The sequence below is a fragment of the Microtus oregoni genome, unplaced genomic scaffold, assembly GCF_018167655.1.
Source record: "Microtus oregoni isolate MIOR12 unplaced genomic scaffold, Mior012 000101F_ref0000407, whole genome shotgun sequence".
In the NCBI taxonomy this organism is placed as follows: Eukaryota; Metazoa; Chordata; class Mammalia; order Rodentia; family Cricetidae; genus Microtus; species Microtus oregoni.
The window spans coordinates 1532238-1676416 of NW_024544715.1; the positions used below are offsets into that span (position 1 = coordinate 1532238).

General features: G+C 41.9%; 1 protein-coding gene across 1 annotated transcript; it reads left to right on the plus strand.

Annotated features, from left to right (window-relative positions):
• Window positions 1-47958: 47958 nt before the first annotated feature.
• Window positions 47959-101955, plus strand: LOC121443163 (carbohydrate sulfotransferase 9-like). The gene is made up of 3 exons (XM_041644842.1): window positions 47959-48064; window positions 89468-89622; window positions 98904-101955. Exons 1-3 carry the CDS (start codon window positions 47959-47961, stop codon window positions 99984-99986), a joined length of 1344 nt encoding a protein of 447 aa, XP_041500776.1. The 3' UTR covers window positions 99987-101955.
• The last annotated feature ends 42224 nt before the right edge of the window (window positions 101956-144179 follow it).

Below are 144179 nucleotides of genomic sequence, written 5' to 3' on the forward strand. Positions count from 1 at the left end.
TATATATATATATATATATATATTCATCTACCTGTAAATGTATAAAGATAGATAAAGGCCTTTGTCAGCTTTATGAATATTAAAATTGCACCTCACTGAAGCACAGAAGAGCTCTCGTAGTATTTATTATGCTGATTAATGTTGCTACACAGCCTGGGCTAAAGTTCCCACATGGCAATGAACAAATGAACATGGATGCAGTCTTGAAGGGCTGTCATCTAGCTGGGGGGAAGGATGGTTAAACAACAGAGTACTGTCCAAGATAGTGTTTGATGTTTCAGGGTGTTGTAGAGATAGCACTGAGCACATGTTTGGGAGAAGGCTGCCTAAACAGGTCACATATAGTCACAGGCTTAGACTGAGAGGAACCCAGCCATATATCAGAGGAAGAACAGTATAAAAGAGGGGCAGTGACGGGTCCTTAGGTAGTTAAGAGTTGGCAGGTTCCAGGCCAATGAAAAGCCCAAATTTCTTACCAAAGATATGTTAGGTGCGAATGGTTATAGACTGGGTGTTTATCTACAGTGCTTCCCAAAAGAAAGCACATTTGTGGTGAGGCACAACTTGGGATGGTCATGGCCAGTTGTTGGTTTCCATGAAAAGGGATCTTCAGGACAAAAGGTGCGTAGAAGTGAGGGGCAGAGAGTAGGGTGCTGAGCAAAATCTGTATGAGGGACACAAAGTACAGGACAAGAAGTCTGCAAGCAGCCATGAGCAAGAAGATTGTACTAATGCCAAGTCATAAATTGATGCCTATGACTTAGAAAACCCATGGGAGGGACATCCAATCTTATATGCACCTTCCAGTTTATACATTATTCCAAATAAGTCAAGTAACACAGTCTAGAGAAAAGCAAGGCTTCCTACAAAAGAGTCAGCATCTGTAGGAATCAGAGTGCTGGTGGAAAGGAAGGCAGGACTCTGGTGGTGACCTGTGCCACATGACCAGATTGACTGACACATTTTCCACGCTGTCCTTTATATTCAAGCACAGCTTCACCCTCATCATCCTCTCTGTGGCTTGAATCCTGCAAGTCATTTATACTTCCACCCATATCAAAGAGGAGACAAGATGTGCTAGCCTGACTCTCCCTCAAGTCCTAAAGGGACACAGCAATGTGTCTTGCAGCCACCAATAAGGTTCTGGGAAGACAAGTGCTTAAGCGAAATGCATTGCTCGAAAGCAGCGTTCCCACCTGATCCCTTGTATTAGGTTAGCTAGGCGGTGCCCAGTTTTCCTTGTCTAGGATAGATGTCACCATTGCATGGCCCCAAGGTCAGGCAGAGGCCTGCAGACATCTCCCCAGCACCATCTCTGGCAGCCAGAGACCTGGGGCTGTAAAATATATGATCTCACTGAGGAGGCTGGAGCACACAGAAATCCAGATGCCCAGGATAGCAGTTGTGGAGCGCAGAATAACAAGGTAGGAGACCGTGGTTACAGGCTTACCTTAGCAAGGCAGGAGACCATGGTTACAGGCATACCTTAGCAGGGTGGGAAACCGTGGTTACAGGCATATCTTAGCAGGGCAGAGTGGCGGCTCAGCTTGTAAAGTGCTTGGCAAGATGGAAAACATGACGTCGGTCCCACATGATGTTGGTTCCCCAGAACCCATGTTTGTTTGTTTGTTTGTTTGTTTGGTTGGTTGGTTGGTTGAAGCCTTGGATTGTGGTCTGGGCTTGTATTCCCAAAGCTGGGGAAGCAGAGCTATGAAGCTCCATGGGACTCATTAGTCAGCCTGTCTACTTTGAAAACTCCAGCCCACTGAACAACTCTGCTTCAAGAAAACAAGGAGAGTGCCTAAGGATAGAGCCAGTGTTGTTGTCTGGCCAACACACACACACACACACACACACACACACATGCACAGACACACACACAGAGACAAATGCATCAGCAAGAAAGTCAATAAATCTTAGTAATTTTTTTTAGCTCTGTACGAATGAGAATAAAAAAGTCCTAGTTTAGAAAGAGGCTCAGACAGAAACAAATATTCAGAATTAATTCATTTTATAGGAGTGAATTTAAAAACTAGATGTTCAAGTGAATAAGTTAGGGATGGAGAGAGTCCTTGGTGAGCCCAGCATTAGACACTAATAAATAAATGTTCCAAAAGGAAACAATGAGAAAGAGGAAGAAGCTACAAATGTGGCAAAAGAAGAGAAAAGTAACCCAAAGGGAAGAGACATCCAAAATCCGGGTGCTGAGACAACCGAGAAAGAAAGTTAAGAGGTGTGAACTGGGGTGTTCCCATTGGTGTTCATAAAGTGCATGGGAAAAGCATTTTTAATTCAACTGTTGGTGGCTTTAAAATGTTTTTAGGAAATAAACTACACCTCTCTCTCTCTTTCTCTGTGTGTGTGTGTGTGTGTGTGTGTGTTTGTGTGTTTCTCTCTATGTCTCTCTCTGTGTGTGCATATGTGTGTGTGTCTTTCTTTCTGTGTGTCTCTCTGTCTCTCACACACAGTAAATCTACTGATAAGGCTGGTGTTTCATGATAGAGTAGTTTGAGGGACTCTTACAACACTGGAAAAGACATGTTTTCAATCATGTATTGATATGTTTTTATACCGCCTGAGGCTAAATTTGCTACTTGATATCTCTGTGGAATTGTAACATAGAATAGAACTAATTTCCCCATTTGACTTTTAAATTAATTGTGTGTGTGTGTGTGTGTGTGTGTGTGTGTGTGTGTGTGTGTAAAACTAAAATTGAAATATTTGGATGATGGACATGCCAAGATGAAGTTGTACACTCCATTGACTTTAATGAAGCTCACATGCTCTCGCAGGCTTGGGAAGGACGCCTGAGTGCAGAGCTCTGGAACCTAGAGAGTGGCTATTCTCTGCATTCACATATTTTATTTTATTTATGATAACATAGTTGTAGCTCTTGAGATTCATTTAAACACAAGTGAACTTAAAAATGTTTCCTTCAACTTTTCCAAGAGAGTAACATTCCTAAGGGAGTATCTGGACTATTTTTACAGGAAACAAAAAGTTGACAACGAAGTTAATAAATCCAAATTAGACAACACACTTCCTCTTTGGCTTCTGAGAAATGTGCTTTGCCTGGAGTTTAAGGTACAAAGAATAAACAGCACATCACTTAAAATAATCTAGATTTGAAGGTCTAGTTCTAGGTGGTTCCAAATTCAAAATGAATCTAGTAAAACATGCATATATCAAATGTCAAGCAGCTAGGAAAGCTTTCATATGGATAGTAATTGTGATTTGTGGGCTGGTTTTCTTTGCTTTATGTTTAAAAACCACCTATGAGTGAGTACATGTGATAATTGCCTTTCTGTGTCTGGGTTACCTCACTCAAAATAATATTTTCTAGCTCCATCCATTTGCCTTCAAAATTCAAGCTGTCATTTTTTCTGCTGTGTAATACTCCATGTGTAAATGTACCACATTTTCCTTATGCATTCTTTGATTGAGGGTATTTAGGTTGTCATAGTCAGAACCTGGAAACAACCTAAATGCCGCAATCATTCTTTATTTCCACTCCGCCATACACGTTTGACCACTTGAGTGTAGGTTACCCGCAAAGCTTTCTTAACTGTTGTCATTGAAGCCCAACCCCTGGTGATCTATGTTCTTGCTGTACTATTTATTAAAGACAAAAATCATCTGGAATTTAATTGTTCCCTGGCCTTTCAACTGTCCCGCATAAGGAAAAGAAACTATACTGCAAATTCTTTTGTGTTATTTCCTGCCCTTTCACCCCACTTACCAACCAACTGTAGATTCATGGCTTCCATTTGCGTAAGCACACAAAGAGGAAATATGGGTAGTACTCACATCCGATTCCTCCCCTGTCACTAACAACCTTCATCTATGGTGCTACAGTGCCTGAACCTGGATTCCTTTCCTATGCTGGATATTACAAGCCCTGGATTTTGGAGTTGCATCAGGATGAGTCCAAGTTCCAGGTGAATGACTTTGGGCAAATCCATTATCTTCCCTTAACCTTAGTTTCTCTATAAAATGCTTGTATAATTGGAGCTGCTTCATCAAAAGGAGTTAATATGTGTGCAGTGTTAAAATTAAATATGTGCAGTGATTATGAGTATTATTTTTTCATTACTTTATTTGCTTTATTACTGCATTGTTCAGCCCAGATCTTCCTTCCACTAACTACTCAGAGGCCTAAAAGTGGATGCATTTGTACTCCCCTTCTCCCCTTGCTTGTCTTCGTCTAGGCCAAAAAAGCTCAGCCTTGGCTAAACATTTTAAAACTCTCAAGTGCCTTACAAAGTAGAAGCTCCTGGGCCTAACCCCAGGAGCCCTGATTCTCAGCAGACCCTTGCTCCTCAGCCACTGCCCACCCATTATTAAACTACACAATATGTCAGTTGCCCCTATGTTTATCTTTGGGTTCTATTAAGATAGTCTTGCGGGTCTAGCTGTGAATTGCACATACAATTTGAGGCTGGAGGGCTTCTAATCACAGATTCCTCCCATTGCCCTTGTCCCATTTCTAGCCTGGTGATCTATCCAGCTGTTGCAGGTGACCCGGGCCATATATTTCTTGGTTATGATAACAATTACTTCAAGTCAGTTAGCCTTTGAACATGATTAACAACTTATCGTATAACACAACATAGAAAGAGAAAGATCTGTGTCTTTACATGTCATTAGGTAGCCTCAAAGAGCACAGTTAACATAAGAAAACAAATTTTATCGAGACCAGCCTGGTCTACAAGAGCTAGTTCCAGGAGAGGCTTCAAAACCACAGAGAAACCCTGTCTCGAAAAACCAAAAAAAAAAAAAAAAAAAAAAAAAAGAAAACAAATTTTAGAGCTGAAAGTAATTAACACTAGATCCAGGTTGTCAATTATCTCATTTTTTAAAAATCTTTCTTAAGTTTACTTCATATAAAAAACGAGGGGTGGGGGGAGAAGAAAAGAAACTGTGGAAAAAGATGAAAGAAAGAACAACATGAAGGAAGGAAAGAGAAAAGGCATAAGGAGGGTTAATTCGTGAATCTCCACATATGTTATGAATGAAAACAGTCTCTGCATAGGATGGAATTATTTTAATTAAAAAGCCACAGTCCTTAAAAGACGATACTATCTGTGATATAGAAGCTGCCACAGGAAACTAAGGTAAAAGGGCAAAGTAATTGAAGCCAGTGGAAGTTTTATCTTGTTTCTTCAGCGGGTTTAATTTAGAAGCTATGTTTTTGGGTCTTACCTCCAAGGCTTATGGTCTGTGTGCTGAGCTGGCCCAAAGTACATTACCATGGATTTGCTGCTACCCAAGGCAAAGAAAACCCAGACTGAATGAGAACAGGATTTTTCCACAATTCAATAATATATCAGAACTTTCTAGAATTTTCTTTCAGAAGACGTGCTTCTTAAAGAATTTGACAGTACCTTTTCAACAATGCCACAGAATAATAAGAGCTTGTTTGATTGAATTTTCCACTCCATTACTCTACAAAATGTGGGACCAAGTAAAGAGATGCGCTCACAGAGTACATGCATGTCGAAAGTTTATTTCCTGGCTTTCTGGAGGGACTGCACCAATCTTTCCAGTATATTCTAACTATAAACCAAAGAGAAGGAAATCCACGAAGATCTGAACTTAGGCAGATGATTTGGTGTTCTGCTAATCCGAAGATCTGTGTTTTGTTCACAAGACACCAGTTCACAGAACGGGCTTGCTGACTCCAGACTTACATTTTGTCATCCATCCTGGAGTAAGGTCCAGGCTTATGGGAAATGAAATGGTCTCCAAGTTTCTTTGCAGCATTAAAATCATGACATACATGACTAAGTTTAAGTTACACCTATGCAAGGAGTGCAGTAAATTCCACCAGGTTCTCCTTTCTTTTCCAAGTCCTTGTGTTCCACTCCGAGCAGAAACTCACCTGCAGCACAGAGCCTCTGCATTCAGAAGACAAAAGATGAAAAAGTGGCATGGGAGAGAGAGGAGACACTCGCATGTCATTCTTTTTGTACCTGGCTTGTAGTTTCAATGTTTTAAGGAATGAACAAACATACACAAAACAAGGACCTATCACAATCCTGTGTCTCAAAACTGAAGCCCCACGAATGTCTGTTTTCATCTTTGTAGCACAGTTAGATAGTGGGGTGTTGTGTGACACCTCTCTGAACCTAACACTGTAGTGCATGCTAAACGGGTAAGAAAACAGCAGCAAGAGGCACAGAAAAGAAACAGAGACAAGAGAGCAAATTGAGGACAGGGAATGAGCACTTGCTGCTTGCCCCTATGAGGGACTCATCGGACCTGTTTGCTTGTTTGTTCATTTGCTTCCCTGCCTGCTTTTCATTTTTACAATTAATGTTTTCCTTTTACAAAAATGTATACTCAAATGCATCATTTCAAAACCAAACGATATACATTGTGGAGAGTAGCAAATTAGACCAATAGCTACACTTGAATTCATTGGATTTAACAAAGCATGCTCAAGAGGGATTAGGTGCAAAAGGGAGGACAATACCTTCAGGATGCATATCTAATCTTTTCCAGTTTCTAATTAGTTAATTGCTGTTACAAGCACTTTAAAGGACCTCTTGGCCATTCTGAAATTACTTGAGTAGCTATGACAATTCTTTGAAATAACTACCTACCTACCCCCTCTAATTTGAATGCCCCAAACTCTCATCTTCTTGTGTTCTGGGTACCATGTCTTCCTGTGTTCCTGTGGACCTGCTGAAATTAATTGATCACTCTTTATCTTTGGTCTTCAACCTCTCAACCCCTTCTCTAGAGGTTGATTTCAATAGGTACTCATAATGCTAAGAGAGAGGGAATAGAAGAATGGGTAGATAGACAAATGGATGATAGATAATAGAGATAGATAATAAAAATAAAAATGGATTATAGACAGACAGATGGACAGACAGTGATAAATGATAGAGAAGAAAGGATGGATAAATGATTAAGAGGTGGGCATGAATGTGAGTATGTGGATAGATAAATGATGATGATGATGGTGGATGGATAGATAGAAGATAGATAGATAGATAGATAGATAGATAGATAGATAGATAGACATATAAAAGGGAGAGATGAGAGAGAGAGAGAAAGAGAGAGAGAGAGAGAGAGAGAGAGAGAATAGATTCAAATGTCCCTATATCTTGCATTCCCTCCAGACACATCTCTCTTCTCCATGAAGATTATGTCTGTATCCTTTCTTCTCATCTGCCTCATTCCCTGTCCATTCCAGGCTCTGTCCTAACCATGCACCACACCATTCAGATATCTGTCTTTTTTAGTTGAAAGGAGACTTAATGACCCAAATGACTTTTCTTCATCTCATTTTCCTGTCCTTCTTGGAAAATAAGCTAGTCCCCTCCATCTCCACTCTTTATCCTTCTCCATACTTTTGAGATTCTATCTTCATGTATGTGAATCTTACACAACGGAACCCTGGTTTAACCCATGCTTCATGCTGCTTTTTATCTATGCTCTTCTAGGATATGCCCATCCATTCCTATTGACTATCTTTAGAAACTCATGTTATCAACTCTCTATATTGCTATGATAGTCATTCCCCAGAGGCCTGCCCCTCCTTCGACATCTCTACTCTATGTCAAACTTCATTCATGGCTTCTAGTTGCGCTGCTGTGAACACTGAACTTGACTTATCTACTTCACATATTTAATTCTCAAGGTCCATCCATTTTGCCTTCAAATGCCTGTTCCTTTCTGTCTTTCCACTCCCACCGTGACCTCTCCCAGAACGCCCCACTCCCGTCTCATTATTCATAATCTATCTAGATCAAATGTCACCACCATAGATCTGAGTGTACTGCTCCACAGCGTGGAATATTCCAGAGGCCTGCAGTAGACTTTAGAAGGAAACAACAATGCCATCTAATGGCCACAGGGGCTCCATCTCCCTACTGATCCATCAGCTGGTGCCTCCCAAGAGACCTACTCAGCTTTCTGTTGCTCTGGGCTTCTCTCATCAGCTTGATTGGGGCAGGGGCTCTTATCCTTCCCTCCCGACATCCAGACTTTGCTTCAGAGTTCAGATTAAAGACAGCCTCCTCAGAGAACTCAGTTAGCTTCCCATCCACTCAGAGTTAGACCTGAGCACTCTCTGTTACCAGAGTTAATATGATAACCTAGGTTCTGTTCATCTGAATTCATGCTGTAATTATAGTGTCCTGGGGAAATTTCCCACATCCCCTAAACAGACCTTGCTCGTTCCTGATCCCCCAACAGCTCGTACATTTCCGTTCATAGTAAGTCAAAAGCAAAAAGTGTGAATTGACCAGTCAGGTGACCAACACTTCTTTCTTTCTATCTTCTGGCTTCTTCTTTGTAGCCACTCCAGACTCACCTTACATAAGCTTCCCATCTTATACAGAAAAAAGAAACTCTGACTCAGAAGTGGAAACAGCTTTGATTCTGTGTGGTCTTAGCTCTCAGTCTCTCAGAATTTTTGCTATACAGTTGCAAACTGCAAACATGGATCAAGAGACTTATAAAATGATTAGTATTTTCTATTATCCCCCTATAATTCTTTAAGAACATAGCAGGTCTCATATGCCACATGTTCTCAGGCTGACTCCCTAGGGTGGGCAATGTCATATGCTGCTGGTCCAAAGTTATCCTTCCTTTTGAGAGATAATGATAAAGCACCACAATTTGGCAGTCAATGCTGTCACTGGAAACTTTGATCTCACTTGTGTGACTTTATTCAGTTCTACTTCAAACACATTTTGATTCAAGTACAGACGTCAATGAAAATACAGTGTCAAAGATCCAAATTCAAAATGTTTCTTTTGGAAAATATAAAAATTAACATTGCCATCTGGGACATACACACCAACCAGAAAAGTTTTGGTCTGTTCAAAGAACAAAGATAGCTTAGAGGTTTTATGAACAAGGAGAAACAGCACAGGGGCATTTTCAGGGGAAGCTGATCAGTACGTTGTCACTTGGCAGGAATTGTCAGGCCTTGAATGGCAAAAAGGTGCAGCTATTGCTAAATCTAGTCTCTGAATAGCAGCAGGTTGTTTCATCGCCATTACTAGGTAAGCTTGGTCAGAGCAGTGACTTTATTAGATTTACCTAGTGGGCAGTTTGTGTGCTGGTTCTTACCCTGAGAGTATAATCCCATGTGGTCACTCTGCTCACCTTTTAGTTGGGTATGAAAGGAATTTGCATGATCGATTTTCCTACTAGAAAGTGAAAAACACATCTAGACTCTTCTTTCCATAATTAAACTTTTCTGTTTCTGCTTGGAAAGAAGTATAGATTTGTTCTGATTTAGATTTTTCCAATCATAATGACAGATTTCCTCCAATATCCAGACCCTCCTCTGTTACCCACTGTGCAGGTAACAGTATGCACATAACAAGGGAGCAGGGTTGTGCACACACAGTCTTCAGAGAAGAAAGCAAACACAACTGGCCTGTGCACAGACAGAATCTAAACGGTTGCCTCTGGAACACTGTGCATTGCTGCTCTGCTCAAACGGGCTAAGTGAACAGATACAGACAAGCAGCTGGTGACACACAGCCAAAGACTCATTCATGTCATTTATTTATCGAGCCATTTTCATGAAATACCAACTATATAACATCTATTTTGTTAGTAGAAAATATCCATAAATAATTATCTTTTCATAAAGATGGTGATAATCTCACCATCTTTTGGGAGAATCAGTGTGTATTGCAGGAATACACACACACATGCAGAAAATACACCGTGCCCTCTGTCCTACTTCTGGGCCATACCTACATTGTCATAGCAAGCTTACCAACTCTGGCAGTCACCTGTTCCCTGTTTACCAGTACCAAAGCTGTCTAAGTAACCTGATTCTGTTGACTCTGGCTTGATCTACCCAATGCAATTAGACTGCTCTATGCTACGTGTGTGTGCATGTGCATGCATGCATGTGGAGGCCAGAAGGCAATCTCAAACATCACTTCTCAGCCTCCATTCATATTGTTTTGAAACAGGGCTTCTCAATGGTCTGGAATTTACCACATAGGCTCGGTTGGCTGACCAGTAAATCCTAGGAATCCACCTTTTTCTAGCCACTGAGCGCTGGGATTACAAGTACTTGCCTCTATGTCCACCTCTTGCACATGGCTTCATCTCCTCGTGCATGCAAGGCAGACACTCCAGCAAATGCTCCATCTCCTTACCCCTCTCTGCAGTTTACATGGCTGATTAAATAGAGGCAACTTCTAAAAGTTGTGGTGGTGATCCCAGGAAGACTGAGACACAAGCGCAAGAGTCGTCTGAGCACAGAGGAGTACGAAAGGACACTGTAGTGTAGAGAGAACTACAGATACATGGATGAAAGAACCAAGTTGCAACTGGAGATGAAAAATGGTTTTTCAAAATAAGCCTGTAAGTGTGACTCACTATGATGTCATGAAGATACTGAATGTAGGGGCATTGGATATTTTGACTATGGTTAAAATCAAATGAATGAAAAGTAAATGACTAAGCAGGACAAACTTGCAAGAAGCATTAATGTGTCAGGAAAACTAACTAAGGTCAGGTCAAGACCCTTTGGTGGTGATGCCTGGGGGCAAAGGAACCTAGTTATGTCAGGATCATTGGAGTTAGTGGTTTCCTGTGATTATTATATACTGTCCCTCAAAGTCAGACACAAATTTAGGATCTCTTAAAATAGATCCATCTATGAGGATTGTCTCCTGAGCAAATAAATAAGAAAACTTAATAAAGCCAACACAGTCCTGCTCTTCATCCTCAGAGCACTGGCTAAGTTCTTTCTACTGTCCCACATAAGTTCTAATTGGGAACCTACCCGGTCAACCTCATGCTAAGCAGGCTCCCTTTAGACTAGGAAAGCAGGAGATGGGAATGTGAAGAGGACAGGCTAGCAAGTGGAAGTAAGGAAAGAGATAATGTATTGGAAACCAAATTTCGGATGAAAAATTATTAGGTGTCTCATTTACCACGTTCTGCTAACTTAATAGTCTCTGAGGTGTTTCCACCCCAGATACCCCCAAGGTATCTTCAGCACACACACTTCCATTTGTATCAGCAGCTCCAGGACAGAGACTTTCTTTTAGTGAAGGCATCATATAAAATCCACCCATTCTGAGGGGTTAGCTATTTCCCGAGGAAGGATACCCTTCCCGATACTGAGACCAACTGAAGACCAATGCTCTAGTCCTTGTTGGTGAAAATGAGAGTGTTGCTGCTAAACAAGATCACTCAGCAGTTGAAGGTGCATACTGTTCTTCCAAAGAACTTAAGTTTGGGTCCCAATACCCATGCCAAGTGACCTATAACCATCTTCAACCCCAGCTTCAGAGGATCTAATGTCCCCCACACACACACTGGCCTCCACTGACCACACACACACATACACACACAGCATACATGCAAACTGACACACACATATAAACATAAACTTTTAAAACGACGAAGTGTTGAAGGAGCTTTAAACTTACAGAAAGGCATACAATGGAAATTTAGAATGTCTCCCATTTTCCTTTTCTTCACAAAAAAACACTAGCTAAACATGCCACCAAAACAGAACCAAATGTATCGAATGCTCTAGTTAAGCTCTTGGGAACTTTGGCTCTAACATGAATCTGAAAATAGCATCAATTGGAGGTAAACACTATCCATGGGCTCCACAAGCCTCTTAAGAGTCATCCTCAAGACTCACTTCAGATGAGAGACTGCCTCCACCAAAGGAAAAGACCTATTCCTCTCAGATCTTTGAGATAGTGTCAGGCCGTGTAACCCAGGTCAGCTAGAGCTCACTGTGTCACAACGGATCATTCAAACTCATAATCCTGCTGCCTCAGTTTCCCAGGTACTGGGGTTATAGCTATTCACCACCACCCCAGGCTTCTATGAAACAATTTTAAATGTAGAAAAAAAAGCACATAAAGTTGACAAACACAACTTACTGGGAGTATGCATCTCAATTACTATTATTTGCTAAGCCACAGATACACACTAAGAGGACATAACACACTAAGAATGTTGCATGCAGTATCTCATTTTGTCACAGCGCCAGCCTTTGATTACTATTATTATCTCCATTATGTATCCTTCCTCTTAGATAGAGCTGAGGTCGCAAAGTCTTATATAATCCTGCTCATGTCACACATTACTAAATCAGTAATGAAGCCTAAATATTTATCATTCTAATGACTTTACTCTTATTTAGGGAGCAAAATTTGTGGGGGAATGATCAGAGGGTTAGGAGAAATGTTTACAGGACAGAATGCCATTCTTGATATCTGTGCTTTTTATTGTTTCAGAAGCTGCATAAAAAAAATGTCAGAAATATTCCTCTTAATACAACCTAACATCAGAATCAGGGATCGTGATTAATTACATTCCCAAGTAGTTCATTGTGTAATACTGTCGCTGGGGGAACCTAGCTCTCTTAACAAGGGACTAGAGAGCTTTCCAATTGCAATTGAATTTCAGAAGAAAAACATCTATTTGTTGTTATGATGTTCTACATCCATAACAATTGGAAAAGTCTCCTCTCCGCCTAATTGAAATAAATTGATTATAAATTAGATCCTTTGTCTCTGAGTCTGTCACATCTGCGCTAGGAAAAAGAATAGTAGATAGAACAAAGTCACTGGGAAGAGATTTTGAAATTGGACATTGTCACTAGGGGGCACTTAGGAACATAAAATCAGCATTGCCAAAGTATTCTTGGTGAAATAAAACCTTCCGTGGCATAAGTGTCTGCAAAGGTCAGGAAATTTAGGGCATCTTTTTCGCTATTTTTAGAGAAATTGTTTAGAGAAAAGACCAGGGAAAGTCAGCACATTTAGAGACCGGAAAAGCTAACTTCTCTGCCTTGCACCACAGACAGCAACGCTAATAGGTGTTATTGTTCCTTTGCTTTCATTAATTGTGGGGTTCAGTTTGGGTTTTTATTCCAATTTCTGAGTTTTTATTGTGGGCAGGCTATTTTTTGGCTAGTGAAGTGCTTCTTTTGTCTTTTAGACACTCATATCCCTGTTTCAGTAAGAAATCAATAAAATGTGTTTGTCAGAGCTGTTTCTCTAAATGTGATGGGAAGATGTGTAACCTGAGGCGAGAGGAGATAGGGTCTTACCCCATTGAGCAAATGGGAAGAAAACCCAGAGCAATGTAGACAGTGTCTGAAAGGAGACAGGAAGTGGAAAAACAGACTGCCTAATGTGTGTCCAAAGCTGGAAGCAAACCATGCAAGGAGAAGGCATCACAGGCACTGAAAGGGAAAGGCTTACAAAACAGGCTTGTTTGCGCCCGTGTGCAATCCGCAAGCGCTCTGGTTGATGTCTTTCCCAAACCTACCATTTCTTTGGAATGTTGTCATGTGAAGACTCTGATATATTTGCAGGCTATGGGACATCAGAAATGCCTCCTAGCAAAGATGGGAGACCTTCAATTGCCCTATCCCTTAACATGAGGGGATCTCCTGCATGGCGCACCCTACTGCAGAAATTACCCTGCAGTTATAATTAAGAAAATAATTGCAATTACAATTTACCAGGCCCATGCCCATCATGTCATCCTGTAAATTGAAACAGAGAAAGCTTCACTGCGCCTCAGCCAGCAACCTAGTTAGGAGCTCTGGGCTAACCTCCCAGGAGCACAGCTTTTGGTCCTCTGCAATAATAAAATGGTGGTCGGGGGATGAGACTCTTGAATTGGATTCCTTCTTCCTCGGACTCACCATGTGGTCACCGGGATGTCTACACATCGTCTGTTATTCTGGTAGGAAAATGATTAGGATAATTAGCATGCACATTACTCTAGAGCTTTGATTTCAATAAAGCTACTCGTCCACTCTGCCCTTCACCTTTCAAAATAATGTGTGTTAGTCACACAAGTAACCAATCTTACTTTAAATGTCAATACAAAATTAATATTCCTAAAAGAATTTAAATTTGTTTTTAGTTACTGAAAGGCATATTAAAACATAGCAGGTCCATTTCAGTGTCTTGATTTATTCTATAGTTTTGCCATTGATTTCTCCCACTTAAAAATGCACCAATGATCTAAGCAACTTCTGTAAGGGCGCACAAAGCTACTACTCCAATAAGGCGTCATTTCCTAACACTTCTATGGCCTATGGCCAAAGCATATTTACTTTCCTGTTTAATCACTGTAAACAAACAGTTTCCAAGCCATGATGGGGAGAAAGCAACACTGTCTCCGCAAAAAACATTATTCACTGAACTGTGATCTTTCCCAAGCTTGCAACATGCTGTGTGGTACTCTCATGATGGTGTCTGGCATCTGAAAGCTCTGGTCATCAGCAGGATCACAAGGATAAAAACTGTTACTCCACAGTGCACCGTGTTCCTAAGCTGGACCAGTTCAGCTCCTAGGTACACTAAGCACTTTCCAGTGACAGTATCTTCACTGACCTAGTAAGTAGAAGAGTAACATTAAGGTGTTTCTAGATCACACTCACTTTCAAGCCTTTAGCAATACCAAAATAGTTCATAATTAAAAAGAATGTGGTTGTGTGAAAATGGCCAAATAATAGCAATGAGGTAGGTTATGACTTAGGAATTACAATAGAAAGCTAAATTTCTCAAGATACAAAAAACAATAACATGAAACTCTGTTCCTCCAACTTCCAATGCTGTGTTTAAATAAACCTCTGAAATTTTCTGTTTATTCTACTTAAATTTAAAATTAAATGTTGAGTTTGATCTCATGAAACATTTAATTGCTTTTCAAATTACACGTTATCAGACCCGGCAAAGTCAGTTTCAATGATTGGAATAAAAATCTCATATCTTGTTTGGAACTCAAATTATCAGAACATACAGCATCAGTGGTGGTGTTTACTCTAGAAATAAATTATTGTGTTGTGGGCTAAATCCTGCCAGAATTGATTCTGAAAGTTCAGTGTTGAATATTTGGGATACTAAAGTTTAATATGAATTGAACAGGCAAATAGTATTTTTATTAAAATAAAAAGGTAATAAAAATGATTTCAGTAAATTGTTCCACTGGTATTTGTTGTGGTGCAGAGCCATGAATCGATGCCCTGTCTGCAGCGAAAGCCAATAGTGTTCTGTTTCAATGCAGTAGAAGTGTTTTCAAAGCTTGGTGCGCAGTCTCATTACTATGATCAGTTATTACTTTTCTTCCCAAGAGAAAGGTTGTCTATCTTAATTAAGCATTGAAAAACTGAGTTTTATTATCTAATCCCATTGTAATAGTTGCTCTGATGTTTTTCAAATGCAGTGAGCACCAGAATAATTTATGGGTGACAAGGGCTGAAAAATGGCTGGAAATTTCACACCTACTGATGTGATTGATGGACAATATCCCTCTCAGAACCACTGGGTAGGGAGGGCTCCCACAACTCAGCAGGGGGCTCTGATCTTGATAAGGAATTATCTGCCATTTGTTATGAATGAAAAGGAACATTAATATATAATAGTCTCAGCCAGGCGATGGTGGCACATGCCTTTAATCCCAGCACTCGGGAGGCAGAGGCAGGCGGATCTCTGTGAGTTCGAGACCAGCCTGGTCTACAGAGCTAGTTCCAGGACAGGCTCTAAAGCCACAGAAAAACCCTGTCTCGAAAAACCAAAAAAAAAAAAAAAAAAAAAAAAAAAAAAAAAAAAAAAAAAAAGATCTAATAGTCTCTCAGCCCTGTTAGTGACTTTTCTCATTGCTGTAACAAGAAGCTACTTAAGTAAATGTTGATTTTCGCATATAGATTTTTCCACAATAAATAGACCGAAATTAATAAAATTAAGTATGATATAGGTTCTTCTAGATACCCAAAGCTGAAATAGTTATCCTTGGGTTATATATGTGTATATACAGGCTCATACTCACATACTACAAATATCCAGACTCTGCAAAAGGATAGGACTGTCAGACAGAAGCTGAAGCACTACTTAACCTGACATTGCGGCATCTAGCTCTCAGACATTATGAAACTACCCAGTATCTTGCACCTTTGGGGCAGCAATCCTCTCTCCAGCCTTGCTGCCTCTCTTACTTACAAAGTCGGTTTGCCCTGTGTAGAATTATTGCTACCCTAGCTGTTAAGCAGGGTGATGATTGGCATAGAGCTGACTTTTGCCCATCTCTCGCTATCAGGGTCTGAAACCCTCCATAAGCAGGTGATACTGACTTGGGCACTTGTTTGTAGAGTACAAGCTACACAACCTCAGTGAGGCTCTTCCTCAGATTGCCACCCAGGCTGACCTGCAGAATGGGTTGCTGCATACCAGAGGGTGCACTACAGAGCAAAGCATGATGGGACTCAAACTGGATCAGGCTCAGTCCTAAAGATGCATGAACAATGAATAGAGTTCCATTTTATCTCCAAATGAACATTTCATACTAAGTTCTTATGGCTAACACTATTAAAAACCAGATCAAGTCTTGGAGAGACGGCTTGGTAGTTAGGAGCTATTGTTGCTCTTCCCAGCACTCATATGTCATGAATGACAACTGCCTGTAGTTCAAGTTCCAAGGACTCCAACAGCCTCTTCTGGCCTCATTGGATCCTTGCATGCACATGGCACATATGTGCATGCACACACACCATAAATAAAAATAATCTTTAAAGAAACAGATCTTTGATAGTTCTTGGCTTTTTCTGTTCTTTCTTAAAAAGAAATTAAATTTCTAATAAAAATAAAGAAAAACACATCCAAATTCAATACTGACAGAACAAAAATTGAAGAACTACATTTCCATACATCATCAGCCGTTATAAAATGACAGAATGGAGCAACCTTTCCCCTCAGATTCCCAGTGTTAAAAATGGTTGCATGAAGTTATCCTTGAGTCTTAATCCCAATTTAAGGTTTTTAAGAAAAATTCTATGAAATTGATTTATAAGACACAGGCTTATTTTTTTCATTTATCCGCAGACATGGAAAAATAGAATGTGAATCTAAAGTGTATCCCTGCTAGTATCAGTTGAACAAATGACTCCAGACTCATAACTGAAAGCAACAGGCAGATTATTACATAGTTGCAGAATCCAGGAACTGGGTCTACAGGTTGAAAGGAAATGAAAATTTATCTAATTAAAAGTTTTCCGAAATTAATACTTACATGAATTTGACTCAGTGAATTTTTTAGTAAATACACAGGAAGGCCCCTTTGGATTCAAGCATTCATGGATTTACTCAAACTCTCAGTTGTATTTAGGAGGCTGAGTGTAAGAAAGCTATGTGGTTGAAGCAGGCCCTGAAGAAGACATTGGGATGTGCTCTCAGGCCCTCCTCCTCCCCTCTCTCTGCTTCCTGACTGTCATTCAGGTGTAGAGCTCCTGTACCTTGCCCTCTGCCATGTCGTGATGCCAACACAGTCCCAGAGCAATGGCATCAACCAGCTATGAAATCTCTGGAACCAGAAGCCAAAAACACCTCCCCACCTTTTAGTTGTCTCTTATAACCAACTTTCTGGGCTCAGAACAATAGTAAATAAGTAAATATTTACAATAGTAAATAAGATATTGCTGGTGATTTACAAAATTCAGTGGTTACAAGGGGATTACAAATTCCTTAGAAATAGAAGTTGTGCCTTCCCCCTCAAACGTACTGCCTACAGCTTCCACCACTTTCCCCAAGCTAGACTCCTGCAAACCTTCACAACCTTATCTCCTAGCTCAGAATTTGAGGCCAAGGCTCTGAGGCAGTGCTCTGTTTTCCTGATCCTTCCTGATGGATTCTGGGAAAGCGAGAGTCTTAGAAATAGGCTCTGTTTCAACAACTATGAGCTCTTCAAATACAAGGAATGGAGTGAGACACAAATGTGAAAATATCTGCCACAGTTCTCACCTCTTCCTGGGTTGTTCCGCCATCCCTAGTCCCACTTTCCCTCAACACTACAACCTCTGCTCTGTGCTTTGCAGTGATATTCTACAGAAAATTAAAACTGGTTTCTTGTGTTTCATGTTGATTTTTTTCTGAAACCCCTTCTTCAAGGGCCACGGTTTTCCACAGAACCAGAAGCAGCAGGACATAAGTACATGTAAGTGTGCCAATACATATATAAATATTTGCATATACAGGAAGTTTATTGGGGGAATTAGCTTACATAATCACAGAGCCTGAAAAAAAATTCCATCATTGCCCATCAGCAAGTTGAAACTAGATAAATAGGTGGCATGGTCTAGCTCACAAAGCCAGACGATTCAAACTCAGGAATGCTCATGAAGTGACCTGCACCTTGAGACCAAAGGCCAGAGAGTCCCGTGAGGTAACTAGGACAAATGCTGGGGCTCGAAAGCCAAGTGCTAGAATCTGAAATCCAAAGGCAGCGGGCAATAAAGCAGACACCATGACAGAAGGAATGGGCAGAGTAGCTGTTGCTTTTTTTCCACTCCTCAGTTCCTCGACCCTAATGCCAGCAGCCATCTCTAGAAACTCATGAAAACACCCACAAAGCCAGTACATGCAGTAGGATCAAAACCCCATTGCCATTGTTCTTGAGTTCTCAGTAGTCCTCATTGTCCACTATGCTCAGCGAGTCCAGTTTTATCCCAGGCTTTTTCAGACCCAGGCCAGCTGGCCTTGGTGAGTTCCCGATAGAACATCCCCATTGTCTCAGTGTGTGGGTGCACCCCTCGTGGTCCTGAGTTCCTTGCTCGTGCTCTTTCTCCTTCTGCTCCTGATTTGAACCTTGAGATTTCAGTCCGGTGCTCCAATGTGGGGTCTCTGTCTCTGTCTCCTTTCATCGCCTGATGAAGGTTAATATTCAGGAGGATGCCTATATGTTTTTCTTTGGGTTCACCTTCTTGTTTAGCTTCTCTAGGATCACAAATTATAGGCTCAATGTCCTTTATTTATGGCTAGAAACCAGGGAGCCTGGGCAGTTTGGATGCTCACCTTACTAGACCTGGATGAAGGTGGGTGGTCCTTGAACTTCCCACAGGGCAGGGAACCCTGATTGCTCTTCGGGCTGACAAGGGAGAGGGACTTGATAGGGGGAGGGAAATGGGAGGTGTTGGTGAGGAGGAGGCAGAAATCTTAAATAAATAAATAACCCAAAACAAAATAAAGAGGTCATCACGAAGGAAACTCTCAATCCAAAATTCGCTAGCCCTCCTTCCAAAGAGATTTTAATTTCCATCACTTCAAAGACTGTTCCCTGTGCCAGTGGCCACTTCCTACAGTCTAGTCTCAGTTTTCATCATGTCCATCAGACACATACAGATGGTCATTCCCTACTCCACAGAAAACAGTCTTCAGAACTCCATGGGAGCAGGAGCCGATCCAGACCAGGGACATTTGCGGAAGCAGGACTGGGCCGGCAACCTGGGCCAGAGCAGACCTGAGACAGCAAACTCCACAGGAGCAGGAATAGGGGAACAACTGCTGAGGAAGTGGACCAGAGCCAGAGATTGCTGCCAATCCCGTTGTGAATCTAAGACCTTTGAAGGAGTAGAACTGATCCAGGACCTCTTTGGGTCTGGGCATGAGTCTTGAACCTTTGAGGGAGAAGATCAGAGTCAGAGACCTTTGTAAGACCAACCCCAAGCCAGAGACCTCTGCAGGATCAGATCCAGACCAGGAACATTACCAGAAACAGGATGGAGCCAGCAACCCAGACCAGAGTAGGACTGAGACAGCAAACTCCATGGGAGCTGAGTAAACCTCCAGGAACACAGATTGTTCTGCTCTGAGTTCTTTCTGCTTTCTCTGTGTGGATGAGAATGTGATAAGCCATTTTCCTCTTCCTGACATCGTGTTTTTCTTTACTGAGGCCATGCCTACTTGTCATGATGGACTTATTCCACCATAAGCCCAAATAAACCCTTTCAAAGAAAGGTATTTGAAATATATTTCTGTAAAGAAATATGTGCAATGATAGGTATGCCTGAGTTGATCATATAATGTAGGCATGTATGAAAAGCATTACTATATTAGAGTAGCCAACTTCTATGTTTCAAACTGTCAGAAACAAATTCAATTAATAGAAAGTAAATATAAAAAGTACACCTTAAATCATATTTATAAGTAGAAATAGTTGTTATCAAGTTAAATGGAGAGAAACTTGCAGTGATCCCACTAAAATCAGGAACAAGACAAGGCTGTCCACTCTCTCCATATATATTCAATATAGTTCTTGAAGTCTTAGCTAGACACTGAGATAAACAATTAAGAAATGGGACCTTCTGAAACTAAAAAGCTTCTGTAAAACAAAGGACATGGTCAGAAAGACAAAACAACAGCCTACAGAGTGGGAAAAGATCTTCACCAACTCCACATCAGACAGAGGTCTGATCTCCAAAATACACAATGAACTCAAGAAATTGGTCATCAAAAGAACAAATAATCTAATTTTAAAAATGGAGTAAAGACCTAAGTAGAGAAATCTCAACAGAGGAATCCAAAATAGCCAAAAGACACTTAAGGAAATGTTCAACATCCTTAGTTATAAGAAAAATACAAATCAAAACAACTCTGAGATTCCATCTTATACCTGTAATAATGGCCAAGATCAAAAGCACTAATGACAACTTATGCTGAAAAGGTTGTGGGGGAAAGGGAACACTTCTGCATTGCTGATGGGAATGCAAGCTGGTACATCCCCTTTGGATGTCAGTGTGGCTATTTCTCAGAAAATTAAGAAACAACCTTCTTCAAGACCCAGAATACCACTTTTGGGTATAAATCCAAAGGATGCTTAATCATACCACAAAGAAATATGCTCAACTATGTTCATAGTAGCATTGTTTGTCATCGTGAGAATCTGGAAACAACCTAAATGCCCCTCAACCAAAGAATGGATAAGGATAATGTGGTACACAATGGAGTACTACACAGCAGAAAAAAATAACAACATCTTGAAATTTGCAGACAAATTGATGGAACTAGAAAACATCATTTTGAGTGAGGTGACCCAGACACAGAAAGACAATTATCACATGTACTCACTCATAAGTGGTTTTTAAACATAATGCAAAGAAAAGCAGCCCAAAAATCACAATCCCAGAGAACCTAGACAACAGTGAGGACTCTAAAAGAGACATACATGATCTACATGGGAAGTAGAAAAAGACAAGATCTCCTGAGTAAATTGTAAGCATGCTGACCTTGGAAGAGGGTTGAAGGGGTGGGGAGAGGAGCAGAGAAAAAATGTATGTATATATATATATATATATATATATATATATATATAGAGAGAGAGAGAGAGAGAGAGAGAGAGAGAGAGAGGGGGGGGGAAGAAGAAGAAGAAGAAGAAGAAGAAGAAGAAGAAGAAGAAGAAGAAGAAGAAGAAGAAGAAACAGTCTTCACTTGATGTCCACACCTCCAAACATTCAGGGAAAACCCTCTCAGAGTTCTTGCTTCTTCCTCCTGTCTAGTTTGCTGTGGTTGATTAGCTCAGTGCTTTTTGTCCTCTCTTCGCTTTATTTTATGCTAACCACACCAAATTCATACCAAGTTCTCAGGTTCTCAGCTTTGTGGATCCAACTACTCATTTGATACTTGCCATTAAAATTGCAAGACATGAACCATGTCCAACCTAGACATAGTTTTATATTTTTCTCTGGTGGCCCCTGTCTCTGTCTACTGACATACTATGAACAACTCTTACCATCAATGTTTAGTAAAGCTGTGCACTTACTTTCAGTAGCTGTAAAACTGGAAGAGGAATTGCTACCTTGTAGGTTTGACCTAATTTGGTCCCAACTAGTTGTTGAAGACTTTTCGATGTACTTATACAAATGGCCTTAGTGTGTGGAAGTTTTTCTAGTTTGACATCCTTGTCAACAGTTGGCGCTTTGCTCTTCAACAGTCTGTTCATCCTTGTTGCTATCACTCATCTATAAAGACTGGAGACCTTTACTGGGTTCCCAGGGTAAAGACATAGTAAGAAATAAGTTGACTCAATTCACTTTTCTCCTTAGAAATGTCTCACAAAAGGTGCTCACCAAAACCCTAGGGAATGCTGAAAGGCTCTATAACCTCTTTTCCAACTGCCCCAAGCCCTAAAAGCCAGTATGGGGCTGGCATCTAACTGCATGCCTCCATGCATCACAAAACCCCAGAAGTCAGTGGTGGGCAGAGGTATCTAACAGAGAGGTGGGGGATGTATGTAGTAGCAGACGTGGGTTCTGGTCATTGCTCTAACTTTGTATGCATGGTTCAGGAGAACTACTACTCTGGGGCAACCAGGTAACAGTGTGGATAGTAAGTAGGGATAAGGATACTGTCCCAGAGGACCTAAAAAACACAAAGACAACAAAAAGTTTAGTTCCCATAAATTTAAACATAATTGTACATTAAGATATTCTTAAACTATGTTAGTTACAGTATATGGTTATATTTTATGGTTTATGCTTTTTCTCTTTTTTGTTATTATTATAGCTCAGTGAAGGAACTAGAAAGTAGGAGACTATAGACTTTCAGTGTTCTTTGGAAACTGAACTCTTCTGAGCAGATGCCAGGTCAGGTTGTGAAGAGTCTTGTGAATCTTGTTTATTCTATGTAGGAGGACACACTTAATCCTAAAAGGCAGTTCTAAGCTACCGAGTGATGTTACGCAGGTAACATAACATATAGATTTGCCTTCTCGAGGTCATTCTAGCTGGGATGGGAAAGACTGGTTGGGGAAAGGAAGAAGATGCAGGATCAGCCTACAGAAGACTGATTAAACACTGAAACTAGACTGCTCAGGAATTGAGAGTCCTTGCTGCTGTCGCAGGGGACCGAAGATCAGTTCCCATCACCAAACGGCATGTTACAATGATTTAGAATTCCTATTCAAAGAGGTTCCAGCCTCCTCAGGCATCTCAATGTACGAGTGCACACACACACTCACACACACACACACACACACACACACACACACACACACATATGGTGCACACACTTGCAGGCAGAGGGAGGGTGTAAAATTAAAATAATTCTTTAAAAAAAAGAGAGAGAGAGTTGACAAGAACTTGCTTGACCTCAGCCTACGGCAACATGGAGGACAAGACTCTGAAGATACTCAGGTGACTGAACCCATTGAATTTGCTGACAAAGATAGGGAGCTCATCAGAAGTGATTAGAGTGAGCTTTTGCTATAATAGTAATAATTAAACTGTCAAGCCCCTGCCTCCACCATCTCCGAGAGGTTATGTAATGGAAATCTTTGTTAACTACAAAGCACTGTGCACACACACACAACAGATAATTACCCACAGAAATCCTTCCTCCAACGCCTGCTTGCCAGAGGCAAGTCCTGAGAGTTTGAAAATGAGTTCTCGTTGATTGTGATCAACAGCAGGATAGCACATGTACTACTGGACAATGAGCTTCTGTTCGCTCTCAAGTGCTCATTACAGTGGAAATTAGCAACACTTGAGTGATTGATGCTGCTCCCTTCTAAACACACCATGTAGCAAACACTTGCTGCAGCTAAGCAAGCCTGGAATTCACACACGGGAGGATGCCCGGCATGACTGGCTACTTTTCTTGAATGGGATGAGTATGGCTGTGTCACCACGAAGAGTAAACATCGTGTCTGCATGGGTCATGAGTAAGGTATTTTGTAACTTTGTCTTTCTATGTGAAATATTTTGCCGGCTATGTGTATTACTGTTTTAGACCCTAAAAAAAAAGAACATTTAATTGCTTCTTACTAGCATTTTATGGACCCTTTTAGACAAAAGCCTTCACTGAGCATATCCAATTCAATCTGTAAACAATTCTAATTCCCCGGGCCATGCCTCAATTTGGCAAAGCAGAAGAACTGTATTTCAGCTCTGTTAGTAGCATAGTGAAAATGAGAAGTACGAAGCCCCCTGTGGCCTTAATGCATCTCCTCCATATCTGGGCCTCTTCTCCCACCGTTAAGGGCTGTTTCTGTATAGATGACTATGATCTACACTGTGAGAGAAGAGCGCGCATCTATTCTTAAAGATTATTTAATTTTTTTCATATCCTCCCTGCACTGGGATTTCAGACATACATATCCAAGATTCTGTTCAGGCCAATGGGCTGCTATGAAATAACCCATAACCTCTTTCATACGGCTTTGATCATTTTCTGCCCTTGGTAAAATAGTCATTATTAACTCCTATAAATTATAAAATCCTTTTTACCCGAGAAAAGTGTGGACTTTCTTTTTTAACAGATTTAGCACTGATATGACTGCTTGCCTTAGGCAGCACTACTAGTAATTGAATCTGCATGCTGAAGAGGTAAACCACCCTAATTTTAGGGAAGGAAGCCTTGTGTGCAAAATGGAGTAAGGCAGGTAACAAAGAACAGGAAATTCAGTGTTGGGGAGCCTCCTGACACAGCGTGTGAGCCCTTATACACCAGACACTTTGGCACATAGCGAACACTAAATTCTGAAAACTGAAAAAACCTTAAATTTGATAAAATCCTATTACTATTTCAAGGGCAAAATGTGTAACTAATTCTGTGATCTGTTCCTCTATTCCCCAGCCTTTACTTGGTACGTAATAATTGTCTTTATTATCCTTATATGCGTCAGCTTTATCATTATCTTATGAAACTATTTCTGTTTTAAGAGCTCTATGTGTGAACCTGTGTGTATATGGATGTACATGCGTCTCCATGCTGCTGTGTGTGTCTGTCAACTGCGCAGAGGCCAGAAGACGGCTTCCGTGTCCTCGTCTCTCTTCCTCCATTTGCTCCTTTTTAGGCAGACTTTTGCCCAAAACCTGGACTCACTTTTTTTGAACTAGGCTTGATGTTAAAAAACTAGATGGCTCAGTGTTTAAGAGCGCCGTCTGCTCTTCAGAGGTCCTGAGTTCAAGTCCCAGCAACCACATGGTGGCTCCAAACCATCTGTAATGAGATCTGGCACCCTCCTCTGGCGTTTGGAGGCAGAAAGTTGTATACATAATAAATAAATATATCTTAAAAAAAATAAATATATCTTAAAAAAAAAACTACCCCCAACCTTAGAACTTGTTACAAGCACACACAGGATACCAAACTTGTCGTGAGTGCTGAGATTCACACTTGGATCCTGATGGTTGTGCAGCCTATGCTCTAACGAATGAGCAATCTCTCCAGCCCCTTTAGTGGACTTCTAGTCTTAGCTTAAGGATGAAAATAAACACATAACTTTGGTAAATAAATACATGCAAATATAGACCACTGTAAGTCTATGATAGAGAGCTACACAGAAATATATAGGCTTGACAGGTAGTAGTCAAGGAAACAAAAGTCAAGGAAAACCATCTGTGGCACCTTTACAGAGTTCAGTGAATCCATACATATAGTTTAGAAGTGATGAAAATTGATAAAATCTTTTTAAAACAATCCAACAACATCTGTCAAAAGTCATTTTTTTTATTTTTTAAATTTATTTATTTATTAAGGATTTCTGCCTCGTCCCCACAACCGCTTCCCATTTCCCTCCCCCTCCCCCGATCAAGTCCCCCTCCCTCATCTGCTCGAAGAGCAATCAGGGTTACCCTGACCTGTGGGAAGCCCAAGGACTGCCCACCTCTATCCAGGTCTCGTAAGGTGAGCATTCAAACTGCCTAGGCTCCCACAAAGCCAGTACGTGCAGTAGGATCAAAAACCCACTGCAATTGTTCTTGAATTCTCAGTATTCCTCATTGTCCGCTATGTTCAGCTAGTCCGGATTTATCCCATGCTTTTTCAGACCTAGGCCAGCTGGCCTTGGTGAAATCCCAATAGAACATCCCCATTGTCTTAGTGTGTGGGTGCACCCCTCGTGGTCCTGAGTTCCTTGCTCGTGCTCCGTCTCCTTCTGCTCCTGATTTGGACCTTGAGATTTCTGTCCAGTGCTCCCGTGTGGGTCTCTGTCTCTGTCTCCTTTCATCGCCTGATGAAGGTTAATATTCCTGAGGATGCCTATGTGTTTGTCTTTGGATTCACCTTCTTATTTAGCTTCTCTAGGAACATGAATTATAAGCTCAATGTCCTTTATTTATGGCTAGAAACCAAATATGAGTGAGTACATCCCATGTTCCTCTTTTTGGGTCTGGCTTACCTCACTCAGGATAGTGTTTTCTATTTCCATCCATTTGTATGCAAAATTCAAGAAGTCCTTGTTTTTTACTGCTGAGTAATACTCTAATATGTATATATTCCATACTTTCTTCATCCATTCTTCCGTTGAAGGGCATCAAAAGTCATTTAAAAGTCACTAAAAACCAGAAATTCTTACCTCTAAATCTTTAAAATACTGCGAGAAAAAAAAATAGGGTCATAAAAGATTGCTTAATGGGTAAGAATCTGAAGACCTGAGTTCAAATTCTGAACACCCACATAGAAGCCAAGCATGGTCATGCATGTCTGTTACCTCATGCTATGGGAAGTGGGAACAGAAAGATCCCTGGCATTTGCTGGTCTGTAGCCTAGCGCCAGGTTCTGTGAGAGATACTGCCTTCATAGAGTAAAGTAGAAAATAGGGCAGAATACTCAATGTTCTCCTCTAGCCCTGTGGGCATGTGCATGCAAGCAAATACACACACACGCACACACACACACACACACACAAATGGACGCATACGCAGATACACACACATACCATATGCATACACTGCACATACACATTTACATACACATAAAGATACACACTTTTATTTAACAATGATAATTGTATAGTTACTTGTGGAAACAATATAGAACCAGCAACAGAAGAATTTTTAGGTGAGTTTCAAAGGCATTTAGAGAAGATAAAATGCAATTGTCGCAAAAACATTTATTAAATAATGTATTCCAAAACCAATGTAGGCCCTGTGTACACAGAGTCTAATAGACATGACTTCTACCTCAAGGAACTCATGGCAAAGTGGAAACCATAGAAAATTCACCTAACTTCTCCAGGAAGAGAAACAGAATGCAGTGGTGAAAGGCATGTCGTTGGGCTGCACATAAGGCTCAGATCACAAGTGGGACAAGTGAAACTGAGTGGAATGGATGACTTGGGTTTTAAATAAGAGAAGCTAAAGAAAATAGAAGTAACATGTTTTTCAATTAATAATGGCAAGTAAAGTCAACCTATCATACGAAATGTATACTTCAACCAGAATTATATGGAACCAGACAAGAGAAAAAAATCAGGGTGGGGGGATAGAAAGAATAAGGTGTTAGTGATTGCCATATGGTTGTTATTCTTCTCATGTTTCATATTTGGCCTTTCCTGGATATTCTATTACAAACTCCTATTGCTTTTCTAATGAAAGAAAGATCGGAGGAGTTCTCAGAAGGAAGATAGAGGCACAGAATGTTTATATTTTAGAGACAATAGAGTCTCAGAAGAAAACCAGGATTTCACACTTCCAAGAGTCGTTAACATGGGGTAACATTCCAAATGTCATTCACCAACATAGTAGGTCCCACCCCTTAAAAATAGCAACAAAAACCACCAAGTGCCCAGCATGTCACTTAAGTGCCTGGGAAGTGCAGCTTTACTCAGAATATGGTGGTCTTCGGCCTCCACCGGCTCTGCTCAGCCCAGAGCCCGGTGTAGATTCTCCTGTTAACTCAGAGCATTAGAAGCTTGATTTGCATAATGCTGTGGAATTTATGAGGCATTTTCCTAAAGTTTTTACTTTTATTTTATTTTCTCGGCATCCCTGTGAGGTAGGTAGGACCGATATTATTTTTCTCATTTTACAGTTGAGAAACCTAAGACTTAGATGAAGTTTCTTGCCTCTGGTTATGAAGCTGCTAAGTCTTAGAAGGGATGCTGGAACCCAGCCGCCATTCCCACATAGAGTTTGCTCTGCTGTGTCGCAAACATCAAATGATACTTGCCTCTCTCTTGCAGACAAAACCAGGTCAGCATCTGTGGGAGCAAAGGAACTGTCTTATTTGTAATCTGTAGTGGAATACAACAGCAGCAACGTTCTACCACACACAACAGATGCCCAAGATTGTTGGTTGGGCCACTTCATGAAAAGATTACTAATGATAAGTCTTACAACTTAATAAACATATGGTTCCTAAATAAATTGTTTTAAAACATCCAAATGAACATGTTCCTTAAAAAATACTACTCAAAAGATAAAATAATAATATGTGTATATATATATTATTAGTACCAAAAATAAAAAATCAGAAAAAGAAAAAAGTTAGAAAAACTTAAAGTCTTTTAAACAGAGATTACCATTTAAATATACTAATTTAAATTGTACTGTATATTAGCATCTTTCCTGATGCTTTGATAAACACCATGACCAAAGGTAACTCAAGGAAAGAAGAGTACTTTTTGGCTTTTGGTTCCAGAAGGAGAGTTTGGCCTGGCATGGTGGAAGCATGGTTGGTGGCCAGAAGCAGGAATAGCAGGAAGCAGTAGGATGCCGGAGGAGATAAACTCTCAAGGCCAGTTCCTGGTAACATGTTAACATGTTCTCTCTCTCTCTTTCTCTTTCTCTCTCTCTCTCTCTCTCTCTCTCTTCCTCTCCCTCTCCTTCTCTCTCTCTCCCTCCCTCGCTCCCTCCTTTCCTCTCCCTCCCTCTTTTTCCCCTCTCTATCTCATACACACAAATGTTTAGGAGGTTGTACCTCCTAAACCTTCCCATATAGCATCATCAACTGGTAGACATTTCACCCAAACTACCTAAGACTGGAAAATATTATGTTAAGCAAAAATAAGCTAGACTCAGAAAGACAAAAAAAAGACACATTTTCTGTTATATGCAGAACCTAGATTTATATGTGTGTGTATATATATATACATACATATACACATATATATACATACATACACATAAACATGACAACCTAGAGCAAAGCATCATGATACGTCATATCAAAATGCTGCAATGAAACCCAACCTTTTGCATGCTGGCTTAAAACATGACTAAAGTAAACAAACACAAAATTTATCATTAATTTGTCTTATTCCAAAACAATTTTCTACATTAAACATGATTAGACATTAGGAGGGATGAGGGAAGTTTTTCAGACTCATCAAGTATGAGTTATTTCTTGGGCATGCTCCCCTGCCTGCTTCTGAAAAGGAGGCTCATTTCAGATCCCCGAGGAACACAAGAATATTCTTGTTCTGATGAGTGAATGGGGTGGGGGGTTGTTGTTTGGTTTATTAAGGTAACATGAGACCATACCCTGTGACTTCAGCTACATATGCCCTTTGAAAATTCTCTAATGACATGTTGGGTGCCCTGCTGCACACAGATGCCCCCAGTTGGCATGCTAACCAGACTGTTGGTCATGGGAATGTTTACTGCTTGGCGTCAGTGTGACATTATCCCTAATCTAATGAAAGGAAATGGTTCTTGTTAAGCATCGTTCTGCAGCTTTCTTTACAGCTGTATGCATGGTCTTGCTATATTGCTTGGCAATATAGAGAGAAACATTTGTACTAATGCACGGGGAAAGAAATGTTTCTGTCTATGTGCCACTAAACAGAGAGTTCTGAAAGCTCAGCTGGTGATGGTACCACAACCCTCATTATTTTTGGACTAACTTCTTAGGATGTATCTTTAAATCCATAGTACTCTTTTTATTTCCAAATGACCTTTGGAAATGATTTCCAATAACTTCAGCCAATTTTAAGCTCAAGGCTTGGTAGGGAAAGGTCACTCTGCATTTAGACCAAATGTGGATGGATTTCTGCTCCCCATAGCAAGCTTTGGCTTCAGGACTTACTATTGGGTTCGACCCAATCTTCTTTCCAACTCAGGCATATTGACAGCCTCCATCTGGGCTTGTTTAAACTTCCTTTGTACTTGTCATGGACTTTTGTGTTAGTAAATAATTTCTTCCTGCACTACAGAAGCAAATTGCTCAGAAAATAATACAATAGACAGGGTATGCTTTCAACTTCATGTAAGATAGTTCTATGACTTCACCCTGAGGATGTGGAAAGTCTGGCTTTTGAGGTATATGGATCTGGACAGTAGCAACCCCTTGTTGCCTCCTCATTCTTCCCTCCAGCTCCCTTACCGTGGGGCAAGAGAGAAGAAAATCATGGCTGGAGTCTGCGTGTAAACATACTTGCTATAGTTACACCACACAGACGGAAAGAATGCTTTCATTTTGGTTTGTTTCCCCCTAAGAACCATCAGTTAGGTGGCAGGTGCTACTGGGAGGGCCACCTTGTGAGCAATGCCATTTCCTTGCCACTCAGTGTCCTGTCCTCACAGTGCTTTGGTCCCCACCATATAGCATTACAGGTGAGCCACAGTGGAGCTCTGTAGCCTCTGATAGTCCATCTATGTCAGAGGAAGACTTCAAAAATCTTCCAGAGACTCATTTTTATGTCTGAAGAGGCTCTAGCAGCGCTGTCAGAATCAAGGAAGGAGGCCTCTCTCCCTTCTTGACTCTGCTCTCCAAGTTGGCCAGATAGAAGCAGGGGTCCATCCTACCATTTGGTAAGCTATGACCTGGAAGGGAAGCTTAGCTGATCACCAGGAGATCTAGATTCACGTCACTTTTTCTCTTTTACAAGTTCGAGAGCTTGAAACTAACTCACTTATTTCCTAGATCTGATCTTCTGTCTGAAAAGAATGAATGAATGGAATTGTTTTTGTAAATTCAAGAAAATGAAGAACAGCCCGAGCAGCTCATCTTCTGAATAACTCACTGTCCTTGGATCTGACTCTTCAAGGAGTCAGATGACCACAGCTCCTCAGATGCTTATTTCAAAGGAGGGATTTGCGTGAGCTCCATCTGGCCTGAGGATTTACCAGAAGGAAATAATTTCTTGTATTCAGTATAGCAGCCTAAACATTCCAAATGGCTTTCTCTTACTACACCATAGATACCTCATTCACACCTCCTGATTAGCATAGATTTGGGGTATAATTTTGGAGACCCCCCCATTATAAATTGCTGCTAACTGGCTAGCCCTCACACCACCACCATGCAGAGCGTTGCTCCAGGGCACTGGGTCCTCCCTGGAGGGAAAGGTGGCATTTACCAGGCAATGATAGTAGCATGTGGAAATGCAAAAGGCCAGCCCTTCCATTGCCAAGTGAACCTACTTTGGATGTAACTGATACTCTAGAAATCAGGCTAAGCCTGCACTCTCTACTCCCCAGTTTGCCTCCTGGGCCCACCCTGGACTGGCTTTCCCAGTCAGTTGTTTCTTATAGCCCTTGCATCTGAGAGCTAGCTGAGGAAACTTCATTGAGTGATCAGCAGTATGAACAACGAAGAAAGGTTGAAAGGCCATGGTAATCATGCTGTCAAAGATTCATGTTTGCATCCTTTCTACTGAGCTCTTAGCAAAGCCTCCCCCTCCTTGTCTCTTGGATGAAAATGATAATGTCCACTCCACCTACTATATGGTTGAATGGCACAAATACTTAGAACCAAACACCATACAAATATAAAGCAAATGATTTTTATGCTAAAGCATTTGTTTTTATTTTTGATTTTATGTATGTGGATGTTTTACCTGCATGTCTATCTGTAAACTGCATGCATTCCTGGTGCCTGAGGAGGTCATAAGAAGGCACTGGATGACCTGGACCTGGAGTATCATATGGTTGTGAGCGATCATGTGTGCTAGGAATTGAACCTGGGTCCTTTGCAGAAACAGTAGTACTCTCAACCATTGAGGCATCTCTCCAGCACGCTTCAGATTTTAACCTGGGCCTCAGACAACCAATACCTTTTTAAAGGAAGCAGCAATCACACTGAAAAATTCCAAAGCATCCCTTTCTTCTGGTTTCCACCCAGCACTGCCTTCTTCACAGTCTTCCAGCATCTCTCTCCTGAGTGCTTCCTGTTTCAAACAGTCTACCTGGGCCCCAAGAGTAATTAGAAACTGCTTCATTTGCTTCTTTCATTTCAATTAGTATCCCACCCAGATGAAGAACCTCCCTGCCTGCTAACACCTTCAAGTACCCAATTCCTGAATAAAGCTTATTAATTTTATCAACAGCTTATTCTTTCAAGTCAAGCCATATTGGGTCTCAAAACTGAAGAAAGGAGATAGCCAGATCTAGAGCTGGCAACTTTCACAGCTCCAACCTTGTGCTTCAAGTGACATGTGACATCAGTTCATGAACTGATGGCACACGACAGATGTAAAGGGAGGCACGGCCCAGATGGCAGCTTGATTAGAAACATCTCAATATGTCCAAAAGATCATGGCATGCATGCAAGGTTTTTCTTTTCCATGAATCCTTTGTAAAATTCATGATAAGACTCTACATTTAATAAGGGACTCACTAGGAAGCTCAGCATGAAAATTTGAAAACATGGGGTCAGGACCATTTGGGACAATAAGTGTTTGTCAAAGAAGCACAAAAGATAAGAAGAATAACACATCGTGCCGGGTGGAGGAAACAGATACAAAAATTGTTCATTACACTAGAATTTGTAACACCCAGCATGCTAACAGCCACCTTATGCTGTCTGAGGCTCAAAAATATTTTCTCTTCAAACATGCCACTAGTTCATATTTTTATAAAGTACTTCAAAATTTCTTCAACTCTCCTTGAATGATCGATCCTGACTTTTGTATGAATGATTTCTTCTTATCCTTGACTCTGTCCAGTAAGATACCTGAAAGCTGGGGTAGTACTGATGTCTATTAACAGGTGGGTAGCACATACAGAGTAGAAAGACCAAGCAAAAACATGATCACTTCCAAGTAAATGAAGAACTACTAAGAATGGTATTTTAAAACATACATATTTTATGAGCTGCTCATTTCCAGACTTTTCCACTTATTATTGTCAGACCATGATTGATCAGGGGTAGGGGTAGCTGAAACAATGGAAAAATAAAGCATGACGGATGAAAACTACTATGGTCTGTTCCTATAAAACTTCTTCTGTTCCTAATTCCCTCAGGTACTGTTCTAGAGATACTGAGAAGTGCACAGTAGGTCCCAGCTATCTGGTTACAAAGCTTACATTCTAGTAAGACAAAAAAGACCCTACTGAGGAGATACTGGGAGTTGATAGTTCCTGGAAGTGAGAGAGTCGGTGATGTGGTCACTCAAAGGATTCCCATGCTGCATTGTGTGGCCCCACATCTATGCATACACAGGCACTAACTGGACTTATTGAATTATTAAGAAAACAAAAAACTAAAGTGATGGTGGTATGTGCCTTTAATCCCAGCACTCAGGAGGCAGAGGCAGGCAGGTTTCTGTGAATTTGGGAATATCCTTGTCTACAAAATGAGTTCCAGGACAGCAAGGGCTACACAGAGAAACCCTGTCTCAAAGAAAGGAAGGAGGGAGGGAGGAAGGAAGGGAGGGAGGGAGGCAGGGAGGGAGGTAGGGAGGGAAGGAAGGAAGAATGTTATAAACAAAATTTAATGGCAGAAGTGGGAGTGTATTTGATCATATTTCATTCTATACATGTATGAAAGTTTCAATAATAAAGAAGAAATCTTAAAATAAAAAAATAGACCATTGGGGCTTGGAAGGTAACTCAGTCCATAAAGTATGCTTTGCACTGACCTAAATTCAGATTTCTCAGAATCCATGTAAAACGTCAGACATGGTGCTACCTGTTTGCAGTCCCAGTGAAGGGAAGGGACAGAAATAGGAGGATCTTTGGGGCTTGCTGGTCTGTCAGTCTATCCTATTGAACAAGTTATAGATGGTGCCTGGGAAACAACCATCTTCAGCACGCACACGCACACGCACACACACACACACACACACACACACACACACACACACACCATTAACCAGAGATTAAGAAACTGTATTGTATACTGTAATAACCACCACTGAGGAAATAGAATGATGCATCCATGAGAGACCTCTTTAAGCTGGCTGCTGGAGTAAGGCCTCTCCAGCAGGAGACTCTGAGACGTGTGGAAGGGAAGGGCTGGGGCTGGGAAGAACTCGGGCAATCAAATGACTGCAAGGGAGGCCAGGGTCGCCGGTGAACAAGGTGCATGGCTCCAAAGGTGAAACTGGAGGAAGGCAGATGATCGTGGGAAGAAACACAATTACATTTCAGAACCATGCTGTGCTTGAAACTAAAACCACACTGTGAAACTCACATCCCGAGAGGAACCTGAAATCAGATCCCACGGCAAGATGTCATGCAGTCACCTGGGGTGAGATGCTGCCAGGTCTAATTGAACAGTGGAGTCACTCTCCTGCGCCTCCCTGCCTCCTTCGTGCCCTGCATGAGTTTGCTCTCAGTACAGATGCTTTTAACAGTAGTGTGAAAGCTGGTTGTTTTCCTATTGGGTCTGAAAAAAATGTAAAAGAAATTCTGAATCCCTCTGAAGTACCATGTGGTCTAGCCTCGGCAGCCCATACTCTGCTATCTCCATCTGCCACGCACAGCCGTACTAACCTCCATGCTGTTCTTAAACACCCAAAGATGCTCCCATGTTAGGATTTTTGCACAGTTGCTACGTCTGGCAGAAGCCCTTTCTCAGGAAAACCACCTTACAGCTGCCGTTGCCTCCTTCAGGGGCTCTTTTAGTGGCACGATCTCAGGGACATCTCAGTGTCCTCCACTCGCTCACCATCATTGCTAGCTGATGCCCCTCCTTTTCAATACTGCACACTCTATAATTAATACAACTGTCTCTTCTGCCATGTATTTTCTGTGTTCCCTTTGCAGACTAGAATAAGCTACAGGAGGCAGAGATCTTTGTCGGGGGTGGGGAGCAGAGGGTTGAGAATTATTCATCAACAGACCTTTCTTTCTAACCAGTGTGTATTTCCCGAACTTCACTCTGGGTGAGATTCTGCCATTGCTTTGGCCATAGAAGATGAAAAAGAATGGATAGCACGTGGTCCCATACTTATCACATTCCCCACCTCTCCTTCTGATATATCACCCCCACATGGTCCCACACCCCATCACATTTCCCTCTCCTTCTGATATATCACCCCCACATGGTCCCATATCCCATAACTTCCCCCCCTCCTTCCGATATATCACCCCAACCTTTCAAGGGAGAGGTTGCTGGAAGGGCTCAGGTCCTGTATGATTAACTTGAGCAATATCGCCCTAGCAACCTTCAAAGGGTAACTGATATGACTTTGAAAAATACTTCCATTTCAAGTCACTGCAAGGTTGTGAGTATTTGCTATCACCACATAACTGAGAATATTCTGCTTCATTTGTTTGATTCTTCATAGGTACTTACATATATGAAGCATATGTTTGGTAAAGGTTTGTCAAGTGAACCTTTCTGCCTTTATTTTTTTAATTTTTATTTGGAAAGCTTAGTGTGTGTGTGTGTGTGTGTGTGTGTGTGTGTGTGTGTGTGTAATTGAAACTGCATGTTCATTTCACAGGCATCCTGACCTAAGTAATCACACAGGAACTATATTAATTACAACACTGTTTGGCCAATGACTCAGGCATATTTCTCACTAGCTCTTACATCTTGAATTAACCCATTTCTATTCATCTGTGTTTTGCCACAAGATTGTGGCTTACTGGTAAAGGTTCTTGGCATCTTTCTCCTTCAGCAGCTACTTGGCATCTCCCTGACTCTGCCCTCTCTCTCTCTCTCTCTCTCTCTCTCTCTCTCTCCCTCCATATATATATATATATATATATATATACATAATCTTCAGATTTCCCACCTGGCTTTGTTCTGCCCTTCCATAGGCCAAAGCAGCTTCTTTATTAACCAATGGTAATAAAACATACTCATAGCATACAGAGGGGACTCATATATATATATATATATATATATATATATATATATATATATATATGATGTATGTGTATTACAGTCATTGCCAGCATCTAAATAGAGGTTTTATTCAATTGTTATTCCATTGTCTTATGGTGGACTTGGTCATCAACAATAAACATTTTCCATGGGAACTAAATCATTCCTTGTCCTAAGAGGAAGTCACTGCACCCACTTTAGAGTACATTGCAATCTACTTTCAAAAAAAGACGGAGACAAACACACATATTCCCCTGTGTTGGGAAAGGAAACTCTCATGCACTCCTGTGTTGGGAAGGGAAACTCCCATGCACCCCTGGGTTGGGTAGGGAGACTGCCATGCACCCCTGTGTTGGGTAGGTTGGATAGGGAGACTGCCATGCTCACTGTGTTGAGTAGGTTGGGTAGGGAGACTGCCATGATCCCTGTGTTGGGTAGGTTGGATAGCGAGACTGCTATGCACCCCTATGTTGGGTAGGTTGGGTAGGGAGACTGCCATGCTCCCTGTGTTGGGTAGGTTGAGTATAGAGACTGCCATGCACCCCTGTGTTGGGTGGGGAGACTGCCATGCACCCCTGTGTTGGATAGGGAGACTGCCATGCACCCCTGTGCTGGCTAGGCAAGTCTTCCTGGAGCTGCTGTAGCAACGCGAAGGTGAAAGAGTGCTACAGACAAGGCTGGTCCTAGAAAGGGACAGAAGCCTGTGTGAGCTGGGCTTTGGCCATGAGGGCATAATGTGAGAGCTGAGACCAAGGTCCTGGTAGCAGGAACAGCACTCAGCCACAGGGGCGCACAAACAGGGATGGAGTCTGACAAAGTTTCAATTACATACACACACAAAGTCATGCACATGGAGCTGGTTTAAAGCCAAGCTTTTGCTCCTCCTCACCATGTGTGAACGTGCTGCTGGCTCTGCTGTCTCAGACAGCATCTAAATTCCTCAGTTTCCTCATTTGTAAGCAACAGTCCTTTTAGAGCTCACTGTGGAGATTGGATGCATCTGTAGCCCTGGTGTTTTGGGCAGAACCTGACAAACAGCAACTTTCCATTTGGAAAGAGGGTTGAGAGCAGACCTAGCTCAGACCCCCCGAATTTTAATTCTGAAATGACACCATCTATAGATTCATCATATAAGCAAAATTATTTCCCACAAGCAACTAAAGGGTTTTGGTCAGAAAGCTGTGTTTGAGAATATTAACATTATTATATTAAAAGAAGGCATGGGGCAGTTGTGAGGGATTTTTTTTCTCTCAGTCAATAAAGTGCCTACTGTTTGAGGAATTGAGTCAGAGTCCAGAACTCTTGTAAAAAGGCAGGCTGGTGGTGCACACCTGTAATCTCAGCCCAGGAGAAGTGGAGCCAGGAGAATCCCTGGGGCGTGTCAGCTATTTAGCCTAGACTGTAACAAGCTACTGATCCCAGGGAGAGACCATGTCTCAAAAACCAAAAGGGATAACTCCTGAAGAATGGCCACCTGAAGACCTCTGGTCCCCACATACACCTGCATACACAGGAACGTGTACAGACATGCAGATGTACACAAGAATTGTGATTTTCAAGCACACATCATGGAGCCATGGTGCAAAGCTTTGGACGACATTCCAGGAGAGTAGGGAAGGACAGAAGCAATCGCCCTGAAAGCTTTACATTACACAGCTGAGAAGCAAGATGGCAAGGCCAGGTAAAACACAGAGACCAGAGGGAGCAGATTTTAATGGAAAAATGGCAAATTCTATTTTAGACACTGACCACTTAAGGTCACGCTACTTAGAAGGAAACTGGATATGATAAACTGGCGCCTAATGAATTTAAGGCTGCTCTGAGACTGTTTCCCAAACAGCTTGTAGCTTATCTGTTGCCCCTCCATATTCTGCAGCTCTTATTCATAATTTATTCCCTACATGCTCTCATGGAGTGTTGTTATATAACCTATTTATTTGCCATTGTCCTTTCCTGCTTGCCCTGCTTGCTCTGCAAGAATTGGGATCTTTTCTCTCAGTTATTGCTGAATGTCCAGAGTGCAGGAAAGACTCCCCTGCACGCTTTTGAAAACTATTCTGAGAATGAATACTTTAAAGAAAAACTGAGAGACATAGCTTTCAAAAATGTACTCACTACCAAAGGTCATTTCAGATTTTTATTAGTTATGAGTTAGAGAAATAAAAAGGAGAGCTAAGGAAAGGAGATTAGATGCCAAATCATGTTGAAATATGATCAAAGTGTATTATGTATTAAAGATATGTGGGAAACTCACAATAAAACCTATTATGTATAATTGATTTGCACTGGTAAAAATACAAAATTATTAAAAACTTAAAACACAAAGCTATGCAAATTCCAATAATTATAGAGGATGAATAGATCATAGCTGAACAAAGCATGAACAAACTCTGTGCATATGAAGAAGACAGAAGTGGAAGGATCCTAGATTAGTATCAGAGACAAAAGCAGCAAGGATGGAAGAGTCTTATTCTAAAGCATAAGACAAGAAATAGAACAAATTTGCATTCCCACCAGCAATGGATGAGTGTTTCCCTCACTCCACATTCTCTCCAGCAAAGGCTAAGGCTATCATTGGTGTTTTTTATTTTAGCCATTCTGACAGGTGTAAGATGGTATCTCAAAGTTGTTTTGATTTGCATTTCCCTGATCGCTAAGGAGGTTGAGCATGACCATAAGTGTCTTGTGGCCATTTGAACTTCTTCAGTTGAGAATTCTCTGTTCAGATCAGTACCCCATTTTTAATTGGGTTAATTAGCATTTTACAGTCTAGTTTCTTGAGTTCTTTATATATTTTGGAGATCAGACCTTTGTCTGTTGCAGGGTTGGTGAAGATCTTCTCCCAATCAGTAGGTTGCCTTTTTGTCTTAAAGACAGTGTCCTTTGCGTGGACTTCCCACAGGGCAGGGAACCCTTACTGCTCTTTGGACTGGAGAGAGAAAGGGAGGGAGAATGGGGGGAGGAGGAGGGAAAAGGGAGGAGGGGAGGTGAAAATTTTTATTAATAAGAAATAGAACAAAATAGTAGATTATTGGGTTTGAAGAAATGGCTCTGTGGGTAAGAGGGCTGGCTGAGCAAGCATGAGTTCCAATCCCCAGAACCATGGGAAACAACAGGTTATTGTCATGCACTTGCCTCCAACACTGTGGGGATGCAAACAGGCCTGTTGAACTAGCCAGATCCCAGGCTAGCTGCCACTTCAGGGAGAAACTTTGACTCCAGTGAATCAAGTACAGACTGTAAAAGTGGGACATCTAATCAGAAAGTCTCTAGTCTTCATGAGCATGGATGACCACATAGGCACACATGTGTTACTAAATCACACTTATAGCATACACACACACAGTGAGAGAGACAGAGACGGGGGGGGGGGGAGTTCAAGGTCCTTCTCAGCTATGTACTTTGAAGTCAGGCTATTCTAGAGAGATCCTGCCCCTAAATAAATAAACCATAAAAATATTAGAAGAAAATAGTTCATCTTATGTATCATGGAATTAAAATTGATATAATCTGACATAAAAGTATCTAACCTCACTATTCTCCAAACAAACCATTAAATAAAAGGAAAGACATGTAGAAAATGGGCAGTTTACAGAAAGGAAATAGAAGTAATTAGCATTCATAAAGGAATATACTTGAATCATAATTTTTAAGGCCAATAGCATCAAAATGGTGGCCACAGTTTCAAACCTTTATAATGCTGAAGACTGGAAGATATGGCTAGTACAGCAAACATTCATACATTCCTTGTAAAAGTGTTAATTGCATAGCCTTTTTATGTGGTCATTTGTAATAACAGCTAAAAATTTAAATTTAACATACCATTTGTCCAAATAATTCTGAGTCTCTGAGTCTGAGAATTTAGCCTACAAAGTATACTGTGTAAATCAAAAGTACACAGGCATGGTTATTGACAAATTTCTTATAATAAAAAATCTTTACGCATATACAATGGTTACATGCCTTGCAGCATAGAATTTAAGCTGAACTGGATAGGCTGCAGTTAGCAATGATGAGGTCAATCTCAATGAATATGGACAAAGAGATGTTTAGCCACGTGCTGGCAAATGGAAGAAAAAGTTGCTAAATGTCACACCTGGTGCACAAAGATAAATGGAGAAGTCCTTATACAGTGTATATGCCATAGGTTTTCAGGATGCTATACAGGGGCTGTTAGCTGTGGCTGATCCGGAGGAGTTAGGCTGGTCTTAAGAATTTTAATGTTCACTTTATGCTCCCTCGATGTTGAAATATTTCATTCACAGGGAGTCTGAGGACATACAGAATTTCATTAAAAGAAAGAATAGAGTCCTTAATATTTCAGTTCCACAGCTCTGTCGAGCCAACCCCCACAAAGCACAGCTGCAATGTTTGCTCAATCACCCCTAAAACTGTAAAGAGACATCCTCAGGCTCACCCAAGACATCCACAATTGGAACAGTAAGGAGTGGTGTCTGCTGGCAGAATGTCTGTTCCACCTCTGCAAGAACCTTTGCGAAGCTTATTAGAGAGGAATAATAAATGTTTTATTTTCGTATCGCCAGTGAACATCAAAGATCAGCCCAAGAACAACCTAAAATGCCAAAACAATTTGCGTGTCTCTAGATGGTCAACTTCTCTTCATGAGTTCAGTTGATAGCAAATCAGAATGCTTTTTACCCTTGATAAGGGGTTTGGGAAACTGACAAGACAGCTGAGAAGCTTGTGCCAGAACCGGGGGGGGGGGGGGATGTGTTCAATTTGTTAGAGGGCCAATTACAAGCAGCCTCGTGGCCAGCACAAGTACGCGTGCACACAAAGTAAAGCACCCAGTACTAGGGTTTCATGGAGGATTGTTGATTGAGAAGTACCATATTCATTATTAATATGTCTGCCTTATTTCAAAAGAATTTAAGACAAGGAATATAAAAATTTAAAAATCCCGAAACAGCTAGATTTCTGTTTTTGCAACTTAAAATGAATACATATTTCTGTTTTAGAGTTTTAAACAACAGTGTGATGTTTTTAAAGACCTCTACTGACCTGTACAGGGTCTTGCTGTTGAAGGGAGTTGCTTGTTGGTTCCCAGCAGCCTGGATAGCTTAGATCTGAAATAATCACACAGAAACTGTATTAATTAAAACATTGCTTGGCCCATTAGCTCTAGCGTCCTATTGTCTAACTCTTACATTAATTTAATCCATTTCTATTAATCTGTATATCGCCACGTGGCAGAAGCTTACTGGCAAAGACTCAGATGTCTGACTCTGGTGGCTCCATGGCATCTCTCTAATTCTGCCTTCTTCCTCCCAACATTCAGTTCAGTTTTGCCTGCCTATCTAAGATCTACCCTATCAACAGGCCAAGGCAGTTTCTTTATTCATTAGTGGTAATCACAGCACACAGAGGGGACTCCCACATCAGGGTCTGGCCCTGTGCAAGGATTCAGCAGATATATCTTTTTTTTTCTTTTTTTCTTTTTTTTAATATAATTTAATTTTTTATTTATTTATTAATTATTCATTAAAGATTTCTGCCTCCTCCCCGCCACCACCTCCCATTTCCCTCCCCCTCCCCCGGTCAAGTTCCCCTCCCTCATCAGCCCAAAGAGCAATCAGGGTTCCCTGACCTGTGGGAAGTCCAAGGACCACCCACCTCCATCCAAGTCTAGTAAGGTGAGCATCGAAACTGCCTAGGCTCCCACAAAGCCAGTACGTGCAGTAGGATCAAAAACCCATTGCCATTGTTCTTGAGTTCTCAGTAGTCCTCATTGCCCGCTATGTTCAGCGAGTCCGGTTTTATCCCATGCTTTTTCAGACCTGGGCCAACTGGCCTTGGTGAGTTCCCGATAGAACATCCCCATTGTCTCAGTGTGTGGGTGCACCCCTCGAGGTCTTGAGATCCTTGCTCGTGCTCTCTCTCCAACTGCTCCTGATTTGGAACTTCAGATTTCAGTCCGGTGCTCCAATGTGGGTCTCTGTCTCAGTCTCTTTTTATCGCCTGATGAAGGTTAATATTCAGAAGGATGCCTATATGTTTTTCTTTGGGTTCACCTTTTTATTTAGCTTCTCTAGGATCACGAATTATAGGCTCAATGTCCTTTATTTATGGCTAGAAACCAAATATGAGTGAGTACATCCCATGTTCCTCTTTTTGGGTCTGGCTTACCTCTCTCAGGATAGTGTTTTCTATTTCCATCCATTTGCATGCAAAATTCAAGAAGTCATTGTTTTTTACTGCTGAGTAGTACTCTAATATGTATATATTCCATACTTTCTTCATCCATTCTTCCATTGAAGGACATCTAGGTTGTTTCCAGGTTCTGGCTATGACAAACAATGCTGCTGTGAGCATAGTTGAGCAAATACTTTTGTTGTATGATAGGGCGTCACTTGGGTATATTCCCAAGAGTGGTATTGCTGGATCCAGGGGTAGGTTGATCCCGAATTTCCTGAGAAACCGCCACACTGCTTTCCAAAGTGGTTGCACAAGTGTGCATTCCCACCAGCAATGGATGAGTGTACCCCTTTCTCCACAACCTCTCCTGCAAAGGCTATCATTGGTGTTTTTTATTTTAGCCATTCTGACAGGTGTAAGATGGTATCTTAAAGTTGTCTTGATTTGCATTTCCCTGATCGCTAAGGAAGTTGAGCATGATCTTAAGTGTCTTTTGGCCATTTGAACTTCTTCAGTTGAGAATTCTCTGTTTAGCTCAGTGCCCCATTTTATAATTGGGTTGATTAGGCTTTTATGGTCTAGTTTCTTGAGTTCTTTATATATTTTGGAGATCAGACCTTTGTCAGTTGTGGGGTTGGTGAAGATCTTCTCCCAGTCAGTGGGTTGCCTTTTTGTCTTAGTGACAGTGTCTTTTGCTTTACAGACGCTTCTTAGTCTCAGGAGTTCCCATTTATTCAATGATGCCCTTATTGTCTGTGCTGTTGGGGTTATACGTAGGAAGTGGTCTCCTGTGCCCATGTGTTGTAGAGTACTTCCTTTCTCTTCTATTAGATTCAGTGTTTTGGACTAATAATGATCCATTTAGACTTGAGTTTTGTGCATGGTGATAGATATGGATCTATTTTCATTCTTCTACAGATTGACATCCAGTTTTGCCAGCACAATTTGTTGAAGATGCTCTCCTTTTTCCATTGTATACTTTTAGCTCCTTTATTGAAAATCAGGTGTTCATAGGTTTGCGGGTTAAAGTCAGCATCATCTATTTAATTCCATTGGTCGACTTTTCTGTTTTTATGCCAATAGCAAGTTGTTTTCAATACTGTAGCTCTGTAATAGAGTTTGAAGTCAGGGATGGTAATGCCTCCAGAAGTTCCTTTATTGTATAAGATTGTTTTGGCTATCCTGGGGTTTTTTTGTTTTCCATATAAAGTTGATTATTGTCTTCTCCAGCTCTGTGAAAAATTTTGATGGGATTTTGATGGGGATTGCATTGAATCTATAGATTGCTTTTGGTAGAATTGCCACTTTTACTATGTTGATCCTCCCAATCCAAGAGCATTTTATGGTTTCCTCTTCAATTTCCTTCTTCAAAGACTTAAAGTTCTTGGCAAATAGATCTTTCACTTCCTTGGTCAGAGTTACCGCAAGATATTTTATGCTATTTGTGGCTATCGTGAAAGGTGATGCTTCTCTGATTTCCCTCTCTGTTTCCTTATCCTTAGTGTATAGGAAGGCAACTGATTTTTTGGAGTTGATCTTGTATCCTGCCACATTACCAAAAGTGTTTATCAGCTGTAGGAGTTCTTTGGTAGAGATTTTGGTGTTGCTTATGTATACTATCATATCATCCAGCAGATATATCTTTAGGAAGATGAAAGGGTCCTATCAACTTCAGTAATTCCTTGATTTTTATTATAATGGCTGGCACATAAATCAATTTCTTTTTTTCAACTAATTTATTTTATTTATATTTATAGAACAAAGTTGTGTATGTTTATAAGGGGAGATTTATTTTAAATAAGGGACTACAACTTATTGCACAGTTATTTAGAAAATACCAAAATAGTGCCAACCTCATCAGTGCATATTAAGGATTGTGATGGGTCCTGCAGTAAGTTTTAGTCCCTTAGCCAGTTTGGATGTTCAATTTCTCATTGAAAAAGGATTCCACCTTTTGTAATTACTCCTCCAAATTATTTAAAATTATGAACAAATTTTCTTAACTAAACCTTCTCACCCTCAATGATCAATGGTATGTGTCTGTTAAAATACCTGAAGATGAGCTTGGGTGTCACTCAGTTGGTAGAGTGCTTGCTCCCCATGCCCAAGGTTCTGGGTATACTTCCCGGCTCCACAACAGACCAGGTGGACAGCTGCAAGCCTGTATTCCCAACAGTCCAGAAGTGGGGGAGACAAATAAGTTTAAGATTATCTTCAGATTCACAGAGACTCCAAGGCCAGCCTGGGATAATGATATGGTCAGAAGAAAAGAGGAGGGAAGGGGAGAGAAAGGCAAGAGAAATGAAATGTCTGAGACTTTAGAAAGAAGCAAGCCCTAGTAGTTGTGAATATTAAGACAGCATTCTGAATATTATTTTTAACAACCCTTACAGCATTAGGAACTAAGGTGAGTCGTATGTGTGTCTACTCTGTTTACATTGCAAGTCCTGTCTCATTGGTTGTCAGAGTTCCAGGGATTTCTCTCCCCCTTCAGTCTTCATCACTTGTCCTCTTGTGGAGTGTTTCTTTTCTGGGTTCCTCAATAGGTACCAGTTGACCATAAGACTCTTTAACTTTATGTTTTTATTCAGTATCTAATAGTGTGTGTGTGTGTGTGTGTGTGTGTGTCTGTGTGTCTGTGTGTGTCTGTGTGTGTGTGTACATGTATATGTGGCTATATCGATACACATGTGTATATGCATATATAATCATAGGTGTAGTCTTCTTACTGTTGAACCAATAATGATTTTTATTGTTGTAGCATTACAAAGGACAATGATCATGTATCAAGCCCTCCTTGACACTTGTTACTGATTTAGCCTTCACAGCAACACCATGAAATTGACTACATTATTTATCCACATATGTCTGATTTGCAATTTGTGACTTAGGGAGGATAAATATCTTCCCCATGTTCAGATAGCTAACGAGTGACAGGCCCAGCCCTTGAACTCAGGTGATGCCAAACTCCGTGTTATAGGCCAGGGTCAAAGTAAGGTTGAACTAAGCAACATGGCCTGCTGCCCAGGAGTGCTGGCCTATAAAAAGCACAGACCATGGCCAGAATAAATCAATAGCGTGCTACCAGCTCACTTAGATTGCCACACAAATTTTCACCGTTATGAAATGGTAGCACTGGCTAGACAAGTCTCACGAGTGGACACCAGCCTCCCTCCAGTGCCGGTGCCCTACCTCAGAGGAGTGTTTCAGGAAAGACACTATCAGCTTGGTAGTGCAGCTTCGGCCATGCCCCTCAACCAGGTGGCACTCACTGGAAATTTGCAATCTGGTTGTAGTCAGTTAAAATCCTAAGTCTGGGTAATATATGGTTTAGGGCTGCTCACTGGGAAAGAGTGGTTCCTCATATTAAGTTGGTAACATCTTCCCCCAAAGATGTTTACTTTGGACAACTTCACATAATGAAAAAAAAAGTTAGTGTTCTAAGCATTAGCAAGGAAGGGTATCTATTCCAAATCTGGTGTCAACCTGACCTAGCTGTTCTTTCTTGGGACCATTAAGCAGAATCCCAGCTCCCTCCATCCCTGTGTATTTATTTGTCTTACCCCATCTTCCTCGTCTCACTGTTTACTGAACTTTCTGCCACTGTCCCGTGAAACAGAGCAAGTTCACTGCCTATTTTCTTTAGCTTTGCTCTGAAAATATTCAGTGCTTCTCCTTCCAAACATACAGTGTTCACACCCTTTTCCATAGTACAACACACAAGGAACATGGAGGTGTTTGTGGGATACACACAGTAAACAGACAAGGCTGCTGGAGGTTGTAGGACCACAGGCTTATATCTCCCCAAACCACATTGACAGACCCAGGGTCTGTATGTGGGTGAACACCCTGCCTGTTGTCTCCCACTCAGCAAATTCTGCCATGGGAGCATGAGTTATCATAACAGATATCCAGGCTCAGATTTGACTTTTCTTAATTAGTGTGACTAGGCCAAGGAAAATAAAACACAAACAAGCAATGCACACTGAATGGGAAAAATGAATTCAAAGTCCAAAATGATATCATTTGTTTCTGACAGTAGGAAAATACATCTTCTTGCCCTCTTCTCTATACTTCCATGGACCCCTAATTTTCCTTTACCAAGTGACTTATTAGCTTAACTCCCCCATGCTCTTGTCTGGGTCTAGTGCAAATAGGCCTTAGCAGAGGTGACTAGACCTCGCTGGGTCCCCCAGTGTCCAATAGATATCCCCAGTAGGATATGAGGCACATCCTGCATCCTTCCAATGGCTGGTAGAACATGAACGCACGTGCTACGTAACAATACATTTTAAGGTCATTTATTGAAACTCGCAAGAGAAGAGGTGCCTCTGAATACACCAGTGAATCACAGCGCAGACTTTTTGGCCAAAGTTAAAAGGAACAGTGGATTAAAATAAGTAATGTAGATTAAATTTAGTCTCCAGATCTTCGTTACTTCACACATATGAAGCTTGTGTTGCTTCCATCGTGGTCTTAGTGTTGATTCTGTCTTCTTTGGCTTAATGAATATCTGGTTTCTAAGTTTAAGTAATGTGAACTTTTTCCCAAACTAGAAGTATGTTGCTCTTGGCACAGATTAGCCTGCACCATCATGTCCCCTTTCCTTGTGAAGAGTGTTTGGCTGAACACTTACAATGTGATATTGTTGAGCCAAGTGAAATACATGCTTTGCCCCATTCTGTTATTATGAAAAATGGGTAAGAGTTATTCAATTCACCCTTATTTATTTGAGGAATAAATCAAGAATCAGGTAGCTAGCCGGGCGGTGGTGGCGCACGCCTTTAATCCCAGCACTCGGGAGGCAGAGGCAGGCGGATCTCTGTGAGTTCGAGACCAGCCTGGTCTACAAGAGCTAGTTCCAGGACAGGCTCCAAAACCACAGAGAAACCCTGTCTCGAAAAACCAAAAAAAAAAAAGAATCAGGTAGCTACATAAATTCTCCGAAGTTACACATCTTGTCCTGAAATCAAGGCTGCATTCTTATTTAGGGGACTGTAGGTGTGTGGAAACCATCATACCAGACTTGTGGAGACTACAGGGCAAGCTAGGTGTCATTTGTTAGAAACCACCCACCTTAGTCTCTAACACGATCTCTCAGTGGGACCCAGGGACTGATCAATTAGACTAGTCTGTCTGGCCAGTGAACCCAGGGGATCTGCCAGTCTCTACCTTCCCAACTCTAGGATTACAGCAAGTACCACCATGCCTGGAATGCCACCGGGGTCCTCATGCCTGCTCTGAACATACCTCCCAGCCGTACAATTCATCAGCCCCTCACTTCTGCACTCATACCCACAATTTTCTACCACTCTAGGACAAATAAACATTAAATTGAGATTGATGCTTCTGTTTGTAAAATCACATAAAAAGTTGCTTTGCTTTTTCTTAATGTTCTTTTAAAGTACAAATTTTGACTGAGGGGCCCAGCATCCTTCAGACCTGTGAAGTTTTTCCATTTGGACAGATGGGGGCGCTTGTAGGCAACTGATATCTTGTCTCTCATGATCCTAAAAGTCCGCCCAAGAACTGAGTGACAAGCATTAGTTTTGGTGACCCATCCTGATGAGGATAAAAAAATAATGTCGAGTTCAGGACATGTGAAGATTCCACTATGCTTCACTGACAGTAGACATCCAGAAGGAAAGATGACCAAGCAGCCCAAGGACTGTGACACCCAGGAAGCAGTAGATCACTGGGTCTTCCAAGCAAGGCTTTCTTTAACTAAAATTTTTATCTAATAGTCGGGCATCTTAAGACTGTAAAGGAGGACTGTATCTAGAGTCAGATCGACTTGAATTCAAATCTGTTCCACCAGATAGTGTTGTTTTGTTTTGTTTTTTGCTTCTCAAGAGAGTGTATGGAACATTACATTCCTTCAACATTTATTGAATGAATGAATGAATGAATGAGCAAGAAAATCAGTAACTTATTGAAGCCTCAACTTTCTCATATAAGGAACGGTGTCAGGAAACATCCATTTTGGAGCTTCAGAGAGTCTTATGACTATAGAACTAATCATTTACCTCCAGCTCTAGTCCACATCACTAATAATTGCTGAAGTCTAACATGTGCAGCATTCCCTAACACCTGCCACCTCCTGCCAGACTCCTGGATGGATATTCCCCACAATGACTTCGTCTCTCGGTCCCCAAGGGAAACACCACCCTCACACAAGCATACACTCACACCACTGCCACCCTCTGAGTCTGTCACTGTCAAGCTGGGCTTCAGCTGCTCTATGTCGCAGTCAGTGTCTATCCCAGGCAAGACAGCGGCCATGCCCCAGCTGAGGTGGATGGGGATGGTCATTTACAAAGGATTGTTTCCAACATGTAAGGAAGAACCAGAGGGAGCTGGCCAGGAAGATTACACAGGAACCCGAGGTGAGTGAGATGAGAGTGGTCCTCACCACAGGCTAAGCACGGACCAGAAGGGAGCAATCTATTAGGATCCACCGCCCTTGAGATGCTTAGCCTTTGAGACATTTCTTCCCACACCCATAATGAGGCTACATCCCAGAGTCTGAGACGTTTCTCCCCACACCCACAGTGATGGTGACATACCCCCCAAAGCTTGAGACGTTTCTTCCCATACACACAGTGATGCTGACGTTCATCCAGAGCCTGAGACATTTCTGCACACACTCATAGTGATGCTACATCCTCAGAGCTTGAGACATCTCTCCCCACACCCACAGTGATGCTGACCCCCAAAGCCTGAGATGTTTCTCCCCACACTCACAATGATGCTGACCCCGTTTCTCCCCACACCCACAGTGATGCTGACCCCCCCAGAGACTGAGACATTTCTCCCCACACCCACAGTGATTCTGACCCCGTTTCTCCCCACACTCACAGTAATGCTGACCACCCCCCCCCCAGAGCCTGAGATGTTTCTCCCCACATCCTCCTTCTCCAGTATTCCCACGTCTTTGGCACCTTGTCATATCACTAAGGCAGCCATCACTCTAGAGGTGTCTGTTTCTCTACCTTCTAATCTATGAGGAGAAACCACTTAAGTTTTCGTTTTCCTGGTGTCCAGCTGAGGGCCAACAGAGAGCAAACTTTCAGTCTTTCAGGACCTTGAAAGTCTGAATGGATGAATGAAGTAATGAATGGATTCTACTGAAATGCAAAGAAGAAATAGTGTATTTGAAGCCTTAGCTATGTCTTATTAGCCAACCGAGCTTTAATTTATACACGTAGATGTTATGCATGTATTTGTTAGGAAAAACAGCTTTATTTTTCAATGCAGATTACTTAAAAGTTACTATTGCTTTCTCTCAGCAGATGTTAATGTATGCCCATCTGAATTCTTCATATTTAATTATATGGTCATGTGTGCTTCTTTAAACATACTGATTAAGCCCACTGTTAGACTACAAAGCTGGTATTGTTCTGTAGTGTTTGTTGCATATGGATTCAACCTTACTGTCTGGAAAAGGAGCCAAGGCTGTGCCTTTCTAGTCCTGTTGAGGAAGTGACAAAGGCTCAGAAGTGGGGAGGGTGGCACCTCCCAGCCAAGAAATTGTCTGCATGATCCCCTCCTGCCAGTCTGAGTGTTCATCACCTGCATCACCTGCTGTCACTCAGTGTGGGAGGGCTCAATGACAAATGTGTGGTATGGGCCAGCATGGGAGAAAGCTCTGCAGTGGCTTGCTGGGCACCAGCCGTGGCTGCCATTGGTTTACTATTTAGTCACCAAAGCATAAACAGAATGAAAGGCAAATTAGGAAAGATATGTAGTGGGCAAAATGTAAGAGCATGCAGAGATTCCCTTAGAAAGCCAGAAGAATGGGCAGAAGAGTGCCCATGCACCAGAAGAATATTAAAATACTTCAAGTTGTCTAACAAAACCTGAAGCCACAACACGGGGATCATATAAATATTATTTACTTTTAAAATGACACCTTTTAAACTTAGAGTTGATAGAAATAGTAGGGACATTATTGGTGTCCTTAGTGTTAGTTGTAGACACCGAGTCAAACTCTCATCCAATGATACAGAGTGAGGCATGGTGGCTCGTAACTCTGACTCCAATACTCAGAAGGCTGAGTTGGGGGAATTGCCCTGAGTCTCAGGCCATCCTGGGATATTTATTAAATTCAAGACCAGCCTTGCTTACACATGAGACTATGTCACAATAAAATAAAATAAGACAAAATATAAAACAATATGAGGTAAGAACACTTAATAGCATGAAAATGTTTTTAAGCGAATGAAAATGTTTACACAGTCTATGTGTTAAAGCAGTACCACTTCTGTAAAATAACATTAAAATGTATGGAAACATGCACCATAAATGTTACCCACTTGTCTTTGTGCAACTTGCATTGTTATCACATAATAAATGATCCTGGTCGCTTCATAAAGACATTAATTTGACTTATAGTTTTGATGGCTAGCATGTCCTAGGAACACGATCCCACCACCTTCACGCCATGGTAGAGGGATGGGGAGTCAAAGCAGCCCTGTGCAGACGGGCTAAACATGGGCAGTGCCTCTCTCTGTCACAACCCACGTTAACAAGACGTGCACACGACCATAACAAACCTCTCCCAAGCCCCAGGCAACCAGTGACTATCTAATCTGCGGTAGGTCTCACCTCTCAGCGGCCCCACAGGCACCCCAACAGTGACACACTGTGGACCAGTCTTCCAACACAGGGACTTGTGAGAGATCACTCCAGCTGTACCCGAACCAAGCACGAGCCCTGCCAGTAGGAGTCAGGGTGGCAAATAGGTGTTGATTACTTTCACTCGAATTCTCTAAACTTTTCCCAACAAATAGATTGAGTCGATAGTAAATAAAACAAGAGGGTAGTGCAGCCAGGCTGAGTGTGTTTATGTCAATCCAATTTTTCTATTTATTTTCACATACAATCTTCTTTATTACTTATGTAACAGGATGCATTAAAGAAATTAGAATGGGGAAAGCAACAAAAAGAAAAGGTTACCCCTGAATCCATTACCCATTTAGATATATGTACGGTTTTCTAAGAAAACACATACATTTTGATCTGTGTCCTTGCGATCATTTTCCACCTGGTCCCAGGAAAGGCAAGCTGGACTGCTTCCCTAACCAGTCCTACAGTGAGAGCCTCATTCTGGGTTGTTCTCGGGTTTATTATCTCTCAGCCTTGAACACATAAACAGAGCTGGCTTTGTATAGACCCTTTGAGATTTCTCTAGAATAAATCTTAGGAGCAAATCCATGTTTTACTTTGGACCCTTGTAAGTCCTCTCAATTAGAGAAAACAAACTTGAGTCCAGCAACCTTCATACACCTGGGAGGTATTCCAAGCCCTCTCAGACACCTTGCCTCGCTCACGGTTTCAGCAGACTGCCTTGTTCCAGCATGGGATGTGCTTCCTCTACTCTCTTGTCTTTCCGTATCAGGCAATGATACATCCCTTTCCCTGCTCAAGGCATGTCTATGCCATAGCCATTTTGGCTACAGTTGTGTGGCTTTCTTAGGAGTCAAGGTCTATCCAGCCCAGAGATGACAAAGACAGACCCAAGAATCCTTTGCAAGTTTAGTATGGTGAGCGTGTGTGTTTACATGGCTTACTTAGCAGAGTATGCTCTCCCACAGCTGACTTGCTTGGAAGTCCCTGCAACTGAAGGGCAATTATACCATCAAAGAGTGGCCCCGCCCCCAACATTTGTTTATTGCTTATATAGCTTTGGAGAGGACTTGTGGGCTCCTACTTTCTGAGGAAACATTCCACCCAGAGAATACCCACAAAACACCAAGACAACACCTTGGCAGTCACCCAAGTAGCTCACTTGGTAAAGCGCTTGCCTACTTGAGCAAAGCCCCTGGTTCCATCCCCAGGGTCACGTAAACTGAGTGTGGTGCTCCAAACTTGGAATCTCAACATTCAGGAGTGGAGGCAGGCAGCTCAGAGTCAGTCTAAGATACAGAATGTCCATCAGAAAAGAAGAAAGGAAGGAAGAAAAAAAAGAAAGAGAGAAAAGAAAGAAAGAAAGAGCAAGCAAGAAAGCAGGAAAAAAGAAAAGAAACAACTGGAACAACTTAAGGGAAGAAAGGATTGTCTGAGGGGTCTCAGCTCATCGTGGCTGTAAGCATGTGATAGAACAGAACTGCTCAAGTCTTGGCAGCCTGGAAGCAGAGCAGAGCCCGAACAGGGATGGAGCAGAGCAAGATACAGCCCCCACAGACAACCCCGCCTCCTGTGATCTACCTTTCCCAACCACAATCTGCCATCCACAGCCCCACCACACCCCAATAGTCTGAACAGACTTTGAATTCATTAATGGAATAAATCCTTCACCATGTCAGAGGCTCATGATCTGGTTGTGTCTGTAAATGCCCTCAAGCACCCTTCAGAGTGTCCCCACAGATATCTCCTACAGGTTTCTTAATCCAGTCAGGTTGACAAGATTAACTGTCACTGAACGCCTGGAACGTTATTGCTTTCAACAATAATTTGGTAAATACCAATAAATGTAACACACACACGAACACATGCACGTGCACATCTTATATTTAATGCTGATCTCTAGCAGAAATAAGCAAACTTAAGAAAGGAGGACTAATGATGAATGGCTTAGCTGGAATTGTTTTCCTTCTTGTTGCTTATATCAATTTTTCCATAGATATAAAATTTCTGGGGTTTGGCATTCTCCTCTTTCTTACTGAAAAAGACATTTTTAATAATATTAATATTATGTGCTTATGCTACATATTTCTTAACCTGTAGCAAACTTAGATTAGCCTCAAAGGCCAGGCATAGTAACACACACCTCTAATTCTAGCACTCAGGAAGCAAAGGCAGGCAGATCTCTGGGAGTGCTATGTCAGCTTGGTCTACAGAGTGAAACCCTGTCTCAAAATAACAAAACTTCCCAATTATAATGCACAATTCCTACCAATGGTTAGCACACCGAATGATGCCTACAAGTCCTTTTCACTATATTTTCATTGTATTTCATGCTTAAATTGTAAGCTACATACAGACACAAAAAATTCACAGTGACTTGAATTTTTCTTCTATTTTGTTTTAGGTTCTTTGTTTTGGTTTAACAGTTTAGAAAGCTTCTCTTAAATGTCCAGTTTAGGATTCACATTCTAGAACCTTATACTCTGAGTGCTCAAATTCACTCAAAATTCACAGCTCTGTAGCATGGTGTCTCCTAACAAGACTCACAGAGTGGTCCCCTCTGTGGGATCCACACCAACCCTTCCTCATAAAAACAGAAAACAAACCAGACACAAGCTAAAAGAATAAATAAATTTATCTTTAGTTTATACTTCCTGCAAACATAACCATATGGACACGTGAGGCCTTAGCTCAGAAAGGTTCGCTTGCCTTCCTCTCTATCTTTTATCTATTTGTGTGAGTGTGTATACGTGTGTCTGTGCACACACACACCATGACATACACATGACATCAGAGAGTAACTTGTGGAACTTGGCTTATTCCTTCTACCGTGTGGGTGCCAGGGATGGAACTGGGGTGGTCAGACTTGGTGGCAAGCACTGGTATCTGCATAGCCATGGTGTCAACCCTAGCCTTTAATTAACAGTCCTCCCGTGAGTATCTACGCTTGAGTTATTCTTTGTGTTCTTTGCTATTATGAGTAATGCAATCATGCATACACTTTTGAGGGTGTACCAGGAGTCAAAGGGTTAGTCAAAGAACAAATTCACAAGTAGTTTCATTAGATTCTCAAAAATTGTCTCACTAGCCATGGGAGAATGGCTCCTGGTCACTTCCTGGTTTCCGTCTACTCATAATGCCACACCTTGTTAATGTTCTACCTTCCTTGCCACACTTCCTCTTGCCTTTCTGCATTCCTCTTCCTCTGGTCAGAGCCCTGCTTTCTTTCTTCTTAAATGTTCTATTTTTGCTCATTAATATCCTTCATGGTCGATCTCAATGAAGTCCAGTGCTATAACAACATCTACACCCATATTTAAATCCAGAGAGTTCCCTCGAGATTCACAGCCACATGCCCATCTATCTGCCCGATATTTTTGTCATTAGAGCCCCTGCACTTACTGAAGCAGTGCATGAAGTAGAGCTCATTGTTTTACCCTCTGCTCCTTGAGTGACATCAGTCACTCAAACACTTGGCACATTCCCAATCTTCTGTTTGTTCTTATTCCTCTTTCACACATCCCCCCTAAATCATTTTCACCTCCTGCACATTTCTGAAGTGGGTGCCCCCCATACATACGCACACACACACACAAACTTAATGTCATTCATCCTCTTTCAGGACCTTCTTACCTCCTCAAGGATGCTGCAATTGTTTTCTAGCTTCTTCCATTCTCAATTCTTCCAAAAATCATCTCATCAGAGCTCATTCAGTGAGATTTTTTTAAAGAAGTAAAAAGAATATTAAGAACACTGCACTGCTTAAAGTATTAAACCGACATTTACAATCAATGCTAAATATTTAATCAGTAAAAATGGTCTCGATCTCAGACATTGTCTGTGTGTGAAAGAAGTCTAGACACTAATTTAATATGAAAAGTGGCCCTGACTCTTTCTGAAACAGGCCTTTCCTAGGGTTGGTATTGGGATAGAGACAGCAACTGCATCTGGTTATTTGGACTAAGAACCAGCATTATGCTAGTATGAATAACTTTTTTGTATAGCAAATATTTCTGATTAGAGGAAAAGGAAAGTCAGCATTAATAGTGAATTTAATCAAACCAAAGAGAAAGCAGTCTCTGGTTGTGCGAGATTGTGATTGGTGGTTCAAGAAACCAAAACATTATTGACCCAGACTTGGTTAAGAGAGAAAGATGGATAAGGCCAGCAATGAGAGAAGACAAATTACCACCTCCAATTCTGTGTTTAAACGTGGAATTATAGTGAGACAAACACCAGCACTCTAGGAGAATTAGTATGTTGTTGCCTACAGCATATAACTATATAGGCTTATGTTCTCTCTTCACGTAAGGAAAAAAGAATAGAACATTTTAAAATGAAAATCACATAAATCATCTAACAAATCTTTTATAAAATTGTTAAGAACAGGTTTAGGATGTAAGTTGGTTGGTACAGCACTTGCCTGGTGTGCATGTAGCCCAGAGTTTAATCAGTACTGCATAAACAGGACATGGTGTTAAACACCTGTGTTCCCAGAACTCAGGACGAAGGAAACAGGGTCAGAAATTTAAGATCACCCCCTACTTTACACAGGGACTTTAAAACCAGCCTGGACTAGACACCCTGTCTCAATAATAATAAATAATAATAATTGCTTTGGGCCAGTGACATGGGGTCAGCAAGTAAAAGTGCTTGCCACCAAACCTGATATGATTTGAGTTCCATCCCTTTAGATCTGCAGGGCAGAAAGAGACATCCAGCCCTTGAAATACTGTCTCCTGACCTCCATACACGCTCAAGTTTACACACACATACACACAAAGAGAGAGAGAAAAATTGGTTTCATAGCAACAAACAAAATTGACTATGCATGTATCTTTTCCAAATATGTTTTAAGAAAATTACTCTATCACCACTGTGAAACAAAATAACCAGCACACTCGCTGCTAAATTTAAAAACATGACCATAAAATTCCAAAAGACTCCTTTAAAAATAGTAGGAAGGCGAGTCTGGATTTTGGTGTTTATCAATGTAGAATGAGCTCTCTCTCTTTTAAATGCCAAAGACAAATAGCCTCTGTGGTACTCTATGGACACCAGTCAGGTTGATCATTTCTACCCTTTTCTCACAGATTCCTACCATAAAGTTCATTTGGTGACATCCCATCCCATCCAAAAGCCATCCTGCTTGTCTCCATCCCAATCAGAAGAGAGAGCAAACACTTATAACTTCTGAAATGTAACATAAACAAACAAATGGAATATGCATATTAAAACTTAGGGAAAATATGTAAATGTTTCAAAATCGTAAGTCCATTCATTCATATTAGGATCATATAGAAAAATATCTGATAGGTTGAGTCTGAAAAATAAAGCCATATGGAACCAGCGAATGATGCCTCCTTCCGCTTGCCCTCTGTTGCTTGAACCACAAGCCTGAGACATACTTTAGGTTTGCTAAGTGATACTCTGGGAAGATCACTGAAAAAGGGCGCAGGCTTCGCTTTTTCTTTCTGACAATATTAACCTACACTCTCAGGAGAGATATTGTCACTCTGTCTATTACGTTTGGAGATCTTGGGAGACTGACCAATAATCACAGAAGTACGGCCCTGCAGACTAAGTCCAGCCATATGTGGGTGACTGTTGGTATATGGAACATAGATAATTTAAAAACCTAAACCCCCCACCAGCAGTGTCTGTATTCCCTAGTAGACAAAATGTTAGTTTACTAAAAGGTAAGGAGTTCAGTGCTCTTGTCTCAGCTGATTTTCCCCGAACAGAAATGAAGATAAAAACAGTTTTCTTTTTCCCTTTCTATTGTATTTATTTATATGTTCTGCATGGGGAGCGTATGCTTGTGTATGCATGCCATGGAGCATGTGTGCATTCATGTGTGAAGGTCAGAGGAAAGCCTTTGGGAGTTGGTTCTCTCCTTCCACCATGTGGGACCCAGGGATTGAACTCATGTCATCAGACTTAACTAGTTCCTTTACCTACTGAGCCGTCTGTCTAGCCCAAGAGTGGCATTCCTTATTCTGAATTGCTTGGCCATCCCAGAAACAGAAGAGGCAACACACAAAAGTGGGATTCATGTTTATGTTTGCGTTAACTTACTAAAAGTCAAATTCCAAATGTTTTTATTGTTTCTTATTTGGCTAAGCCAAAGTTCTTGACTATTTGTCAGCCATTTAAATTTGCGTGATTCTCCCCCTCCCCATTTCACACTAAAGGTAAACAGTAGCTTGAACTTTTCTGTGCTCCCTTGTAAATCCAGAGCCCCATCCCATCCCGTGCTATCTTCATATTCATGCTTCTTAGCCACACTTGAAAAGGGCTTGCTTCTGACTTCCACCAGTCACCTGTTAGCCTTTGCTTGCATAGTCTGCAGTCCAATGGAAAGAGATCTCGCTGACTCAGGGGCCAGGCCCTGAGCTAAGCCCTCTAACGCTTGTTGACTGAAAACAATTGTGCAGCTGTGTGTGTTCACAGTCAAGGAAACTCAGAGAAGTTGTGTTCCGCCTGGTGGCCCCCAATTCTGAATCCTATTGAAATCCTTGTTCTTCTCCTCCCAGAACTAAGCTATCTAGCATCTTTGGATGTGGACCAAATTTAAATTGTCATATTTTTTTTCTACTGAAACTTGGGGTTGTTTCTTGAGTAGAGTTGTCTGGGGTTTGGAAGATTAGGGACTTTTATTGCTGTCACAGGGTCTCATGTTGTCCTGGCTGACCTCCAACTCCTTATGTAGCCAGGATAACTTTGAACTTCTCACGCTCCCAGTTCCATCTCCTGGATGCTAGGATTACTACAGGTATGCACTGACATACCCAGTTTATACAGTGCCGATGATAGAAGCCAGGGTCTTGTGAAAGCGAGGCAAGCATTTTTCCAACTAAGCTACATCCCAGACTGTTTTAATGGTTCAAGAAAATGGTAACTGTGAGATTTACATTTTATTCTCTAAAAACTCATGAAAATTATTAATGAAATGCACCAGTTCTCTAATGATCTGTTCTAAATATTTGTGGCCCTCTTTCTATTTCAAATCAAGAGCCTACCATCCCACAGTCTCTCTTCTCAACTCCTTACAAGAGATTCCTAGTGTTTTGCACTCAGCTCTGAGCTCTGCTCCTCAATCCTCCAGGTATCTTACCATTATTGTGAGGTTTAGCAAATACTGAACTGTGCTCTCAACTCCTCTAACACCCTTCTTTCAATTGTTCTCATTTTTGTGGTTTTCCTTTTGCATTGATACGTGTTCTCCCAGTTAACTGAGTTTCTGGTGCCTTAACTTACTTTTCCCCCACTCCTCCACCCCTCCTTGTGAACTATCCTTCCTTATAAAATGCCACTGAGTAGACATATGTCTAAACCAGCATTTAAATCATTCCCTAGCTCAAAATGTCCCAGGATGCCCTCACCAAATTCAAGTCAATAGTAATCCCTTATATAAATGAGTCTTATGTATATAACACTAGTCCAGGATACAATTTTCACTTCGTGTTTAAGTCTTCTTTAGTACACAACAGCACCCTGACCAAGCAGACTCATCTCTTCATTGCTCCATGCTCATTTGCTGACTTGAGGTTGAGAGACCTTTTTGATTTTGTGTGTGTGTGGTCAGTGTGTGGACTTGTTGGCCTAGGTTGAAGGACATGTTTTGGGGGGTGGTCAGTACACCCATACTTATTAGTATAGGTGAAGGGACACGTTTTTGATTGTGTGTATGTGTGTGTGTGTGTACTTATTGGTATAAGTGGAGGAACAAGTTTTTGCTTTTGGTGTGTGTGTGTCTACTTATTGGTATAAGTGGAGGGACATGTTTTGACTTCTGGGGTGTGTGTCTGTGTGTGTGTGTGTGTGTGTGTGTGTGTGTGTGTGTGTGTGTCTGTGTGTGTCTGTGTGTGCATGTGGAGGCCAGAAGCTCACTTCAGATGTCACTCCTCAATGCTCTCTACCACTGATTCAGCTAGGACAGCTGGTCAAGGAGCTGAACGGAGCCACCATCCTGGCCCTCCCAATCCTCAGCACTGGGGTTACAGCATACACTGCCTTATTACCTGCTTATGTGGGTTCTGGGGATCTAAACCAGATCATCATGGTTGCAGGACAGACTCTTTCCAAACTGAGCTACTTCCCCAGCCCCTGGCATGTGACTTTGCTCTTGCTTTTCCTGCTGAGTGAGGCTAAAACCTTCCCCAGTTTCCCATTGTCTCAGATTTGTACCAGCCTATTGCAAATTTTCACTGCCATTCTTAGAATCAAAGACTTTAAGCAGTGAAAAGTACACTTAGTTGCAGCGCTCTGTGCAGAAAGACAAAGAAGACAAGCGGGAAGGTGAGGGCAGCTGCCGAACAGCACGGACTGAAAGTGGCAGTCGAGACTGGAGGCATCGGAAAGTGACCCCATCACCAGAGCTGCTACATTGGGACTTCAGTACGTTTTGCCTCTGACTAAATAAGCAATTTACTATAAATATCTGACAGCTCGATGATTTGGTGTTATTTGTGTGTGAGAGAGAGTTCATTGTTCTCTCTACTTTATTTCTGCATCTCCTAAGCAGCTAACATGCTAACTTGTCTAAAATAGACAGGCCTTGAAATAATACTACAAGAGCAAATAAATGAGTTTTAGTAAAGGCAAAAGATCTCTACTTTTGTGAGAAATCTGTAAAGTGTTTGGCTTGAAAACTAAGACAAGTGAGAGTTTGTCTAGCCTTTTCTTTATGTAAGGAATATAGTTTTTAGTTGCTTCAAGTTTTCACATTAAGTTCATAAAAATTTGACAATTATTCAAATGGCTCAAATAGGTTGATAGGCAAGGAATAGAAACCAGCAGTGTTTCTACATATATTCTTCATCTAAACTCATTCCTGAGGCTTTGGGCTTTTAATTCAAAGTGTAATTATTTTTAACTGTTATTGAGCCATCCCTCAAGCCATCTCAAAAGATCTTTTTTGGACAGAGTAAGTAATAAATAATTAGCAACATAATTTTTCATCTTATGCCTATAAAATGTAGCTGGTTTGTTTTTAGAGGCACATATCTAGGTCCACCCACAAGTCACAGCCCACATGACTGTGCAGCCTACACCACTGCTCTCTTTCGAGACGTGTATAACTATCTGCAGAGGGAAGTTCCATGTCTTGGTGAGAATTACAATTCATTGCTATATGACAATGATAAATAGTATTGCTATCATCATGCTATTTAAAGCTCAGGTCTTGTGCCTACCTTTTTCTGCAGTAGAGTTAGAAGTAATGACAACACATCTTAAAAATAAGAGATCAAGTTAGTAGCTTCATACGATGCTTAAAAGTCACTGCTTCTGGATAGCTCTTCCGAGAGGATGGAAAACAATTGATATCTCCCTCGGGAATAAAAGCGGCAAGATAAACATGTCTGCACTATATGTATTAGTACAAGGTCTTCTTAGCCATTTGTCACAGAAATAGACTGACTTCAAACAACGGTTTACATCAAACTCAGTCTCTAGACAAAGAAACTGAGGCTTGACAGGGAGTGAGGTATCTGCTTGGCAAGGCAGCATCCCAAGCACCCGTAATTCACTTAGCCCCTGGGTTCCTGCACCCCTCATCCGTTTTCCTTTCAGTGTTTCAGGGCATTGTTGCTTCAGCTTGCACAGACTTAGTTGGAGGTAGGCACCATAGGTTTGATTGATACAGCAATTTGCATCTCAAGGCGGCACTCGATAAATACAGCGCCATGAAAGGCTACTCTCTCACCAGCCAATTTCCCCCTCTGGGCTGACTTTAGAAGCTCATTGATGTCACTTCCTTCCTCAGTCAGCAAGTGAATTTTCTTTAATTCTCAAGACCAGCTGTCCATGCTGTCAACAGAAAGTTATTAAAATTCCTTTAAAGTGAATAGAAATAGCCTAAAAGCAAATGTACTTGGAAACAGGAAAGAATCAGTATGCAAAGTCCACAAACCTCTGAGCGAAATAATGTTGATCCAACCAGAGATTTCAAGCACTGTATATTCAAGACATTAGAAAAAATAATTAAAGGATGCTAAACCACGCACTGCTTAAACTTTTATTAGTGGAAGTTTATGCAGTTAGAATTTAGCTCCATAAATTCCATTTCTCCTTTTCAAATATGATTTGAATAAATTGGGCGATGATGTAGGTTTTCTTTAAGTGAGATTTCCTTCCTCTGTTATTTCATGGGTCAAAGAACATTTAAATGTCCAACAGGCTGGGAAGACCCAGAAGGATGGAAAAATATCATCTTCAGCAGCCATCAGAATCACTGAAGCCACAAAGTAATAACGCAATTATGCTTTTAACTTATTAGTGTTTCAACAGCTCAAAGAGAGAGATCATTTATTTCATATACAAAGAGCCATATTAATTGTGCTGGAGAGATGGTTCCATTGGGAAAGTGTTTGCCACATAAACATGGGGTCCTGAATTCAATCCCCAGAACCCATGGGAAAGCGCCCAGCATGGTAGCATGCTGTTATAATCCCAAGGCCGAGGAGGAGGAGACAAACAAATCCTGAGCTCACTAATAAACCCAGCTAAATCAATGTTCTGAGTAAAAGTGAGAGATCTTACCTTAAGAAAGAAAGAAAGAAAGAAAGAAAGAAACAAACAAACAAACAAACAAACAAGCTGGGTATATTCAAGTAGACACCCAAGACAGAACTTTGACCTCTACATGAATTCACATACACACACCACATACATGTAGGTAAAAATTAATTTAATTTAATAGCTATAACTCTCAGAAATGACCAATCTGGTTCCGAGTACCCATGCATGGCTGTCCTCTTTACTTCCCCATCAGAGCTCAGTCTCTCAGCAAGTGGACCCCTTCCTTGTTGCCTGAGTGGTACATTACCTAGCAGCCAAGTTCCTCCCAAGCATGGGCCTGTCCCCAGCCTCACACAGCACCCATTCCACCCACTTTTTGTTTGAACAAATTCCTTGACTACTAGGTTCACTTTGATCTTTTGTCTCTGAAACTTACACTGTACTGCACCAGACCAGATTTATGTTTATTTATTTGTTTGGTTGGTTGGTTGGTTATTTATTGGTGGGGGTGAGTTTTTTTACACACCATTTGCGAGGCTGACTCAATTTTTTGTTTAGCCTGATATCAAATCCTCGCCATACTTCTCTCTCATTTCATCTCTTCCTCTGATTCTTTTGTCTCAGTAGACTGTTTTCAGTGACACCACCACAGCTTGTAATTATTTATGTTTGCTTACTTATTTATAATTTTTTTGCTTACCTCCTATTCTATAATAATAACTCCTTAGGGTCAAGAACATACTTTTGTGTCTCCAAGTCTCAACACACTGCTGGTACTTCCTTGGCATTCATAGTATTTTTGTGGAATGATAGTCCCCATTTTTTTTTTTAGTGAATGGAGCCTTGCTAACTTCCCTAATGTTAAATGAAGTTGTTCCTGATTCTTGCTCTAATGAAGGGAAAGTTTTACGATTCAAAAAAAAATTAATACATGACCCATCTCCCATCCTAGAGTTGACTTCTGGTGGATTTTGAACCCTGTCCAGTACTTTGCTGGTACTAGTCCCTTTAATATTAGTTGCCAAAATAGGGCTAGTCATGGTTGTTGGACCTCATCTCTAAGATCTTTCATTACACCTATAAATATATTCCAAAATCTAAAATAAGCTAAAAGGACATAGCACTTTAAGACCTCTAGTGACAAGTGTTTCATCAAAGATAATCAGAAATTGAGTCACTGTCTCTACTGCCCAGGGACTTCTGTGTCTCCCCCTACCCGACACTATTACTGACTCCTTTTATTGTTGTTGTTTTTTTGTTTCCTAGCCTCTGTCTTTCCATCAGTAAGGAATTCAGTCCTAGGCTCCTTTTCAAGATAGATAGGGCTCTAGTTCACTGAATCAAATCCATCACCATATAGGTCCTGTTTCTTAAATTCTAGAATCTTTCTTAATGTATCATAAGGGGCGTGGTCTTGTGATACCCAATAGTCAACAGTTATATCTTATCAAATTTCTCTGAATATCCAGATTAATATTGCATATTTGTACCCCAGGAAAGAGGGCATTACCTTGCCCTCCTCCCAACACACACACACCTCAAGACTTCGCATGGAGCACTTTCAAAGAAGTTGATTGCTACAGAAAGGATCACGCTAAATATAGATTATAATACAGACATTGACATAAGCATAGATGAGGAAGGTATGAAGCCAAGCTCTTTGGAAGCAAAGAGCAAGATGTTTGGCAGCTACTGTCTTGTTCACAGTTGAGTCCTCAGAGCCCAGTCCTTGTATTTGACTCAAAAAAGCTGATCCAATGGTATCTATTGAATAAGTGAATAAGTAATGCCAGATAGGATTCTTTCTGGTCTTGATTTCCTGTAGCCATGTGTTACCAATTATTCTCAACATCTACCACATGCTTCGATTGATTTTCCTCTTTATCTTCCTCTCCAGTCAAAGCCCCAAAAACCATCCCCTAGTGTTTCCACCCCTTCAAAAGCCCCCAAACCATACTCCATTTTCTCTCTATACTCTGGCCAATTTACTCACCAGTCTACTCTTCCTCAACATACCCTCTCTCCTAAAGGAACCCTAGTCACTTCCAGGTTGTCAGCTGCTTCAAACATGAGGCAACGACTGGTGTTCAAGCTACCTACACCTCCATGGGCAAGGCTACTTCTGATAAACCCTCTCGTCTACCCACACCAGTCATTCTCATAATAGGCTCCAAACTCTATCCAGTTTTTAAAGTCTGAATCAAGTTCTGTCTTCTCATGATTCTGGTTCCTGTACCTCAAAGCCAAGTCCTATCTCTGAACTTGGATTTAATTTCTTGTCTTTACTGTATGACTAAGTATTTGTTCAACCACACCTATTATATCAGCTATGTTTGTATTGCTGTGATAAAATACCATGACCAAAACAATTCAAGGAAGAACAGTTTTATTTGAGCTTATGGTTTCAGAGGGAGAGTCCATGGTGACAGGGAGGCATGGTGGCAGGTGACTGGAACAGGAAACTGAGACATTGCATCTTCAACCATAAGCATGAAAAAGAGAAAGTGACCTAGCAGTAGGCTGAGGCTATGAGCTCTAGAAACCCATCTGTGTTGGTGTGCTTCCTCAAGCAAAGCTAAGCCACCACCCCAGCAACACTATCAGCTGGAGACTATGTGTTCAAAAATATAAACCTATGACAGACATTTCTGATTCAAAATACCACACCAATCCAAAAGATAAGGCTATAAAAGATATTCTAATTTTATTCATTAAAAGGTTAATCATAGTGCCATTAATATTGTGGTCCTGAATTATTCATGATACATTTCTGAATAAGTTTAAAAAAAAGAATATATATAGTGTGAAGTGGAAAAGTATCTACTGGAAGCCTAAATGATCCCCAAGACTAGTAACATTTCTTGGTTCTTCTCTGTGTTTCCAGTTATGTCATTCATAATTCAATCAATTAAAAACATTTCTCAATGGTTCATTTCTGTCATCCAAGCACCAGGGTGGTTAAGGCAGGAGGACTGCGATTTCCACACCAGCATGAGCAAAACAATGAGTTCTCTGCCAGTCTGAGCTATATAGCAACTGTTGTCACCATCCACATTGCCATCTTTATCACAACCATACGTTCTCACATATTGTATTTTCTCATTTCTCTCCTTCTCTCCCGCTTTACCTTGACTTTGTTGATGCCCTGATGCACTTTCATTTATCTTATATAAGTATTATACCAGCCTTTAGGAGGTAGCTGACTGACATAGTAAAGGAACAGTTTTAGAATTCACATACTATATTCAAAGGCTTGAGATGAATACGTTCAGTTCATTAAACTATAGGAAACAGCTGAAAAGTGACGAATCTGAAGTTTTGAAGAACCCAAAGTTAACAAAAGAGCTGGAATCTGAGAGATTATTTCACATGCTGTGACCCACCATCGAAAATAAACTAAAACTGAAAACTCTTGCAGCTCTGTGTCTGGCTCTGAAAGTTCTAGAAGCCTCTTGCTGTTGCATTATGTCAACATTTTTTCAAAAAAGCAGGTTCACAGTTGTTCTTAAGGCCTCAATGGGGCCTGGTATCTTAAACAGGCTAAAAAAAAAATCACTGTTTAAAATAGTTTAGGCAGTAAAAGAATATCCCTTGAGGTTTTCGTCAGTTTGAAGCAGGTCATCAACTAGTGTACAGTAGAAGGAGACAGGAGTGGCTCTCCATGCACTTGTAAGGATAGGATGTGTTATCCAAGAATGCTAGATCTTAGAGATGTCAGTTCCCTCCGATACTGGTGGCAATAGGTTGAAGATATTGCAACAATTTCCGTTCCTGTATGCTGCTGCCATGGGAACCAGCCCCCAGCATTTCAGAGTTGGAGGGGGGCCTACAGACATGAGCTATCACTCAGCTTGACTTTTCTATCTGAGGGAGTAAAACTTAATATTCTGGGATCCACGAGGGGGGAAAACTTATCTCTCTGGGGCTGACAGAAAAGGGAAAAGTTTCTCTCTCTCTCTCTCTCTCTCTCTCTCTCTCTCTCTCTCTCTCTCTCTCCCCTCCTCTTTGTTCTTTATTTCTTTTTTACCTCTGTCTACATGTATCCCTTTTATCTCTCTTGATGTCTTCCTTCTAACTAACTTTATTTTTTGTCCTAACAAGCTTATATACCCCAATAGGATCTTTCAAGCAATATAAAAATTACAATGTGGTTACATACTATTTTTAAGTGAATGATTACAATGAATATAAGTAAAAAGGGGGGGCATATTTTCCATATCCCTTACATGATTAAACATTTTATATAATATAGGTGAAAAACAAATTATTACCAAGAATCCACATGCATTCATGTCCAAGCAGCTTGTTATAGATTAACATAGTGTAAACAAGCAAGGTATTTTTTTTCAGTTAGTTCTTTTACTGGCATGCTGCATTTTTCAGTTACAAAGAAAGTACCAATTATCTTATTATTACCTCAAAAGATAATCTTATAAGAAATCTTAGAAGAATCACAATCTAAACTTTTATATATGAAAAAGAGTCAGTCAGCTCTATTTTAAATCCTAAGGGTACATATCCAATCAGTGTAACATGAGGGTGGGCTGCTTGTTGGGGTTTATGTCCTGCCCAGTTCCCCGCAGCCAGCAAGCTCCAAAGAAAATCACACAGAAGTCTACATTAGGTTATAAACTGATTGGCCCATTAGCTCAGGCTACTTACTAGCTCTTGTGAGCCACATGGCTCAGTACCTTTCTCAGCTTGCTTCTAGGTGGTCTGGGCAGGAATGGGAGGAATGGGCTTCCTCCATCCTAGCATTCTCCTGTTCTCATCTCCCCGCCTCTACTTCCTGTCTGGTTGATCTTCCTATACTTCCTGCCTGGCCAATCAGCGTTTATTTAAAATATGATTGACAGGATACAGACAATTCTCCCGCACCATAGCAGGCTTTTATAGCAGAAATCTGAGAGCAGAAATGGGTACAAGGAATTAATCATCACCCTTGATCACCAGCCCATCCTAGCAAGAAAAGTACATCAGTTAATAATAATTGGACTGCTTTATTCTTGTTCCTAAACCTCAATGACTCTCTCACGTAACCATATGCCTTTCTAAACTTTATATTGTTTTCCAAGATTTTCTACCCAAAGCGATTAACAAAAACATCTTAACCTAACCTTAAGTTACTATTTAAAGCTTTGTTTTAGCATGATACAGCCTAAAACCTGAAAACACATCTCTCAACATTAAGATTAAAAGTGCTTGAGCTAACTTATCTTCTGGGACTCATTTGATTTTCTTAATCATTAACCTAAGCCACAATCCATAAGACTCCTCAAGGGAATCTAGCTGTGTGATAGTTCCTTGTACTTATTTTCTATCCTCTTTCTACCCATTGCTGTTTTTTCAGGCACAGGGGCAACACTTTCACAGTGCAGCTTAAGAAAGGAAATCATCTTCATAATAATCCACAAGTAAAAATGCCCAGTAGAACGGAATAGTTCCAAGAGATAATCATGTTACATTAAGGGCAGCGGGGGTCTCCCCATGCCCATTCACACCACCCCAGGTACCAGAGAAAACGGCAGTGACAAGCATGCAGAGACATAGCAGTAGCAAGAGACATTCTGGGGCCCAGGCTCTGGGGGGTCTTGACTGCCCGAGATTCACCCATTAGAGCTTTGCTTTCTGTTGGGCCAATCCCCTGAAGTGAACTGATATCTACTGCTCCTCTGACATAGCCACCAGCATCTGAAGTTCATGAATGGCCTACAAGGTCTCAACATCATGTCCAACAATAGATAAGCCAATGTGTCTACGGCCTCCTCAGTAGTGCATTCTGCTCCACTTATTAAAGATACATTCAATCAAAAACATAAAGACTCTAGGCTGCTATTTCTGCGTTCTATCAGCTCTCCACTCCACAAAGCTTTTTGAAACGTCCTTAGTCCCCTAGCTTTGGAGTCCATTTCATCAAAGCATACGGAACAAGAACCAAGATGAAGACAGACAAGGTGTTTTATCCAATCCAGCCATTGCTGTGTGTTAGCATTAAAAATGGTGCAATAGAGCCTGGTTTTCAATGGTAGACAGTAAATTGGACAAGATATACAAAGCATTCTATCCCCGGTCTTTTACCTAAAACAAGCAAACAAAAATGATTTCTATTTATTACTATTGTTCCCTGGAGATAATGTATGGGGAGAGGAACTTATTACTCAGGACTAGCCACAGAGGTGGGTCCTTAAAACATGGTCATGATGATTAGAACAAGAGAATTTCATGGAGCTGATCTCCTATTGCTGCTGTAACAGACCACAATCATTCCACTATCATCAATACTAGTAGCTGTAGGGAGATGGCTCAGTGGGTATGGCACTTGCTAATCTTCAAGGGGATCTAAATTCTGTTCCCAGCATCCACATCGTGCCATCACCTATAGTCCAGCTCCAGGAGATCCAACACCCTCTTCTGGCCTCGACAGACTCACACACACACACACACACACACACACACACACACACACACACACACACACAAAGGCATGCACACATTAAAAAGTAATAAGAATAATAAAACATTTTTCAGATGTGTTGGAATATCTCTGTCTTTCTCTCTCTCTCTCTCATACATACACACACTTACACACACATACACACTTACCTTAACTTGGGAGAATTGGTCTCAGGACACCCAAACCTGAAGGATGCTCATGTTCCCTCCATAAAATTCGGTATTTGTGAAAAGCAGCATACTCCTTCCACACACTTCGATCATGTCTAGTTTTTGTTCCTTGCCTAGTACTGCAAATGGTTCCTGTGTGCCTCATCTTGGGAACAGGAATAAGAAAACAACAATCTGTGCATTAGAAATCCACAGAACCACATGTTAGATGTACTATAATGTTGGGGGCTTAAAAAACAACACACAGATTTGTCAGTCTCATGGCTCTAGAGGTCAGAAGTTCAGGGACTAAAAGCAAGTATTGACCAGCTGCACTTGTTGGGAGGCCTGGGGGAGAACCATTTCTTTCCATCCCCGGGGTCCTAAAAGCTAATTCAAAAGCTTTACCTCAAAGCCTGTTGCCTCCCCTTTAAGCTCTCTGCATAGAGCCAGATAAAGAAATCTCAACATTAAAACATACCAAGAGTGTCCAATGGAGATTTTAAAACAAAGAAAATCGTTTTTTTTTTATTATCTAGAACCTCTAAGCTTGGCCCCTGGCATTTCTTGGCAACAGCTTAATCAAATAGTCCCTTGCAAGACTTCATTCTATTTTTTATGCTCCTTATAGCTCTACTGTGCCCTGAATGATGCCTCAAAAGGTACTGAATTCTTATAAAATTTTAACGTATACTAATTATTGGATGATTAATTGACTGGAGAGTTTCACCTATATGTTGTATCTTTTAAAATAAGCAGGCTGCCATATTCTATTTAAACAACAATAATAATGTACAGTTGATGGGGGTCATTTCTCTCCTTCCAGCATAAGAAATAGGGAAACAAATTGGTGACAAATAGCTTTACCCAGTAAGCTGCCCTAACAGGTGGGCCATGGATTAGCACCTTCTTAAAGGGTTGAACATGCAACTCCCATTTATATCCCTGGGTATTCATTCCAGAGAAATAATTATTTGTGTCTCATTCAAAACCTATACCTTATGCTTACAGCAGCTTTACACTGTGTGGCCAAGCCTAGAAACTAGGCAGCTCATTGGGTACATCCACACTGTGGCCTAGGACTCAGCAAACAAAAGGAAACAACCCACACACAGCCATGAGGATAAAAGGCAGAGTTAGATTTGGGGAAAAGACACTAATCCTGAAGGGTTATATAGCACATATGACTCAAATTCTTTAACATTATTGATTTTAAGATGGTATCACTGGGCCAGTCTGGATAATGAGTACAAGGAGTTTTTCGGTGTTATTTTTGGTTTGGATTTTGTTTTTGAGACAGAGTTTTACTCTGTAACTAGTAATCCTCCTGTTTCATCCTCCCAAATTCTGGGATTCCAGTCAACATCCTGGACAGTAGGTCTTACCTCTGTCTTGTCTGACTCTACAGTTGCTTCAGTCAGGGTTATTTTTGGAAGACATGTTTAGAAGGCATGTTTATCCATGACAAAGCTGTTTACAAATGATCATTTTTGTGCTACCAAATTTCTTCTTGATTTTCCTTCCTGAAAACTTCTTGTTATTTGTTATTGCTGAAGATTTTCTCTCCTGTTTAAGATATGACACTGGTCATCCTGGGCTATTTTCTTGACTGCATTTGTGTAGTTGTGCTTGGATTATTATTACCCATGCTGCTCTGTTGCCTTCCATCCATTGCTCTGAATTTCTTTCATCCTTACCAAGAAGATATCATCAATGAGCTGTTGGTTTGGATTTCCATCTCCAGCAACACTGTAACAAGGAACGAGGTCTTCATGGCTCTCTGGACAAAGAGTTGTTTTGAAAATAGCGTTTCTCAGCGAGAATGCTAGCTCAAGCCTGTAACTTCAGCCCCAGGGAGGCTAAAGTGGGAGGACCACAAGTTTTAGATCAACTAGAGTCTTGTGAGCTCAGTGTCATGATCAGACTTTCAGGAGTTGCCACAGTCTGTGAATCTTTGACAGGCTCTGGTCTTTTCATGTCTCCTTTGTTTCTCTGCCAAAGTTGAGTATAGCCTGCTGGGTACCATCTTTGGCAAGTGTCTACTGCATTTGGTATTCTTGCCTAGCAAGTTCTTTTTAGGTTTTGACATTGTGCTCCCACTATTTCTGCATCCAGACATGTCCCACTGTGATTCGGACCCTGTCTACAGAGCCCATGGCAGTTTGGGTAATCTGACTGAGAGCAGAGCAGGATCTGTCCTGTATTTTGTCTTGATGAGTGTGGTTTTATATAAAATTTCTTTCTGCTTTCTTTTTCAGTGACTTCAGGGAGAATCCAGGAACACATCACCAATCAGGTATTTTCTCACCTTCTCACAAACCAATTCAAGGTCATTTTAAATACTAATACTTATATAGTAAATGTTTCAATCAGCTTGTGCTCATTGTGAGTTATGAGCAACAGACACAGTCTTGGTTCTTATAGCGGATAAATCACTCATCTGTGAACCACCATGCACTCTCATTGTCTGTCTCAGCCCCACTGCTTCCCTCAATCCCACCCCACCAAGTGGAAGAGTAGACACACCCTGTCACTCTAAACACCTAAGTGTCCCTGTGACCATGTTGTGACTTCTGGAGCAAATATAATCACAACTCAGGTGACTCTTCTACGTCATCTCAAGTGTTAATTCAACCAGATAAACCTGAGTGGCTGCCAGGGCCCACAGAGAGGAAAGGCACCTCAGGGTGACTTCCCCTTGTCATCATTTCTTTGCGCTCAACTTAGTGTGTTCCTGTTTCCCAATCTCCGTGCCCAGTCTCTCTGTGATCTAATGTCTGGATTGTCAGCTATTCATACTGTTTATAGGACTGGTGATATGTAGCCACCCATGGGATAAACCAAGAGAGGCTGTCACCAAGAGCTATGCTGCCCGGCCCACCGACCCCTTCTGCAGGCCAGAGCTGCAGCACCTACACATGATACTTGCTCAAGAGACTCAGAAACGTCTGACATTGGCCTGTGGCAAAATACTGCTCAAATTTCACTCCCAGATACAAATCTCCATGGCTTTTTTTCTTTATTATTCTCTGGAATAAATTATAACTCACCGTTGCCAAGGAGAAAGGTTAGGTAAGTGTACATTTATATTGGGTAAGGTACATTTTTTTCTGATGTTCTACTTTTTATTGTTATGCTTATTTTTATTATCTGTTTAGTTAGAAAGCAAATAATGGGGTTCAGTAGACTCTTGATGTACCTCTGTTGGAAGAGTGCTTTTTTAAATGAGCATGAAGTCCTGCAGTCTTTCTCCAACACCACATAAATTACATGTGCTAGGATGTGCCTGTAATAGCACTCTTAGAGGTGGAGGCTTGGGATGGGATTAAAAGTTCAGGCTATGTTTGGTCCTTGAAGGAGATGGAGACCAATCTGAAGCCCATGAGGTCATTACAGCATCCTCATACATGTGTATTATACCTTGCCCGTGTTTACTCCTCCCATTACCCTCACTTGTATCCACTCCTTCTCCTGGTGGCTCCCCAAAGAGTATCCCCTCTGTTTTAATATATGATCTGAGTATGGTTGTAATGTCCCTAGATAAACCCAAAGAAATCTAAGTTGTTGACAAATGCCACTCATTTGTTTCCTGGCCACCCAGACCTGAAATAGTCACACACAAAGAAATTGTATTAATTAAAACACTGTTTGACTACTTGCTTAGACATATTCCTGGCTAACTCTTATATCTTAAATTAACCCATTTCTATTCATTTGTGTAACACACACATGGTTGTGGCCTACCAGTAAAGTTCCTTCCAGTGCTCGGCATCTGTCTCCTATAATGGCTACATGGTTTCTCTTTGACTCCGCCTACTCTCTCCTCCTCTATCTGCTTGGAATTCCCACCTTGCCCTATTCTGTTATGCCACTGACTGAAACAGCTTTATACATTAACCAATAAAAGCAAGACCTATACAGAAGGACTTCCCATACCACTAAGTCACATATCAGAGAGGCACCTGCATGTCTGTGTTTTTGTGGCAATATTCTCCTTTATCTATGTCACTAATTTCTTCCAAAAAATAAGCTCCAATTTTAGCTCCCATTGTCATTTCACCCAAATAAAAATATAGCTTTGGCCTCATCAGCACCAGATACCCCTTAATTCGTGAAGCTTTAAACACTGAGAACTCAGTTTGCTTAATATACCCCACAGCAAAATCAATAGACAGGATCAAGCATTCATTGGAAACATTTTTGCTTTTCTTTACGTGTGTACAGATGGATGGTAGATAGGAAGACAGACAGAGAAAAGACAGACAGAGAGACAGATAGATGGATTTATTAAACTGGCTTACTGGATACGATCTGGAAGCTCAACAGTGACTATTTTCACAGTGGAGAGGCTGAGAAATAGTATCTGCCCAGTCCTCAAGGCTAGATGCCTCATCAGTTCCAATCTGGTGCTAAAGGCCTAGAGGATTCCTGGAAGTCCTCCAGTCTTTAGTACATGTCGGCAGGCAAAAGAAACCAAGTCCCCACATCAATCAAAGATAGCAACAGAAGCAGTAACAGGGAAATGAGATTATCAGAAAGGTCCTTCTTTATCTGGGCTACTGCAGCTGGGAGGAACCACCAGCCCTCGGAGGGGATCTTCTGCTTCAGTTAGTATAACTGAGAACATCCTTCTAGTATGGCCAGAGATATCTCTACTCTAAAGGAACCCTCACTGCTATGAACAGATTTAGAGCTTGTCAGGATGTCAGTCAGTATCAACCACCAGAAACATCAATAACATTAATAGCTCTAAAAATGTCAATAGGAGTAATTAATCTTAAAAGAGGTGAGACACAGATGGCAAGGGCTCCTCCACATTTAGTCAGAAAGCCAGCAAAATGTGTGTGTTAGAAAAAAGGACTGTCAGTCTAAGACACTAAACATAAGCAGAAATTGTCAAACTTCAAAGACAAGAAAAGGAAACGTAAATACATTAAGGAAAAGAAGAAATCTCATCATGAATTTGAAGGTGAGGATCTCAGAAGACAAAAACCATGAATGTAATTTTCCCTCTTTTGCATTATGGCCAGAAGTTTCCCATTCTGCTCCCTCACCCACTTGATTTCGAGTGTGATTTTAAAGATTGTGTTACAGAGAAGAGTAGTACCACAGTATCGGAGAATACCATGGTTGTGTGATGATGGTGTCAGCTGCTCTCTCACAGGGTCCATTTCCCATCTCAGCTTGGTCTCTTTACGTTCTTTGAATGAACTCAAGTGGTTTTATAAGGCAGAGCCATAGTTAAGACCTGAAAGCTTATTGTTTTTATGTTTACACATTTACCACAGACAGAATGCTTTTCTCATAAAGATATTCACTTTCCCTGTTGATGTAATAGGTAAAAATTGTAAATGAATCGAGTTCTTTTCATTGTGAAGCTTCCACCATATATATGGATTTTTCTTGTTGAGTTTATCTGCCTCACAACCCACCCTCCCTTCTCTCCCTCCTATTGGTCCCATTGTTATATATATATATAGTCACATATGTATAATTTTATGTATCTACATAAAATCTAGGAACCACAAATAGAAAGAAAGTGTGGTATTGCCTTTCTGCAAAGGGTTTAATTCATTTAATATGCTTATCTCCAGCTGCACTGAGGCAGGTCCTTACAGGAGAATTTTTATTTCCTGCATGTTGCTCCTTTGTTCATTTGGCTAAACTGAAAGAATGTGTGGACACCAAAACTGAACACCAAATATTTACTCATGATCTTTAACAAGGATCTGATGACAGTCTCAATAAGCAATTGAAAGTCTTTGAACTTTAGCATAAGGGGGAATGCCTTAATGCATTTCTCGCACAGCCCTTCTCAGAACAGAATCGCCTTGTGCAATCTTTGTCCAACAGCTCACATTTCTAATACCGCAGTGGAATTTCTATTCATCGTTCTTCCAAAGAAGGACATGCTTCCCCCTCTCTAAGACACAATTCAAAGGGTCATCTGACAACTTTAATTTATCCAATTTCTGAAATAAAAGCTAAGCCAGCCCCGTTTGCTTTTTTTCTCTTTTCCTTTGCTTTGTTTCACTTTTTCTGAAACAAGATTTTAATGTACAACCCAACCTGACCTGGAACTCACAAAGGCAGCCCAGGCTGCCTTCGAAATTGTGGTGATCCTCCTGTCTTCCACTGTTTGAAATCACTCTGCTACCAAAAGAATTTGACTCTTGAGAGGCACTTAGTTTCATTGGGAGGGGGTGCGTCTCAGTGTGCGTGTTGACCTTGTGGGAGACGGGTCTCTCCTACAATGTGCCTTCTAGGGATCCAACTCCAGTGTTGGGCTTGGTGGGAAGCACCATCCCACAAGTCCCAAGAGAAACATTTTTGAAAACTCACTTTGGATAATCAATACAGTATTCTTTATCAGACAGCGATGCATAATGGAATGGTGTTAAGCATTAATCTTGCCCCTAAATCCTTCCTACTGGGCACTATAAATTGTGTAATTAAACTGAAATTGAAAATCAAGCCTTTCCCCTCCTCCTTTCTTTTCCCTGCAGTGGGCAAACAAGGCTGTGCAGCAACATGAGAAATCAAGGCTGGAGAGGGTGGGGTGTGCAGGACTCGCTGGCATAGCCAGTGTATGTTTTCAACATGAGAAATCAAGGCTGGAGAGGGTGGGGTGTGCAGGACTCACTGGCATAGCCAGTGTATGTTTTCAACATGAGAAATCAAGGCTGGAGAGGGTGGGGTGTGCAGGACTCGCTGGCATAGCCAGTGTATGTTTTCAGCCCTAGCTCCTTTAGCACACCTGATCTCTGAGAGCAAACAATCATTTGAGTCCTCTTTAGGGACCCTGAATTCTTTCCCATGTAAGTCACTGGGGAAATCAGAGTGCTTTTTAAAAGTGACTCTGGAGTGTGGCTGGTTTACGAGACAAGGACAAAAGTGAACAGCAAAGTGCTTGGCAGCACTTTGTCCCAAGACGCCATGAATGCATGACCCATTTTTTTCAGCTGTATCTTTGGCAACTCACTGCTGTAGTATTCTCCTATTTAAAAAATGCTACTTGTTGAGATGAAGCCTCTTATGGGTTTACTGAATAATTTTCACCATGGTAGATTAAAGCAAATACCTTAAAATACTACCAAAAATATTCCTAAAACAAAATAATTGTCATCATAAGAAGAGAGGGGGGCAAAGGACCTGGAAACCTTTTCCTTTTGCCTTGTTATAGAGTCAACAATTGCAACCTCCAGTAAATGAATACCAGCTGTTTGTCTTTTATAAAGCAGGTCATCAAAGCCCTAGTGCATTAGGACCTCGGGGTTTTGCAGTGAGATGACAAGGAAGGGCACCCTGTGTGGGGAACCATGGTTTATGAAGATGCATTTGTGTTGTGCAGAGCAACCCCAGATCAGGAGCTATCTCTAGGACAGTTTTGGCCTCACTGATTGCCCAGGTGAGAGCCATGTCCACAAGTGTGCACCCAGCCTATTCATAAGTCTTCTTTAGTTGCAGGACCAGATTAGTGTGGATGAGGGCTTTAAAATAAGACAAAGGTGTACCTTGCAAGTCTGGAGACTCTATATTCAAAGTCAGGGTGTGACGGAGGCCACCTTTCTAAAAACATTAAGTAGGATTTTTTTTCCTACACGTCTTTGTTCCTGGTAACTACCAGCAACTTTCTGCAATACCTGGCTCATTACTACATAACTTTAACCTCTGCCTGTTCTCTTGTTCCTATACTAGCCAGTATTCAGGAACTAGTACTAATAAAAGCATCCTGATTATATTTGTAAAGCTCCCGTGTCTAAATAGGATCACACTGACAAGGACTAGACATCAGGACTTCAATATCTCTGTACAGAAAGCACAAGTCAACCCACAGCAAGCTGAAAATATTGGTTATCTCAGCCTACTGCTCCCCACCCCACCACTGTTGTTGTGAGTGATGGTTGGTCTGCTCATGTGTTAGATTCATCCTGGTACTTGGAAACTGAGATCTAGAACCCACAGCACCATCATACTCTGGACTAGTGGTTCTAGTGTTGAATTCAGATTAGAGGACAACTCTTGGACAGTCTAAGGGGCCACCATGTACTTGACAAGGCTCTACCACGTGTATGACAAGGCTCCACCCTGTGCATGACATGGCTTTGTTGACAGAAACTGATCCTTTGTTCCCAGATGTACAGAACCAAACTAATCACACAAAAACTACATTAATTACAACACTGCTTGGAGTATTAGCTCAGGCTTCTTATTGAGTAGCTCTTACATCTTAAATTAACCCATTTCTATTAAGGCTCGTGTTTTATTGGTAAGGTTCTCTTGCATCTGTCTCCTTTGGCAACCACATGGCATCTCCCTGACTCCACCTTCTTTTCTTCTCTATCTTGTCTTGGAATCCCCTCCTTTCTCTATTCTGTGCTGCCATAGGCCCAAAGAACATTCTTTATTAACCAATGGTTAAAAAACATATTCATAGCATAGAGAAGGGAATCCCACATCACCTCCCCTTTTCTGTCTAAATTACAAAGGAAGGTTTTTGCTTTAACATAGTAAGATTACGTACAACAGTTATCACATAAGAATTATAGTTACAATATTCATATTTACTTTATCTTTTATCATAACTAAGGAAAATTATAATTATAACTATCTATTCTTCCATTCCATCAAAGACCCCAGAAGGATATAATATTACCTAAGTTAATATGAAGTGCATTATAAGCACTTCTCTAGAAACAAGAGAAACATCTTGCTGCCTGGACAGTCACTCAAGGTTCTTCTGTATCATTGGGGCATCCATGTTCAGCCTACAGGCCAATAGTATCCAGTATACTTTTCCATGAAACAGGAAATCTGAAAGGTTGTTTTGCCTCTATTGGCAGTTTGTTAATCGTTTTCTTTTGTATCCTGAAAAATGTCTGGCATACGCTTTCATGAAGCAGGATCCCTGAAGGATTGTCTCACTTTTAGTCAAGTTCAGCAGTCATTTTCCTGTGGCTCCTGCATGTCCAGTTCATACAGCATAGCATCAAGAAATACAGGCAAGAGGAGTTTCTTGCCCAAATGGCTATCCTCTCACATTGAAAGAAAATTCAATAACAAGTTTCCTCAATGCCCATCAACCTCTCTGAAGTAATTTATGCTGCCAGAAGCAGACATGTGTCACTGCCAAGAAAAGTCTAAGTTCTTAAAACATTTTAAATGCCATATTCTTTACATCTTCAAAAGATTTGAAGAATACTTATCTATCTGAAATATATCTCTGAACATTCAATAAACCTAACTAACATGACTACAAGTTTGACTATCATAAATGACTATCACTCTGTATTTCTTAATTTTACATTATATTTTAAATGAGCATGTAAACACAATACCTTAATTAAGAACAGAAATACACATATAACAAAATTGACCTTAAATTTGTATCAGTAGACAAAGATCATACCCCCTTGAAATGTAAACAAACATTTGTAAACAATCTTTAGGGAAATAGGCCATTTTTCTCTAGACTACTTCCTACTTATTACTTCTTGGCAGACTGTTAATCAGGTCTTTTATGGAATATCCTGTGTGTAGGTCCATCTCAGTCAGCAGGCTGTCCTGGATATTGGACCATCTGGGCCACTGCTTCAGGTGGTTTTGTTTGATCAAACCATATTAGTCAATAGGGAATCTACAGCATTTTATCCTCTGTGGAAGCAAGAGCAGAACCTCTTTTCCAAAGCAACATATCCTTAGACCTAAATTTTGAAGACAAGATACCTTTAACGTATATATGTTGGTTTAGCTTAGCAGCCCGTACAATGAAATGTCTCTCTGTACTTAGCTCATTCACAGTCAAAAAATTCAAAGAAAACATAATAATATACATTATACAGACAATAATATACATAATGTATCTTTATATGGCTTATTTTTCTTTATTCTTTTAATCTATAACTCTCTTTACTCTATTTATAGACTACTTTTAAAAAAAAACATTTACTTCTTTTCATAACTATTTCTTCTTTCTCCCAAGCCTACATATAATTATACAAGACTGTGACCTATTTAGTGGTCTATTCCATCTGAATTTGTCTTTATTGTGTGCATATATGTAATTATTTTCAAACCAGAAGCACTTTTTTTCTTTTAAATGCTAAGCAAGTGTGTCTAGGACCAACTCTGAGGTCATGTCTCTTGGCTCTGCCCAGTACAACATGGCAGAGGCATGTTCACTGCCTCTAAGAGCCATACACACTGCCCCAGCTCCAGGGTCACAGCAGGTCTATGCTACCATTAAGCAATGTGTAACATGCTACATGCAGAGCTCATTTAAGTGCTCAACCTCCTGAAAGAACCAGAGCTATTAGTGCAGCTAGCATGAACCAGGAAGCCCTCCCCTAAAGAAGCCATGTAGCCTTTGTTGCCAATGCTGAGTCAGGAAGACCTCTCTTATAGGAGCTGTGGCGACCCTGCTCGCCACCAGTAAATGGAGCCCATCTTAAAAAAAGATGTGGCTACTAAGAAGCTGAGCTAAACTCTGTTCTTTTTTCTCTAGAATTACTTTTTAAGCTCTCTAAAATTTTATGTGGACATAACATAGTTGCCCCATGTTGGGCACCATTTTTGTTGATGGAGACAACTCATTCATTTCCAGCTGTACAGACCAGAAATAATCACACAAAACTATATTAATTATAACACTGCTTGGCCTAATAGCTCAAGCTTCTTATTGGCTAGCTCTTATGTTTTAAATTAACCCATTTCTACTAATCTATATATCAGCATGAGGTTCATTGTTTACCAGTAAGGTTCTCTGACATCTGTCTCCTTTGGCACCTACATGGTGTCTTCTTGACTCCACTTTCTTCTCTCCTCTGTCTCTGCTTGGAATTCCCATTTTGATCTATTCTGTGCTGTCATAGGCCCAAAGCACATTCGTTATTAACCATTGATAATAAAACCTATTCACAGCAAACAGAGGGGAATCCCACATCAGGGCTCTATCTTGTGTATGACAAGCTCCACCACATGCATGACAAGCTCCACCACATGCATGACAAGGTTCCACTACATGCATGACAAGGCTCCACCACATGCATGACAAGGCTCCACTACATGCATGACAAGGTTCCACTACATGCATGACAAGGTTCCACTACATGCATGACAAGGTTCCACTTCATGCATGACAAGGCTCCACCACATGCATGACAAGGCTCCACCACATGCATGACAAGGCTCCACCACATGCATGACAAGGCTCCACCACATGCATGACAAGGCTTCACCACGTGTATGACAAGGTTCCACTACATGCATGACAAGGCTCCACCACATGCATGACAAGGCTCCACCACATGCATGACAAGGTTCCACTACATGCATGACAAGGCTTCACCACATGCATGACAAGGTTCCACTACATGCATGACAAGGCTCCACCACATGCATGACAAGGTTCCACCACATGCATGACAAGGCTCCACCACATGCATGACAAGGTTCCACTACATGCATGACAAGGCTTCACCACATGCATGACAAGGTTCCACCACATGCATGACAAGGCTCCACCACATGCATGACAAGGTTCCACTACATGCATGACAAGGCTCCACCACATGCATGACAAGGTTCCACTACATGCATGACAAGGTTCCACTACATGCATGACAAGGTTCCACTACATGCATGACAAGGTTCCACTACATGCATGACAAGGCTTCACCACGTGTATGACAAGGCTTCATGTTGCCACTTAGACCTCCAGTGGCTACTCAGCCTTCAAGGACAAAGGAATTCTGAATTTCCCAGTTCCACATTAGGTCTTCTAAGTATTCAGATAAACAGTATGTATAGCTCATTTACACCCTCACTCTAGACTTCACAAAAGTTGGGAAACTCTACTGAGACCACTGCAGTTTTAGCAGTTTCTGTGATTCTGCTACATAGTAAGGATTGAAAATCTTCCAACTCTAGTCTATAGAATAAAGTTCTAACTTTAAGTATGAAGTCCAAGCCTATATTCTCTTGTCAGAGTTTTGAAAAGATGTTCCTGTTACCCCATAGGATTTTCTATTTTACTTCTGTATGTACTCTACTTAGCGACACTTGTAAAACCATCTCATCAATGCATTAACCCTCATCTTTGCTTGTATATAATTTGTGTGTATAAAATTAACCCAGCTGTAAGCTCCAAATAATTTTTTTCCTGTATTCCCATTTTATCAGCCTATTTGTTGTAGACCTTTGCATTTTTAACTCTGTATCTTGATTATTTCTACCGCAATATGATTTTTATGTTTAAATAGTCTCTCTCCAAGGGGAGGAACTCATGCCTGGATTTTCTTTATGTCCACTCTCAGATCTTGCACATCTTAATGATCAAACCAATTTTTTTTAAAGATATATATTTTTATTTATTTATTATGTATACAATATTCTGTGTGTATGCCTGAAGGCCAGAAGAGGGCGCCAGACCTCTTTACAGATGGTTGTGAGCCACCATGTGGTTGCTGGGAATTGAACTCAGGACCTTTGGAAGAGCAGGCAATGCTCTTAACCACTGAGCCATCTCTCCAGCCCCTCAAACCAATTTTTAATCAAATAGAAATTCTTCCACTGGCTGAACTATAATCTTAGTGGCCAGAGTTGCTGCCAAATTTTCACAGTCTATTTCCGGCATTTGACTGTGTTCAAACCTGTATGTCACTTACCCTGTAAGGTAGAAACAAGGTGTTGTCCTTAGCCCTGCCCAGGTAAGACATCTAAACCAACAAGCCATAAGAACAGGTCAAGACTGCACACACTCTCTCTATATAATGATCTCATATGTGGAAGGGGGAGAATCAGGGGCTAGAAGGACCCATGCCTTTCTTTTGCGTCTACTTCTATGGTCCGTGTAGCCTAAAGGACACTAACAAGTAAGTTTTCTTGGGTTAAAAGTTACCTAGGTTCTTGCCTGAACCTGAACATGATAGTGCTGTTGACTGCTGCCTTCTTGGGAGAGCGCAAACCTTAGAGCTTGTTAATTTACACTGTTTTTACTGAAATGGCCCTGCTCTCAAAGAGATGATACGGACTTCACAGTACTTTCTTTTTGCATCCTAACAGAACTGGAGGGGAGCTCATCCCAAACTCCTTTAAGATTACCTTCGCAATTCAGAAGCTGCACTTTTTTAAAGTGTCCAATTTGTGAGTCTGTTTACAAATCTTTGAAAACTGAATTGGATTAATAGGTGGTGGTGCTCTCTGTGGTTGAAAAGAAGGGTTCAGAAATGAAAATCTTTCCAAAAGTTCAACTAAGCTAGGGACCTAGAAAATGCTTAAGCATAAATAGCAAGGCTGCTTCCTTAAGTGGAGCTAAGAAAATTAAATTTTTCTGTAAGGGCTTCTAGAAATAGTATAAGACAAGAAAGGTAGTTTGAAAATTGGTTCTGAAGTTTTTGTTGTTGTTGTTTTTACTTAAAAGACTTGTTTTTATTAATGTGTACATATTTGTATGTGGGTACACTCATGTCATGTGCAGGACTGTCAGATCCTCTGAGCTGGACTTATCAGCATTTCTAAAGCAACTTGCATGCTAGGAAGTACACCCATGCCCTCCCAAAGAGCAGCCAGCACTTTTAGTGGCCGAGCCATTTCATCACAGGTGCTTGAAAAGTATGGGTACTAAGTCAAAACTCTGTTTGGAACAAATATCGAGAAAATGGTTAGCAATCAAACATGCAGGTAAGAATACAGAGTGATTATGAATACTTGAAACCCACAATTATGAATGTCATTTGATCTCAGGGTTGCACTCATCCATCATAAGAATCCCATAAGGATTAGTATGTTATTCTCCATTTTGTACAGAGAGAAACTCAGACTTGAGATTGGGTTTAGCTAACAGGCAAGCCCGACATTTTGATATCACAACATGACATTGTCATCTTCAAAGTTCACATTTCATAACTACCGAGTTATGTTAGTAAAAGATAAAATAAAATTTTATAATATTTTAATAAGCTTATGAATCATGTTGGATTGCAGTCATAGTTGTTCGTGACTGCATGTGACCCATGGCCATAAAGTATACATATTTGGTGTTGACTGTCCAAATCTTGCCAAGATTAGCATTAAATCAATAATAAGGAGGGTAGGTGGCATTGCTATTAATTGTTTATAAACTTTCCATGAAGAAATAAAATGCTAGGTTTTCTGTAGAATTACCTCATTTAAACTTTGAAGCAATAACCCTGTGAGGCAAGGGTTCAAAAATTAGTTAGATGAAATAGTATGCCCAAGAACTCAGGCGTGGTTAGCAGCAACACTAGAATGGTTGAATGTCAGGGCATTCAACGCTACATCTCAAGACCCAACTACTTTTCTGTGTCTCTCTGCTCACCTTACCAGGGGAGATGAAGCCAGTAAGTGCAAGCTGTCCCTCTGGCTCCTCAGTGACACTCATGGCTACACTCACCAGTGGCCAGCTGAAGCAGTTAGCTAAGCTGCACAGTTTATCCCAACACTGATGCAGTCTGCCATGCCAATTCAGACCGTAGCATTTGTGGAGTAAGATGCCCCTTTTCCAAAGGGGTTTCCATCAAAAAGAGCATATGCTTGTTGTGATGGTCCCTGTTGAGCATTAAATTACTTTTTTAATTAAGTTTTTTTAATCATATGAATCTGGTCAAAGGAAAAAATAATTTGTTACCTGAAAAAAAGATTTAAAACTAGAGGAAAGAAAAGTAGACATTGGGATAATCTTTTGCCCATAGGCAACTTTTCTCCACAGAGCACACAGAGCGATGTCATGGATGAAAAGTAAAGTTTGAAGCACAAAAGTTTCCTTCCTGCCATGCACCACACACTCTTGTGCTTTTCAGTACCAGAAAATCATCTGACTTCATGCAGGCTCTCTTAAAAATTCTTCTTTGTTTATACCACCATTATATTGCATAGGTGCTCATCTGAGAAGGCTGGGGTGCAGACTCTCAAGTTCTTCATTATTTATATTGTGGTTTTATTGTATAGGATCATCTGAGAAGACTGGGGTGCTACAACTCAAGTTCTTCTCTGTTTATACCACAGTTGTATTGTATAGGTGCTCATCTGAGAAGACTGGGATATTGAAACTTAATACTAAACATGTTGCATCTCTTAGAAAGAATAACAATTCTTTCCAATGCAAATGAATCTCATCACCTGAGATGCTCTCATCTAATAGATTGTGGAACAGGCCCACAATTCTCATCACTCTCCTTTTGTCCCTTCCTTTGCTTCCTCTCTCTTGTGAATTTTTACAATTATATACCTCTCCATTTCTATCATTTGTCCCTAAATGTGAGAGGGGTCACAGAAATGTTTTAAATCGTTAAAGTTTACTAACAAAATGATCAGCAGTATCCTTTGGAATATTTATATTAGTATATAGCAGCACACTTCAAAACCTAAGGTTCACTAGTGTTACCAAGAGAGTTGAGGTCCTCTCTTTGGATTCTGTGTCTTATGAATAAGAAGAAATTAAGAACCAACTCTGAAGGATGCTTGAGGACAATTGTATTCAATTTTAAGAAAAACATCAGGGCTGGCAAGGGGGAACTACCTGAAGCTGTCAGGAGGAAAGAGGATGCGGAAGAGAATGAGAGCAAGTCATGCGCTGAGCTAGTCATGGAGGTCAGCAAGCAGTCACATGCCAGACCAGTTACTGCATGGCAAGGGTAGGAATGATAAGAAAAAGGAAAAGGAAAAGTCATGCTTTTCTAAGTTCTTCAGAAAAGCAGACAGGCTCAGCTGAGCAGAAAGGACAACAGTTTTGCAGGTGATTGCGCTGTTGGTAGGTAGATGGGAAAGACCCGCGGAATACTGTACTAAGGGATAACTATTCTTCTGACCTCTCCAGCATGGTTTTAAGTGAATCAGCAATCTTGACAAGTCCAACTAAAAAACCCCTTAAGAGAGGAGACAAATGCCCTGCAGAGTTCTCTAGCTCTCATTTCACTGGGGAGAGAAAGTGGCCACAATTATCATTTTATTATGCACAAAGCAAAACCAATTTCATTTGAGCTTTAGTTTGCAAAGTAGCACTTAAGAAACAAATGTCTGCGGAGGACAGAAAATACATACAAATAGTGAAAATTCAGAGTACCAGGAAGTAGTCAATGAAAGCGTTCTTGTCTTTATGAGCCTTAATGTGGAAAAAAACGTTATTAACCACAGAGGTGTAATGTTATATTCTGTGGTCAATCATCAAACAGAAATGGAATAAACAAGATTCTCAACTATTTCATCATTGCTGTGCCTGGCTCAGAGTCTATTATAAAAGAATATTTTCATCATACAATTACTGGATAATTCAATTAGGCCAGTGTTCTGTGGATGTAGAATAATGCAATTTACTATGTTGAATGATTAGCCAATCAGATTTCTCTCATTTTCCAAAGCAATGGATTAACTAAAATGTGACCATAAACAAAATAGATTTTATTAGGCATAATCTACTTTGTAAACAAATGAAATTAATTATTTGCCTGACCTAGAGCTTTGAAAATGAAAGAACAAAATTGAACACATGCTTCCAATTTTGGTTTTGTTACGAAGATGACATTTAATGTAAAAGTTACAATTTAACTTCCCCTCAAGTATTCCATACTTGAGACTAAATGACTCCTCCAAATATGTTCATTGGCAGATGGGAGCCACTTATGGCCTCATAAACTTCCAAAGCAAGTGAAATTATCCAGCAAAATAGAAAGAGATTACGATGAAGCCTCATCTGGTTATCTCAGAGATGATTGATGCCTTCTATATTGCCTTAATGATGCAATGAATATTGACAGATAATCACCCTCCTCTATACCAGGAAAACACTGGAGACAAATACCAGTAATGTATGCTTTCCATCAATCAATAAACAATTTCTGCACATACCATGTGTTTCGAGCTATATTGTAAAGGATGTGGAAGAAAATACAACACCGGGCCTATTCCAAGAGGTAGCAGAGGGATGAGCAGCGTGTAATAACAGGGCATGGTATCTGATATTGCTTGCTTCCTTATTAAGTAGGCAGTTGAGATAATGTAGGAATTTAGAGAAACTGACAATCAATTAAGAAGTCAGTGGTCAAAGAAGAATCATGGGGGGGGGGGCACTTTAAACTCCAAGATCGCCCAGCTCTAAGGGCAAACTACACAAGGACTGGACACTTTTGAGTCTGGACAGAATATCAGCAAGGTTAGTATGAAACTATTTCAAACTGCATCTTCTGTTTTCCCCTTTTGACCCAACCCTTCTGTTACAAGAAGCCAACTTTTCTCTAGGGCAGTAATTTCTCCACTTTCCTCATGCTGCACCCCTTTAATACACTTCCTCATGTTGAGGCGACCCCCAACCATAAAATTATTTCATTGCTACTTTATAACTGTAATATTTCTACTGTTATGAATCTGAATGTAAATAACTGATAAACAGGATATCTGACATGTGACCCTTGTGAAGTGGTCATTTGACCCCCAAAGGGGTCACAACTCACCCGTTGAGAACCACTGCTCAATCACTGTATTCTGTTTTTCTTCTTCTCCCATTCTTGCAAGCACAATTCTATTTATACTTGGCCAACTCTCAGGGTGGGTTTTATAAAATGTGAATCACATCTTATGATTCCCTGTGGCTTATATTACACCTCTGCTAAAGCACACAGCCTTGGCCTGGAGAGATGTTGCATAGATGAGAGCTGGAGTTCAGATCCCCAGATCTATGTAAGCCAGGAGGTATGGCAGCCACCCGGAAACCCAGCACTTGGTAGGCAATGGCAAGGAATTCTACAGAGCAAATTGGCTAGTTAAGGTACCCAATCCACAAGCTCTGGGTTCAACTGAAAAATACTGTGTCAACCACTATAGTGGAGGATGATGGAGAATGACACTTGATGCCTGAGGCCTCCAAATCACGTGTACACACATATGTAAATACGCATGGAAAATCCCACAGTCTTGACCATGGTCTTGTATTCCTGCTGAGCCTAGTCCTGCCCTCTTCTGTCATTTTCTTTTGTCTGATTGGGCCATTCCTGATCCAGCCACAAAGGCCTGCTCCTGCCCTCCCACCTGTCCAAATCCATTCAATACAAGGCCAACACACCCACTTCTGCCCAGACCTGAACTGTCTTGCTCTCATATCTCATGTTTCTTCTTAGCTTAACTAGATCCACAAATAGCTCTTCCCTGGGCATCTGTTCAATGCAACCTTACCTCTCTTCTTTCATACACATCGCTCTGATGTAGTGCATGCATCCACTTAGCACCATTTCAATGTCTGCATTCATTTGCTCATTGACTTGCTTTTCATCTGTCCTCACCCACATAAACGTCAGAACCACCGAGAACAGGGGCCTTATCAGAATTTTCATCCCTCTAGTCTCAGGACCAGAAAGCAGTGCACATTTCAAGTGTTCAATAAATATTTCTTGAATAATTGTATTGCTTCATTAATTCTGTCAGCCGTGTGGTCTAGATCTAAGGAGGAAAGGTGTCTAAGTGAAACGTTGACAGTGTGGTGTGGAAGGTCTCAGGGAGAGATGGATAGAGACTGGATTCGAGTAAAGGCAGGAATGAAAGAACTAAGACATGAATTACCATGAAGGTTGCTATAGAAAAAATAATTATCTTGGCAAAAAAATACATAATTTGTCGCTAAAATAGCTTCAATAAATGTAAACCACATACCAAGCATTTATACTTGTTCCATTTATTTTTTATAACCACTAAGGTCCACATTTTAAAATGAGAGGTTGATTCGAGCACTCCAATTTAATCATCAAGACATCTGATTTTAGTGAGAAGGCTGTGTGGAAAGTTCTGACTTAGAGTCGCGGTGGATGCAAAAGAAGCACGGGTTGGGGGGATCTTCATCAGGCATCCAACACTCCCTGCCTACATCACACCACCCCCCAGACTAAAGAAGGTATGGATGAATGTCTCCCAAGCAGCCTTGGCTCACAGCGTTCTTTTACAAATTGGCCTATGCACCTGCATATTCCCCAAGGTTTGTCTTCCTTGAGCTGAAGGAATGCAGATCTGACAGTTGGATAAAAGTGTCTGCATAAAGGTGGCTAAGAGAATGAAACCAGTGACCTTGGAGACACACTCCTCCTTACTGAGGAGTAAGGAGGCCAAAGCAAGCACCAGGGATAAGTTACAGATGAATCTTAAAGCTAAGGAAGTAATGTGGATGAAGAGATGGAGAAATGGTAAGAGTCAAAAGATAAGAAAAAGAAATGCCATCTCATAGCAGGAGGGGACACAGACATTGCAAACATGAACTCACAGCAGCTGTGGAGGCCTGCACTAGGTCTGGAAAAGAATGAACTCATCAACCGTTAGGTGTGGATGGGGGAGGGACACAAGGAGACCTAACATTGGCTGCTGGACTATTTTCTACTGATATTCCAAATGAAGGGAAATCATTATCTGCAGTGTGTGCTCTGCAATGACCCATCTGGCTCCAATGGACACTTCCAATCCAGTGATTACACAGACAGCCCTAGTAAACTAATTGGGTAACAAGCAAAATAAAAAGTCATGTGCCGAAGAAAAGCAAGATTGGGAGGATGGAGTGGGGTATATATGATGGATGAGAGATAACGGAGGATTAATCAAAGTATATGTATGTATGTATGAAATTGTCTAACAACAAAATTAATCAATTAACATTAAAATAGAGCAATAGATTCCCAGAGAAATAAACCAAAACACAGCACATTTAAAAAAAGTGGCTTCTATCTTTCAGAACATTTACAAAGACAGATGTGGTTTTAAATGAGTGTTGTGCTAGACACCCCGAGAAGATAATCTTGGTGATGAGAATAAGAATTTAGAAGATGATACCACTGAACATCTTACTCTTGACAGAAGACAACATTTTTTTCTCAAAGTGCATATTTTCATAGAAACAGCATCATAAAGCTAGTGTCTCAGCGATGATAAAGTTATGTCCAGCATCTCCCCAGGAGTTTACAGTGACTCTTTCCAAATGCAATCCGCAAGCACCAACACTAGCTCCATTTTCTCCCAGATCTGTAACTGTTTAACTGTAAGTCACAAATTAAATGTTTTTAGAACGTCCACTCATGAATGGAGTGAAGATCTCCTCACCCCATAATCACTGTATCTGGATGTTTCTGACAGTAATCGGGAGGCAGACGAGCTAAAGATGCCATGAAGTTCAGCCGCTTTGTTCTGAGACCAGCATGAAAGCTGAGCAGATGGTCACAACCTCAGCGTGGTTTCAGATAGAAGAGGAAAAATGTGACATTCAGGCAGGGCTAGCTTCTACACAGATCTCTGGGACCAAGAGCCCAGCCCCTTGCCATGCCAAAGCATGAGATTATTATTGTTAGAGCACCCATTGCTTGTTGATACCCAACTACTGCCTCATTCTTCTGGAGAGATACGGAAATGCCTGTTAACCCCAGATGCAGAGAAAGGCTTCCTTCAAATCCAGATTGGAGAACTGATGAGTTTACTAGGGTTACAGAAACAGCATGAGTGACTTGGGCATCTGTGTCACCAAAAGGCCCAGTCCTTTCCCCTACCACAGACACTTTTTTTCTCTACATAAGGAGTAGATAGAGTTGCTAAGCATTGCTATTCCTCTGAGCAAGGGATGCTAAGCTACGTTTGCTCCCCGCAGATGACAGGCTGTAGTAAAAATAGCTGGTGAAGGTACAAAGTCTGCAGGAACTTTCAAGAATTGGGTCTCTTGCTTTATGATAAATGTGTCTCTAGAATTGACTTAGAATCTTTATCATCAGTGTCTTGATATGAAAGATGATTGTGACCAATGTCAGCAGTAGCCCCTGCTGGTAGTCAGCTGCTTTGACAGCTGTCAAGGCTATTGGCTATGGGCGTTGTTCAGCATTGTTCTGCTAGCTTTGGAGTAAGTGGGGGGAGGGGCGGTAATACTGAGTCTTGAACTCTGCCTAAAGGAGGTGGCAGAAAAGGTTAGCCAGAAAGCTCAAGGCTCCCCCAGGCCTGGAGGGACTTAACATACACCAACTCTGGAGAATAAAATTGAGGACTCTTGCCTTGAAGCCAAAACTCTAGGACTGATTTTGCAAAGAAAGCAGACACAAAAAGAGATACCATGGCCATGACCGTAGCTGCTTCTGATAGGTCTTTCATGCACAGTTTGAATCCAGTGCAGTGGCCTCAAAGACATAATCCATTTTAGAACTCTGTAGAAGTCATAGAATTAATGAATTAATGAAGTAATCATCCAAAATAACATTAATAAACAGTTCTGAATGCATAAGTATATAAGTCCTTGCAATGCCTGTTTGAGCACCACTCTTTCAAGTTCAATGCACTCTGGTCCCTTCTCGTGACATCCTCCACTCCTCCTTTCTTGCCTCTCTATCCTGCTTTGCCCCTTGATTTTGCCTTGTCATTTTCCCTCGCAGGATCCTCAGACTAAAATCCTGGAAAGAAATCCTCACAGCACAGCCTCGGGATCCCCATGGCAGGTTCTAGTGCCATAGGAGGCATTTTTCCTGGCTGAGAGTCGCAGGGACCCACAGTAACACACCAACGTGTGAGCTGCCTGCTCTCTGCTGTGGGCTGGGGAGGCCGCCCTAAGTAGAGCTAACTGTCACATATGCAGAATGACGCCAGCCACAGGGGCGTGTGTGACACTCAGAGGTGCTGACACAGGAGAATTTGATCTGAGGCTAGCAGAGGCTTCACCAAATAAGACCCATGGAATGTATTCCAGCAGTGGCCTGCAGTCCTCTCTCTTGGAATTGCTTCCCCGTGGCTGAAATGCCTCGAGATGGTAGGTGACGCGCGTATGGAAGCATATGCTGCTTCTAAGAATCGAACATTTTGTGCTAACAGGCCAGCTCCCACCATTATCTTAATTCACTCCCCCTTTCTTTCCCCCTCCCTTCATTACCATAACTGGCCATGCCTACCCTTATTTTCTAGCCTATAGCCCACAGGAGAGAGATACTAATTAACCTGGCTGCTTATCTCCACCCAGCTAGACAGTGTCTTCCTCTGAGCCCCCTCATTGATTCCCAGTGTTCTATGGCTAACTCTCCTAGGTCGAGTACTCACTGGGTTTGCACATAGAGACGACTGCCACTGTGAAGCCTCTCTGGAGCTGAGCGGCAGCATGATGGATGAGAGGAGACGGGAGAAGACATGGAGACAAGACACACTGACATTTGGGAGAACTGTGTGTCACAACCTGTGCCTTGTAACTTCTGTCCAAAACTATCTAATTAATTCTTTAAAAGATTTCATTTTTCTGCCACCCAGAGTATCAATTAAAAGAGTAAGATTTTAGTATCACCTGTGATAGTGTAACCCAGGAGGCCTCTTGTTCAATGTTCCTGCTAGGCTGTAAGACTGACTCCAATGATGAAGGATTTTTTTATGTTTCAACATAAAAGGGCAACAGTTCAGCTAGCTGTGAGGTGTTCTGTTTTTTTTTTTCTCAGCCTTGTCTTATACAAATAGGCACAAATACACACACCAAGCACTTCCAATTGGAGAGCACCTACTGTCGGTCAGAATTAGAATCCTTTACTTATGATAACAGAGAGTGTCTGGATTCCTAGGCTCCAGCCAATGCCATCACTTCCAACCTAAGCATGTCCAGGAATAGTTGCTTGGTTCAACATCCTCCCCACCGCACTTTAAAAATGAGAAACCACAGTGTTGGAATGTTTGCTAATCTAAGTGTGCTGTCCCTGCCTTCCCACATTCTTTGATTCTTCATTGTTCTCTTGCACTCTGACCAGCTGTCAGATTCTGCCCACACTTGCATCTTTGTCCGGTGCATCTGCCTTGCATGGCCGTCAAGCAGCTAGAGTTGCCAGGTCTCTTCTCCAAGAATGTTTGAGTGTTGTAACAGGATTTCTGGAGTGACTCTGGGGCATGTATCCCATGTTGCCTCAGGGAGTCCCTTATAGGAGATTCAGCCCTCACTCCCACTCAGCTAACTTGCCCAGTGATTCACCTCTGTCCTCTGCCTGCTTGTCTCTATTTTATGTGCCACACTCCCCAAAGTCTCCTGGAATCTACTCTAAATTAACCTCTTTCCCTCAATACATGGCCCAGTCTTTGTTTTATGAGCATCACAAACAAAGATTTTGTCTTCAGATCTCCTATCAATCAGGTGGAAGACTTGGTGGAGCAACTCAGTCCTAATGCTCCTAACCCTGCTATAGCTTCCTCCACTTTGGCATTTTAGTCTTCACTCTGTAGGAATGCCTCAGCTTGCCCCGTTGAGCTGACCTTTACCTCTGATCCTCCTTATCCCTCTGACATATCCCAGTTCCAGGGTCACCTCCTGGACTCATCTGCCTGGCCTGCAATAATCCTTTTAAATGTTTTTATTACTATTTATGCGTGTGTGTGTGTGTGTGTGTGTGTGTGTGTGTGTGTGTGTGTGTCAGTGCAGGTGTGTGTGTGTGCCATTATGCCCATATGTAGTTTGGAGAGGCCTGAAATTCCCTAGCGTCGTCTTCATCCTCCAGTAACTAACTCTTCATTATTCTTCCCCTCGACCCATCTACTGCTTTCTTCACTTTTGCTTTCTTTGCCTTTGCTTCAGTTGATCTTTTTCCTTCCCATTTCTGCCTTCAAGTATCTCTACCATTCTCTTTTCTTCCACCGTCTTCATTGAGTGTGTGTGTGTGTGTGTGTGTGTGTGTGTGTCTGTATGTTGCTATGAAGTTCAGGTGAGAGGGAAAGACAATGAAGGAGAGAAAAACAGCAGAGAAAAAAACTAACGCATTGAAAATGCTTGTCACCTTGAAGTTGCCCGATAAGTAAATACGCATTGACTAACTCAATAAAAGTATGTAACATTTACAAAGAACAGGCTTTATGTTAAGCAATCTTTACCTTCATTTCCTGTAATCCAACTACCCCACAAGGTAGATGCCAACCACCTGCACTGTACACACAAGGAAACTGAAGTTTTAAAAACAAACTAGAGTAACCCCGGTTACCCGGATAGAAACAACACATACGTTCCTGATGCTTCTTTTCCTTTTCAACAGCCTCATGCCTGGGCTCTCTGTACACTGGTTCACTTAATTCATATTAAGGAATATATTGCTTTATTTGTGGTGAGCTGGAAACAAGTGACACACAGCTAAATCCAGTGAAGGCACAGCTCCAGCAACCAGTGTTCACTCAAGCAAGCTAGTTAAATCCCCGTAGCCGGCCCTTCATCTATCAGAAGAGTGTGAATGCCTGGATTTTCTCTTCAGATTGACACCATGGCTAAATCAGCCAGCTCCTGGGTTGTGCTATAGCTAGATAAGCCAAGGAGAGAGCACTCCAGAGAGAATAAGTCAGAAGACAGGAGACTGATTTTGTATCCACGTGAGTTCTGCCAGAAGTCCTATCTTGCCTCCAAACTAAAATTAACTGCCTCACATTCTATGATTTTTACACGTTATTTACCCATCATGTGCGTGTGTGGAGACACACACTTGCCAGGGAATGCAATAAAGGTCAGGGGAAATATGCAGGCGTTGTTTTTCCCCTTCCACCACGTGTGTTTTGGGATCGAACTCAGGTCATCAGACTTAGCAGGAAGCATCCTATCCACTGAGCCAGCTCACCAGCACAGCTGCCCCTTTCCGGACGGTCTGGCATTGTCCTCTTCCTCTGTCATATTATACACTGTCATGCCTGTAGTAATTTTTTATTTTCTTTTCCATCTCCTTCTCCCCTCCTCTGGAACAAGGATGCTCATGGGGCACGTCTGTGTTAGTAGCTGTGCTGCAGACATCCAGTTATCACGTGGCTCCTCCTTAGTCGGGAGACCTTTGCTCAAGGAATGGCTTAGGGTGAGATGGGAAAATGACTTTGGATTATGAGGACTCTATAATCACATGCTTCTGAATTAGCCCTATTGTCTTATAGAAATTAGCTTAGATTTCCCATCTCATGTAATTATGTATTCAACTTCTGAAGCCTTGAAATCAAAATGTGAGAGAGAGAAAAGTCTGTGGTGTAAAGAACCTTTGATCTACATCCCCACAAAGGATTGGCTCCAGTGTATCCCACCCCATCCTATCAGTGCCTTTATTGCCAACCACAGGCAATCCAGTCTTCATGCTGGTGTGAAGAAATGTGACCACACCCATGTCTACGACCAAGAGAAGTCACAAAAGATACCATAGAATTAAATGAACTAAATGCTAAGTGATACGGAAAAGAGGAAACTGCCATCTGTTTGGTTAGTATTCTCATCACCAGTGTACTCACTGCCCAGCAAGGCCCTCTCTTCAACAGACCTGTTTTATAGCATCTAAGACACCCAAAATGACACCATAAACAGAGATTCAGGAAATCCCAATGTGTCCTTGTAGCTCAAAGTTGAGCCTGGACCAAGTCCTACAGATGCCCATGGATTGCTTATTATGATCTTACACCTCAGTCCTTTCGGGGTGCGGTGGGGGTTAACACCACACAGACTTTTTGTTGCATCTTTGATGCAAACTTGTACCATGATGCTACCCAGCTCATTTAATAGAATTTGATTGTCCTGTGTCTCTTTAAGGAGATAAGGCAGAAAATTTTTTCCCTGCATCTAATTATTTGCAGTCCAGGGCCCAGACCTTTCTCCCCATTTACTCTTATCCAAGTGTATTTCTCCTTCAGTGGCTGTTCCAGGTCCTCCTCACCTGTGTTTACAATAGGAATAGGAAGTCCCTGTGCAAGGAAAAAGATGGTTTGTGGATTTTCTCTTCTACTAAAACGTGTGCTTTAATAAAGTTTCTACTTAGATATCCTTTATTTTTAAAATACACTTGTTTCTCTTTTAAAAAGTCTATTTTTATTTATGTGTTTTGAGTGTCTCCATATATGTATATCCACCACACAAGATATATGATCCCTGAAACTAGATTTGCAGAAAGTTGTGTGTTGTCATGTGGATGCTGGGAACCGAACCAGAGTTTTCTGCAAGAGCATCAAGTGTTGCTAAACATTGAGGCATCTCTCCAGCCCCACGATCCTGTTTCTTCATAGGCAAAGTGAACATGCAAAGCTATACACGCTGTTATGTATTGAGGCTACAGCACCCCTAAGGAATGTAGGCACTACTGTGTTCCTTATCTGAACCTTCAGTGCCCACAAACTCAGCTTGCATGTCCAGCAACCAACAGCTGCTAGGTGCACATCCAGGTTTCTACCAGCTGCCTCAGAGGCAACTCAAAATCCAGAGATCTGAAATGGAAGGTGGAGAGAACTCCCACGTGTGGCTTCCCTTAATACCGTATCAGCTTATCTTTGGGGAAATGGCAGTCATTCTTGGTACTTCTTTTACTCCAACTCCTAAATTTATCCAAGTAAGCCCATTTGTTACTTCTTAACACCCTGACTTAGTTATTTATTAGAATTCCAAGTAGATCATCACTATCTTCCTCTGCCTCATCCTCCTTCCTCTAGGTGAAACTTGGATATGTGACCAGAATGTTTATTCTAAGACATGACTCTGTCATCGCCTTACTGAAAAGCCCAAGTTTAAGAACCTGCATGGATCCCCAGGAGCACATTAGTGCCTGAGAGCCTGGTGTGTATGCCAGATCCTCAGTGCATACTACCATGTACAACTTTTCATGTCTTCTTCGCAGATAAAGAAGCAGAATCTTGGGGATGGAGAGATAGCTTAGTGGTTGATGTCACTTGTTCTTGCAGGGGACCCAAGTTCAGTTCCCAGCATAAGAAAGTGGATGCGTCACCAATCACCTATGATCCTAAAGTTGGCAACATGGGAAGCAGAGACAGGTGGACCCTGAAGCTCATGGGTCAGCTAACCTGCTCTCATTGTCAAGATTCAAGGTCCCTGAAATACTCTGTCTCAAACAGGAGGTGGAAGGTGCCTGAGGACCAACACCAAAGGTTTTCCTCTGAGTGCCACGCAGGCATCATGCAAAGCACATGTACTCACAGGTGTGAGCACATAGAGAAATTAAAAAGAATTTTCTCACCATTCATATTGTAATGGACAAGCCATTTGCATGGGCTCAAGCCTTTCCAGGTCTGCCTGTTCTCTCACCTGACTCAGGACCTCTGGTGGACTTTCCATGTCAGCACACACATCCCTTTACATCCCTTTGGCAGACCTTCTCTGGACCACCAACCAGTTCACAAATATCGACACAGAGGCTTATTATTACTTATGAAGGCTTGGCCTTATCTTGGGCTCAGTTCTTGCTGTCTCTTATGACTTATTTTAACCTGTTTCTCTTCTTCTATATTGTTCCTCGGGGCCCCTTCTTCTTTCTTTCTTTCTTTCTTTCTTTCTTTCTTTCTTTCTTTCTTTCTTTCTGTGTGCCGCATTCTGTTCATGCAGAGGAATGTAATTCATGAGTATACCCCTAAACAAATAACCCTCTATTATACTCAGTTCTGAACTAGTGTGGGATTTCTTTTAAGCATCTATCTTCAAATGGCAGTGAGAATTGGCCAAGTCAAGGCAGTCTACAGATCAAGACTTTATGGTGTATCTAGCAGAGTCAGCCCAAACTGTCAACGTGTGAAAAGGAGTATCTGGGATAGACGAATTTGGCAGTCATTTGCAGCAACACATGTTGAGAAGACACTACAGAATACCCAATGAAGAAGAAATGAGGCACGGGCAACAAAGTAAATCACAATATCGAAGGGTATATAAAAGAGAGGAAATAAATTTTTAAGGATGCATACATGATGAAAAATAGTCACTTTTCTTTCCAATTGTTACAAAGGATCTCAGATGTATAAATCAGTGATCAAAAAGCCACAGGACCATTTCCAAAATATTAAAAAGCTTGGGAGGATTCAAAGGAAAAGCTGACTTAAGATTTCACTCTTATTATTCCTGTTGTAGTTGCCGTTGTTGGGGAGCATGCCGCTAACTTTAATATTGATATTACATTGATGCATATTATAGTTTAATATTAAGATCCCTCACTCCTGGCAAGCTTTGGTTAGAACTGAAGGAGTTAGATCTGAGCAGAATGACAATGGGGAAGGCACCAAGCCCTAATAGCAGCTTTTATAGAATAAATAGTAATGATGTGATGGGTTCTGGGATACTGGAAGCATTTTGTGAGCCTCTTGCCGTCTTACTTTTGAGAATGAGTCTTTTCCTGTACCTCAGTTTAATCAGAGTATAAGAAACTGGCTAGCGTGGAGAGAACAATCTATCAAGGGTCAGAAATCTAACCCTTGTGAATTGTGAGCCTTTCACGCATGGTGTTGAGCTTGTCACTTTAAAGCTGCCTGGAGAACATGGACATCTGACAAAGGCTGGATAAAAAGGAAGCGTTGAATGTGTCCCACCCACAGACTGACAAGACACAAGACCTTACATTTGAGTTCAGTCTCCTCTTTAAAGCATTCAAGTCCACTGTAGAGCATTCTTTCCCAAAAGGAAGAAAGGAAATTCTCAGACACATTTTTATTTTCTGAATTCCCTTTATCACTGAAGTCGTGTGGTCACCAAATGCGGCCACAGCCTATGGAACTCCAGGAGAGATTGTTTGATTACAGTTGGGAGCCTCAACCACAGAGACTCTGCTTCATTGTGTCAGCAGTGAGAGCTGGGAACCCAGAATGCTGACAAGCCCTACTGAGGCTCCAAAGCAACTCCAAGTGGCTTAGAACCACCTGATTTGCAGGCAAGCAAAGCTCTGCACCTCGTACCCACCATAGCACAAATGGCTCTTTTCTCTTCTGCCAAAGTGATGTTTGAGCACAGATTTTTTTTCAGTGCCTTACAAGAATCAGTTGATTATTTATCTAAGGCAACTTGGACCTTCTGATGAACATTATTTTTTTAATAAAGGCCATAAATTTTGGAAGTCACCATTAAGTCATCACTACGTTTATTAATTCAGTGTTATCTCTTGCTTGAACCACAGAGAACAATGACTTGAGACCTTGGTGGTTATATTCTAAAGCATTGGATGGGGTGGGATAAGATGAGACATGACAGAAGTAAGTCATTTCATGTGGTTCTTAGTGCTCAGAAGGGAGGGGAATACAAGGAGCACGGCTTAGAAGGGGGTGCTTGGAAAGTCTTAGTTACAGAAGGACTTCCTGAGGATTACGTGGTGAAGAACCAGCTGTGCTGTTTGCCAGAAGCCTGAATATGTACTTCAAGTTAACAAAGGTTTGGGCATGGGAAAAAAAACAATGAAAGAATAGACAGGCAATGGGGGTCTGAGAAACGATGGCTCAGGCGTCATTCATGTTTGAGAAGTGAAGACGTCTATTAAAGATGAGGTGGTCAGGAGGATGAGCGTGCTGCACGTTAATTGCTATGTGTAGTTCTAAGAACAGAAGTAAAGGTGCAGCATCTGAATTAGGAGCCAGGATCTCCAAGACAGAGACCAGGGACAAGAGAACAGTAAAGAGACTTCAGGGAACACAGTTTCACAGGAAGAGCTGGTTCATGGTAATTAGAGATTATTAACAAACTCTTCTTGGCCATCCTGTATTTAAGTTCGTGTTTCTCGAGCTATCCGGGAAGCAAACTGGACAACAGGGGAATAGCCCCTTACTTCTTTGTCTAAGGGAGAAACTGATCCAGATAATGAAGTTTTATTTACTTGAGAAAGAATAAAATTAGCAAAATATGGGATTCTAGTAAGAGAAAATTATTAAAAAAAATTGAACATTCTAGATTCTCAAAATAGAAGGGGAATTTGATGGCGACAGAGGTCTGGGGGAACAGCAAAAGACTGATTTTCTTTTTGTTTGGGTTTATTTGTGGGGCAAAAGAAAATGTAACTGATTAGGTTGCATACGGAGACACACAATTCACAGTGGCGATAGTAATGACCAACTGAGAAAACTTGAAATTCATTTTACCATGGTGATAAAATAATGTTACTACTTTTCCTAAAGTAACAATAGTTATGATTTTTGTTTGTAGTGATAATAGAGGCATTAGTAATATAAAAATAATCATGGCAGCTTGTTACAGTCCTATGTGAAGTATTCCTCATGCACATCTGCCAATAACTCTATGATCTTTCAAATGTGCAGGAAAGTCATAAATAATTGATAACAACTTTATGGGCCATAAATCATTGATCAGAACAAAGAAGGAACCAGGGCTTTGAAGAATCCTGGCAGTCTCTTGGAAAGATAGCAGATAAATAGCTTTAGAGTTGAGAGCTCGACTAGTTGTCTCAACAGAGCAGACGGATTGTGGCAGGCCTTTTATGAGGCTGCACAAGCTAGTTTATGGTAATTAAAGATTATTAACAAACTCTTCTTGGACATCTTGTATTTAAGTTCGTGAAGTCCTGCTATGTCTGAAGGTGACTCCACTACTCATTTCTCTGCTCTTTCATTTAATTAGTAGAAAATTCTCAATTTTCTTTGAAGACCAAAGTCCATTCATTCATCCACAAACTTTGAGGGCAGCTACCATCAGCGATAGACCATCGTAGACACAGGGATTATAAACAATAAATATCAGAAAGTTTTCCCTCTTCTTCTACCTCTACCCTGGTAGTGCCATGTATTACTCTCTGACTTATCTGTTAATTTTTCCAATACCACACTGAAGGCCCTAAACATTTATCATCTATCTTTCCCAAGTCAAAGCGAGAGCATGCCCATCTCTGTTCACAGCCTTCCAACAGCTCCTTAGCTTACTCAAAGTAAAAGCCAATGTCATTCAGAGTTTTGTTCTATTAGAAATACCACATATAAAACCCAAGTTTCATGGCTTCCCCTTCCCAGACAATGCAAGTTACAGGAAGGAAATAATTAAAAGATAACCACTTGAAAAGTGGGCTATTAAGTCAGGCAAGAGAAAAAGAAGCTTTACACAATAAGTCATCAAAGACATCGTTCTGGATTCTGCTCTTTCTCCTAGTAGGGAAGATGGGCAATCTTATTCATGAATAAAATTGTATGTTATTGTGACTATAACTCACTTTATCATGATAAATAAATTGAAAATGAAGTATTTTTCCAATGAACAAATACATTACTTTAGTAAATGCTAATGAAACTGAGATGATTGTTAGCGTTTGATAATTAGTCTTGCTACAATTTTTAAGTTGTAATGTATGAATTTAAACTCTTCTGTATATTGTAAAATGCCCACCCCTAAAACAACAAAAATTGCTGTCTAAATATAACTCTGAGTTGCATGTCCATTCAGTGATACTACTTGGAATAACAGACTCAGTGAGCCTCGGGAATCACTAAGACACAGAATGGCTGAGTTTCACTTCATTGCATTATAGACAAAATCAAAATAGAACTTTCAGGGCCCTCTCACCTCTATCTTAAGGATACTAATTTTTGCTTCTATTGTTGGGTTTTCTATTAAAAAACAATCTTACTATAAAATGTTTATTCAGCCTGCCCTGCTGAATTGTTTCTACTAGTTTATACTCAATGTGCTTTCTTCTGCAGCATCTGAAAACAAAGATGCTAAGTTTTTATCTACTATCCTCATGTTTGTGAATGTACATCTAACATGTCTTCTTCCTGTTTTAATAGAACTCCGAGGTGCACATGCCTGAGGACCTAAAGAAGAAAAGGGGAAATCTGCTCAACTTGGAGGCACCTGCTAGGGTTTTAAGAAAGAGCAGCCATTCCCAAGGGGAGGATGGAGCTCCCCAATCATCAACAGATAACTCAAAAGAAACACACCAAGTAGCTAAACCTCAAGCCTTTCAGAAGCCCATCGAGATGAATTGGCCACTAGTCACTCGGCCCTTAAACAAAAGTTCAGTCCAGGGCAACAACAAATGGAAGAAAGCAGATGCAACCCAAGAGAAACGTCGGTCCTTCCTTCAAGAGTTTTGCAAGAAATACAGTGGAGTAAATGATCCCAAATCCAGTCTTTTTCATATAGTATCCAGAATCTATGTAGAAGACAAACACAGAACTCTGTACTGTGAAGTGCCAAAGGCTGGCTGCTCTAACTGGAAAAGGGTTCTGATGGTCCTAAACGGATTGGCTTCCTCTGCATACAATATTTCCCATGACACTGTTCACTATGGAAAGCATCTGAAAACCTTAGATAGCTTTGACTTAAAAGGAATAGACATGCGTTTAAAAGCCTATACCAAAGTCGTGTTTGTGCGAGATCCCATGGAAAGATTAGTGTCAGCGTTTAGGGATAAATTCGAGCATTCCAACAGTTACTATCATCCGGTGTTTGGAAAGGCGATTATAAAGAAATACCGACCAAATGCCGGCTTGGAAGCATTAAATAATGGATCCGGAGTAAAATTCAAAGAATTTGTCCACTATCTTTTGGATGCTCACCGTCCGGTAGGAATGGATATTCACTGGGAAAGGGTCAGCAAACTCTGTCATCCATGCTTGATCAACTACGACTTCATAGGGAAGTTTGAAACCTTAGAAGAAGACGCCAATTACTTCCTGCAGCTGATTGGTGCTCCAAAGGAGCTGAAATTCCCGAACTTTAAGGACAGGCACTCATCTGACGAAAGAACCAGTGCTCAAGTGGTAAGGCAGTACTTAAAGGACCTGACCAGAGCAGAGAGACAGCGCCTCTATGACTTTTATCACTTGGACTATTTGATGTTTAATTACACAACTCTACATTTATAATTTGCATTCATTTTCTAAAGCCCTACATTGATTTAATGATGACGGCCTCAAATCAACTCCTGTAATTTTCCTACAATTCTCTGTATGGGGGAAATTTAACAAAGTGAAGTTGTCTTGATTGAATGAAAATTTTTTTCTTAACCAAAGAGTATGACAGCAATTGGCACAAAGTTATTGGAAAATCATCTCAAGGAGATGTATAAACAACTCAATGTGCTTTTAAATGTTGGGAAAAGAGCTGTTTTGGCATTGTAGCACATACCGTGGCAGCAATAACCTAGCCAACTGGTGCATTAACCAAGAAAGCCTCTTGCATGTAAAATAAGGGGGTCAAAACTGGAGAGAATTATGTATCCAAATCCTGGCATCAATCTTCTAACATGAATGAACCTATTCTTAGCAGTCTGTAGCACATGCATCAAATGGCTGGGTGGTGTTCTTGTACCCTGGTCTTCCTCTCCACTGTGATGATGGACCCATTTTTAAATGCATGGACATTTAAATGCATTTTATTATTGGTCTGAAGGCACTCTGTGATTTGCAACATGAGAGTAGAACAGAAAAGCAGATGAAGCTGTGACTTTTTTTAACAGCCAGTAAAAATGCACAACATGCTAAGATCAAAACAACAAAAGCAACCTTTCTTTTCCAGGAGAAACTTCAGGGAATTGATTTTCTTTGCGGGTGGCGGGGCATTGCACCCTCCATGAGAAGACAAAGGAGCACAACCAAGCAGGTCCTCATTTCTGAACACCATCAGATAGAAATGTGCTCTCAATTCTGCTTTAATTCGAAAGGGGGCAATTGTTTCAGGATGGAATAATCATCAAAAGCAAAAGTTGCCATTCTGAATGTAGAGCTCTAACAATAACAGAGTTTTATAAGAATATTACTTGAATTAAAGCACCATGTGCAGAACTTTCTATGCAGAATACCCTCTAAGAATAGCTTTTGTTTGCAGCCTAATTATTCAGCTTGGGAATAACTTTTTAAGAACTAATATACCACTTCAAAGACAGGTTATGTTCTGGAGGATAAACATAACAAGAGCCCCTAGAAATGTTTTTAATAGGCTTATGCATAAGCAAATTAAGGTATTTTCTTCCTAAGTTTAAATACTCTGTACTAACAAAGTCAAATACCATTGCATGCAAATATTAAATCAAAGTCTTTGGAAAACAGGACCATGTGTCACCCTTATGAAAAGTTGTAATGCACTTTGGAAATTTTTTCCAAGGGATCTAAAATTTAAAGACACGTTCAGATGAGAAGTACATTTTAATTAGTTAACTACTAGCCTGACTTAAGCAAACCACATGTCAATCAAATCCTGTGGAAATGTTTCTTAACCATGTTTCTCTTCCTAAGCTATCGTTTTTGATCAGTAAATACCCAGCTGTCTTGCTAAGAAAGCTAGGTCTTAATATTTGAATATTAATAGACCGAGATGCTTGTAGTCATACGTGTCTCATTTTGATTTTCCATTTCATGGCTGAGTATTCATAAATTGCCTCACTGTGTGCACACACCGCCCTATCTCCTCTGCATCTCCCAGGAGTGGGTGAACTGTAGTGGGCACACCAGCAGCAGCAGCAGCATTAAACTCCGCACATCAACCTTCGCCTGCTTTCCACCCCATTTCTTTGTGCCTCTAGACCGTACACTTAAGCCGAGTAATCTAAATTATATAAATTAAAGTGTTTCTGTGCTGGGTAGAGTGAATTCCTAGTAACTTGGAGACCTTGAAATTATCTTTTTCTGGAGAGAGAAAAGATAAACACTTCAGAGACCTGAACATTTATTCTCACACCACTCAAAGCTCATTTTAGACAGCAGCTGTTGCAAAGGCAGCATTCCTAAACAGAAGAAATAAACAATGATAACAGCAAAAATATATTTTTAACCACACCCCACTTTCATAGCTCTGGAAAGAAAAATAAAAATACTCTCTCATATTAGTATTTCTCATACACCGGGGGACGTATTTGTGCACCATGTTTAAGCCTCCACAAATCCTCCACTGGTGGGGAGTGAGAGAAGGATGACCCACCGTGCTCTCCCCATCACTCCATGACTTTGGCTGGGAGATGAGGTCACCCTACCTGTGGTTTCAGGCTTCGGAGTCCAGGCTACCTACCCTCTTCAACCACAGTGTGAAAATCTTAAATGTAAACTTCCAGAAATAAACAACTTGCAAATTTTAAATTGTACCGATCCTAAGGTGAGATTTCTCACTTCCTCTCTATTTAACATGCAATCTCGGTGAGCGCTTTAACCAGTGCATCCATGTTGTATATGCTACCTACCCATGGTAGCCATTGGGTTATCAGATTGGCTTTCATGGGATTACAGTGTTTGTGTTAAAGTGCCTTCATGTAGTGGTCTAATGCGACCTCACAATGCCTGTGTCACTGACCTCACCTCATCTCACCGGGCAAGTATGCATCACTTCACATTATTATGGGAGAAGGCGGTGCATTCCAACAAGTTGTTTCAAGAAAGGAGTGGGTGATAACACATTGCCATGAATTTTATTATAGTATGGTGTCATGAGTGTTCTCTTTTTATTAGTTATTCTTAATCTCTTACTAGGTCTGATTTATAAATTCAATTTTATCATAGACATGTATTCATAAATAGGAAACCAGTAACCTATATAGATGTAGGTACTTCCTGTGCCTTCAGGCATCCCTGGGGAGTGTGGAGCATACCTAGAGGTGACAGTTCCACTTAGCCCTTTTCTGACTCTTTCTGCCTATATTACTAAAGATCACTCTTCACTCCTTTCTCAATCAGACTCTGAGGCTGACACTGTACACAGCTGTGCATTCTACAGACCAGCTTTGACTTTTCTCACTGAACAACAACCTACTATATATCTGCTCCTTTAGATGACTTTATTCAGAGCCAACAAAGCCAATCACTATCCTAGATCTGTCATTCTATTTGAGTCTGCTTCACTCATCTTCCTTGAACTGTCCTTCTTTGTGAGCCAACTCAAGTTCACATTCAAGTATCAGCTTGTGTACATAAAGCCATGTGGGTGCAGCCCCGGGCAAACATAATTTCATGAATGTAAAGACAAGGGAACTAATCCAGACTCAACCTTGCAGATGTTCAACTTTCCCATATTAATGCCAATGTGCACGAGATGTTTCCTCTGAGAAACCAGCAAGAATCTATTTGCTTTAATACTGGAGAGTAGCTTGGTGTAGGCTATTCTGCTATTCCTGTCCTGAATTCATATGAGACAACAAGTTGACAATGATTCTAAAGCCACAGTTTATTTAACTGGAAACCACCTATGCATAGGCATGATTGATGTGATTGCGCCCAGATACTGCCACACCCTTTTACAGGATGTATATGTACAAAACACCCAACTTTCTGATTTCCTCATGTGTGTTTGGAAATACCCATTAAGTCGATGGAAACATGGTCACATGCTATCTTCCCTTAACATCACAATCTATAAAATATTCCCCAGCAATTCAAGGACTACTTGGCTGCCCTTCATAATTAGAAGGAGGGAAACATCTTGAATTTTGTGAGAACTTATTCTCTATCTTTTAAAATGAATAGTATTTATCAAAGAGCTATAAATAAACAGATACATGGAATTTTGAAAGCTTTGGTGCATATCTGGAGGCATTATCAGAACTGGGGACACATGGGCTGGGTGGCAGTAAGCATCGCCCTGCTGTGTCCTTGCATTTGGTGTCTTGGGGCATCTTCAGCCCTGGGCCTGCCTGGCATGTGGAGTAGCAGAAGCCTTACTTCCAGGCAGCATCCCCAACGTGTTCTACTATTTCAGAAAGTACTAATCAGTAGACTTTGCCCACCTGGGAACTGTAGACCAAAGCAAATTCAGCTTAATCCTACCTTAAGGAGAATTCCTCTTCAATTATAATTATTAACGATATCATTATCATACAGAACATGTTTCAATATTTAGTGTGCATCGGGCACTCTTAAAAACTTTCCGTATAGTCATCTGTTTAATCCCTCCAGGCAATCCAGCTTCAGTGCTAGTGTAAGCAGCCACTTCCTTCCCACATATAATAAGAGAACTGGAAGCCAGCTGGGCTTAGGTGAGTTGTCAGAGGAGTCGCAACCGGTAATCGGTAGAGAGACAGTGAGCCCTACTAACAATGTATTTGTAGACTGAAATTTTCACTTTTTCCTTCTTTGACATGCAGAATAACTAAAAATGAAAAACACATAGTATAATCTTTAAAGTATTTTTTGAGACAGGATCTCACTATGAAATACTCTTTGTTCTGACTCACTCTATAGACCAGGCTGGCCTCAAACTCACAAAGATCTGCCTCCTCTCCTCCCGAGTGCTTGGAATAAAGGCGTGTGCCACCACACCCGGAAGAGAATATTTCGGATATAAATATATATGGTCATGTATTTAGCCAGCTAGTTACTGCATTTCAGGTCAGCTCATCCTTTTATTACTGCAGAATTAATCTGATTGGTTCCATGATTTAGGATGAAATGAGTATTTAGCCTCTGCCACACATTTTTAAAGAAACTTTCTCAGGAATCATAGTGTTTTTGAAAGAGTAAAAGAGTCCATGGAGCAAGTCTAGCCTAATAGGAAAACTTGACTAAGAGAGTCTGGTCAGAGTAGACGTCCTGCCGGGTGGGCAACAAAAACAATAACAACAACAACAATGTATAGAACTAACACCATCAAACTGGGTGCATACAGCATTCCCTAGAACTTCAGTGGGGAACCTGAAGCAGTCAGCTGAAGATCCAGGTTGAGCTTTCTCTGCACAGCTGACCTTTTGGCCTCTCATTCCCAGTGCAGGTGTATTTGTAACATAGATGGATAAGCAATGGTAACATCTATTGGAACAGTAAACCTTTTGTCCTGTTCTCAAAGGCAAAATGTTTACTTTAGGATTGTTTGCAGTTCTCTTTCTTGCTTCGCATAGAGTGGGCAGTGGGCAGCTCATCCCAGCAAAGGGTCTTTGGAGGGCACTATGAGAAAAATACACTTGGATTTGAAACTGGGGGAAACACCACTTCCAGAGCCTGCTTCTCAGTGAACGCAAACAGTACATGACAAGTTACAATATAGTATACATTATATCTTAGTTGGGCTTTCTATTGCTGTGAAGTGACATCATTACCACAGCAACTCTTATAAGGAAACTATTTGATTAGAGATGGCTTAACATTCAGACATTTAGTCCATTATGGTCAGGGTAGGAAGCACGATGGGTGCAGACAGACCTGGTGCTGGAGAGCTCTGGATCATCAGACAGCAGGAAGAGAGAGTGACACTGGGCCTGGCTAGAGCATCTGAACCCTCAAAGCCCATCCCCAGTGACACACTTCCTCCAAGGAGGTCACACCTTCCAGTAGTGCCACTCCCTTTAAGCCTATGGGAGCCATTTTCACACTGCCGCACGTTATAATGCTGCAGATGGCTGAGGCTCTGAGAGAAGCACCCTGAAACCTCCAAGGGTCCTGTAGGAAATGAGGCAATGCTTCTTTGTCTGAGTTCACCTCCAGAATCATCTAAGCACCACGTAAACCTGGACTCAGAAGATTGTAGAAAAGAAGGGTGTTTGTGTTTCACACTGAGCTGGACCACGAAAGCTTCACCCTGGGACACACAGAGCCTGAAAAGAGTAGAATTAGGGGGTTCAGCTGAACGTAGCCCCACATCACTCAGTTCTCAGAACTGCCAAGTCACTCGCTGGCCTGACTTTTTCCCCAAGATCCTGCCCTTCCATACCAATCTATTCCAATCCATGGAATCCTTCTCTCTCTTCCCATCTCTAAGCCTCAGCTCAAGTCTCATCACTATTCATAATGCTCGCCTCTCTATGTGGCTATACACATGACAACTATACATTACTGTCACCAGAACTCTCCAAGCAATTTCTTAGATCATTTTAAAATGTCATCTCTTCATAGACAATCAGATTTTTGGGAAAAGGCAAAATCAGTCTTACTTCAAGTGACATGCATCAGCTCTTTTTTGAGTTAATCCAACCACTCTCCCTTTCCCCCCTTTATTATCTGCTTTCTTGTTACTTGTTCTACAGTTTATGGATATGCAAGTTCTGTTATTAAGGCCAGCTGGATGGCCCAGCAGCTAAGAGTGCTTGTTGCTCTTGTAGAGGACCTGGATTTGGGTCCCAGCACACACATGGCAGCTCACAACTATGTATCTACAGTTCCAGGAGAGCCAACATCTGCTTTCTTCCTCCTTATGAACTTCATACACACAAAGCACACACACCTACATACAGGTATAAAAGTAAATAAATTTATTTTTAGAAGTTGTAAATCCGTTATCATTGGAATGTATCTTAGCTTTTCCAAAACCTATGGAATGTGACCTTTCACGTGGAAGAGAGGTACATGCATTTGATTCGCTCTTCTCTGTGCCTAGCAGAGCAGGGCGTAGCCAACCACTGTAACAAATGCTTCAGTGCCAGTGCTGAGGTCAATGGTGTTTCTCTTACTGTATATATTGACTTATGGTTTCCAGGCACTTGAAAGACTGGTGAATCTAGAGGGGAGAATTAAGCCAGAGTATCTAAAAGGCGAGATCTTGGGGTTTGGGCTCTTTAAGCTAATTACATGAATGAGTTACACTAGCCCAACTTAAAAGTTAACCTCATTGGTAATGTTACACAGCATCAAGGTTTTGAAAATTGTGACAAGGACCAAGAGGGAAATTCTAATCATTGTAAAGACATATCATTTAACCTTCGGAGAACCACAAGTGTTTAAAAACCATAAGCTGGATCCAGAGAGATGGTTCAGAGGCTGAAGCACCTACCACACATGCATTAGGACCAGAATTCATATCCTTCGCACCTACATAATAGCAAGCTTGGTGGCCTACTTGTAATCCCAGAACTTAGGGGCTGGAGACAGGGGATGCCCAGGACAGGCAGGCTGGCTAAGACTAGTTCTGTTCAACAACCAATTCTTTCTCAGTAGATAGAAAATAAGTGAGTGAAAATGTCAGTCAAGGTCAATCTCACACATGAGCCCATGTGTGCAACACTCATGCAGAATTTTAGAAAGTGGGAACACTCTGATGATTGTCTATAACCACTCTGGGCTCTATGGGAGCTGGCATGTGAGCCTGAAGGGAACTTGCTGCCATTTCTCTGCTGAATTCTTAAATAGAGAGAATCCTCCGTGCCAGCAGAAAACAGGTCACTTTTACTTTATCAGCAGAGAGGAAAGGGAGAGTGAAGGCTATGGATAGCTATGTGATCCTGACGGAAATAGCCTGAGGGAAGTGTGAAACGGTGAGGAAGCCAGCAGAAAATGAGAACAGAAAACGTTTCCACCAGGTATGCTGGTTGGTACTTGTGCTATACCTATGCTCATTGTAAAATCAAATATGTTGAGCACTTGTCAATGTCCATGATTTTCTTTGCCTACCCCAACCCTAATACCTCCTTCCACCCCATAATACCCAAAGTTAAAGTAGTATATAAACAGACTCTGTCACCCCACACAAGCAAATGTTCCCATACTGGCCTTGCGACTCCTGTGTGGGAAAGATCATGGCGAGAAGTGGACCCTTTCATCTATTTTTCACTAAGTAAAGGTGACTCCCTCTGTCATCTCAAGCGTTACTTCCCTCATCTTTAAGTTGCTTGCCTACAAGAGAGATGTAAATATAGTGGTCTTTCATTCAATTGCATTTCTAGTATGATGCACTTTTATTACATTTGGAAGAAAAATTCAAACAAAACCAATTTCAGCCCGTAGAGGAGCCATTCATGGAGTTCTTCTAGGTAGCGGACACTAGAGAAACATCTTACGCACATGTGTTCAATAGCATGAACAGCATGCCTGATTCTTCATGAAAGTGAGATTTTGTTGTACTCTACCCACCATTTTATAAATGAGAAACCTGAGTGTCAGAGGCTTAATAACTATCCCAGAGCCAGCCAAAGACCACACACAGCAGCCCACAGGCTGGATTTAGAAACAGATATATTTGGCTTGGCCTACAATGCATTTGACTTAATATTTGTTACTTGCCAACATTTTAACACTGGAACCTTTTCATCAACAGCAGATTTGCTATACCAAATTCATTTTAAAATAATTGAGACAGGCGAAGCTGGCTGGAGATCCCTCCACCTGCCTGGCCCCTCAATACCTCACTTTTCAGCATCTGCTCTCTCTTCACCCACCATGCTTGCAAAGGAGAAGTGGTTGCTGACTGAGCATGATGCTATTTATACGGTCTTCTTGGTGGTATTTCTATTGTGTAATGCTGCTGTCTGCTGAGCATCTGCATCCACCCTTGGATGCTGCTCAGTCTTTAGTGCCACACCCAGTGGGCTGTCCAGACCAATTCCCAACATGTGAAAAAGTCTCTTGGGACCAACCACAGAGATGTTGGGGCAAGTACAATAAATTTCTTTGCCATATTTCTGTCTTAGCCACTGGGTGCCCCTGAAGACAGCATGCCTTTGAAAATCCCTTAGCAGAAGCTGGGCATTGTTAATACCCTTAGAATCTTAGGTCCTAGGAAACAGGCACTGCCTTCTACTGGTCCACCCCAGCTGTTTTTCTACTTCATTATTCGTGTGTGTGTGTGTGTGTGTGTGTGTGTGTGTGCATGTGTGTCTTAGAAGGGTTTCTCTTGCTATGAAGCAACACTATAACCCCAACAACTCTTATAAAGGTAAACATTTAATTGAGGGGCTCGTTTACAGTTTCAGAGGTTCAGTCCATTATCATCATAGCAAGGGCATGGCAGCTGTGAGTAGGGTAGTGTGCAGGCAGAGGTGGTGCTGGAGAATTCTACATCTTGATCCAAAGGCAACAGGAAGTGAACTCTCACTGGATATGGCTTGAACATAAAAGAAACCTCAAAGCCCGCCTCCACACTTTCTCCAACAAGACCACACCTCATAATAGTGCCAATCTCTCTGGTGGCCATTTTCTTTTAAACCACCACTGGATGTATGTGCATGTTACATACAAAGGTCAGAAGAGAACATCAGATCCCCTGCAGATGAAGTCTTAGGTGGTTGTAAGCTACCCAACGTGAGTGTTGGGAAGTCTGTGTACTTAATCTCCAGCCATCTCCCCATCCTTCAGACTGTTTTTCTACAACTTGTCTTCACAAACCTCTGTTCACCTTTTCTCTGCTCTGAAAATGATCAGCTTTCCTGCTGACTCTGAAAACCCAGCTGGTGAACTTCCTGTCCCTGAGATCTGGCATCATTCTGCTGACCTCAGCAATTCCTAGGAACATTCCACTATTTTTTGTTACTTTACTTCCAACCTCTCCACTTAGCGAGCTGGAGAAAACAAAAACAGACTTGGCCCCACACGGCAGGAGACTCATGGCAGACTACATATTACCTCATTTCATTCATTTGTTTACTTAAAGTGTTTCCAAAGTTTAGAAAAATGCAAAGAAATACACTTGAATGCTAGAACATCTATCAACTCAAATTGATAATTTTATTAGGTCGACTAGTCTTTAGGGAAACTAAACACTTGTTAAATTTATTAACTTATGTTTTTCTTTAAAAAGAAAATTTAAGATCCTATGCAAGATTCCCTGAATCAGGGTCATTATGACACCCAGTTGGAAATCAATAAGCTGTTTCCTGGAATGATTCTTACAAGTATCAAATTCTGAAGGTCAATGTGGTGTGTGTGTGTGTGTGTGTGTGGTATGTGTGTGTGTGTGTTTATGTGTGTGTGGTGTGGTGTGGGTCAGGTGTATGTGATGTGGTGTACATGAGTATGTGTGATGTGGTGTACATGGGTGTGTGTGTGGTGTGTGTGTGTGTGGTGTGGTGTGGGTCAGGTGTGTGGTATGTGTGTGTGGTGTGGTGTGAGTTGGGTGTGTGTGATGTGGTATACACGGTGTGTATGTGTGTATGTGTATGGTATGTGTGTTTGTTAATGTGTGTGTGTGGTATGAGTGTGTTTGTTTATGTGTGTGTGTATATGGTGTGGATTGGGTGTGTGGTGTGTGTGTGGTGTGGTGTGGGTCGGGTGTGTGTTTATGTGTGTGTGGTGTGATGTGTATAGAGTGTTGTGTGATTATTTTTTGTAAGCCCTGGTCAATTATTAATGATAATAAAGACAAGCCTTTGCATTTTGTCTCTTTGTTGAAAAGTTGAAAGTCTCCCAACTCAGAGGCAGGTCTTCAAGTCTTGGTACCAAAATCCCCTGGGACACTGAGCACTTCGGAAGCAGAAGGTTGGTGCCGGATGTCTGCCAAGTGCAGGAACTGGAGCTGAAATGATGAAGAGAGTTATGGGACATCAAGTGGATGGCCCAAACTTTCTGAGAGCTTTCGGGATAAAATGGGAAAATGGAAACTTCCCTTGTTAGAAGCACAGAAGACAAATGGGCCTTTTAGGGGCTTGGCAACTCAGCCGCACACTCAACACAGCAAAGACAAGCTGAGTTTCTCCAATAAAAAATAGAAAGCTGTTTTCAAATTGACCTAAGATGATGGAAAATGGAAAATATTTGCTATTTGGGTTATTAGTTTGAGAGTGAGCGCCCCGGGAAATATTTTGCAATTTAACTTAAATGACAGAAACCATACTTTTTCTTGGACTTCATTAAAGGTTCTTCTCCCTCACCTTTTGATTGAACCATCTGACCTAAGCCACACCGGGCCCGTTCTGACTGACACACAAGTACAGTGTTTTCCTGTGGCTCCGATTACAGTTCCACAACACAAACTTTCACCTGGACTGTTGGAGAGAAAAAGCCTCTGAGAATACATCTGGTTTCCTTTTCTCTCCCTCCTTTGTATGTGAGTACACACGGGTGTGGATAGATGCACGTGCACACACACGGATGAATGCGCATGTGGAAGCCAGAGCTCAATGCTGCCCACCTTGTATTGTTGTGGTTTTCTGGTCTCTTATTGACTCAGAGCTCATCTGTTAGCCCAGGCTAGATGGCTAGCGAGTCTGCCATCAGCTTCAGTCTGCCACCCCAGTCTGGAATTACAAGTGTGCACCATTCCCGGCTCCCCATGTATCCCAATGTAGATCTAGAGGATCAAATTCAGGTTTTTTTCTGTTACAAGACAAGCATTTTACTTACCGTTAACTCCGTGACCCCAGCCTTAACCTCTTTCTTTTTAATTTATCTTAATTGTGACTATGTTATATGTGTCTATCTGCCTGTGGGTATGCGAACATGAATGCAGAAAAGCCAGGAAAAAAAGAGAAGCTAAAAAACAGCATCAGATCCCCTAGACCTGGAGTCATGGGTAGTTGTGAGCTACCCAACGTGGGTGTTCTGAAAGAGCAGCATGTACCCTTAGCCACTGAGCATCTCTCTAGCCCCTAGCCCATCATCTTTAAGTGCACAATTCAGTGGCATTAAATAGACTCCAGCTGTACACTGCCCCAACTCCATGGTGTGTTTCAGCTTCACGGTACTGGAACAAACAGTTGAAGTAGGCAGATACAAAAAGGGAAGAGTATTTGGGCTCGGTTTCCATCTGTGACTGGTGACTCGTGTTTGAGGGGGCTCATGGCAAGCCTCTAATGACAAGGATTCCTACAAGGTCTCAACCCCTCAAGCTCCTATTACGTCTGATAGCACTGAGCTGGGGCCTAAAAATCTTGAGCTTTAAGTCTTTGGGGAACTTTAAAATACTGTAGCACCACTGTGGTCTAAATGTGACTGGCCCTCACCAGCTTCCATGTGAGAATGCTGGTGGTGTCTCTGGGGAGGCTGGAGGTGGAGACTCCCGGGAAGATGCAGATCACTGGGCGTAGGCCATAGGGGTTATAGCCAGGCTCCACTCTCTGCTCTGTTTCCTGACACAGACACACAGTGATTAGCAACTCAGGCTCAGTAGCCATGCCTTCCCCACCGAAATGGACTGGATCGCTGTTCTCCTAAATGGTCAGCTGAAATAAACTCTGACTCCTTTACACAGTTTCTTATGGGGAGCTGCTCACAGCAATGAGAACAGTAGCTACTACGAACGCCACCAAAAGCCATTTATCTTCAAAACTGAAGGCTCTACCCTTAAACAGCTCTGCTTTTTCCCCTCCGCGTACCCCTGGCAACCATCATTCTTTCTACGCTCACGAATTTGTTTACTTTAAGTAGATTCTCACGTAAGGAGATGGATACAGCACTTCTCCTTCTCTCTGGCCTATTTTGCTTCATTTAACGTCCACAAGGTCCATCTATGCACGGTGAGTCAGAATGTCCTGCCTCTCTAAGGCTAAGTAGTATTACATTACATTTAGATTTCTCTCCTCTAATCCACTCTACACGTGCTGAAAAAAAAACAGTTTACAGCATCACTAAGCTTCCACCACAAGCATCTTGTTAAACATCTTATTGCCTGGTCTCAAGACTCACAAAACTGCAATCTTTTCCCGGCTCAATCAACTGCACCAACTCCACTACTGTCCAGCCAAGCCGAACCGGAACACTTCTCCAACACACCTCTCGCCATTTCCCTAGCGTCAAATGCAATTTTCATAGTATTGTTTTCTCTTCCTTCTTTAAGGACTTTCTCATGACTACCAAAATATGATACCACACATCCCACACCAGTGACACCTGTCAGATCACTTACCCACGCTGCCTGGTGAGGGGGTACCTCTGCCAGTCTCCTTGCTTCAATGCCACCCTCAGGCTGATCATCCCAAGCCATTTTTATGGCCTGCATGTAAGTTGAAACTGTTTTGATGCATGCGTGTCTATGTGTATGCACCTATGCACATGGTAGAGATCAGAAAAGGATGCTGGGTCTCCTGCTCTACCACATATCACCTTACTTGCTTGAGAGAGGCTCTCTCTCTGAACCTGGAGCTAGACTACAAGCCACAGCAACCATCCTGTCTCTGCCCCTCCTATTCCCCAACATGTTGGGCTTATAGGCATTGCCATGCCAGGATTTTTATGTAGGTGATGGAACATTGACCTGAGGTCATCATGTCTGTGCAGCCAGTGCCCTTACTGGTCAAGCCACCTCCTCAGACTCATCTGTTGATGACTCTGACCATGGTTCCCAACTTGTCACTTCGATGAAGACACACCACTGGCTCTTTCATGGTTTGAATGTGAAGTGTCCTCCACAGGTCAGTTATTTGAACGGTCAGAGCTGTTTGGGAAATTCTGGAACTTTGGGGATGTGGAGCCTCTCTGGAGAAAGTTCCCTCCTCTGTGAACCTATGCCCTCTTTAGATACAGCACTTGCCAATCCATCCTGCTCCTCAGCTTACTTTCAGCAACCCAGGCTGGTCAGGATACCCTGGCATTGTTTACTCATACAATTCCTCTACAGGAGCCTTCGAGAAACCTCCATTTGCCTTCCCAATAGTCGTCATCCCTAAACACAGCTGAAGAAAGTGTTGTTCCCCACCTCTGCCTTGGATTAGATAATTGCCTCACTCTGGGCATCCGTGTGTTATGAGGAAGGGGTACACTCTACTATGGTGGTCAAGCACTCGGCACTTGTCCTCAGTAACAACTGTGTTTGAATTATGCACCTTCAACTTTCAAATCCTGTAATTGATTTGGCTTCTTTGAGTGATAGTTTTTGTTACCTCAAAGGTAAAGGTAATGATGCTTACTGCATAAAATAGATATAGGAAATGCATATGAGTGTTTGCTAAGGGTTCTATTGGCTGTTGCTGTTCCTGACACTTCATTCCAATCTGCATGGCTCTAGCTCTGTTGCACTAGATTCTCATTGCTTCAGTGTCCCTTGCTCCCTCAGTAGAATTAACTCTTTGAAGTCAAAGTATGAGACTTGTTCCTCTTTGTAACCCAAACAGACTTCGTTAAACATTTTGGAAGAAATGATACAAGGACACATATTTGTGCTCCAAGCACTGGATCTTTCCTAAGGCTCACCCGGATTGTATTATCACAATAAAAAATATGTCATATCTTTTTGGTTAGTTTCCAAGTTACTTGTTGAGCAGTAAACCTTAATAAACATGTCTAGATGAATATAATACTTTGAAGTATTGACTTTTTAGTAAGATAATATTTAAAAATAACATAAGTAAACATAGAATGAACTAAATGAACTAATGAACTAAAACTCTATTACCACAGTCAACTTCAGCTCTTCTCTTTCCATTATTTTTATGTCTTGACCTAACTAAATATTTATCTCCTCAAATAAGCCTTGCTTTTCCCTGTCCTGTAATCTTTTTGAGTCTGAAACACTATTAGTCAGTAAAACTGTTTCATCATTGTTTGGAGGAAACTTGCACAACCTCCAAATCAGGCTAAGTCAATCAGAATTGCTTTTCTAATTACTTTTCCCGCTAGAGGATGGATGGGTTCTTGGTGTCCTGAAAAGTCACATTTTTATTCTTTCCTCAGCACTGAGCATGTAGCCAACACTTGGTAGAACATGTTGACTGAGAAATGAAAAGAGCTTTGGTTTCTTCTTCTTTGCTCAGACACTGCACATGCTAAGCAAAAGATTACACAGGACTTCTCCTGTCAAATTGTAAGACTAAATCCTTTGAAACTACCTCACAGACAGCGGCTATAGATTTGTCCTAAAGGAGGAAACACTGGACAGAATTGAAAAGTGTCCTATATGCCTACCAAAAACACTAACAGGAATCAATTTTAAAAATTGAAAGGTCCCAAGAATTACATTCTTAGCCTACAGTACTGGTCAATGTTCCACCTAGTCCAATAGCCCCATCTGATGAATTCCTGATATGTCATATTTGTGTCTACAATGTTTCCAGAACAGGTATCAATCACGTTTTCTGTGGTCTTCTAAATATTTACTGCCTGGGGATTTGGGCATATTTCTTTGCCTATATGATCTGCTAAATTTCAATGCATCCCATTCCACAAAACTCAATCAAGCTTTAATGACTAGTAATCTATAGTTATGATAATAGACAACATTTTCATAGCTCTCTACTAATGAAAGAGATTCTTTAACATTTATAAAATATATTTCCATCCACCTAACCCGACCATGTGTCATTGTGTACTCATGTGTGGTGCCTTCTGCCATTTAGTCTTGTTAATGGGTCTCCCCTAACTTCTTCCCACACAGGAGCTCTGGCAGAAGAGGCAGAACATTGAGCAAAATTTTCCATTAGTCATCAAAATCTGTCCACTACTCAGGGTCCCCTCTGTGCAGTGAACCATAGGGGCAGAGCCAGCACCCGGGGGCTGTCCTGGCAGCAGCTGAACAGATTCCCAGAAGCCACTGCTGTACCCTTTCCCAGTCCCACCAGGCCTGTTGTATCTGTTTGGCTGGCTGGCTGGCCTCACATTCATTTCTCACCCTCCCTTGCTCTTTCAAAGGATACTTGTAGGCTGCATTTCCCGAGCCAGCACAGCCTACTTCTGATGCACAGTACACTGCTAAAGTCAGAGAGCTTGTGACAGCTTTCAAATAATTCCTAACTCCTAAAGTGACAGAAAAGATTATGCTGAAAATTCAGGGCCCTAATCAAACTTATCATGACAGAGCTGAATGCACCAGTATCAATAGAGCTGCTCTATGCCAAGGTCAAAGCCAAGATCAAAAGAGAGTAGGACCCTGAAACCTGGAATGTGGAACCCTTAGCTCAAAACGTCTGAGAATCTTAAGTATTAAGCCTAGCAAAAGCAGCTATTCCCCCAAAGCAGCTTTGCCTTCCATGGAAACAACCCCCAAAATAGAGGGAGATGATTCATAAGATGCTTGTTTTCCTTTAGAATCTCTAGTTTGGACTGGAGATGTGGCCCATTAGATGAAAACTTTTGCTGTGCAAGTGTGAGGTCCTAAGTTCAAATCCTGAAAACCCATATCAAAAAGATGCACAACATTAGTAATCCAGGTCCTATATGGGAGGCAGAGACAAGAGAATCTTTGGAAGCTTGTGAGCCAGATATCCTGGCAGAACAGTGAAAACCAACCCAGAGACCCTGTTTCCAACAAGCTTGAAGGTGAGGACCAGCACCCACGGTTGTCCTCTGCATTATACACATATGCTATGACACATGTGACCACACCACACACACACACACACACACACACACACAAATATCATACGGTAGAAATATCCTTCAGTTAAAAGACAAGTATCAGCATAGCCCAGGAAAAGATAACGTGATAAGATAGCCTGCCTCAAGAACTGTGGGGTCTTGCTCATACATATCAGCAAGAATCATATGTGAAAGAAAATTTCAAAGGAGTTAAATGAAATGGAAAAAACATACAATGGAAAATACAATAACACACACTTCGTTATTGTGATGATAGCAATGACGCTCAAGAATCAAGTTCCAGCAAGGATTGCTGAACCTGATCCTCATGGCTGAGATTTTCTCTTAAAACTTACATATGATGGTGCCCTTCTGAAAGTCTCAAAATATGATGGACTTTAGAATAAGCTTGCAATGTAAAATCCAAGAGCCTAGTACCATGCTATAGTTACCAGGATGAGTCAAGAACACTCCTTTCTCTGAGCCTTTTGTGTTAGTAGAAATATTGGGTTCCAGAACAGTAGAAACCAGGTGTGCACTTGGCTTTCTCTGACTGGGATAATGTGACTACCATAATGAGCCAGAAGGCAGGAGTGGACCTTCGGGGATATATAACAATGGCTAATCAATCATTTGTATCTAGGAGTGAGATAACTGATAGCTGACCAGCTGAACATTTCCAAACCTTGGGAGTGAGAGAGCAGATGGTGACCTCACCTGCATAGGTAGAAAAGAAACAACCATTCATTCAGCAGTGTCCCTGACTGATGTTGTTTACATACAATGCCTTTTCCTTGAAGAGAAGATCATATCTCCTTGAGCAGGACTCTATCTAGCAATTATAGTAATAGGCACCAAATATCCCACCCAATCTCTCAAATAGAGGTTTGCCACCATAGCTAACGGGACTGAACTATTTTAAAATACCCAGATTTTCTGTAAGGTAGAAAGTCTGAACTGACATTGATAAACCCAAAGCACCATCAGGACCCTCCTGATGCTATGTATATACGTTTGAGGGGAGCCTAACATGAAAGTAAAATCCCATGCCAAAATCGGTTTCTCAGTGGGTTCAAAGAGTTCACAAACTGACTCTCTTATATCCTCTACATTTAAGCTTATAATTAAGATAAATATACTTAGAAGAGGCCAAGGCTTTCTATATTGTCCTCATTAGACGTGATGTGGGAGCCATATGGTGGGAAAGCACACATGGAATGCCTTGAACCTGACTCAGATCTTATCCCAGATGCTAACTCAGAAGCGATGTCATGTGCAGAAGTTTTAGGTTCTTCCTCAAAGGCTTCGTTTAATTCCTGGGCTATTATGTTCCTCGTGGCATCCTTAGTCAATAGCTACTGTGACCTGCCAAATCACATCTGCTCATTCAAGGTGAGTTTGCACAAGAAATCCATACAACCGGTGTCACCTGTCCGCAAGATTTCTCCTTCAACAGGAAAGGTCCTTCCTCAAATCACACAGACACAGAAGAGCTAGAATATTCACTTTCTTGCTCCAGGGCAGTGTACACTCTGTTGCCCTTTGCTGTAGTAGGGTCCATAGGGACCTTAATTTTCTTAACATTCAGAAAGCCACCACATTGGCTGACAGTATTGACAGCATCAAGTTAATTTGCCCTGTGTCACAGGAAATGACAAGTTCCACAGATACCCTGGGAATATAAAGAATACAGCGAAATGAGAGATAAATGGCATGAAAATTGAGGAGTCTACCACATCAGAGGTTTTAGGATACACCCGTATCCTGGGAGGACTAAAGCATTCCTTCTTGGTAAATGACAAATTGTTATCTCTGCCAAACGAGAAAGCAGTGCAGACCTGAGAGCGCCTTCCTAGATTTTGGAGGGAACAAATACTGTTTAGTTCATGTTAACTCACAAGCCTTATGTAAGCTTGCACTTCACATGTATTAGTCACCTTTCTACCACACTAGGACAGTGCCTAAAATGGTTAAGTTGACATCAGGGACGGTTTATGTGACTCACGGTTTAACAAGATGCCATCTGAAGTCGCTCATTCTTTCCTTTTGCACCTGGAGCAAAGCAGGGTGAGATGGAGACACGTGGTAGAGTGAGTGGCCCCTTGTGGCTACGGGGGAAGCAAGAGAGAGAGCAGGAGCCCTGCAGGATCACAGCGCCTCCTCCGATACACCAATAGCACACCCCCAGGACCTAACTCCCTCCCACTAAACTCCACCTCTTAAGATGCTCACCACAAGTACTGCCTGGCGACCAGGCCTTGAACATACTGTCTCTTGGATAAAAATTGATCCATACTTATTTATTTATTTATTAAAGATTTCTGTCTCCTCCCCGCCACCGCCTCCCATTTCCCTCCCCCTCCCTCATCAGCCCGAAGAGCAGTCAGGGTTCCCTGCCCTGTGGAAAGTCCAAGGACCTCCCACCTCCTTCCAGGTCTTGTAAGGTGAGCATCCAAACTGCCTAGGCTCCCACAAAGCCAGTACGGTGCAGTAGGATCAAAACCCAGTGCCATTGTTCTTGACTTCTCAGCAGTCCTCATTGTCTGCTATGTTCAGCGAGTCCGGTTTTATCCCACGCTTTTTCAGACCCAGGCCAGCTGGCCTTGGTGAGTTCCAGATAGAACATCCCCATTGTCTCAGTGTGTGGGTGCACCCCTCGTGGTCCTGAGTTGCTCTCTCTCCTTCTGCTCCTGATTTGGACCTTGGCATTTCATCCGGTGCTCCAATGTGGGACTCTGTCTCTGTCTCCTTTCATCGCCTGATGAAGGTTAATATTCAAGAGGATGACTATATATTTTTCTTTGGGTTCACCTTCTTATTTAGCTTCTCTAGGATCATGAATTATAGGCTCAATGTCCTTTATTTATGGCTAGAAACCGGTGGCAGGGAGGAGGCAGAAATCTTTAATAAATAAATAAATAATAAAAAAAGAGTATGACTAATACATACCATACAAAAACAATTTTTAAAATAAAAATTTATGAGAAAATTTATCTACTCATTAAGCCAAATACCCTCTAATTGCAGATATTTGTTCATAGTTTTATAATAATTAACTGGGGCTATAACTCAATAGTAGAATAGGGTATAGTGTATATGAAGACCTAGGTTCAATTTTTAGTAATACACACAAATTAAATTAAAATGATATTTTAATAGAATATGTACAAACATGTCATCTCTGCTGAAAAAACTGGACTTTAAAAGACTTTTGCTTCCAAAATTATGCTTCTCTTGTTATCACTTTTAATAATAAGCATCTATTACTGTAATTATTATAAAATTTTCATTTATTTAATTTTGGGAGAATTTTATATTGTTAAATATATGTTCTTATGAACAAGTAGATAAATATTTCAAAACTGTGAAAGTACAAAATGTATGAAATTTTAAAAAGAAAAAATAAAGTAGCTGTAAAGAATCAAAAAAAATTTATCCATACATGAGCACTCAGCTGGTGTGAACGATATGTCCATCACAAGATTTCTGGGAAGTCCCATCAAGAGAGCTGAAGCACATATTTCCCGAGTTCTAGCACTGAGCCTTGTCTTCAGCAGTGCTGGACCACCCTCCATTTAAAAGACATAGTTTTTAGTATCTGCAATGATTACTATTGATGATCAACTTGGCAAGATTTACAGTCACCTTGGAAAGAAAGCCCTGGGCATCTCTGTGACAGCTTCTAGACTGGATTGAGTTTGGGAGACCCCCGCAATGTGAATGCCATCATCCCCTGAGCTGTCCTGAACTGAATAAAAAGGAGAGAGCAATCTGAGCACCAGCATCCATTGCAGTCTGCATCCTGTCTGCAGATGCAGTGTGGCCAGATGTTTCCGAAACCCTGCAGCCATGACGCCCCACTATGATAAACTATACCCTCAAAATAATCCCTCTTATCTTCAAGTTGCTTTTATTAGGTGGTCTGTGTCCCAGCAAAGAGAAAAGTAATAAATATAATAGCTTAAAAATGTCCTGGTGTCAGGGTCCCACAGCCCTGAAGACATGAGAGCAACAAGCTGACCCTGCCCCTTCCTCATCAACAGTGCTGAGGCATGAGTGAGAAAATGATGCCCTCCCCTCTTTGCCCCTTGCCACCTGAATCAGAGGAGAGGCCTGGCTCTGAGGTCAGGAGAGTGAGAGAACTAGCCCTGCCCCTTGCCAGCTGCAGCACACAGGAGAGCGGGCCCTGTACCCCACCTGGAGAGCACAGTAGAGCTGACCCTGTTTTCAGGGGTGCAAGTGAGCCAGGCCTTAGGGCTTAAAAGCAGGAGAGCTGACTCCCTCACCATAAGCCCGCTACAACAATGGGGAGAGAGTGCCCTGCACCTCACAAAATAGTAGACTTGGCTCTGGTGATATGAATGTGAGTGACCAGATCTGAGTCCCTGAGAGCAGAACTGGCCGCAGGCTAAATTGGGTAAGCTAGTGAAGGCAGTGCTGGAGAGCCTGCCCAGGCAGTGACCAAGAGAGAAAGCTGGCAGGGTAACCCAGCTACCACACAGGCCCAGAACCAGGGCTATGAAGTAGCCCACCCCAACATCCTACAGATCCAAAACAGCAGGATCTTCACAACACAGGACAACAGAGTATTCACGAGGAGCCTTAGCAAGAGCCCATTATTGGTGGTGCAGCAGAAACCAGAGGCCTCAAGTCAGACTACTGACTTGGGGTGATGAACACTTGCAAGTAAAGATTAACGGACTAAAGGTTCTGTGTGACACAATGAGCCACATTGCAGGTTCCAGAACAAGATTCTACTCTCTCTCTTTTTTTGTCTGTTTGATTGTTTTATTTCTTAGTTTTATATTGTTTTTTTTTGTTTTTCTTATAAATTTGGTTTTGTTTTGGGGGTGTTGCAAGGGAAGGGGCAGATGTGAAGGATGGGAGAGAAGTGGGATCAAATTGCATGATGTGAAATCCACAAACAGTCAACAAAAGTTAAAAATAAATAGCAAAAATTAAAATAAAAAAACGCATCTGAACATAGGGTATCAAGCACCTGTATCTTTAGGGGTTCTTGTACCACACAATCATAAGGTCAGTGTGCACAGTGCACAACAAGAACATTATATTTAGAATCCGATCTAGGTGTCGCAGGGATTTTATAGCACATAAGTAGACAGCTAACAAGTGACCTGCATTCCCATGTCATCTGCTTCTATTGCGTGAATGCCTTTCCATTTGGTTTGAAGGGTGCTTCCCTATGAACAATCAAGGAAGTAGGAAATTACTTAGGCCTAATTCACAGGTGAGTTAAGGTCTTAGAGAAACATATACCTATAGGCTTGCAGGAGTCATTCTAAAAGGAAGTGATAGAACTTTGTAGTAGACACCACAGAAGGTCGAAAGTCTATCCAGCCATCTACTGCACAGGGAGAAAAGGAATCCGGAAGGTGCATACATGAAGGTCCCTGACGACAACCAATGGCTTGGCCTTGGTTTAAGAAAAACAGACCACTTAAAACTGAGCTTGGATAACGAAGGAAAAGAAGGTGTGGGGGGAAAGTGTGTGAATGAACTTATAACAAAGGGCTCAATGCACAGCTTATATCTTAGGAGCATCAACTCCCTCGACAGTCACATGGACAGAGCAGCTTCTCAGACATGCCTCCCTAATACTGTTGCAATGAGTCTGTTAAGTAGAGTGGCCATGTTAGCAAGGTGGGGGCAATGGACAGGCCAGACACGTTACGCTCCTCTTCTCCAAACAGATCGCTGTGGGTGCCAAGGCATGACCTAAAGGTCTGTGGTAAAGCCTTGCTTCCCGGGATAACTCTAAAGGGGTGAGGAAAGGGACTTGCTGGAAGGCTCTTCGCTTGATCTTAGTCAAAAGGCCGAGAAGCAATTGGAAGGCTATTGTGTTACTGGAGATATACTTGTGAAGATTGTTGTGGGACCTCAGCTTCTCAGACTTCCTTGTCTTCTTAGCTCATGTAGTCATCAGTTTTTCTACCACATACTCCTGCCCCACACCAGAGACCCGGAAAAATGGGATTGCTTGATCTTAGACCGAACCCTCCAGAACCATGACCAACATGAACTTTGGTTCTTAGAGAATTTCTTGCTTTGGGTGTTTTGTTGTCGTGAGAGAAAGCTGACCATCAGGTAGATCTAGCTCCTTTGACTACAAAACACCCTATTTGTTTGCAATAAGAACCAGGCATCAATATTGTACCAGTTGATTGCACTTGCCCTGAACCTAGACAAATCATCACGTGGTCCTGCTAGGAATTTGTGTCTGCTCCACATAGAGTTTCCCTTTGTCCAATCTACTGTCCCGTCATCACCACACACAACCCTGCCATCCAGCACTGCCTCCAAGAGATGGTTTCATGACAAAAAGTTCAGAATGTATGTAGAACGATGGAGTTCAATAGCACTGAAGATATTTGGCATTGCTGGACTTAGAAGTGGCTAATAAAGGACACAACAGCATGGAGGAGGGTCTGTTACCAGCCTCGTACCAGTTATGAGCTGGAATAACACACTGACTGGCAGTGCTGTGTCTCCAATATCTGTGGTTCAGGGCTCCAGGTAGAAGGTACTTCCCTCTTTCTATTGCTCACAGTGTACAACAAAAAAGCATGTGTTTTTGTATCCTGGAAACTTAGGCTTTGTTAGGTTGGATTTCATAGTTTCTCCAGGAGAAATTTTTACCCAGAAGACACTAAAAAACCTCAGGAAGTCATTGTGGGCTTTGAACTTATACCAGTGAGAGGGCTTTTTGAAGGAATTTTATTTTTTCACAGTTGAATGGATCTTATGAGAAGATTACAAACAGCCGTGTCTTATGTCTGCTGCCAGATGGGACATGCAGCTGGGAAGGAAAGCTACACATAAAATGGGTAGGAATAAGAATAAATTAAGAGCTGATAAGGTGAGCTCTGACTCCAGGAGGAACTGGTACCCACTTGTCCCTTGAGCCTCCAAGTTCGGCAGCTTAGACTTCAAGAAGCCGGAGACCAGAGAGCACACTTGAGGAATACTGGAGGTGTCAATGGACTGGCTGCTCCCTTGACGGACTTACAGAGACAGTAGCTACGGTGACAGAAATCGGGGTATATATGTTCTTGGGAACGTGAACTGTTCACCAATACAGATCTAGTTGCTGAGGACCCGTTGTGAGGAGAAAACACAGCCCATCCCCCCACACACACACACCCTGACCCTGCTGCAACAGGACACCATTCTCTTAGCAGCAGTACTCCCTGGCCACCTATGGCAAACTGTCCAAGGGGGTCACTCCAGTATGAAAGGGAGTGACATTTCCACTAGAGCTCGTACTACTGAACCTTGTCAGCAGGATCAAACTTGGCAGTCTTTATACTTTACAAATTCTAGTTGTTATTATTGAGTATGTATTTGCCTGGTGTGGGGGTACGTGCCACAGCCACGGAAGTCGAGGACCACTGTGGAGCCATTTCTTCAGTCCACCTTCACATGGATCCTGGGGTTAAACGCAGGTTGTCTGTCAGACTTGAGCAGCAAGCAGGTTTGCCCAGTGAGCCATCTTGCCACCACTGATCTCCTGTTCTTGGAACCATGCTCAGTAGCAGATCTAGAGATAAGAGAAACAGCCTGTCCACATGGGGCCCAGGGGTTATATTTACGGGCAGGAGTCTCAGCAGGTTAGGGTAATATATGTTAAGATCTTCAACTTTATAATGTGCCTGTATCTTTCTGGCCCAACTCTTCGCATGTCTCCAGTTCCAAACTAAAGTCTCCACTTCACACAGAATATCTCATGATTTGGAAGTTGATTATTACGTAACTCACTCACAGAATTAGACTTTGGGTGTAGTTTCCTGAAATCTTAGCCCTGTGACTAAACTGTGTGAAGAGCTTGTTGCCTGCTTTGTCGGTTTGCTTTGGTTTGGTCTCTTCTGGTCTGATCCTGTCTAGTTTGGCTTGAGGGGAAGACTAGCTAGCATTCATCGAGACTCTTGTTTTTCATTTGTAGTTCTTAAGCTGGGAATGCAAAGCATTGGATCCATCACCTTTTCCAGGACTTCCAGCATACTCCATCATCTGTGATACTTCTTCTAAAAAAACAGAGGCAAAGACTTAGCCACATAAAGCCGTGTTTTCTCTGGGTACTTGATTACAGAAGAAAATTCAGCATTTACCATGGGTGGTGATGAGCTACCAGTGGCTGCCTTGTCAGGGTAATAGTTACTAATGTTTCAATGGCTAATCAGAGTGCCCACTGTAGCCTCACTCAGTATTTGAACAAAGAGTAGAGTGTTAGGGCTGAAACCAAAAAAAAAAAATGGAGGGGGAGATTTATTTGGGGGACCTGCCTATAACTATTGAGGAAGCTGATTAAACACCCTGTGTGTGGCAACTGCTTTTGTTTCTGGAGTGACCCTGAGGAAATCAGGGTTTGAAGTTGAAGGAAAACACAAACATTTTAGTTTTCATCATTTTGTCCTTTTTTATTTATTGAATTTTATTGAGCTCTACTTTTTTCTCTGCTCCCCTCTCTACCCCTCCCCTCCTCTTCAACCCACTCCCAAGGTTACCATGCTCCCAATTTACTCAGAAGATCTTGCCTTTTTCTATTTCCCATGTAGATTAGATCCATGTATGTCTCTCTTAGGGTCCTCATTGTTGTCTAAGTTCCCTGGAATTGTGATTTGCGGGGCTGGTTTTCTTTGCTTTATGTTTAAAAACCACATATGAGTAAGTACATGTGATAATTGTCTTTCTGGGTCTGGGTTACCTCACTCAAAATGATGTTTTCCAGCTCCATCCATTTGCCTGCAAAATCCAAGATGTCATTTTTTTTCCTGCTGTGTTGCACTCCATTGTGTAAATGTACCACGTTTTCCTTATCCATTCTTCGGTCGAGGGACATTTTAGGTTGTTTCCAGTTTCTGGCTATGACAAACAAAGCTGCTATGAACATAGTTGAGCACATGTTCTTATGGCACAATTGAGCCTCCTTTGGGTATATAACCAAAAGTGGTATAAATGTTTCCCAGATACTCATGTGCTGGCATGGTCTCCATCCTGGGAGCTACTGAGTGATTGTGGTGCCTAGTAGAAGGAAACTGGGCCACTGGGGACATGGCTTTGAAGAAAGAGATAATGAGCAATGAGCTAGTACCCTCTCCTTCCCTTCCCCTTGTCCTCTCCCTCTCCGCCACCACTGCAAGGTGAGCAGATTTGTTCAACCACACACCCCTAGCAATAGTGAACTCCCTAGTCACTAGCACAACAATAACTGGGACAGTGAGCATGAATTGAAGTTTCTAAAGCGTGAGCCAAAGTGAACCTTTCCCCTTGTGAATCCCTTTCCTTGGCTGCTTTCTCACAACCGTTAAAGACCGAGTGATGCAGTAGACATGTGGTTAAGAAGTAGCCAACAGTAAATTAGAACCTGCTCGGTCTCTCATTGCCATCAGCTTGGCTGGTACAAGCAACCTTGTCTGAGATGCTGGTGTCCCTCCTCATGGAGTGACACAGACACTTAGCCAGTGACATGGGTAGGTTAACAGAGAAGACACAAGACAACCAGTCTGCCAAACTACTTCAAATTCATCCTTAAAGTGATAATGCTGTTTTTCATATCACCTAAAATTATTAACTTACATTGAATTTTATGATGATCGTTCCAAAAGTAAATAATACATTTTCCAAGTAATTTCATGACACCAACTCAGAAAAATAGATAGTGGGAGAAAACAAAAATAGCAGCAGCCATCGGCACCCACCTCAGAGCTCCAAGGAGTCTGAGAGACCCGGGGAGGCTCCAAAGAGTAATGCAGCAGCAGAAAAGGAGTCTGCGGAGCTCAAAATAGCTTGGGTACAACTAAGAAGAAAGGGAAGGGAAAGTCTTATGGGAAGACACTTTTAAAAAGTAGACCCATGAATGGGAAAGAAAGATGGTGCTTTCTTAGGCTGCAAGCATAAAGGTCATGCCTGATGGTGAACCTTGGGGCTGCAGGCACTGGTGACAGGCTCCTGGCTCCTGCAGAAACAGGTCAGTACTAAATAGGACCTGCTGGCTCCCAGAATGGAGTCACCTGGGCTACCTTGTGCTGGATGTCCTGCTTGATGACGGAGAGTGAGGGACACCTGCCCATACGTTACAAATATAAAGTTCCAGAATGGAGCCTCCGGGCAGCAGACATCAAGGGCAGGGAGGTTTGTGGCAGCCAGGGGCTCACACTAAGCCTGTCCCCAGATGCCCTGCCTCGTTGAAACATCACCCTGACTCTGGGCAACAGCAGGATATCTGAGATGAGTCTTGGCAGTGGTCCAGTATTTATGGTACTTCAGAAACGAGAAACTTTGAACCAGACCAACAATTCCTCACAATGAATATATGCAGGTAAAGATGTTTGGAGATATATATATATATATATATATATATATATATATATATATATAGTGTGTGTGTGTGTGTGTGTGTGTGTGACACACTGCAGTTTCCAATGCCACTGCGACAAACAAATGTAGGATGAGAAGTGGAAAAGATGGAGGATTGGAGCAGTGGGTGCTTGGTAGAGAGAGGCAGAACTCGGGATGCAATGGCAGTGACTGATGTGCAAGAAGGCTGTGGTGGGCGGGGAATGTCATTGCTGAGCACGGCCCACAGGGTGGAAGACAGCAGCCTGAAACTTATGCAGACTCAGGCCCCAAACACGCAGCCACCACACAATCATGTGCTTCTGAGCAAGGACAGGACTTCCAACATGAACAATGATTCATTTTCTGTATTGGTCCTCATCAAAAAATTTCCATGCCCTGTGCTAGTCCCAGAAGCCACTTTGCTATCTGTGGTCCACTGTACCAGGCTGTGTTGAAGTCCAACGTCCATGTAGATGGCTGGGGTCCTCCAACAGCTAGACTATGTTGATGTCCAGTGTAGTGAGCAGCAGGCAGGCCTGTTTTTCATCCTGCCCAGCTTCCGCATGGTTAGCTTTACACCCGAAATAACAACACACAAGCTGTATTCATATAAACACTATATCTAGCCTCTTCTTGGCTAACTCTCATATCTTACTTAACCCATTTCTAATAATCTGTATAGCACCACGAGGTGTTGTCTTACCGGGAAAGATTCAGCATGTCTGACCTGGCGGCTGGCTCCATCACATCTGACCAAAGAGGAGAGACATGGTGATTGCCTCACTTCCTCACAGCATTATGTTTTGTTTACTCCGCCTACCTAATTTTCTGTCCTATCAAAGGGCCAAGGCAGTTTCTTTATTAACCAATGAAATCAACTCAAAACAGAAGACCCTCCCACATCAGTCCAGGGCCCATGTTAGTACTGAAAGTCAAGCCCATGTCCCCCACTGGTTCTGCCACCTAAATCCATGCTGATATCCATAGGTCTGCAGTCAGAGGACATATTGATGTGAGTGACCTGTCTGAGCTTCTGTGGTCCATGCAGTCACCAAGGGCCATGGTTCTACTATAGCCAGGAGCCATATTGATGTCCATGACCTATGATGCCACCAGAGGCCATGTTGAGGTCCGTGGTCCATGCTGCTGCTGAAGGCTATGTCTGGGCCTGTGGTCCTACTGCAGCCAGGGGCTGTGCTGATGTCCATGGCCCTTGCTGACACCTTACACCGTACAGATGTCCATTGTCTATGCTGCCACCTGACGCCATGTCAATGTCTGTGGCCCATGCTGCAGCACAGGACTGTTTCAGGAGACCATGCTGAGGGCCATGGCATGTGTTGTCCATGGTCTATACTGCTACTGGAGACCATGCTGAGGGCTATGGCATGTGTTGTCCATGGTATACACTGCTACTGGAGACCATGCTGAGGGCTATGGCATGGGTTGATGCTGAAGATGTTGTGAAAGTCCATGATCCAAGCTCCCACTAACTGAAAAGGGCAAGAAAGCTACTTTTGCCATGGTATTGATGACTATAGACTCACAGCTAAGAGGGATATAGAAGGCCTATATGACAGCTCCCACCCCTACTCCACCCCACTCCCCAAAATGTAATAGCCTATACAGAAAGCCATTGACGAGAACTCTTTAAAAATGTAATAAGGATACTCTCCATAATTGATATCTTCTGGCAGGCATGTGGGTTGGAAAGGACTCATTTTTTTTAAGGGGCTGGCCATGGGGACTTTGACCATGCCCTAATGAGTATATGAGCAATAAAATCGGGCTTGTGTTTGCTTTTCTTCTTTTTGTTTTTGGTGAGAAAAGGTCACAAAGGTGAGGAAATGAACCTTGGAGGACTGGAAAGTGAGTGTGATTGGGTGAGGGATGGGCCTGGGAGGACTGGGAAGAGAGTGTGATTGGGTGAGGGATGGGCCTGGGAGGACTGGGAAGTGTGTGTGATTAGGGTTCATCATGTGAACTTCTCAAACAATCAATAAAATTGCTATGAAAAGAAAATAGATACTTATACTCTATCAAGCATAATATCTACTATTATTCTGATTTTTACATTTTCAAAAAGATAATTTAGTCCTTGTTACATGCAGACTGTACAGGAGAAGGGCATATAAAAATACCCTCTGTGGAATACGTACACCATAGAAAGAAGAATACAAATTCTAAAAGCTCCAACTATGATAATTTCACACAATGACATGAAAGAAAGCTTTAAATTAATTTTAAATCAATTTAAAGGAACGAGAACAACATCCATGCATGGAGAAGCTCAAGAGTAATATGCTAAGGAAATGACATTTAAGTTCCGTTTAAAGCCTGAATTGAATTCCTGCGAAAGACTAGGAAAGATCTTTAAAGATGGAGAGAAAGTAATATAATACAGGCAACGGTGTGCTTCAAAGGAAGCTCAGAGTGGCTGCTGCGGCAGAAGCTATTGCATACTGGCAGGAATGTGAGTGGATATAGGATAAGAGCCGCAGATTGAAGGATTGATTAAGAAATTGATGCAGAATTGAGGTCAGGTGGCGGCCCATAGAGATTTTCTAGGAGCTTATTTTTTTAAAGGTACATTTTATTTATTTTTATGTGTGCAAGTGTTTTGCCTGACTGTATGTTAGTATATGTACCACATGTGTGCCCTGGGAAGACATGCGTGCCAGAAGATGATACCAGATTCCCCCAAAATCAAAGTTAGATAATTATGACCCATCATGTGGGTGCTGAAACAAACCCAGTCCTCTGCAAAAGCAGGGGCTTTTAACCACTGAGCCACCTCTCCATGCACACTGGGAGATTCTGGATAAGAAAAGAAAACGGCATGTGCCAGGCACCGTCTACAGACAATGTCTTTGTCGGGAGTACACAGGAGCTGTAAGAGGAACACTGGGAAGGCTGCTATGGCTTTGAGAGAGTTGAGATCGCAAGGTGGGAACCTGTCCACCGCCAACCTACGTCTACTTTTAGGCAAGTCATTTCTCCCATGGAATTCTGGTTTTCTCCTAGTGAAATACCATGATGGAGGATTTAATTCTCCCTCAGTTCTCTTTCGGAGCTGTGGAAAGCCAGGGTGGTGATGACAGTGTGGGGAGGTGAGTGACTTGAATGAGCCAGGAAGAAAAGGAAGGCAGATATTCACACTTTGGGGTTCATTGAGTGTGTTCAATCTGAAATGCTATTTAGGTATCAAACCAGTAACTTTAAAGAAAACAATGGGTATCCTATAACAAAAATTGTTTCAGTGTACCTCCCAAGGCAGACCTAAATTTTAAGGTTTAATAGACCAAGTATTTTGTCTAGTATTCCAAATATTTCTACTTTTGACTCTTAACCATTCATCAACCTAAAATATTTCCAAACCTTAACTAGAAATAACATTAAATATGTTTCTCCAAGACAATCTTCCAAGCATGTTAATCTCCATGCTATTGAATTGACAGGATACTTGCCGCATATGAAAAGACTGGATACTCAGGGTGAGTCTGTATATAGGGGTGAGAGAATCATTATGTTATTGCAATGGTGTAATTACATTTCTTTAAACCTAGAAAGTTCCATCTTTATTTCTAAACCAGACTAATGCAAGGTAGCTTCAGACATTGGGTGCTTTTGTTGTAAAACTAGAAGGGCTTTACTTTCTATTTGCTGCCGTGGCCTGATCCCTTTGTCTCAGCTCCGTAGCCAAGGACTAGACAATCGAAATTTCCCAGTGGTCCCTTTTCCTGGCTCTTCCCAAAGCTGCTGCCAGGGCCCTGTCTCTTCACAGCAATGGTTCTGGCCATCAGTGAGAAAGCAAAGATGAGAGGCCTTTTTCAGACCCTTTCACAGAGTGCACATTGAAATGCAAACACCCCTCTGGCGCCTCTGGAAATTCTGAGAAATTTTTGGGTTTGGGTGATGTTTCCAGGAAACCTGGCACTCTGGTTCTGTTGGTGGCTGGTTTGTGTTCTCCCTTTTCAGTGACATTCAAGTCCAGTCAGCCCCTGACTGTCTCCTGCAGGGCAAAATCCCAACTTGAACACTAAACAAAAGAGGAAATTTTTCTTTCCAAATTTGGAGTGGTGACCAGTAAACCTAAAAACCTTCTTTTGTTACGCCTTCTCTCCAAGTGGGATGTAGCTTCCTGACACGCACCCTCTCCTCAGTCCTGAGGGTGGACTCGCACAGGCCAGAAAGCAGCTTGCAGTGACCAGCTTCATGCCCTGCAGGATGGCCACTTGAATGTGGTGAGGAGGATATGGGACTGTCCTGGTCTCTCTACCGCGGTATCCTGACCGCTCAAAGACGTTCACCTCTGGTTCCACTTGCGTCACTGAGTATACACGTTCCTTGCTCTAACTTTAGTGTAAATGAAGCCACCTGTCTTTTCTGTTATCATTTCCTCAACAGGATCCGGCAGGAAGTAACTGCCAAGGGTTCAATTACTACATCACTAGATTCTAACCTTAGCTAGAAACAACTCCATTATATCTTCTTTATATATGGTTTTCATGGGTGCTTTTGATTCCATGACATCATCACATGATAATGTTGTAAAGGGTTCTCTCTCCCCATTGTCTCATACACACTCACCTCCAGGGATAGAATCATGTCTAGCCTGCATTTTATTTTCATAGATTAAACACAGTAGACAGTTATGGAATAATAGTGGCTTCAGGAGAAGCTCGCCTATCTAGCCTGCGGAAGGGCAACAGAGCAAATACACACCACAGCAGCAGATGAGATCTCACTGGGAGGTCGCTGGGCGGTGGTGGCGCATGCCTTTAATCCCAGCACTCGGGAGTCAGAGGCAGGCGGATCTTTGTGAGTTCGAGACCAGCCTGGTCTACAAGAGCTAGTTCCAGGACAGGCTCCAAAACCACAGAGAAACCCTGTCTCAAAAAATCAAAAAAAAAAAAAAAGATCTCACTGGGAGGAAGGCAGAAAGGACCTAAAGCACGCGGAAAAAGAACAAGAGAAAACTAAGAAGGAATGGGCTGCCCTTTGCCAAATGCTCACAGTGCTTTGATGCAGGGAACCACGTACAACCCCCAAATCATAAAAACAGAGAACTTAAACATAGTAACAAGGTAAAAGCAAAATCCTATATTTAACAATAAGCTTTTTTGTATGTGCATTTCTGTGTGTGCATTCATTTGTGTGTATACGGGTATATGTAAAGGCCTGAGGTTTATCTTACATGATATTTTCTTACACAACTCCCTCTTTCTAAAGCATCTTCCACTGAACCTGGTGCTTGCAGACTCAGCTAGAGTGACTGAACAGCAAGTCCCAAGGATTCTCCTTTGTCACCCACCCAGAACCCCCAATCCTGGGTGACAGAACACCACACTTAGTTCGTGCTGGGTATTCAAACTCAGGTCCCTGACACTTGCAACAAGCACTTTACTGACTAAGCCATTTCCCATGGAAGAAGAAACTTCCATCCTGCTGTTTTATCCTCTGAAAGTAAGGAAACTGACTAGTTGGTGCCCAAATCTCACTGACTCTGAGTCATAGCTATGCAGTCTTAAGGTTCTGCGAGCCTTGGGCCCTAAATATACACCTCACAGTGGTTTTCTTGAAAAGCTTAGCATTTTTAAACCCAAATGGGAGTAGCCAGCAGCAGTCCTCAAGGCCCTGGCCAGCAGGAAGACATCCCAGCCCCTTGTGCCTCTGGGCAGGTGGGTCCCATTGTGATGAGCAAATGTATGGGGGAGAAACGGGAGAGGAAGAGAGGCAGAATGGTTTATGCGCTGTGGAAAGGGCAGAAAAGAAGAAACAAAGATGGTGAGACATCGACTGATGCTGGTGGCCTGCTTGCCTCCTGGAGCCAGGTGAGAGCGACTGGAGGAGGCTGACGGTGGAGGTTTGCTTGCTTCCTGGGGCCATGGTGAAGTCAGGGCTAGGCTGCTACCAGGGGCCTTGCTGGGTCTCTAGTCCTACAGTGCCCAGGCTGCTGCCAAGGCCCATGTCTGAGTTCATGGCCCTATAGCAGCCAGGGTCCTAACTGATATATTGATGTACATGGTTTCTGCTGCCACTGAGGGCCATGAGGATGCCCAGGGTCAGGTCAGCCACCTGAGTCTAGGTTGGTGCCTGACAATCAGGATGCATGCAGGTCTGTCTGCTCCTCCGTCATGGTGACGTCCCGGGCTGCAGCTGAGGGCCATATCTGGTCTGTGGTCCTACTGTAGTCAGGGTCTATGCTGATGTTCTTGGGTTCTGTTACCATTGAAGGCCATGTAGACAACAGAGAGCAAGGGCCATGTTGGTGTCTCTCAGGGCCTGTACCAATCTGAGTGGCCTGCTCTGCCACCTGGGACAATGGTCACATCCAGACCTGCCTGCTGCCAAGGACCATGTCTGGGTCCATGGTCCTACTGAGACTGGGGTCTGTGCCAAAGTTCAAGTCCCGTATTGCCACCAAAGGTCACATAGAAGCCCAGGTTTGGAAACACAACTTGAGGCCTTGGTGGTGTCTGGCAGCCACAATCATACCAACCTGAGTGGCTAGTACTTCCACCCAGAGCTATGATGTTGCCCAAGCTGCTACCAAGGGTCCTGTTTGGGCCTGTGGTCCAGTTACAGGTGGGGTCTGTGTTGATATCTGTGGCCCGTGTCACCTCAGGAGCCTTTGGAACCATGTGAAATGAAATCAGAGGGCCATGCTGAGCCAAAGAAGCCACCCTTCTCTGGCCCTGGGAAAGCAAGCCATGCTTCTCGTTGAATACTACAACTCTCTCCTCACAGGAGAGCTGGCCCAAGCACCTAGGAGAGATAGCCAGCCCACTACTCACCACAGGTAAGGGTGAACCTCCAACCCTGAAGGCATGGCACAGGGGAGATGACTCCACCCCCTCACCTGAGGCAGGCGGCCCCAGTGACCCAGACTGACCAGCTTGGCTACCACCCAGGACCCACAGCCTAGCCTTGGTTTCTCCCACCCTAACATCTACCCCACCTAGGACCTGCAGATGCTTATGAAGAGACTAGTCCTGTAGAACCATACCCACAGCATCTCTATGACTCAGGTGACAACAGGATATCCCAGAGGAGTTCCGGTAAGGATCCAGTCATGGTGGTAGACCAGAAACCAGAGGTCTTGATCCTGACCAGTGCCTCATTGTAATGAATATTTGTTAGTAAAGTCGATAAGGCAAAAGGGTATGTACTACATGACACGCAGAGGCCCCCAGTGCTATTAGGAGGAATGAAGAAGTGTTGGAGAGGCAGAAAAGGAGGAGCGAAGAGTTTTTCTGTTGTTGTTTTATTTAATTTGATCTTGTGGGTCTGCTTGCTTACTTGCTTTGTTTCGTTTTCTTGGTGGGGGGAGGCACTGCAGAGGTAAGGGGAAGATATGGGGAGACCAGGAGGTAAGCTGAATTGGGGTGCATGATATGAAACTCCCAAAGAATCAATAAAGAAGTTAAATTAAAATACTTTTTCAGAAAAAGAATAGTTGCAAGATCTCCAAGGAGAAACAAATCCTGAGCAGGTCTCAAACCATATGTTTGTTACCAATAGTTGTGGGGTTCCTCAAACCCCAAACACTACCAGGAGGTTCCTCAGCCAGAACTCAAGAAGGCCTGGCTCACCCAGGCTGTGCACAGCCCCTAGCTAAGCCCTACGGGGCAGAGAACATGTGGGGCACAACATTTTCTTGCCAGAAGCATTGTATTCTGGCTTTCCTAATCAGCCCTGCTTGTAGATGCTTGATACTATATCAGTGTAAAGCAAAGTTCTCAGAAAGGAAAATATTGTATTCAGGCTTTCCTTATAGATGCTTGATACTACCTCAGTGTGAAGCAAAGTTCTCAGAAAGGAAAATATTGTATTCAGGCTTTCCTTATAGATGCTTGATACTACCTCAGTGTGAAGCAAAGTTCTCAGAAAGGAAAATATTGTATTCAGGCTTTCCTTATAGATGCTTGATACTACCTCAGTGTGAAGCAAAGTTCTCAGAAAGGAAAATATTGTATTCAGGCTTTCCTTATAGATGCTTGATACTACCTCAGTGTGAAGCAAAGTTCCAAGAAAAGAAAAACTACATCTATGCTAAACATTCGACAAGCCAACTGACTGTAGAGCTAGAATCTTACAGGTCGGGAGACAAATTTATCTTGGACGGTCTTTGGTCCTCCCACCTCTGTGTGTGACATAGCATCCTTATGAGTATCAGATAAATCTTTTTGGAATGTTTAAACAGACCCCTCCTCCTACCAACTCAATAGTTAAGAATGTCATCAGATAGTATCTGAGGCCAATAACAGAGATCAGGATCAAGAGCCATGATTTAGAATACCCGTCATTCTGTTACAATAAGAACTTCATGAAACTGTTACCATGTTGGACCATAGTGTCTGGGGTAGCCTGGATCTGTACTCTCCTGTCACTATCATTGGTATTTGGGTCCACAACAAATTACTTCTTTTATGTGGAAAAAGAAAATGAAAGCACGGATCAAAATAAGAAGCAATTCCTGGCTATTAACCAGCCAATACCTACAGTTCACACCCAGACACCATGAGGGCTCAGGCACAATCTTGGCTGCACAGCTCATGCCTGAATGACTATACAGATGGCCCGCAGTATCCCTGAGAGCCAGGGCAGCAGCTTTGGGAACTGCTTGTCTATCAGCATGCCTTCTCGCTTGGGCAGACACAGGGGCCAAGACCTACACCTCTAAGACTGAGTCCCCAGAGTCATCTGTTCCCAGCAACTCTCCACTCTCCTCAATGGGGAGACAAAGGTACGCCTCTAAGCATCTGCCCTATGTCTATCTGGCAGACCTGGAGACTGAGCTAGAGTGCTGCATATCCAGTTGTCCACTTAGCCATGGGCCTGGCCCTGTTACATGGTTTTCGAGGTTCTAGGAAATAGGTTCATCTCAGTGTCAATATGAGACCGCAGTTTAAGGTTCCTAGATACAGATTTGTAAATGATAGTAAACTAAATAATTGGAAAAGTTATAAAATTGCCATTTGTAGTGCAATCCTTGCTTAGAAACTAACTATAGAGCAAAATAGATCTCCATTGTATTGCAAATATATTCCCCATACATGCAACACACACACACATACATATATACACACACATACACACACACACACACACACACACACCATCCCTCACATTAACATGATAATTACAAATAAGGGCAATGAAGAACATATGGAGGTTATCAATCATCAAGGTTAATGTTTTCTGATAAATCCAGAGATTTAGTGTTCATCACAAGAAGAACTCCTTTCTCTAATAGATGAGATATTATAGAAAGAATAGCATTAATCTATAAAAATTACATTGAAAAATAAGACTTTGAGTCTTATTTAATTATTTATTTATTTATTTATTATTTAACAACCAATATATGTTGTTAAAAAATGAACATTTTTTTTCAAAGCAATGTGCCTACTACTTAGAAGCTTCAAAGTGAGCAGACTGACAAAGCCGTTAGTACAACCAGTTCAAGGTGAGTATTGGAGGGGGTAGAAGGGGTGGGGACGGGTGTCTCCCACTTAAAGGATTAATGTGGGGCTAGACACTGAGCTCGGTAGTAGAGTGCTTGTCTGGATTTCACAAAGCGCTGGATTTGGTCCCCACCACCACAAACTGGGAAGGGAGTATGCATGACTGTAATCTTGTATCTATAATCCTAGAACTCGGGAGTCTGAGACAGGAGGATTGCTAACAGTATAAGCTCTGCCCGGACTACATAGTAAGTTCGAAGCCAGGAATAACTAAAGAATAAGATTCTGAGAGAAAACAATAAAATAATGATTATGATGATGATTAATACTATCATTTTCACTGTGTCACACACTTCATGATTTAGGGGTTCTTGTGCAGGACCCCAAAGCATTAAGACGGTCCCAGAATCCACCTTACAAGAGACAAAGGGGGAGAGTGAAGGATAAGGAACCTTTGGTAGCACACTATAAAAGCAACCTTTCCACTAGAGAGTAAACAGTCATGTGTCGGTTTGCAAAGAAATCAAATGAAAAATTGCTTTCACAGGCTTCAGAGTGGACCCTGCTTTGAGGCATGGGGGAAATTGATTTCAGTAATTGAAAGAGAGTTTCACAGTGCATGAACAGTCAGCTCTATGGGAGACCCCACCTGCACGGCAACCAACTTCAGGGACATCTGAATGAGGAAGTGTTCCACACACAAACACGCCAGGTGAGCTGAGATCGCAGGTTCTATAAACACGTCTCCGTGTTAAGGTCTGGAAAGGACAGTAGACTGCTGCTGCTCTGGTGTGGCCTTGTCACCAGCTCCTAACCGAACAAAAGACTATCTCATTCTGGACTGAGACATCCCGTTCCTCCTCTTCCTCCACCTCCTCCTTCCTTTTCCTTGTCCTCTTGCTTTTCCTGTTTCTCTTTTCTATTTCCTCTTCTTCCTCCTCTTCCTCTTCCTACTCGGTCTTCTCTGCTGATAGTGGAATTAATCTCACAGACATTCACAGCAGCCAACTATAACCCAGGGGAACAAATTCTTTTGCTCAAAAACCTATTTTTGAATTTTAAATAAAGATAACAGAAACTAACTCTGTGTGTGTGTCTTTCTCTGTGTCTCTGTCTCTGTCTCATTCTGTATCTCTCTCTCTCTCCCTCCATTCCTTCACTTATTACCTTCAGAAGGTAGCATAACTAAAACAAAAAAAGACTAAATGTTAAAGACAATCTCACATCCCTAAAGATAGGAAGATGTAGGGCACTTTTATTATAACCTTATTTCCAAACAAGGTCATCTCTAAAATATTCCAAAATAAATAAAAGCATTTCCTAATGACCATGAGAGAGGATTGTTGTAGGCCACTTTGTTGGGCAGCTTTTGTCACCGTGGTGGTAGAAAATAGCCAATCAAAGAGAAGAAAGATTTATCAAGGCTCACAGTCCTGAAACCTTCAATCCATGATCAATTGACCCACTGCTTTGGGCTTGTGGTAAGTTAAACCACAGAAGGAGTAAGTGGTGGAGAAAGCTGCTCACCTCGCAGCAACTGGAAGTAAAACGCAGGAATGAAGTAGGAATCTCAACATCTTCCTTGTTTATTTTATTTGTTTTTGCTATTTTGAGACAGGGTTTTGTTTTTTGTTTTTTTTTTAATTTATTTATTTATTAAGGATTTCTGCCTCCTCCCTGCAACCGCTTCCCATTTCCCTCCCCCTCCCCCGATCAAGTCCCCCTCCCTCATCTGCTCCAAGAGCAATCAGGGTTCCCTGACCTGTGGGAAGCCCAAGGACCGCCCACCTCTATCCAGGTCTCCTAAGGTGAGCATCCAAACTGCCTAGGCTCCCCCAAAGCCAGTACGTGCAAGACAGGGTTTTATATGAAGCAGAGGTGAACTCAGATTCACTCTGTAGCCCAAACTGGCCTTAAGCCCATTTTGCATCCCAGATTGCTTTAAACCAACTTTGTACCCATGGCTGACCTTGAACTTATCCTCCTCATAAGTGCTAGGCTTTATAGGCATGTACCACCATATTTAGCCCCGTAATTTATAGAGTTTAACTGACCCAAAAGTAAAATACACACACAATCACACAAACACACGAAATTTACATGATACTTTGAAATATATATCCATTGTGGAATGGCAATGAATTTAAGTCATCCATTACCTTAATATTTAAAAATCTACTCCTAGCAATATTCAAGCACATATTATATTAATATATTATTTGTTTTCTTCACCATGATGTACAATAAATCTCTTCAACTAACTAGAATATTGTGGTTTTTCCTACTGTCTTCCCAATTCTCCTACCACGCAGCCTCCTCAGGCCACCGCTCACTTCACACTTCCATATATCTAGCCTTTTGATTATATTTTATTAGTGAGTGTGTCTGTGCATGTGTGCGTGCATGTGTGTATAAGCATGTGTATGTGTGTGTGTGTATGCGTGTGTGTGTGTGCGTGCACACATGCCAGGGACAGAGCAGGGTAATGGTTACCGTGGCAGAGTGGAGCTGAGCGGACAACTTTCAGGAACTGGTTCTCTCTTTCATCCTGGGGATCCTGGGGATTGAACTCGGGGTGTCAGGTTTGACAGCGAGTACATTCACCTGCTGAGACATCTCAGCTTCAGCGATTCCTCCTCAGACTCCACACAGAATTGAGATCACATGCCTTTTATCTCTATGTGCCAGGGTGTCCTCAAATGACAGAATCTTCTCTAATTTTTCAGGTTTAGCTATTCTCACTTTCCACTTGTGGATTGTGTTGGCCACTTGCCAGCTGCTGTGACCAAGGCACCAGGATCAAAGCCTGCCTTTGAAGCATTTATTGTGGATTATAACCCCAGAGTGCGCAATGCCAGAGGAGGTGGGGGAGGTCGAGAGACACACCTTCCTCCACATCAGGAAGCTGAGAGTGAGCTGGCAGTGGAACAAGGCCACGAACTCTCAACGCCCGCCCCTACTGAGGCGTTTCCTCCAGCTGCCACCAAGCCCGGTGACCAGAGTTTGATCTCCAGAACCCGCATAGTGGGAAGACAGACTAACAGGAAAAAGCTGTCATCTGAGCAGCTCGCATTCACACACTGGTTTTCTTTCACCGTGGCCATTGTCATCAGTGAGAACTGATGTGTCACTGCGGTTTTAATTTGCACCTCCGTGATTAGTAGCAATATGACCATTTATTCGAGGATTTATTTATTTATTTATTTTTACGTAAGATCCTTTGTCCATTCTCTGACTGAGTTATTTTCTCATGATTGAGTTGTTTGAATTGCTCACTTCTTATGTATTTGCAACACTCATCTCTTATCAGATGCATCAGGTTAAAAGTATTTCTCCCATCCTAGAGATGGATTCTTCACTCTATGAATAATTTTCTTAGTTATATAAAAGGTTGTTCGTCCTTTTTGCTTTGTTTTGCCTATTTTTGTTTTTATTGTTTGTGTTTTGGAGTCTTATTCAAAGGCATCTTCCCAGAGCAGCATCATGGAAATTCTCCTGTGCTTTCTTCTGCACTCCTGAGTCTCACATTTTAAGTCTGAAAGCCATCTCGAGGTTTGTGTTTTAAGGTGTTAAGAGGTGGGAGAATCTCAGTCTTATGCTTATGAAGACCCTGTTTTCCTGACACTTCCTATGGAGACTGGCCTGTCCTGCTGTGTGTGAGGAGACTGGCCTGTCCTACTGTGTGAGGAGACTGGCCTGTCCTGCTGTGTGTGAGGAGACTGGCCTGTCCTACTGTGTGTGAGGAGACTGGCCTGCCCTGCTGTGTGAGGAGACTGGCCTGTCCTGCTGTGTGTGAGGAGATTGGCCTGCCCTGCTGTGTGTGAGGAGACTGGCCTGCCCTGCTGTGTGTGAGGAGACTGGCCTGCCCTGCTGTGTGAGGAGACTGGCCTGCCCTGCTGTGTGTGAGGAGACTGGCCTGCCCTGCTGTGTGTGAGGAGACTGGCCTGCCCTGATGTGTGTGAGGAGACTAGCCTGCCCTGATGTGTGTGAGGAGACTGCCCTGCTGTGTATGAGGAGACTGGCCTGCCCTGATGTGTGTGAGGAGACTGGCCTGTCCTACTGTGTGAGGAGACTGGCCTGTCCTGCTGTGTGTGAGGAGACTGGCCTGCCCTGCTGTGTGTGAGGAGACTGGCCTGTCCTGCTGTGTGTGAGGAGACTGGCCTGTCCTGCTGTGTGTGAGGAGACTGGCCTGCTGTGTGTGAGGAGACTGGCCTGTCCTACTGTGTGAGGAGACTGGCCTGCCCTGCTGTGTGTGAGGAGACTGGCCTGTCCTGCTGTGTGAGGAGACTGGCCTGCCCTATAGTATGTGCTAGGCTATGTTTGCAGCACCAAGGTTGGCTTACGTGTGTGGATTTGTTTGGGGCTGCCTATTCCGTCCCATTGGTCTATGTGCTTTTGGTTGGTTGACAGAGTTATTACCCTCAGGGCCTGGGCCCAGCAGCCCTAAGATGACAGGCTTGACCATCCATCTCCCACAGATCAATTACAGAGACAAGTGGTAGGTGCACAGGGGAAAGAGATTTATTCCATGAGGCTACAGGGGAAAGAAGGAAAAGGTCTAGTAACAGCTGCCCCAAGACCATCTTTGGCTCAGTGCATAAAACCAAGCAAACCCAGGCGGGCGGTGGTGGTGCATGCCTTTAATCCCAGCACCTGGGAGGCAGAGACAGGCAGATCTAGTCGAGTTCGAGGCCAGCCTTGTCTACAAGAGCTAGTTCCATGACAGACTCCAAAGCTACAGAGAAACCCTATCTTGAAAAACAAACAAACAAAACAAAAAACAAGCGAACCCATCCATCTTGATTCATCATTGTCTAGTCTCCAGTCTCTCCTGCTAGGCCATCTGACAAGTTATCAGACTATGAAATCCCTTCACAGGAGACAGGATTCCTTCGTTCAGTCTCTGGACTCCAGGCTTTTCTTTCTCCCAGCATAAGACTCCTAGAGAAGTCCTAGTTCCTTGAGGTCCAGTGTTTCAGTAGCCTGATAGCCAAAGAGCTGTTGTCTTATTAGACATTCCTGCCAGGTCAAGCACTGCTATGTTAATTATGTTTGATATGATTGATTATATTGGTAATGATCATAATGCTTGGTGTTAGTTGTCAAGCTGATTGGAGTAAGAGATGTCTATATTGACAAAGTCACCCATGGGTGTTTCTGTGGGGCATTTCCAGAGAAGGCAGACACATGGATGGGACAGTGACTGGAGCAGGTGACAGGGTGATCCCTTAAATATAGACTTCATCATCCAATGGGCTCAGAGCCAGGAAAACCAAAACAATCCTGTATAATAAAGGAACTTCTGGAGGCATCACCATCTCTGATATCAAGCTCTATTATAGAGCTTCAATATTGAAAACAGCTTGGTATTGGCATAAAAACAGACAGGTTGACCAATGGAATCAAATCAAAGACCTGGATATTAATCCACACACCTATGAACACTTGATTTTTGACAAAGAAGCTAAAATTATACAATGGATAAAAAAAGCATCTTTAACAAATGGTGCTGTCATAACTGAATGTGAACATGTACACGAATGAAAATAGATTCATATCTACCACCATGCACAAAACGCAAATCCAAATGGATTAAAGACCTCAATATAAACCTGATCACTCTGAACCTGATAGAAGAAAAGGTAGGAAGTAGCCTTCAAAGCATGGGCACAGGAGACTACTTCCTAAATATAACCCCAGTAGCACAGACACTAAGAGCAACAATAAATAAATTGGACCTCTTGAACCTGAGAAGCTTCTGTAAAGCAAAGGACACAGTCAATAAGACAAAAAGGCAGCTTACTGAATGGGAAAAGATCTTTACTAACACCACATCAGAGGACTCATCTCCAAAATATATAAAGAACTCAAGAATTAGACATCAAAATTCCAAATAACACAATTTAAAAATGGGGTACAGAACTAAACAGAGAATTCTCAACAGAAGAATCTCAAATGGCCAAAAGACACTTAAGGAGATGTTCGACATCCTTAACATCAGGGAAATGCAAATCAAAACAATTCTGAGATTCTATCTTACACCAATCAGAATGGCTAAGATCAAAAACACCAATAACAGCTTATGCCAGAGAGGATGTGGAGTAAAGGGAAGACTCCTTCATTGCTGGTAGGAATACAAACTTGTACAACTACTCTGGAAATCGGTACGGCAGTTTTTCAGAAAATTGGGAATCAACCTTACTCAGGACCCAGCAATACCACATATATACCTGCTCAATCATACTACAAGGGCATTTATTTGTTCAACTATGTTCATAGCAGCATTACTTGTAATAGCCAGAACCTGGAAACAACCTAGATGCCCCTAAACCAAAGAATGGATAAAGAAAATGTGGCACATTTACACATTGGAGTGTTAATTAGCAGGGGGAAAAATGACATCTTGAAATTTGTATGCAAATGGATGGAATTAGAAAAAAAATCCTGAGTGAGGTGACCCAGACCCTGAAAGATGAACATGGTATGTACTCACTCATAAGTGGATACTAGCTGTAAAGCAAAGAATATCAAGCCTATAGTTCATGATCCTAGTGAAGCTAAGTAACATGGAGAGCTCTAACAAGATCCACCTGGAAATGGAGAATAAACCGGATTGCCTGACAAAACTGGGAGCATGGGGGTAGAGGAGAAGGGAGGATTTTAAAGGGAAGAGGAGAGAAGAAGGGGAGGTGGAGGAGAATTTGAGGGAATAGGAAAATCGAGATGGAGGAAGGACAGAGATGAGAGCAAGAAAAGAGATACTGAGGGAGTCATGATGGAGCTAGCAAGAAACCCCGGCACTAGAGGAATTCCCAGGTATCCACAAGGATTAACTCTGCTAAGAGCCTAAGCAATAAAGCAGAGGGTGTCAAAACTAACCTTGCCCTGTAGTTAGATTGATAAATTATCTTAAATATCACCATAGAACCTTCATCCAACAACTGATGTAAACAGAAGCAGAGACCGCAGTGGAGCACTGGACTGAGCTCCCGAAGTCCAGTTGAAGAGTGCGAGGAATGAAAATGTGAGCAAAGAGGTCAAGACCATGATGGGGACACCCACTGATACAGCTTACCTGTGCTAATGGAAGCTCACCAACTCCAGCTGGACAGGAAAGGAACCAGCATAGGTCCAAACTAGTCCCTCTGAATGTGGGTGACAGTTGTATGGCTGGCATAGATGGCAAGGCCACTGGCAGTGGCACCAGGATTTATTCCTACTGCTTATACTGGATTATTGAGAACCTCTTCCTTTTAGATGTATACCTTCCTCAGTGTAGATATAGCAGGGAGGGCCTTGGACTTTCCCCAAAGCAATGTGCCTTACCCTCTCTGAGGCCTGAATAGGGGGTGGAGAGGGGGTTAGGTGGAGGGAATTGGAGGAGGGGAGGGAGGGGGAACCGGGATTCATATGTAAAATGAAACAGATTGTTTTCTTTTAAAAAATAAATTATAAAAATATGTGAAATCTTGATTTATGAAAGTATTCATCCTGCAATAGTTTCTGTGTGTTGTATCAAATGTCACTTGCTTTGCTGACCATTTGAAAGCAATCTCCAATGAGGTATACATATATCCTTATCTGCATCTTAACAGAAATCATTTCCCCCTGCATGGTCTCTTTGCTCCTTATCTCCTTTCTCCAAACAGCCTCATTCCTCATAATGGAAGTAACGTAAAGGTCACTGATGGTATGAAAATATGGGTTAGGTAGTACATGGACTGCACTTTTCTGAAGATTGCATATTGAATCAAATACACATTGTTAAAAGGTAGCTAGCAAATCAACTATGCAATATTGTTAGACAGAATGATGCTAAGTGAAATCTAAGCTCTGTGTGTGTGCGTGTGTGTGTACAGTTAAATGTTATCTAAAGACAGTGACACATCTAAACAATGTGTCAATTAGTGATGTCATCGCTCTGTGAACAACACAGAGCTCACTCAACAATACAGGACAATCACTAGATGTGACCACTGTTGCTGCTCTAGTTGGCAGTGTGAACCTGGGAGAGTGAGGTCTAAAAATGAGGGGGACTAAAGTTTCATGCGATAGCCAACTTCACTCAGAACATCAGACAATTAATTCTCTGAGAGGCAAGAAGAGTCACATGAGTAAAGTATAATTACATATTGTATAATCACAAGGACAAACTGCATGAGGAGAAAAGCATGTTTTCCCCTAGAGACACAAAACAAATAACGGTCAGTTGTGATAAGTACTCTGAAGTAAGCTCACTCCTGTTCCTCCACTTGGGGAGGACACAGAAGCATGCTCCAAGAACAACCCATGTAATGGAGGAACAGGGGTTAAAGACACTTGTCTTGTTTACGTGGAGTTTTCTCACAAGGTCCCAGAAATCCCCTCACACAGCTTCGTTCATGAACTG

What these genes read in the sequence shown, in the direction of transcription:
- LOC121443163 (XM_041644842.1), top strand. Translation starts at nt 47,959, where the DNA reads ATGCCCCAGCTGAGGTGGATGGGGATGGTCATTTACAAAGGATTGTTT. An exon ending in AGATTACACAGGAACCCGAG is followed by an intron (nt 48,065 to 89,467) that starts GTGAGTGAGATG and finishes TAACTCTCCTAG; the next exon opens with GTCGAGTACTCACTGGGTTT. An exon ending in TGTGTCACAACCTGTGCCTT is followed by an intron (nt 89,623 to 98,903) that starts GTAACTTCTGTC and finishes CTGTTTTAATAG; the next exon opens with AACTCCGAGGTGCACATGCC.